Consider the following 144179-nt stretch of genomic DNA (forward strand, 5'->3'; position numbering starts at 1 on the left):
GTTTCTATAGATATTTTAAAAAGAAAAGTGTTAACAAAGTGAGTGTTGGTTCTATAAAAAGTGAGTCTGTGGAATTAATAATGGATAATAAGGAGAGGGCAGATGAATTGAACAGATGTTTTGCATCGGTCTTCACTATTGAGGATACAAGTAACATCTCAGTATTAGCTGTAAGTCAGGAAATGGAAGGGAGGGAGGAACTCAAGAAAATTACAATCACCAGGGAAGTGGTACTGAACAAATTGTTGGAGTTGCGGGCTGACAAGTCCTTGGGTCCTGATGGACTTCATCCTAGGGTGTTAAAAGAAATGGCTAGTGAGATAGTTGATGCGTTAGTTTTAATTTTCCAAAATTCCCTAGATTTGGGGAAGGTTCCTTTAGATTGGAAAATAGTGAATGTAACTCCTTTATTCAAAAAGGGAGGGAGACAGAAAGCAGGAAACTACAGGCCAGTTAGCTTAATATCTGTCTTAGGGAAAATGTTAGAAACTATTATTAAAGATGTTATCGCAGGGCATTTAGAAAAATTCAAGGTAATCAGGCAGAGTCAACATGGTTCTGTGAAAGGGAAATCATGTTTAAGCAATTTATTGGAGTTCTTTGAGGGAGTTACATGTGCTGTGGATAAAGGGGAACCAGTGGATGTATTGTACTTAGATTTCCAGAAGGAATTTGATAAGGTGCCACATCAAAGGTTATTGCAGAAAACAAAAACTCATGGTATAGGTGGTAACATATTGGCATGGATAGAAGATTGGTTAGCTAACAGGACACAAAGAGTAGGCATAAATGGGTCATTTTCTAGTTGGCAAGATGTAACGAGTGGTGTGCCACAGGGATCTGTGCTAGGGCCTCAACTTTTTATAATTTATATAAATGACCTAGAAGAAGGGACCGAAGGTATGGTTGCTAAATTTGCTGATGGCACAAAGATAGGTAGGAAAGTAAGTTTTGAAGAGGACATAAGGAAGCTACAAAGGGATATAGATAGGTTAAGTGAGTGGGCAAAGACCTGGCAAATGGAGTATAATGTGGGAAAATGTGAAATTGTCCACTTTGGCAGAAAGAATAAAAAAGAAGCATATTATCTAAATGGTGAGAGATTGCAGAGCTCTGAGCTGCAAAGGGATCTGGGTGTCCAAGTGCCTGAATCTCAAAAGGTTAGTATGCAGGTACAGCAAGTAATTAGGAAAGCTAACAGAATGTTATCGTTTATTGCAAGGGGAATTGAAGACAAAAGTAGGGAGATTATGCTTCAGCTATGCAGGGCATTGGTGAGACCACATCTGGAGTACTGTGTGCAGTACTGGTCTCCTTATTTAAGGAAGGATGTAAATGCGTTGGAGGCAGTACAGAGAAGGTTTACTAGACTAAGACCTGGAATGGGTGGGCTGTCTTATGAGGAAAGATTGGACAGGCTAGCCTTGTATCCGCTGGAATTTAGAAGAGTAAGAGGCAACTTGATTGAAACATATAAGATCCTGAGGGGTCTTGACAGGGTGGATGTGGAAAGAATGTTTCCCCTTGTGGGAGAATCTAAAACTAGGGGTCACTGTTTAAAAATAAGGGGTCGCCCATTTAAGACAGAGATGAGGAGAATTTTTTTCTCTCAGAGGGCCGTGAGTCTTTGGAATTCTCTTCTTCAAAAGGCGGTGGAAGCAGAGTCTTTGAATATGTTTAAGGCAGAGGTAGATAGATTCTTGATAAGCAAGGGGGTGGAAGGTTATCGGGGGTAGGTGGAAATCTGGAGTAATTAGTTCAACCATGAACTTATTGAATGGCAGAAATAAAAACAAGAAATGCTGGAAATACTCAGCAGGTCTGGCAGCATCTGTGGAGAGAGAAGCAGAGTTAACGTTTCAGAACTGATTAAGGGTCACTGATATGAAACGTTAACTCTGCTTCTCTCTCCACAGATGCTGCCAGACCTGTTGAGTATTTCCATCATTTCTTGTTTTTATTTCAGATTTCCAGCATCCGCAGTATTTTACTTTTATATTATTGAATGGCTCGAGGGGTTGAGTGGCCTACTCCTGCTCCTATTTCGTGTGTTTGTTAGTTCGTAATTCACTCAGCCTCCCAACCCCCTCAACCCAGGGATCAATTTAGTAAATCTTCCCTGCACCGCCTGCAGTGCAAGTATGCCTTTCTTAACTATGGAGACCAAAACTGCACACATTACTTTTTTTTTTATTCATTCATGGGATGTGGGCGTCACTAGCAAGGACAGCATTTATTGCCCATCTCTAATTGCCCTTGAGGAGGTGGTGGTGAGCTGCCTTCTTGAACCGCTGCAGTCTATTTGGGGTAGGTACACCATGGTGCTGTTAGGAAGGGAGTTCCAGGATTTTGATCCAGCGACAGTGAAGGAACTGCGATATAGTTCCAAGTCAGGATGGTGTGTGACTTGGAGGGAAACTTGCAGCTGGTGGTGTTCCCATGCATTTGCTGCCCTTGTCCTTCTAGTTGGTAGAGGTCGCGGGTTTGGAAGGTGCTGTCTAAGGAGCCTTGGTGCATTGCTGCAGTGCATCTTGTAGATGGTACACACTGCTGCCACTGTGCGTCTGTGCTGGAGGGAGTGAATGTTTGCAGATGGGGTGCCAATCAAGCGGGCTGCTTTTGTCCTGGATGGGTGTCGAGCTTCTTGAGTGTTGTTGGAGCTGCACCCATCCAGGCAAGTGGAGCGTATTCCATCACACTCCTGACTTGTGCCTTGTAGATGGTGGACAGGGTTTGGGGAGTCAGGAGGTGAGTTATTCGCCTCAGGATTCCCAGCCTCTGACCTGCTCTTGTAGCCATGGTATTTATATGGCTATTCCAATTCAGTTTCTGGTGAATGGTGGCCCCTAGGATGTTGATAGTGGGGGATTCAGCGATGGCAATGCCGTTGAATGTCAAGGGCAGATGGTTAGATTCTCTCTTGTTGGAGATGGTCATTGCCTGGCACTTGTGTGGCGCGAATGTTATTTGCCACTTCTCAGCCCAAGCCTGGATATTGTCCAGGTCTTGCTGCATTTCTACACGGACTGCTTCAGTATCTGAGGAGTCACGAATGTTGCTGAGCATTGTGCAATCATCAGCAAACATCCCCACTTCTGACCTTATGACTGAAGGTAGGTCATTGATGAAGCAGCTGAAGATGGTTGGGCCTAGGACACTACCCTGAGGAACTCCTGCAGTGATGTCCTGGAGCTCAGATGATTGACCTCCAACTACCACAACCATCTTCCTTTGCACTAGGTATGACTCCAGCCAGCGGAGGGTTTTCCCCCGATTCCCATCGACCTTAGTTTGGCTAGGGCTCCTTGATGCCATACTCGGTCAAATGCTGCCTTGATGTCAAGGGCAGTCACTCTCACCTCACCTCTTGAGTTCAGCTCTTTTGTCCATGTTTGAACCAAGGCTGTAATGAGGTAAGGAGCTGAGTGGCCCTGGCAGAACCCAAACTGTGCGTCACTGAGCAGGTTATTGCTAAGCAAGTGCCGCTTGATGGCACTGTTGATGACACCTTCCATCACTTCACTGATGATTGAGAGTTGGCTGATGGGGCAGTAACTGGCCGGGTTGGACTTGTCCTGCTTTTTTTTTGTGTGCAGGCCATACCTGGGCAATTTTCCACATTGCAGGGTAGATGCCAGTGTTGTAGCTGTACTGGAACAGCTTGGCTAGGGGTGCGGCAAGTTCTGGAGCACAGGTCTTCAGTACTATTGCTGGAATATTGTCAGGGCCCATTGCTTTTGCAGTATCCAGTGCCTTCAGTCATTTCTTGATATCACGCGGAGTGAATCGAATTGGCTGAAGTCTGGCATCTGTGATGCTGGGGACTTCAGGAGGAGGCCGAGATGGATCATCAACTCGGCACTTCTGGCTGAAGATTATTTCAAATGCTTCTGCCTTATCTTTCGCACTGATGTGTTGGGCTCCCCATCATTGAGGATGGGGATATTTGTGGAGCCACCTCCTCTAGTTAGTTGTTTAATTGTCCACCACCATTCACGGCAGGATGTGGCAGGACTCCAGAGCTTCGATTTGATCCGTTGGTCATGGGATCGCTTAGCTCTGTCTATTGCATGCTGCTTACGCAGTTTGGCACGCAGATAGTCTTGTGTTGTAGCTTCCCCAGGTTGACACCACATTTTGAGGTATGCCTGATGCTGCTCCTGGCATGCCCTCCTGCACTCGTCATTGAACCAGGGTTGGTCTCCTGGCTTGATGGTAATGGTAGAGTTGGGGATATGCCAGGCCATGAGGTTACAGATTGTGGTTGAGTACAACTCTGCTGCTGTTGATGGCCCACAACGCCTCATGGATGCCCAGTTTTGCATTGCTAGATCTAGTCGAAATCTATCCCATTTAGCACGGTGGTAGTGCCACACAACACGATGGCAGGACTTATTCTCCGCAAGGACTGTGCGGTGGTCACTCCTACCAATACAGTCATGGACAGAAGCATCTGCGTCAGGCAGATTGGTGAGGACGAGGTCAATTAACACAGGTGCAATCTCACCAATGCCCTGTACAATTTTAGTAAGGCTTCTTTATTCCTGTACTTCTATCTCCTTGCAATAAAGGCCAACATGCCATTTGCCTTTCTAATAGCCTGCTGCACCTGCATGTTAATTTTGTGCATTCCTTGTACGAGTGCCCCCAAGTCCCTCTGATCAACGCTTATCAGTTTCACACCTTTTAAAAAATATTCTGCTTTTCTATTCTTATAACCAAAGTGAACAACTTCACACATCCCTACAATATGCTCCATTTGCCATCTTGTCGCCCACTCACTTAACATGTCAATATCTCTTTGCAGCCTCTCTATGTCCTCCCCGCAGCTTCCCTTTCCACCGACCTTTGTATCATCAGCAAACTTAGATACATTACTCTTTGTCTCTTCATCCAAGTCATTAATATCGAGTGTAAATAGCTGAGACCCCAGCACTGATCCTTGCGGAACCTCACTATTCACTGCCTGCCAACTTGAAAATGCACTATTTATACCTGCTCTCTGCTTCCTGTCTGTTAACCAATCCTCTATCCACACTAATATATTACCCCCAACACCATGAGCTCTTATCTTGCCTATTAATCTTTTATGTGGCACCTAATCCAATGCCTTTTGGAAATCCACTGGTTCCACTTTATCTACCCTACCAGTTACATTCTCAAAAAATTCTAATAATCTTGTCACACAGGATTTCCCTTTACTGAAATCATGCTGACTTGCTCGAATCATACTATGCTTTTCCAAGTGCATTGTTAAGACTTTTTTGATAAATAGTTGTTTGGTAGTACAGAGCTTGAGTATTGCTGAAAATAGAGACATGTTGTCAAAGCTTTTTGTCTTGCACTCATCAGGACAATCAAAAAGAATACCAATATAAGGGAAAACAACAACTTTATACTGTATAAGAAGAGAGTGCTGATTGGTTGGGAAGTGAACTTGATTGGTAGAGGCGTTGCCATAGCATGGGTTTAGAACCCTAGGTTGTAGGCCATCTGGTCCCGGGAACTTAAACCATAGAAAAATTATGGCTCAGAAGGAGGCTATTCAGCCCGTTGTGTCCATGCTGGCCAAATAAACTAGCTGCCCAATCTAATCTCACCTTCCAACACCTGGTCCATAGAATTAAAAGAATTGAGTCTTTCTGCCTCCACCACTGTTCCTGGCAGTGAAATCCATACACCCACCACCCTTTGGGTGAAAAAGTTTTTCCCCATGTCCCCTCTACTCCTTCTCCCAATCACCTTAAATCTGTGCCCCCTGGTAATTGACCTCTCCACTAGGGGAAACAGGTCCTTCCTGTCTGCTCTATCTAGGCACCTCATATGTTTGTACATCTCAATTAAGACACCCCTCAGCCTCTTCTGTTCTAAGGAAAACAACCCTAGCCGATCCAATCTTTCCTCATAGCTGCAACTTTCAAGCCCTGGCAACATTCTTGTAAATCTCCTCTGTACTCTCTCTGGAGCAATTATGTACTTTCTGTAATGTGGTGACCAGAACTGTATGCAATACTCTAACTGTGGCCTCAACAGCATTTTATACAGTTCCAGCATTACATCCCTGCTTTTGAATTCTATACCTCGGCCAATAAAGGAAAGCATTCTATATGCCTTCTTCACCACTCTATCTACCTGTCCTGCCATATTCAGGGACCTGTGGACATGCACTCCAAGGTCTTTCACTTCTTCTGCCCCTCTCAATATGCTCCGTTTATTATGTATTCCATTGCTCTATTTGCCCTCCCCAAATGCATTACATTACATTTATCTGGATTGAGTTCCATTTGCCACATTTCCGTCCACTCAACCAAACCATTGATATCTTTCTGGAGTCTACAGCTATCCTCTTCACTATCAATTACACGGCCAATTTTTGTGTCATCAGCAAATTTCCCAATCAGGCCTCTCACATTTAAGTCCAAATTATTAATATATACCACAAGCATTAAGGGACCCAACACTGAGCCTTGTGGAACGCCACTGGAAACAGCTTTCCATTCACAAAAATATCCATCGACTAATACCCTTTGTTTCCTGCCCCTGAGCCAATTCTGGATCCAAGCTGCCTTATTCCCTTATATCACATGGGCCTTCATTTTACTGACCAGTCTGCCATGTGGGACCTTGTGAAATGCCTTACTAAAATCCATGTAGACCACATCCACTGTACTACCCTCATCAATCCTTCTTGTTACTTCTTCAAAAAACTCAATTAAGTTAGTAAGACATGACCTTCTCTTAACAAATCCATGCTGACTATCCCTGATTAATCCGTGCCTGTCTAACTGGCAGTTTATCCTGTCCTTCAGAATAGATTCTAACAATTTACCCACCACCGAGGTCAGACTGACCGGCCTATAATTATTTGGTCTATCCCTCGCACCCTTTTTAAACAATGGTACAATGTTCTCAGACCTCCAATTGTCTGGTGTCTCTCCTGTATCTAGTGAGGATTTGAAGATGATCCTCAGTGCATCTACTATTTCCTCCCTGGCTTCCTTTAACAACCTAGGATGCAATCCATCTGGCCCTGGCGATTTATCCACATGCAAGGATGTCAGACCCTCTAGTACTTCCTCTCTCATTATGCTTATCGTATCTAATATTTCACACTCTTCTTTAACTACAATGTCTACATCAACCCGCTCCTTTGTGAAGACAGAGACAAAAACTCATTAAGAACCTTGTCCACATCTTCTGCATCCAAGCATAAATTCCCTTGTACATCTTTGATAGGCCCTACCCTTTCCTTTGTTATCCTCTTACTCTTAATATACTGATAAAACATCTTCGGATTTTTCTTGATTTTACCTGCCAATAATTTTTCATGTCCTCTCTTTGCTTTTCTAATTTCCTTTTTTTATTTCACCCCTGCACTTTCTATACTCCTCTCGGCTTTCTAAAGTATTAATGTTTTTTATGATCGTCATAAGCTTCCCTTTTCTGCTTTAACTTACTCAGTAAGCTTCTAGATAACCAGGGGGCTCTAGATTTGGCAGTACCACCCTTTATCTTTGTGGGGCAATGCTTACACTGTGCCTGTAGTATCTCCCTTTTGAATGCCTCCCACTGGTTTGCCACTGATTTTCGTTAAAGTAGCTGTATCCAGTACACTTTCGGCAGGTCACCTCTCAGTTTCTTAAAATTTGCCTTCCCCCAATTTAGAATTTTATTCCTGTTTTATATTTGTGCTTTTCCATGATCATGCTAAAACATACTGTATTATGGTCACTATCTCCAAAATGGTCACCCACTGCTACTTCATTCACTTGCCCAGCTTCATTACTGAAGACTAAATCTAGAGTTGTGCATCCTCTTGTTGGGCTTGTTACGTGCTGGCTAAAAAAGTTCTCTTGAACGCATTTAGCATTTCATCCTTCCTCAAAGCTGTTAATGGTTCCTTAACTAATAATGCTACACCCCCTGCTTTTTTATCTCCCTCCCTATCCTGCCTGAAAACTCTATATCCAGGGATGTTGAGTTGCCATTCTTGCCCCTCTCTAAGCCACGTTTCTGTTCTGGCAACAATATCGTCTTGTCATGTGTCTATATGTGCCCTCAGCTCATTGGCTTTATTTACTATACTCCTTGCATTTAAATAAATATCCGTTAACACTGCCAAATTCCTGTGCTGCACACTTTTTAATCTTTGCTTCTTCTGTCTTTCAGAGTCACTCGCCAATTTTCTGCCTCCTGTTCCCTGCCCTGAAATTGTCCTATCTAAGACTACGCTCAGGTTCCCATTCCCCTGCCAAACTAGTTTAAACCATTCCCAACAGCACTAGCAAACCTTCCTGCTAGGATATTTGTCCCAGTTCTGTTCAGGTGCAGACTGTCCAGCTTGTACACGTCTTACCTTCCCCAGAACCGGTCCTAATGCCCCAGAAATCTGAAGCCCTCCCTCCTGCACCATCTCTCCAGCCATGCATTCATCTGGTGTATTCCAGAGATTACTGCCTTTGAGGTCCTGCTTGCTAATCTTGTTCTTAACTCCCTACACTCAGCCTGCAGGACCTCATCCCTCTTTCTTCCTATATCATTGTTGCTAATGTGGACCACGACCTCTGGCTGTGAATCTTCGCACTCCAGAATGCCCTGTAGCCACTCGGTGATATCTACAACCCTTGCACTAGGGAGGCAACATACCATCCTGGAATCACGTCTGCAAACACAAAAACGCCTATCTGTTCCCCTAACTATAGAATCCCCTATCAGTATTGCTCTCTTGTCCTGTCTCCTCCCTCCCTGCACAGCTGAACCACCAATGGTGCTCTGGTCATGTGTCTTGTTGCACTCTCCAGAGGAACCCTCTCTCCCATCGGTATTCAGAACTCAATACTGGTTAGAAAGTGGGATGCCTTCTGGGGATTCCTGTACTACCTTCCTTGGCCTTCTTGTCTGTCTGGCAGCCACCCAATCCCTCTCTGCCTGTGCTCTCTTAAGCTCCGGGGTGACTCCCTTCTGAAATGTGCTATCCATGTAGTTCTCTGCCTCGCGGATATGCCACAGTGACTCCAGCTGCTGCTCGAGTTCCGAAACCCGGAGCTTAAGCTTCTGCAGCCTGTGACACGCTGCAGATGTGTTTGTCAAGGGCACATGGTGCGTCCATGACTTCCCACATGCCACAGGAGGCACATTCCACTTGGCTGAGCTGCCCTGCCATTACTTATCTTAACAAACTAACTATGGCTAATGTAATAAGTGGAATAACTTACCAGTTACTCGTCAATCAGCTTCTTCCCCTGTACTGTGGAGGCTGAAAAGGCAGAAAAGAAAAGAAAGACTGCAAAGAGCACCTCCTTCCCCTAATCAGTAAAATCCGTCACACGCAACTCACAGCCTAATCTGTCCAAACAGCACTATTCTAAATTAGTAATTATTAATAAATTACCACTAATTAAAAAACTTTAGTGGTACTAACCTTATTACTTACAAGGTAGCTATTTGAGTGTTTAATAACAGATCTTTTTTCTGATTTTTTAAGCTATTTACAGGCAATAACAGCTGTTACTTACCAACCAATGAGCTTACAGATTTCCTGTGATGTCACTGTAAGTTTTTTTTTCTCTTTTGAAACACATTGAAAATTATCCACATTGCTGTCTCCAAAAGACCCACCGAACCAGTCATCTACCTCTTCAAACTAAAAGCCTCAGGACCACCGAGTTCAGCTAGATGCCAGCCGAATCACCAAATGCCACAGACTGGATACCCCTTTTTTCTGCGGTCTCTAACTCAACAAATGTACCTTTCCCCATTCTGTAACGTGTGTGTGTGTGTGTGTGTGAAAGTTGACGCATAGTTCATTATTTTCTTTAGTTCAGTTTAGGTACAATAACATTAATCTCTTTCTTTGTTAAACTCAAGAAAACCTGTCCAATTGGTTCTTGTTATGATCATAACAAGTAAGTAATCAAATACCTGCTGCATTGGCCAGTACATCCACTTTCAGAAAAAATTAAACCTGTTGTGGTCAAACAAGGAGGGAAAAGAGGGAAGCCCTTTGACCTCTCCTCACTTGACCGTAACAACATCTATACAGCAGTGAACTAGAAGTGATCCACTGTCTTCAACTGAACTTTCAGCCAAGAGAGAAATCTACAAACACTGAAAACTTGACGTCCAAGAGAATTCAACAGGTTTACCATAGCTCCCCCCGAAACCTACCCCTCACTTGTAAACGCTTACCCCTTTTCCCCTCTCTATCTGTCTCTTCTTGCGTGTGTGTATGTGTGTGCAAGCAAATGCGTGAGTGGTAGCAGTTGCGCCAATTCTAGGATAAGGCGTATTGATCAATAACCAATTGATTTTCTGTTTTAACCCTACAAGAAAACACAAAGGGGTTAAACCTTATTAACAGAACATACTTGCTGCGGTCAGCCTAGAGTTGAACAGTGGCAACCACCCAAACCTCACCGTGTGGCATGACACTCAGCTTCAGGCAGATGGCAAGCCTTGGGTGTCATCAGCAGCGCAGCTGATGCTTCAGCTGCAGCATCAAATGTGTGAACATCTGTCAGAGTTTCCAGAGCCAGTGAAGTCACATGCACAAACAATGAAGGAGTCCATCCCTGCCATGAGTGGGTCCATATCTCTGGCAGGTGACGCTTGGTGTCCTCCATTGAGAAAGTGGTGACTCTCATGGAAAGCCACATGCAGCAGAGCACCGAGTGGAAGCAGGGGCTGCGCACAGACCTGATAGCCTCATCCATAACGTCTATGGAGTGTTGGGTAGGTGAGATGGGCCAGCCACACATCTCCCTGTTGTCAGAGCTGAACCATTCCAGGGAACATGGCAGTGCATGTAGGGCCTGAAAAGGCAGAGGAGGGGCAGGCTGAAGGCAACGGGAGCTCCTCCAAAGGCACTTCAAGGGCTGAAGACAGATCCTTGGCCCCTTTGACGGTGATACCAACATTACACTGGTCAGATGACTCAAATAGCTCCCCTTGCCCCCATGCGCCATCCTCGGCCACATCCAATGGCTTGTTCAAGTCGCTGGAGCTCCCCTGGCTGCTGCATAGTCACTCCATGTGGCTGCATCCCATCTCTCTGCCACGCTCCTCCTCGCTGGAGGAGTTAAAGTCTGAAATCATTGACTCTAAGGCCAAATAGAATCATAGAATCATAGAAAGTTTAAGGCACAGAAAGAGGCCACTTGGCCCATCATGTCTGTGCAGGCCGAAAAATGATCCACCTACTCTAATCCTACCTTCCAGCAATTGGTCCGTAGCCCTGCAGATTACGGCACTTGAGGTGCATATCCCAGACTCCTTTTGAATGAGTTGAGGGTCTCTGCCTTAACTATCCTTTCAGGCAGTGAGCTCTAGACCCCCACCACCCTCTGGGTGAAAACGTTTTTCATCATCTCCCCTTTAATTTTTCTACAAATCACTTTAAATCTATGCCCCCTCGTCACTGACCTCGCTGCTATGGTGAATAGACCCTTCACCCCCACGCTATACAGGCCCCTCAAAATTTTGTACATTTCAATCAGATCTCCCCTCAGTCTTCACTGTTCCAAGGAGAACAACCCCAGCCTATCCAATCTTTCCTCGTAGCTGCATTTTTCCAGTCCTGGCAACATCCTCGTAAATCTCCTTTGTACCCTCTCTAACGCAATTCCATCCTTTCTGTAATGAGGTAGCCAGAACTGCACATAGTACTCAAGTTGTGGCCTAACCAATGAGTTATACAGGTCCAGCATAACCTCCCTGCATTTGTATTCTATACCTTGGCTAATAAAGGAAAGGATTCCATATGCCTTCTTAACCACCTTATCGACCTGTCCTGCTACCTTCAGGGATCTGTGGACATTATAGGGGAGGCAGTGGCGTAGTGGTATTGTCACTGGACTAGTAACCCAGAGGCCCAGGGTATTGCTCTAGGGACATGGGTTCAAATCCCACCACAGCAAAAGATGGAATTTGAATTTAATTAATAAATCTGGAATTAAAAGCTAGTCTAATGATGGCCATGAAACCATTGTCGATTGTTGAACCATCTGGTTCACTAATGTCCTTTAGGGAAGGAAATCTGCTGTCCTTACCTGGTCTGGCCTACATGTGACTCCAGATCCACAACTCTTACATGCCCTCTGAAATGGCCCAGCAAGCCACTCAGTTGTACCTAACTGCTACGAAGTCAATAAAAAGGAATGAAACCGGACGGACCACCCGGCATCGACCTAGGCACTGGAAACGACAATGGCAAACCCAGCCCTGTCGACCCTGCAAAGTCCTCCTTACTAACATCTGGGGGCTTGTGCCAAAGTTGGGAGAGCTGTCCCACAGACTAGTCAAGCAACAGCTTGACATAGTCATACTCACAGAATCATACCTGACAGACAATGTCCCAGACACTGCAATCACTATCCCTGGGTATGTCCTGTCCCACCGGCAGGACAGACCCACCAGAGGTGGCAGGACAGTGGTCTACAGTAGGGAGGGAGTTGCCCTGGGAATCCTTAACATCGACTCCAGACCCCATGAAGTCTCATGGCATCAGGTCAAAATGGGCAAGGTAACCTCCTACTGATTACCACCTACCGACCTCCCTCAGCTGATGAATCAGTACTCCTCTATGTTAAACACCACTTGGAGGAAGCACTGAAGGTGGCAAGGGCACAAATGTACTTTGGGTGGGGGACTTCAATGTCCATCACCCAGAGTGGCTTGGAGGAAGGTTTTGGGGAAATGTCAGAGGTAGGTTCTTTACACAGAGAGTGGTGGGTGCGTGGAATGCGCTGCCAGCGGTGGTGGTAGAAGCAGATACATTAGGGACATTTAAGCGACTCTTGGATAGGCACATGGATGATAGTAGAATGAAGGGTAGGTAGTTAGTTTGATCTTAGAGTAGGTTAAAGGTTCGGCACAACATCGTGAGCTGAAGGGCCTGTACTGTGCTGTACTGTTCTATGTTCTATATTCTATGTTCTATGTACTGACCGAGCTGGCCGAGTACTAAAGGACATAGCTGCTAGACTGGGTCTGCGGCAGGTGGTGGGGGAACCAACACGAGGGGAAAATTTACTTGACCTTGTCCTCATCAATCTGCCTGCCGCAGATGCTTCTGCCATGATAGTATTGGTAGGAGTGACCACCGCACAGTCCTTGTGGAGACGAAGTCCCGCCTTCACATTGAGGATACCCTCCATCGTGTTGTGTGGCACTATCACCATGCTAACTGGGATAGATTTCGAACAGATCTAGCAATGCAAAACTGGGCATCCATGAGGCGCTGTGGGCCATCAGCAGCAGCAGAATTGTACTCAACCACAATCTGTAACCTCATGGCCTGGCATATCCCCCACTCTACCATTACCATTAAGCCAGGAGACCAACCCTGGTTCAATGAAGAGTGCAGGAGGGCATGCCAGGAGCAGCACCAGGCATACCTCAAAATAAGGTGTCAACCTGGTGAAGCTACAACCCAGGACTACTTGCATGCCAAACTGCATAAGCAGCATGCAATAGACAGAGCTAAGCGATCCCATAACCAACGAATCAGATCTAAGCTCTGGAGTCCTGCCACATCCAGTCGTGAATGGTGGTGGACAATTAAACAACTAACTGGAGGAGGTGGCTCCACAAATATCCCCATCCTCAATGATGGGGGAGCCCAGCACATCAGTGCGAAAGATAAGGCAGAAGCATTTGCATCAATCTTCAGCCAGAACTGCCGAGTTGATGATCCATCTCGGCTCCCTCCTGAAGTCCCCAGCATTACAGATGCCAGACTTCAGCCAATTCGATTCACTCCATGTGATATCAAGAAACAACTGAAGGCACTGGATACTGCAAAGGCTATGGGTCCTGACAATATTCTGGCAATAGTACTGAAGCCCTGTGCTCCAAAACTTGCCGCACCCCTAGCCAAGCTGTTCCAGTATAGCTACAACACTGGCATCTACCCTGCAATGTGGAAAATTGCCCAGGTATATCCTGTACACAAAAAGCAGGACAAGTCCAACCCGGCCAATTACCGCCCCATCAGTCTACTCTCAATCATCAGTAAAGTGATGGAAGGTGTCATCAACAGTGCCATCAAGCAGCATTTGCTTAGCAATAACCTGCTCAGTGATGCTCACTTTGGGTTCCGCCAGGGCCACTCAGCTCCTGGCCTCATTACAGCTTTGGTTCAAACATGGACAAAAGAGCTGAATTCAAGAGGTGAGGTGAGAGTGACTGCCCTTGACATCAAGGCAGCATTTGACCGAGTATGGCATCGAGGAGCCCGAGCAAAACTGGAGTCAATTGGAATCAGGGGGAAAACTCTCCGCTGGTTGGAGTCATACCTAACGCAAAGGAAGATGGCTGTGGTTGTTGGAGGTCAAACATCTGAGCTCCAGGACATCACTGCAGGAGTTCCTCAGGGTAGTGTCCTAGGCCCAACCATCTTCAGCTGCTTCATCAATGACCTTCCTTCAATCATAAGGTCAGAAGTGAGGATGTTCGCTGATGATTGCACAATGTTCAGCACCATTTGCGACTCCTCAAATACTGAAGCAGTCCGTGTAGAAATGCAGCAAGACCTGGACAATATCCAGGCTTGGGCTGATAAGTGGCAAGTAACATTTGTGCCACACAAGTGCCAGGCAATGACCATCTCCAACAAGAGAGAATCTAACCATCTCCCCTTGACATTCAATGGTATTACTATCGCTGAATCCCCCACTATCAACATTCTGGGGGTTACCATTGACCAGAAAGTGAACTGGAGTAGCCATATAAATACCATGGCTACAACAGCAGGTCTGAGGCTAGGAATCCTGCGGCGAGTAACTCACCTCCTAACTCCCCAAAGCCTGTCCACCATCTACAAGGCACAAGTCAGGGGTGTGATGGAATACTGTCCACTTGCCTGGATGGGGGCAGCTCCAACAACACTCAAGAAGCTCTACACCATCTAGAACAAAGCAGCCCACTTGATTGGCACCCCATCTGCAAACATTCACTCCCTTCACCACCGATGCACAGTGGCGGCAGTGTGTACCATCTACAAGATGCACTGCAGCAACGCACCAAGGCTCCTTAGACAGCACCTTCCAAACCTGTGACCTCTACCACCTCGAAGGACAAGAGCAGCAGATGCATGGGAACATCACCACCTGCAAGTTCCCGTCCAAGTCACACACCATCCTGACTTGGAACTATTTCGCCGTTCCTTCACTATCGCTGGGTCAAAATCCTGAACTCCCTTCCTAACAGCACTGTGGGTGTACCTACCCCACATGTACTGCAGCGGTTCAAGAAGGCAGCTCATCACCACCTTCTCAAGGGCAATTAGGGATGGGCAATAAATGCTGGCATAGCCAGTGACGCCCACATCCCATGAATGAATTTGAAAAAAACATTCACTCCAAGGTCCCTCACTTCCTCTACACTTCTCAGTGTTTTCCCATTAATTGTGTATTCCTTTGCCTTGTCTGACCTTCCCAAATGCATCACCTCACACTTCTCCAAGTTGAATTCCATTTGCCACTTGTCTACCCATCTGACCAGACCATCAACATCTTCCTGCAGGTTACATCTATACTCCTAGCAATCTCTCACACAGCTAATCTTTGTGTCATCTGCAAAATTCTTGATCATGCCCCCTATATTTACATCCAAATCCAGTACTGAGTCCCACGGAACGCCACTGGAAACAGCCCTCCAGTTGCTAAAACAGCCATCAACAATTAACCTTTGTTTCCTGACACTGGGCCAATTTTGTATCCACCTTGCTGCACTTCCCTGGATCCCATGGGATTTTATTTTTTTAACCAGTCTGCCATGTGGGATCTTGTCAAAAGCCTTGCTAAAATCCATATAGACCACATCAACTGCACTTCCCTTATCTATCTTCCATGCTACTTCTTCAAAAAATTCGATCAATTTGGTTAAACAAGATCTTCCCTTAACAAATCCATGTGGACTATCCTTGATTAACCTGTGCCTTTCTAAGTGACAGTTTATCCTGTCTCACAGAATAGATTCCAATAATTTGCCCACTACTGAGGTTAGACTGACTGGCCTGTAATTATTCAGTCTGTCCTTTGCTCCCTTTTTAAACAGAGGTACAACGTTAGCTGTTCTCCAATCCTCCAGCACCACACCTGCATCCAATGAGGACTGGAAAATAATGATCAGACCTTATGCTATTTCCTCTCTTGCTTCTTTTAATAGCCTAGGATACATTTCATCTGGCCCTGGTGATTTATCAACTTTCAAGGATGCTAATCCCATTAATACTTCCTCTCTCCCTATGTTTATCACATCCAATACTTCACACTCTTCCTCCTTAACTACAATATCTGCATCGTCCCCCTCTTTTGTGAAGACAGACACAAAGTATTCATTAAGAATCATACCAACATCTTCCTCCCCTACACATAGATTACCTTTTTGGTCTTTTGATGGGCCCTACTCTCTCCTTAGTTATCCTCTTACACTTAATGTATTGATAAAACATCTTTGGGTTCACCATCATTTTGCTTTCCAATATTCTTTCATGCCCTCTCTTTGCTTTCCTAATTTCCTTTGTGATTTCACCCCTCCACTTTCTATCCTTCTCTCGGCTCCTGTTTCTTTATGGGAACATGTTTACTCTGAACCCCTTGAATCTCCTCTTTGAATGCCTCCCACTGTTCTGACACTGATTTACCTTCAAGTAGCTGTTTCCAGTCCACTTTCGCTAAATCATTCCTCAGTTTAGTAAAATTGGCCTTGCCCCAATTGAGAACTCTAACTCCAGTTCTTTCTCTGTTCTTCAGCCCACCGAGTCTGTGCCGACCATTAGCCACCCATTTATACTAATCCCATATTCCTACCACATCCTCACCTGTTCCTATATTCCCCTACCACCTACCTATACTACAGGCAATTTATAATGGCCAATTTACCTATCAACCTGCAAGTCTTTTGGCTGTGGGAGGAAACCGGAGCACCCAGAGGAAACCCACGCAGACACAGGGAGAACTTGCAAACTCCACACAGGCAGTACCCAGAATTGAATCCGGATCGCTGGAGCTGTGAGGCTGTGGTGCTAACCACTGCACCACTGTTAAAACTGACTGAATTATGATCACTACCACCAAAATGCTCTCCCACTGCCACCCCTTCCAGCTGCCCATCTTCATTTCTTAAAACTAAGTCTAAAACTGTGCCCTCTCTTGTTGGACTTGCTACATACTGGACAAAAAAGTTCTCTTGAATGCACCTCAAGAATTTTTCTCCCTCAATTCCTTTCACACTAAAACTATCCCAGTTAATATTGGGGTAATTAAAATCCCCTGTTCCTGCCCTATTGTTCATGCACTTCTCAGAGATTTGCCTACATATCTGCTCTTCTATCTCCCTCTGACTGTTTGGGGGTCTATAGTACACTCCCAGCAGTGTGACTATCCCTTTTTAGTTCCTTAGATCAATCCATATGGCCTCATTTGATGAACCTTCCTACATATTATCCCTCCTCACAGCTGTAATAGTTTCCTTGACCAAAATTGCCACTCCCCTTCCTTTCTATCCACCTCCCTATTGCATCTGAAAACCCTGTAACCAGAAAAGTTGAGCTGCCATTCCTATTCCTCCTTAAATCATGTTTCTGTAATACCTATGATATCATACTGCCACGTGTCCACCTGGGCCCTCAGCTCATCTGCTTTATTTACTCTACTCCTTGCATTGAAATAGATACCCTTGACCACTGCCAAACTCGGGTTTTAAAAAATTTTCTAACCTTTGTTTCCTTGGTCTTCCAGACTCATCCATTAATTTTCTGCCTTCCATTGTCATTTCTGATTTTGCCCCAACCTAGTCTTCAGGTCCCCATTCCCCTGCCAAACTAGTTTAAACCCTCCCCAACAGCATGAGCAAAACATCCCGCAAGGAACTCAGTCCCGGCTCTGTTCAAGTGCAACCCGTCTGGCCTGTACAGGTCCCATCTCCCATCTGTCTTATCCTTCTATTTCTGTACTCACTTGCGCGTGGCACTGGGAGTAATCTGGAGATGACTACTTTTGAGGTCCTGCTTGCTAATTTTGTCCCTAGCTCCCTAAATTCTGACTGCAAGACCACATTTCTCTTTCTACCTATGTTGTTGCTTCCGATATGGACCACAACTGCTGGCTGTTCACTCTCCGCCTTCAGGATGCTATGCAGCCGCTCAGTGACATCCTTGACCCTGGCACCAGGGAGACAACACACCATCCTGGATTCACGTCTGTGGCCATAGAAATGCCTGGCTGTTCTCCTGACTATTGAATCACCTATCACTACGGCTATTCCAGTCTTCCCTGTACCCCCATGTGCAGTTGAGCTCCCCGTGGTGCCATGGCCTTGGCTCTGGCTGCACTCCCCAGATGAAGCCTTGACTGCGATTAGTCTCAAGAACCTTGTCCTGCCTCCAGTGGCTGCTGTGGACCTGGGAGACACCTTTCCACAGGCAGTATTTTACTTTGTCCCCATCCTCTGCTGTACCTCCAAACTTGTTGGCGTCACTTCTTCCAGCCTATAGACAGCTTCACAGAATGGCTGCAAGTTCTTTCTACAACTCAGCTGCCGCTGAGATCTTGCCTCATTTAAGTAGGTGAGGATCTGAGCATCCATGCATCCCATGAGCCGTTGATAAAATCAGAAAAAGTTAAGGAAATTGGCTGTTTAATGACCTGATTTACCTGCCTGCCGCCAATTTGTCAACTACTGATCCATCCCATCACTCACCTCAGACAGTGACAGGAACACATTGGGGAGCCAGCCTGATACAGGCCCATGCCATTTTACTGACATCCCCGCTCCATTCCTGCATCCCTGGGGCCGGTAAAATTTTGTCCCTTGAATCAGAGTTATTTCCAAATTTTTTCAAGAGGACTAAACTTTCGAAAGAAAAACTGATTGGATAACCATGGCTAAAAGTAGAAGCTTGCTCTTTTTGCTGACATATTTGTGTAGTTGTAAGGAGTCCTTGATAGTGCTGTTTTACAGTCCAGGTTAATTTGAACAGAATGCTTAAGTAGTAACTTTGTTTTTGTGAAATATTTTAGGCTTTCCACAAGTGTGTGCTGTTAGACCCTTTGCAGTGAGTGATTGGCCAAAAATGCTTTGCCCTATCCAGCTGTGGAAGGCTCTGGTGGAATAATCAGTTAATTTATTTACTTTGTTTCTATGGCTGCAATACTCAGTCTATGACTTTCTTACACCCTGTCACCTCTGATGGATTAATGGAAGTGGCCGATTTGGGGAAAAAAAATCTCCACCAGATGCTGAATACTGTTGCCCACTGAAACAGTATTTCAGAGATTCTATTAGTTGGGTCCTCTGATGCCTCTTTGTATTTGCACTCCTTTGTCAGGGCATCTTGCACAATTTGAATTTTAAGTTCACTAAAGTTTGTTTTTCTTGGGCTTACACTGTTCAAATTGGTCAAATCTTGCTCACGTTTACAAGGAGGCATGGGACAGTGGTATTGTCATTGGACTAGGAACCCAAAAACCCAGGGTATTGCTCTGGGGACATGGGTTCGAATTCCCACACAGAAGAAGGTGGTATTTGAATTCAATTAACAAAAAAATCTGGAACTGAAAGCTACTCTAATGATGGCTATGAACCCATTGTTGATTGTCTTAAAAACCCATCTGGTTGACTAAAGTCCTTTAGGGAAGGAAATCCGCTGTCGTTACCTGGTCTGGCCTACATGTGACTCCAGATCCACAGCAATGTGATTGACTCTCAATTATATCAAACCACTACAAAGTCAACAAGGAATGAAACCGGACGGACCACCCGGCATCAACCTAGGCACCGGAAACAGCAACGGCAAACCCAGCCTCGTCGATCCTGCAAAGTCCTCCTTACTAACATCTGGGGGCTTGTGCCAAAATTGGGAGAGCTGTCCCACAGACTAGTCAAGCAGCAGCCTGCCATAGTCATACTCGTGGAATCATACCTGACAATGTCCCAGACACTGCCATCACCATCCCCCAGTATGTCCTGTCCCACTGCCAGGACAGACCTAGCACAGTGGTATACAGATGGGAGGGAGTTGCCCTGGGAGTCCTCAACATCGACTCCGGACCTTATGAAGTCTCATGGAATCAGGTCAAACATGGACAAGGAAATTTTCTGCTGATTACCACCTATTGCCCCTTCCCCACCCCACTCATCTCAGCTGATGAATCAGTACTCCTCCATGTTGAGCACCACTTGGAGAAAGTGGCAAGGGTGCATAATGTACTCTGGGTGGGAGACTTCAATGTCCGTCACCAAGAGTGGCTCAGTAGCACCATTACTGACTGGGCTGGCCAAGTCCTAAAGGACATAGCTGCTTGATGGGCTATGTGGCAGGTGGTGAGGGAAAAACATACTTGTCCTCACCAATTTGCCTGGTGCAGATGCATCTGTCCATGACCGCTGCACAGTCCTTGTGGAGATGAAGTCCCATGTTCACATTGAGGATACCCTCCATCGTGTTGTGTGGTACTACCAACATGCTAAATAGCATAAATTTCAAACAGATCTAGCAATGCAAAAGTGGGCATCCATGAGGCGCTGTGGGCCATCAGCAGCAGTGGAATCGTACTCAACCACAATCTGTGGCCTCACTCCCCCACTCTACCATTACCATCAAGCTGGCAGATCAAACCAGTAGCAGCACCTGGCATACCTCAAAATGAGGTGTCAACCTGTTGAAGCTACAACCCAGGACTACTTGCATCATAAACAGCATGCGATAGACAGAGCTAAACAATCCCTTAACCAACTGATCAGATCTAAACTCTGCAGTCCTGCCACATCCAGTCGTGAATGGTGCTAAACATTGTGCAAACATCCCCACTTCTGACCTTATGATTGAAGGAAGGTCATTGATGAAGCAGCTGAAGATGGTTGGGCCTAGGACACTACCCTAAGGAAACTACTGCAGTAATGTCCTGGAGCTGAGACGATTGACCCCCAACAAACACAACAATCTTCCTTTGTAGCTAGGTGTGACTCCAACCAGTGGAGATTTTTCCCCCCGATTCCCGTTGACTCCAGTTTTGCTAGGGCTCCTTGATGCCATACTCGGTCAAATGCTGCCTTGATGTCAAGGGCAGTTACTCTCACCTCATCTCTTGAGTGCAGATCTTTTGTCCATGTTTGAACCATGGCTGTAATGAGGTCAGAAGCTGAGTGGTCCTGGTGGAACCAAAACTGAGCATCACTGAGCAGGTTATTGCTAAGCAAGTGCCGCTTGATAGCACTATCAACAAGAGCTTCCATCAACTGACGGGTGCCTGGATGGGTGCAGCTCCAACAACACTTGTCACAAGAGTTTTTTTTTAACTAAGAGGTCTGTGTGCCTTTCAGACTGAGTAAAAAGGACTTTCTGTGAGCACTGAATGCTGACACTAGTTGTTTGAAGTGCAGGCTGTAAAACTTGTATCCAAGCAACCAGAAAGATTTATGACTGTTTTATGACTTGTTTGTTGAAAATTTAGTTTCATTTTTGGATTGAAAAGCCAGTTGCTGATGGAGACCTGTATTTGCAGACCAGAAAAAGACTTCTCCCTGAAAGGAAGGCTTGTCTCTCTTGTAAAAAATGAATCTTATATTTGAGTTGTGGCTGTGTTCTGCCTGGAGGGAGAAAAAGATCCATGGAGAGGAAAAGACCCACAGAAAGAGGAGTTGCTGCTCTCTATGGGGGAGGCTCCTTTTCTGAGAGGAAGCCTGCATTGTTAAAGGTTGCAAATTCCTATTGTCTCCAGACGCTGGAAAATCACTCTGCCCCAAGAGTGATTCCTGTAGACTTCTGTGTTTTTGGAAGATCCTGAAATCTCAAGAAAGTTTCTACTTTTAGGCTGCTACTTTAAAATTTAAGTTGAGCAGTTGCTACAACCTTTTGCTGAAGGATCTGTGTAATGCCAGCTGCAGACAAATTGCCTTGAGCACCTACCTATCGCAGACTGTTCATTAATCTGACCTGGAGAGACATCAAGTGGCATCCGACTATTCGACTCTGGGACACCTCACAAATCCGGAAATATCCTACCAGATTGTGACAGCTAATTATTTTATTATTTCTAAGAAACTGTTGCAACTTAAAACAACTTTTTAAAATAAGTTAACTGTTGGTTTTTGAATATATGTGTGTGTGCATGAGGGTTAGAAAGAATAAGAAGTCATAAAATCTTTTCATACATATAAATTTATCTCATTATTGTTTACAACTCAGTTTATTAATAAATCGTTAATTTTGTTGTTGTTGTTTGGTGTGCTTTATTCTGGTGGATAAATAGTGTTTAATTTGGCTATTTTTTCAGTAGGTGGGAAACTATACTAATATGCTGTGACCTGTGGAGTAGTGGGATTGAATTAACAGTGCATTACTCCCGCCTTGGTTGTTACACACTCAAGGGGTTCGACAACATCCAGGACAAAGCAGCCCGCTTGATTGGCACCCCATCTACCACCTTCAACATTCATTCCCTCCACCACTGATGCACAGTGGTGTACCATCTGCAAGATGCATTGCAGCAGTGCACCAAGGCACCTTAGGCAACACCTTCCAAATCCGTGACTCTAACACCTAGAAGGACAAGGGCAGCAGATGCATGGGAACACCACCACCTGCAAGCTCCCCTCCAAGCCACACACCATCCTGACTTGGAACTATATCGCCGTTCCTTCACTGTCGCTGGGTCAAAATCCTGGAACTCCCTTCCTAACAGCACGGTTGTTGTACCTACTCCACATGGACTGCAGCGGTTCAAGAAGGCAGCTCACCACCACCTCCTCAAGGGCAATTAGAGATGGGCAATAAATGCTGTCCTTGCTAGTGACGCCCACATCCCATTAATGAATAAAAGAAAAGAAAAAGAACCAATTTTACATAAAATGTTCTTTGACTTTGTGCATTTCAGTAATTAACATTTCCTGTGCCAATAACTCTTAACAGAATATTTACTTTGGGACCTTAATTTGGGGCAATTAAACTGTTTTAGGCTACATTATTGTGTTCTTTGAATGTTCAAAAGTTACACGTTTCTTAATAATATAAAGTTCCGTCATATTGCCTCTATCTATTTCCACCTCTCTTTTCTGTTTTCTGGACCTTCACAATTGATTTAAGTCCTGTTTATATATATAGTTGGCAACAATGAATATGAAACTGTCACTTGATTTTAAAATGACAAATTGAATGATAATTTGATGCATTTGGAATTAATCAAACATTCCTGTTAAGCACTATTGGTTATGCCACAGGAGAGATGATTATCCTGATAATAGCCAGCCCAGCGCCACCTATGTTCAGAACAGCCAGGTTTGGGGGGAGTGGGGCTTCAAAGGCATACGCAAAGGCGGTGACTACTGAAAGACAACAATAACAACAACAAACTGCATTTATATTGCACCTTTAATATGGTAAAACATCCCAAGACGCTTCACAGGAGCTTAATCAGACAAAAATTGACACTGACCTGAAGAAGGAGATAATAGAATGAGACTTTAAGGAACATACTAAAGGAGGAGAGGGACATGGTGAGTCAGAGTGGTTCAGAGAAGGAAATCCAGAACTCCACACCATCCTTCTCCAATGTCTCTCCTCCATTGTCAAGCTGAAAGGGATTTCCCCAAACTGCTTCTAAACTTTTCTATCCAGTCATAGCCAGAGAATCTCCTGCAATGGCTTCTCTTCAAGCCCCCAAAACATTACCCCTGGAGCTCCCAAACCCCTACTATTGGCCCCCTAGTATTTTTCATCTACATACTGCCCCACGGTGATATCATCGAAAAACACATCAGGTTCCACATCTAGCTGATGTCACCCAGCTGTACCTCACCACCACATATCCCAAATCCTCTACTGTCTTCTGTGCTGTGAGTTGACTTGTCCAACATCCTGTCCACGAAGAGCTGATGTTTCCTCCAATTAAACATTGGGAAGGTGAAGCTATTGTCTTTGGTCCCTTCCACAAATCCTTTCCCGAGCCACTGATTTCACTCCTCTCTCTCGCCACTGCCTCAGACTGAACCAGTCTTTTCCCAATCTTGATATTCTATTTGACTCTGAGTTGAGCTTCCGACTCCATAGATTCTCCATCACAAAGACTGCCCTCACCACTACTGCCACACGCTATTGTTGCTGAAAGCCATGCTTTAGTTTTCCTCAGACTCTTCTTAAAACTGTACTCTTGGATCAATATTTTGTTATCCCTCCTAATATTTCCATCTCTGGTCCAGTGTAAGTTTTTGTCTAATAATGCTTCTGTGAAATGACTAGTGACGTTTTCCATACGAAAAGCGTTATACTAATACATTTTTACATCATCAAAGGCAAATTAAAATGAAAATAGGAGTTAAAATAGACTTAGTCCCTTTTTACTGCAGTGGGTGAGTTTCAGACTCACCTTGCTACCCACCCACCCAAAATCCACCCAAAGATCCTATCGAGGCCTGTGTCTTTGGTTTCCAAATTGCAGTTATGTTCTTCTATTTAATTATAAATAAATAAAATAAAACCTAAGTATATTACAAAAAGTAAAGACAGAACACATGACTTTAAAATGGGGCCTAAATTATGTTGATGCACCCTGGTCAAATTATTAGCTGGTCTCTAACCTCACTTCATCTGAAGATTACAACATCATTGGCGATTGGCTGCATCTTGCAAATGTTGTGCACTTAACTTTATTAATGTGTCATAATGTTTGTTCTGCTTTTTAGTTCAGCATTTTTTTAATGGGAAAAGCCTATCTACTAGTTACGGTGAGGTAGTGGGCTGCCAAATGCAACTCACGGTGTGGCACAAGTCACCTAGATCTCTTTTTCACATGATTTTCATTTTATCTCACATTTAAAACCTCATTTTGGGGTTTTTCACCCAATGGGCAGGGAAGCAGTACCCCATGACTGTTCGTGGGCCTCCCCTTCCCTGCCTAATCCATTGGCATCCACCAATTTCAAAGGTTCAGTCTAATTGCCCCTTCCTATCTAATTTGCACCGTAGCTGGCCTCAAACCTGCTTCTATCCTCCAGATGGCCAACACAATGTTTTTTTTTCTGTTTCAGTTCTTTGTTAGAGTAAGGGATGGTCCTTGAAGAATAAGTCCTCACTGACTTGGTAGAAAACAAAAATTCTTTACAAGCACTTAAACTGATTATATAGTGTATAAACATATAGTACCAACTGGTTAATTGTGTCACCAAACTAAAAGTTTCTTTGCTTCAGCTGAAATATTAAAGAAGTGTTAACTATTTTTAACTTTCACACCAGCTCCAGCAGTGCAATGAAATCTGCATCAACGGTGTCCTGCAAAAATATATAGTAATAACACTAAGTGCCTTACCAAACTAAGAGCTTTTTTCACTACACTATTAAAGAGGCTTTCGTTTCTTTAACTTACCTTTCACATTAGTGTGGGCGCCATAGTGAAATATAGTATGACACAAATATTTATGTGGTCATGGAATGGCAAAACAGTGCATTCTCTGACCCATTGTGAGCAAAACCATGCTTTAATATAATCACCATTGCAATTGTTGCTTGTGTGAAAGGAAACTCTATTTCAAACCTCCCAAAGCTAGAAGATATTAAACAATACTAGTGGTGCTGAGCCTCTCTGCTGGACTTCTACACTGACTCATATGTTTTGAGCCCACAAGCAGTAATGCAAGTGAATACAGTCTAGGGTTGTCACATCTTGATTAGCTCCCTACAGATTGGTAAATTTATACTGCATTTACTGATTACACCATAAGAATCAATCAGTAGAATCACAGCATGACTGAAAATCCACTTTGTGCAGCTATGATAAAAAGCTAACATAAGCAGCCCATACTACAGAGAATGCCTCCATTACAAGAAGCTGTTCCAGACACGTCATTAGTCCCGATGTTGTCTGCCCTGCCCATTTTGCATGTGCTGCACTGCAGTGTCACATGTTCCCTGTACGGTTATATCACTTGGCCGATGAAACATAAACTGCTAAAATTGGCTCATACAGCTGAATCCAAAAACATCATTTTAAAATACAAAACAGATGTATATCCATCAGATTTATTGAGGTTTCCAGTCTGTTGACCAGACCACAGCAATGACAACAATGAATGCCCAAGAAACTTTAATCGCAGCAAGAGACTCTTGGCTAAGTGAAATTGCTAAAGATTTATATGTATGGTTCCATAACTATAAAAGATACAAGCAAAGATGACTATATTTTAAAGTATGGTCTTTATAAAAAATAGGTCACTGGTGGCAGATCATTTACTTCTCACGCTCCAGATGTTTTTTTGTTGTTGCATGTTTGCAGTTTGATTTTCAGGATTTAAACATGTTTATGTTTCCTTGACTGTTATGTATGCAGTAAGGAAAAAATGTTAAAACTGTAATGAGGCAAGGATAAGAAGGCAAACTTTTTTTGAGGTAAGGAGAAGTATGTGGTATTCTGTCATGGTTGAAATGCTAGTGATGGACAATCTGACAGTGTTACTACCACGCTGGTAACTGAATGGAGTTTATTTATTGTTTATGGAGCTGAATCGGAAACCTTTCTGCCCCAGTGTGTGTAATTCTCCACGGAGTCGAGATCCCTGTGAGGGGCTCTGAAGCGGCTCAATATTCCATTTATTTTATTCATAAAGAAATTCTAAGCTTGAAAAGATGAAGTAATTGACTTACAGGAATGACAGTTAAGCCCACTAAATTTAATCTTATCCTCTCAAGTACAACAGATCACGCTTACAAATTATCACCTTGCACCAGACAGGCCTGCACTCTTCACCTAATCCAGATGGAAATGAGGGTCTCTGTTATTGTATTATCTGACTTTACCATCAGCATTAATCCGGCTTAACTCACTTAATGATGCCACTTGTGGCGCTCTGAAGGAAGGAGAGAAGTCTATAAACTAGTTCTATTAAAATGCAAATCTGCCCCACAGAGAAAATAAGTGACACAAAAGTAAGAGAATTTGATCATATACAGTACTGTATCAGCCTCATGCCGCACTAAACTGATACCAGTATAATAACTGAACCTGCAATTATTATTCTAGCCACAGATTTCAACTGAAATGGAGCCAGTCTAGCACAGAATGTCAAACCGCTTCAACAAGCCAGGGTGTTTAATTCCTGTAGAGATTTATAGTTTTTGTTGTCAGGAAATGAGCAAACAGTTATCAGTGTGAAAGCAGAGTTATCTTGGATCTCCATGCTATGCCATTTTACTGATACTATTTGTACCATATACCACAGGAAATGAAATTTTTTCATATTGCTCTTTCAAAGCTTTACATCACTTTAAAATCCTCTCACAACAGATTGTTCCATTTTGTTGACAGTAAAAAAAAAACAACTCAGTGTGCTAAACAAAATACCTCCATTCAACGGATGATCAAAATGCAATATATATCATTGGGTTTATTACTTTTTACAGGTTTTGCGTTGCTATTCTCAGTTTTTTTTTAAAAGAAAGAATTATTCTCATTTTTTAAAATGCAATCAAACCATGAAGACAGAACAAGTCATGGGAAAAATGTTATTTCTGAAAATGTGCACCATTCATAGAAGCAGGTGGAATTGCTTTTGAAATAAATGTACTGTAAAAATTAACAAGGAACTGTATTTGTTATATGTTGGCAAAATTTACATAGAATATTTGCATTACAACTGAAGACATATTAATTTTAATGGTGTTATTTTACAATGCCTAATTAACGTTTGAGAACTGGCTCCTATTATTGTGAAATTGGCTCTCTTTGTGTAATACAGATCATTACCATGTTAACTGCAGAGCCATGCGCTTTATAATTGAACTGTGTATTGATGTATTAAAGGAGTATGATACTACACAGAAATATAATGCATCGTATAATTAATATTATCAAGCATAGATGGGTTATTTAAAATTTCTTGTTTTTGATTGCTAATTTCACCGCCACTCCCAACTTTTAAGACCAAAAATTAGCACCTATTCCTCTAAAAAAGTAAGAATTTCCATAAATTAAAACCATGAATTTTATTTTTATGCAGATTTCTTATAAAGGTGCATGACATTTTATTGGCCCAAAAACTGCTGTGGCCAGCCAACAAACAGAGCCTGCTCTTATTTAGACTTCCCTGTGCTAATTTAATGTTGACAATATTTTGTCCTCCAAGCTGTTGGAAGTGCAAATGGAAAAGGTGTGGCACCCTCTACAGGGCATCTGGAACCTGAGTGACCAGGGCAAGCAATGATGTATCTCCTTAACCAATCAGATTGAAGGATTGTGAAATTAACAGCACAAGGACTAAGAAGGAGTGGGTGAATTCTATGTTAAATCAGGTACAGAAAGAGAGGAAAAGAATGGATTGAGGGAGAGGAAAAAAGAGATAGAAAGAAAAGATTTTTAAAAAACTCCAATAACAATTAAAACTTGAAGGAATGAGACTCCATGGGCTGAATTTTATCAGCGTGCTGCGCTGTGAAGTTGGCGGCCTTCCGACACGGAAGCGCCGCCGCAGAGCCCTGCCGATAATACACACGGGAGCTTATTTAAATGACAGGAGCAGAGTGGCCGCCCCTGATGACGTCATCGGGGCAGGGGCCGCATCCCTGGCAACGGCGTCTGGTGCCACGGCGCAGGCACCATTTTTATAGGGCTCCAAACCCTTCAGGTTAATTTAAATTTTTAAAGCATTGCAACTACACATGTCATAAAAATAAAACATTAAAAGATTTGGGCCCTTTCCCAACCCCCACAATGATCTTTTTACTGTCCGATCTGATGGAAATGTATTTTAGTCCCAGCACGAACTCTCCCCCCCAACCTCATCACATTTGCCCTTCAACCCTTCCCACCATCCCGCAGCAAATAAAAAGTGTTTGTCCCGCTCCCCTCCCACAACCTGAAAATTAAACACGCTCCCCCCCGCCCCCAGTGTCTCGTCTCGGAACTACCTACCGAGTTCTGAAGGTGCTCGGGTTGTAGCCGATGGCCCTAAAATCAGTGTGGGACGGCCGCCGGGAGCAGGTAAGGAGATTTGCATTAATTTTAACTTAATTTAAATGAAGATCCCGCTGCTTGGCAGCGGGGCGTGGGGGGCCGCACCGAGGCCTTGCTGCCGCCGGTAATACGTGGCGGGGCCTTCTCACCATTGTGTCTTGTGGCAGGCTGCTCCCACAAGCATTTTACGGGCCTCCCGGCCACAATCCACAACATTGAGGAGCTGGTAAAATCCAACCCCGTATGTATAATAGCTAATTTTCAGTGCCAGAGAGGTTTGCTGTCTGTAATTAACACTTACCATGCCACTAAAATGGTATTTAGACTTCAAATGACTTGACTTAATTTTCAGTGGTGAGTTTACGTTGTATTTACGGTGCTAATACAGGAACTTCATGCTCCTCAATGCATGTGAAGGGGAAACCTGACAGCAAAATGCTGATGTTGGAGCGGTGAATCTCTGGCAGCAATTTCTGGAGTTCCATGTTTTATCGTGCATCTGCCCTTGTATGAAATTGCTATGGCATTTGCACATGAATAATGGTGAGTGTTATTACCCTCACCATTATTTTGGCAGCAATGTTTGGTCATTATTATAAATATGGTTGTATTTTTGCAATTTGCAAATGTTTGCCGTGTTTATATTGAAGAATTTTGAAGGAAACTACATTAGAACAAAGAACAAAGAACAAAGATAATTACAGCACAGGAACAGGCCCTTCGGCCCTCCAAGCCTGCGCCGATCCAGATCCTCTCTCTAAACATGTCGCCTATTTTCTAAGGTTCTGTATCTCTTTTCTTCCTGCCCATTCATGTATCTGTCTAGATACATCTTAAAAGACTCCATCGTGCCCGCATCTACCACCTCCGCTGGCAATGCGTTCCAGGTGCCCACCACCCTCTGCGTAAAGAACTTTCCACGCATATCCCCCCTAAACTTTTCCCCTTTCACTTTGAACTCGTGTCCTCTAGTAATTGAAACCCCCACTCTGGGAAAAAGCCTCTTGCTATCCACCCTGTCTATACCTCTCATGATTTTGTACACCTCAATCAGGTCCCCCCTCAACCTCCGTCTTTCTAATGAAAATAATCCTAATCTGCTCAACCTCTCTTCATAGCTAGCGCCCTCCATACCAGGCAACATCCTGGTGAACCTCCTCTGCACCCTCTCCAAAGCATCCACATCCTTTTGATAATGTGGCGACCAGAACTGTACGCAGTATTCCAAATGTGGCCGAACCAAAGTCCTATACAACTGTAACATGACCTGCCAACTCTTGTACTCAATGCCCCGTCCGATGAAGGAAAGCATGCCGTATGCCTTCTTGACCACTCTATTTACCTGCGTTGCCACCTTCAGGGAACAGTGGACCTGAACACCCAAATCTCTCTGGACATCAATTTTCCCCAGGACTTTTCCATTTACTGTATAGTTCACTCTTGAATTGGATCTTCCAAAATGCATCACCTCGCATTTGCCCTGATTGAACTCCATCTGCCATTTCTCTGCCCAACTCTCCAATCTATCTATATTCTGCTGTATTCTCTGACAGTCCCCTTCACTATCTGCTACTCCACCAATCTTAGTGTCGTCTGCAAATTTGCTAATCAGTCCACCTATACTTTCCTCCAAATCATTAATGTATATCACAAACAACAGTGGTCCCAGCACGGATCTCTGTGGAACACCACTGGTCACACGACTCCATTTTGAGAAACTCCCTTCTACTGCTACTCTCTGTCTCCTGTTGCCCAGCCAGTTCTTTATCCATCTAGCTAGTACACCTTGGACCCCAAGCGCCTTCACTTTCTCCATCAGCCTGCCGTGGGGAACCTTATCAAACGCCTTACTGAAGTCCATGTATATGACATCGACAGCCCTTCCCTCATCAATCAACTTTGTCACTTCCTCAAAGAATTCTATTAAGTTGGTAAGACATGACCTTCCCTGCACAAAACCATGTTGCCTATCACTGATGAGCCCATTTTCTTCCAAATGGGAATAGATCCTATCCCTCAGTATCTTCTCCAGCAGCTTCCCTACCACTGACGTCAGGCTCACCGGTCTATAATTACCTGGATTATCCCTGCTACCCTTCTTAAACAAGGGGACAACATTAGCAATTCTCCAGTCCTCCGGGACCTCACCCGTGTTTAAGGATGCTGCAAAGATATCTGTTAAGGCCCCAACTATTTCCTCTCTCGCTTCCCTCAGTAACCTGGGATAGATCCCATCCGGACCTGGGGACTTGTCCACCTTAATGCCCTTTAGAATACCCAACACTTCCTCCTTATGCCGACTTGACCTAGAGTAATCAAACATCTGTTCCTAACCTCAACATCCGTCATGTCCCTCTCCTCGGTGAATACCGATGCAAAGTACTCGTTTAGAATCTCACCCATTTTCTCTGAGTCCAAGCATAACATTCCTCCTTTGTCCTTTAGTGGGCCAATCCTTTCTCTAGTTACCCTCTTTCTCCTTATATATGAATAAAAGGCTTTGGGAATTGTTTCCTCCCATGGACACACTTTGGAATGTTTTCCTACATTAAAGATGCTAAATAAAAATACAAGTTGTTGTTTTGCTGCAAGCCATCACAAGCTCAATACTAGAGAGCAGTATGGTTTTCAGGGATTTATTCCACAACCATTATTAATGCAGTTCCAAATTCAACCAACAATAGGCACTAGTAAGTCAGTGAATCATGTGTGTCAACAGCCAGCCCCAATACCACCATGACCTCCACCCCCACTGAAATGCAATTCCTTGGGCTGGATTTTATAGGGGCCCTCGACGTTGGGTTCCATGGTCGGGGGGGGGGGGGGGGGGGGTGCGGGCCTGAAGAAGAGCCCCGGATGAAGCTCGCCACGGACCTCGATGCTGGCAGGGCCCGGCCCGATCCTCCCAGTGGCAGTGAGGCACCATGGTGGCCTCCCCGCCACTGGGCGATGGGACCATAATTTGAATATTTAAATCAATTAAAATAATTAATTTAAATAAACTTACCTCGCTTTCGGATCTCCTACTGCGATCTTTGGCCTGGCGACCTACACTCTCGCGTCTTCAGATCTCTGTCCAGGGAAATGAGGCACAACACTGGTGGAGAGGTGGGAGCAGGTAAGTTTCTCAGTGCGTGGGTGCTGGTAGGGGGGGTGGAAACGGGGTCAAATTAACGTCATGGGTGTAGCGGATCGTGGGAAGGGATATAGTTTAAAGTTTCTGCAGTTGGTGGGGGGAAGGTCAGATGGTAAAGGTAAGTGTTTTGGGGGGGAAAACAAATAATTAATTTAATTGTTTTGGGGGAGAGAGGCAAAAGGTATATATTAATTTAATTTCAATAAATCTTACTTTAAATATTTAAATTTGCTGGTAGGGCTAATAGCCCTTTAAAAATGGCATCAGCGCCTACGCACAGGCAGCTGACACCATTGCTAGGGATGGACAGCCCGACCCCTCCCCATGATTGGAATGGGCGGCCCGCCCTGGCTATTTATATGAGCCGTCGTGCTTGGAATTGCGGCCGCTCTTTGGCATGCGGCCTGCGCGGGTGGGCTGCCATTGCGGCGGGGTTATAAAATTCAGCCCTTTGACTAGTATGGTAGTACATTCAGTGACCCTGCTAAGTAAAAGGGTGACAGACATCCTGACGTCTGGAAGCCAAAACCTTCTGGTTGAAACTAATTCACCTCCTGCTCAGGATTATCAGCCCACCTGAGAAGCCAAACTAGAGTTTGTATAAAAACTAAAGAAATGTGTGTATTCTGCTCCCTCTTGAAATGCAGTTTAATAAGACTATTATAAGACTAAGTAAGACTATACTAAGACTATAATAATACACACATGTAATCCATTCATTTAATCATTTGGAGGTTTCAAAAGAGTCCATGTGTTTCATCCAGTAACAATCTACAAAACTCAGGATTGGTTCTGTGAGCTTAGATTTGAATAACATTATTGAAGCAGTAATGCCTATTTTTTCTTTATGTATATTGTAAGAGAAACAGATTTTGTGGCTTTTAGATTTTTAATTGGCTATCTTGGAAGTTTTGGATGAATTGTAGATATAATGAAATGCTAATGCAGCGTATTTTGTCATTTGATCTCTGAAATTAGAATAACAATTACAGTATAAATTTGTATAATGAGAATAATCACTGCATGGTGGACAAGGTTTGATGGTTATTAAACTCAGAATTTGGCAGCAAAAGCCAGTACAAGAGCAATGTACAAAGAAGTATGTAAATGAATTAATGGTTAATTTTGAGTTGCGTTCTATGTTATCAAATAATGGAAAGTATAAGGGATAGGAAAAGTGAAGGAAACTCAGAAAGCAGTTTAACCAAGTGAACAAAAAATATGCAAAGTTCTGAAACCAAATAGTCTCCAACATAGAGGGGTGCCTTTATTCACAATGTCAGACTGCAGGATGAAAGTTGGAAAAAAATTAGACAGACTCTGCTTCTATAACGTCATGGTAAATTCTGCCTTATAGCTGTTTGCCATCTTTGAAAGTCAATGACTGAGAAAAGCTTGGCACACTGCCACTAACTTTCTACATTTCGCCCTGCTTCATTCATCACATCTTTCTGCAGCTGCTGTGCTTTTATCCGCCTAAGCATTGCAACTTATATACATGCAGACATACATGTCTTTCTACACAATCTGCAAAATAAAAGTTTGCCATTTTTAAAAAAAAGGATGCTAGAGTTAAGACTGAGTAATACTGCCATTTATACTGGCACAGTTTCAGTTTGGATTCTGACAGACTGGCAACTGTGAGCCAGCTTCCAGTGCTTATCCTGCTAAATCTGACTCACTTATGCCAGTAACAGAACCATAAATACACAAAAAAGAGTGTCTACACATCTACCTCTGGGATAAGGGAACTGTTTTAACAATTGTAATTGCTAGGAGCTGGCTTACAGACATTGGTCTCCAATATAAAATTGCCTTTAGTCCTTGCTTTGAGCTCTTCTAAGGGAATAGTAGAAAAGTATAAAGCATTTTGAACAGTTATTAGATAGATGCACACCAAACTGGTGGGACTTGGGTCAGTCTGTCTTTAATGTAACTACCAGTCACAGTATATAGCAGCACCTGACAATGTTATAGCTAATGGGAACTGCAAATGGCAGTTACGGGATCAGGCTGTTGTTAACAGCCTGTGTATCTTTTTGTAGATGACAAATTAAGTGAATACAAGTTGCATATTCTCAGCATTTCTCCATAAACTGCTAGTACATATAATTGCCACATGTTTAAAAGATCAGGAAAAACATGTCCTGTTTTCAATGATCACAAGCAAATGTCAGAACAATAGTATGAATATATGCATGCTGAATTCAAAAAAGTCTATATATTAATCACAAAGGCAAGATGAAAGGATTGAGTTTGTTAAATGGTGAATTTATGGTTTTCAATATTTATCTTTTCAATGAAGTGGATAATAAACTGGGTGGCACATGGTTACATTGCCAAACATGCAGTGAATATAATGTTAAGTGTTGAGGTCAATGCTCCAGGATTCACACCAGAACAAATTATATCACATGCCATAGATATTTATGTAAAGTGACCTACTGTCTGCTGTGTGAGCTGTGGACATTTCCTATAGTTGTATGCATGCCTAATTAATGCTATTATATAGGGTGAATACAATGGCATGCAATTTGCATTTTGAAAGAACAGTACTCCATGCTGAAATAGGTTTACTGATTTTTTTTTTTCCACACCAGCTAATAGTGTTTTCAGGGCAGCGACCCATGTGTCGGCAAGATGATAAATCTGGTTGTGATTTGGCATTGTATGAGAGTTACTGAAACATAGCTTTTTGTGGCAACTGCCAGTTACAGTGCTGGGTCTGACCACAAGCTACCAAATGGCATTCATTAGTCCTTTGTTGCAGAAGGACTCTCTTTGTGACCAAACCTGTCAGGCTATACTCCAAGTTACAATATGCTGTTCAGAATGGAGGATTTGTTATTGAATCTCATGCTGTTCAGTGTGAAACCTTGTAATCACTCAAATCGGCAATGCTGAAGACAAATTTTGCCAATTAAATAAGCATATGATGTGATCTCTCAGTATTTAGAAAATTGCAAAAACTAAAAACCTAAGAGATTTATATTTTGAAATGAACAGAAAGTGAAAGCTGAACAAATTAGAATTACTGATTTAGTGCACAACTCTGGTGCAAAATTTACTATCAGTAGTAAATATTAAATATTTATTACATTTAATAATACCATGTTATCCCATACATGAGAAAGTCTAAATAATTCATTAGCACAATGGACAGGATTATCCATTTACGGCAAGAATTTCTCCCCATGTTTTGTTAAGTAAATTTATAGTCAGTTTTCCGTCTTAAAAGTAAAACGTAGTTCTGTAAAAATACAATACCTGAGATAGGCATGCATTCAAGAGTTTTTTTTCAAGCTATAAATCAACTAATTTTTTTTGAAAGAATTGATTGTTAGATTGGAGTGTATATATGGACAGTAATTTGTAATGCAAACTCACATTTCAAATTTTAATTTAAGGGATATTATAAAAATGACCATGTCATCTATTCACTTTTGAATAATCTCCTATATCATCCTAATATGCAATTTTGATTTAAGTCTTTTTACAGAAAGGTACCTCTGTTAATTTTCAGCAGCTTCAACATTCATTAGAATTTTTCCTTTCAAACAGAAATTCAGAGGAGATTGAACAAAACAGAATGGAATGCAACAAGTCAGACTGATGCCAAGACTCTTGACAGATTATCACATTCTAAAAATGTCTACAATCTTTATTTACGTTCAGGTTTCATAATTTTAAAACATTTACAAAATATTCTAGGATATTTATTAGACCCTTAGATAAAAAAAATCAATAATTATATTTAAATAAATTACTAAAATAGTACTAATGGTATCAAAGAACAAATTTACAACAATGTCAAATGAAATGTTAAATGTTGTGTATGAAATCAACACTTTCCATTCTAATTCATGGCATTCTCAGTAACTCAGTGACGCCATTATAGGCCTATGTTTTGTGGTGGTAATGATGGTGAAACTGTAAGTGTTCACTGCCATTACTCCACTGAAACTGGCAACAACTTTGGGAGTCCGCACATGGCCAGAATAACCAAGAAATTCAGAGGTTTCTGCCAATGATTCAACACTCTGCAGAAGGTGTGCTGTTGAAAACCCCCACTCTGCAGAATGCAAAACCCAAGCAACCAGTGAATTGACAAAAACTTCCACTTTTATGCTATTAGCTGCGATGTGAAAACCCTTGAAAAAGTTACATCTTGTTCTCTATGGTGAGGTAGCCAGGGCCAGATGACCAGTGGGGCACCCAAAGCTCCACTACAATGATGCTTGCAAGTGTGACATGAAGGTCCTAAATGTCGACTGTCACACTTGGGTATCACTAGCTGGCGAAAGAGGGAAATGGCGACACATCCTGTGGACTGGTGTGCACTACCACGATGACCAGTTACTACAGCAGCTTGGCAACAGGCGCCAATGTCAAAAACAACAACACACAACTTGGCAGCTTCACAAACCTACCTCTCAAGGATTGGCCATCAGAGCCATCAGCAAAGGTGCACCAAGAGAAGACACCCCACCTAAATGGATTGTTTGCTGCGTGTCCATCATCTTTCCTAGATGGAAGGATGCCAACCAACTTCATAATTACTGCTAACCAACTTCATTGGCTCTAAAAAGCTAATTTTATGTTTGTGGAATGTTAAATTTCTCCATTATGCTAAAAAAACATATTTTTAAAAATCATTATATTTTTAAAAGTTTGTTTACAATATTTTCATTTCTATCTTAATCCATCATCATCGTCATTTATTTCAGTACCTAAAAACTTAAATTAAAAATAAAGGCATTCAGTACTTTTAACTTCCTACTTTGCTGTCTGTAAGAATACCTTAATGTGATTGGCTGCTTACCCTGCTTGCTGATATCACTGCTGCTGGATGTCTGAAGATCCCTTGACTTGGCATAGCTTTAAACTACCATTGGGAAAGATAAGTCAGCACCAGAGAGATCGCTAGATCGTTGTAAGCAGCTTTTGTCGAGGTCAGTTGCAAGTATTATTGCTTCGTCGCTGACCACAAAATCTAAGCCATTATCCCTGAGTACTTAAAGATAACTTTCAAGATTTTTGACCAGATGGAAACAGAATAATAATAAAGTAAGTTCATGTTCAATATTTTGATGCTGATTTGCTTTTGTAATATTACTTTGAAATTTTCATTAGCCTTGCAGTTAAACAAAGCTAAATGCAGATATTTTTGCCAAATCATTGGCTTGATAGGCCAAATTACATATATCCATACTTAATGTTTTTATTTTACAGATCCATCATCATCCTCATCTCCTTCTGCAGTCATGATATTTGAGATTAAGCTATGTTGAATGACAGGTTAAAAGTTCAGATAGGAAGGGATGATCCCCTTTAGCTCTTGTGAATTCCAAGATTTCTTCAATGGTTTTATAAAATTACCCTTTACCAAATCAAGAGCTTATAGCAGAGCAAGGACTTAAAATGGGGATCCAGTAGCTTGACTCAAGGATATGGAAAAATAGATTTTTGCATGGTAAAATCTGTCACATTATGCAAAGTACCATTCTCAAGTTGCTATAGCAGTACACTGTGTCTGCTATATTATTTCTTTTGGCTTCTACTAGTGGTAACCTTATATTACAAGTGCATTAATTTCATATTATCAAGATATGCTCCAAAATGATCCAACACAATTGTTGTTTTTTCTGCTCTACATTGTAGCCTTTTCATTTCTTGTAAAGGTTAATAACATAATGATCTGACATCCAGCAATGACAAAGATGAAAGTGAGGCTAAGTAGGCTTATTGTTTTCCTTGTAGACAAATTTAGTAGGGAGCAAAGAAGACTTTGAGCACATGGTGGTTGTGGTGGGGGAGGAGGGGAGGCGTTGGGGGAGGAATTTTGGAGGGAGCAGAGTGAGCAAAATATCCAGATGGGAGGATTAGTAGAGGAGGAAATTAGAGCTGGTGTATGTCTGGGAATTAGTTGAAAATTTGGCTGTAATATCATGGACCAAATATTCAATGAATGGTCCATGTTAACCATTTAATACAATGAACCGAACAGCAAAACAGCAATGTCAGAGCCTCACTATTATCATAGAGTATTACAATATTATATTACAATCACGGCAGAAGCTGTTTCCTGTGTTGCTAGTAACAGTATAGTGAATGTTGATGTATACTTTTTTAAAAGTAAAAAATTGAATTGATAGATGAAAACACATGTGCACAAGCTAACACTGAAGCTTTCATAAAGGAGTTACTAAGACAGGTCAGCTTCTCCCAAAACAGTGGCAGTCCACATTACATTTGTATTACCAGCCTCATCATTACTTGTGCAATCACTGCTTAGGTTTATTGTGTAATTGTCTATTGACCTTACACTGTGCATGATAGAATGACACAATGTAAAAATACATGTGGTGCCTATGCTGAATGAAGGATTTGTTGATGTTACGTTGTGCTAACTCGTGGAAATAGAAGTAGGAACAATAGTAGAAGTTTTAAAACATAAATAAAAATGTCAAAAATAGACCTTCTCCACAGAGCACAAGCAACACAATAACCATGGTAAAGATAATAACATACTTACTTAAAAAGCCATGCAAGAACATACAAGTACAATAATTTTCTTCAGTTCAAACATTATTCCCATTTTAAGAAAATAATTTGCAATAATAAAGTAACTAATCAACAATCACTGTGAGAATGGAAAGTTTTCTTTAAAATTCACAATTATTACTTTTTGTGACTGTGCACTGTGCCACCCACTAATGTTCATAATCTACGTCCATTACCTCTTAAATTCAAGCTTAGTGTGCTTGTTCATTGAAAATTCAGGGTATACCTGCTGTACAAGTTCTTCCTGTAGGTGACACCATTTCAGATATTTTCAATATTCAAATTTATGTACTGTATGACATATAATAGTTGTTGCTGGCTCTTTTCCCCACCAAACCAGGCCATGCCATCCACCACTTCACACCCGCAAGGAAAAGAAACAAAAAGATAGAGAGAAAGAAGTCAGAGAGATTTGAAAAGAAGAGTTAAGAAGAGAGAAGAGGCAAAGAAGAGCAAGCAAGAGTAGCAAAGGGAAGATAAAAATCAACACAGAGACATCAGAAACAGGCTCCTTAGACTGCACCTTCCAAACCCGCGACCTCTACCAACTAGTAGGACAAGGGCAGCAAATGCATGGGCACACCACCACCTGCAAGTTCCCCTCCAAGTCACACACCATCCTGACTTGGAACTATATCGCCCTTCCTTCACTGTCGCTGGGTCAAAATCCTGGAACTCCCTTCCTAACAGCACTGTGGGTGTACCTACCCCAAATGGACTGCAGCAGTTCAAGAAGGCAGCTCACCACCACCTTCTCAAGGGCAATTAGGGCTGGGCAATAAATGCTGGCCTGGCCAATAACGCCCACATCCCATGAATGAATTAAAAAAAAGGTAAGAGAACGACCATATTCTCCAATTTATTGGACTGGATTTTGTGCTCTGTTGGAAGGCAGATTTTTTGGCGGGGGGCAGGGGCCGAAGAATCAGTGTAGATTTGTCTGTCATGGAACCTGACGCCATAATGCCGGTTTCTGATTTTCTCCGAGGTGGCAAAGTTTCCTTGGTGGCACCTCTGCTGCGATGCTATGGGATCATTGTTTAAATATGTTAAATACTGTTTTGTATGTATTAGTATCTAATTCGCCGCGATCCTACCATGCATTGGCATTCTTCTGAATGACGTGCAGCACTCACGTGCCATCACTTTCCTGTCCTTGAAAAGCTGGTGCCACGGGGCCAGAGTCCTCGGTACCTACAAAGGTGAGTTAAGTTATGCGTTGTTTTCTTGTGGAATTTTTTTTTTCATCAGACACTGCCACTGAGCTCAATCGGCAGATGTGAGGGGAGGGTGGAACTCTGCAAGTCTATACTGTTGCGGGGGTGGGGGGAAGGGGGAAACTCTGCAAGTGGATACTGTTGCGGGGAAGGGGGATCTCTGCAAATGGATACTGTTGGGGGGGAGGGGCAACTCTGCAAGTGCATACTGTTGTGGAGAAGGGGGAACTCTGCAAGTGGATATTTTTGGGGAGAACGGGGAACTCTGCAAGTTGATACTGTTGTGGGGAAGGGGGATCTCTGCAAGTGGATACTGTTGAGGGGAAGGGAGAACTCTGCAAGTGGCTACTGTTGCGAGGGATCTCTATAAGTGGATACCGTTGGGGGGAAAGGGGGAACTCTGCAAGTGGATACTTTTGGGGTGGGAAGGGCGAACTCAGCAACTGTGTAGTTTTATGATCAGGTGAGAAGGGGTTGCCAGGCTTCCCTATTGTCCTTCTCCTTGTTTGACCGCAATAGGGTTTATTCTTTTTTAAACAGTGGATGTGCTTACCACTTGTGTTTCACCTTTTACCTTTGTTGAGACCAACATTCCCAGTATCGAGACATTGGTCTTGGCTAGTCAGTTATGTTGAGCGGGACACATCATCCGCAAGACTCCCAAAACAATCATTCTACTCTGAGCTCTGTCACAGCAAGTGGCTAGCACGAGGGCAGAGGAAACACTACAAGGCTGTCCTTAAAGCTTCCCTGAAAAACTGTGACATCTCTTGGGAATCTCTTGCCAAGACCACCCAAAGTGGAGAAGAAGCATCCGTGAAGGTACCAGCCAGTTCAAACAGCGGAAGGAGCGTTTGGAAATTCGAGCATCCCATTCACTCGCCCCACCAAACACCACTTACCCCACTTGTGGCAGAATGTGCGGATCCAGAATTGGACTATTCAGTCACCTAAGGACCCACAACCCTAGAGTGGAAGAAAGTCATCCTCATTCCCGAGGGACTGCCTAAGATGAAGAAGGAGAAGAAGACCTTTGTTGTGATCATAAAAGAAACAATCAGACAGGTTTTCTTGAGTTTAACCAAGAAAGAGGTGAGTTTATTGTACTTAACCAAAAACCAAGCTAAGTAAAATAATAAGCTACTCTACGCTTTCTCATACACACACAGACACACACACACACAAGGATCACACATTGCAAATAGATTACAGAGTGGAGAAGAATAGTGGTTAGAATAGAGTTTGGATCAAATAAAAAGAATATACAGTCTGTGGTGTCTGTTAATTCAGTTGTCTTCCGGCTGAATCTGGAGTCCTGAAGTTCTTGGTTGGTAGGTGTTATGGAGACAGTGGAGCAGGTGATCTTTTTCCTGGGGCTCTTTGTCTTGGATCTTTTTCATCCAGCAGGCAAGCTTTGAATGCCCCAAGGCCACCTGGAGAGAGAGAGAGGGAAAGAGCGAGAAAGAAAGAGACACCCTCAATGGGTTCTGCGCAGGAGCTTATTCCTTTTTGGCAAAAGATTGCTAGTTTTTCTCAGATGGAGAGGCAGTCACATGTTTGTCCAGTGTCCTTGTTTTCAATTTAATTAGATTCAAGTCTAGAAATTCCAAATCTCTCTCGGGTCTCATTGTTCCAATGTTTGATACCTTGATGTGAAAGATATTCAGATGCAAATGGTGGCAGCCATTTTTAGATGTTTAGCAGTGACTTTTGTCAGTTTTTTTTTCTGTCTTTCATTTTAAAAAGTTTCATGCAAGTTTCCAAGCGATGGTTTAAAAAATCCTCATTTGGCATAGCACGTGTTCTTGACAATAGATTTATTTTTTGGGGGGGTCCAGTAAGGACGCCAGTAAGGAACCCCAGCAATGATGCTGATGAGTGTTATAACGCCTGCCATGGATCTACCCATGCGACCATCGAGCAGGCCATTAGTATGCTGAAGATGAGGTTCCACTGCCTTGATAGATCTGGTGGAGACCGGCAGTATGCATCAGACAGGGTTGGGTGCATCATTGTAGTCTTCTGCATTCTGCACAACATTGCACTACAGAGGGTGGAGACCTTGCAAGATGAAGAAATACGGGAGAATGAGATATCCTCCGATGAAGAGGACACAGAGGGCACACAAGACCAAGCACGCATGGAAAATCATAGAGCAGTGATGAAGGCCAGGCATGGTGAGTAGCGCGCAAGCAAGGCAAGGCAGAGACTAAGAATTGTGCATTTCCACAATCCATGAATTTCAATACATATGTCTGCTAACAAAACTCACCATCATGCATGTAGTCTCAAGTCCTTTGCCTCCATAACATCTGTCTCTCCAGCATGAATGGCAGCAATAAGCTGAGCCATTTCCCATATTACATCATTCGTGCAATTAAACATCATGCATTTTGGCATGCTAATGATGTCAATGTTCACATTGGCAAAACTGTAAGGCTTATGATGGAATTGAAAGACACATAAGCACTCCATGGTGGAAAGTAGTTTTCAGACAATAAAGACTGATAATTGGCAGGAAAACACATTTAATTAAAGTACATGACATATTTGTCTCACCCATGAATACCCATATGTGTCAAGGTGTCTTTACAATATGTTTGCAGGTGCTCCTTTATGGTGTTACATGTGCGCTAGGAGCTGGACTGAAGGCAGGCTGCTGATCATGATGTCCCTTGGCCTGGGATGACTTTGGCAGCTGTCCTCTGAGGGCGTGAAGCCTGGAGGGCTCTGGTTGCCTGATGGTTTCCTGCATTGGTGCAGGACTGTCCTCAGGCATCATGGCTGCTGGAGCTGGACTCACTGGCAAAGGACCTGAGGAGCCCATGTCCATACTTGAATCGCCATGACAGGAGACCCCATCTGTCGAGCGCATCCTCTCCTCCTCCCTCTCAAGGCTCATTGGAACCTCACCGCTATCCAGAGAAGGACTAGGAGTGGGAACACTCTCCAGGCTCCTGGTCATACTCTCACCCTACCTGCTGACTTGAAGTTATGGCCAAAGCAAGGGTTTGCAGGTCATGGCACATCTGTGGAATGTGGTTCTCCATGATGGACACCAACCTCTCCATGGATGAAGCCGTGTGCTCATATGCCTGGGATATGGTAGCAGTCATGGCATGGATGGACTCCTCCATCGTCTGCTCAAGGCTGCACATGGCCTCTGGCATCTCCATCAGATGTCGCCTTACCTCTCCCTACAACTCCAGCATGCCTTGTGCTGTCAACACCAGAGGCTTGTCATCAGTCTGGGGCTCAGCATAGGCCTGGACATCCACAGTCCTCTGACTATCAGAGGCCTTAGTTGTCTCAGCCTCAGCCAGCTGCTCAGGTGCGTGTGGTACTCTCGCCAGCCTGTGACACCGAATCTAATGCTGATCGGATACCCACTGAGGTGAGAACATCTGTGCTGGTCGAGATGCAGGAGTGTCATGGGTGGCGCATCCTCTAAGTGTTGCTCATCCTCAGAGGTTGTCGATGTTTCCTCATTGTTTCTAAACACTGCTTTGCGAGCACTGCCCTGCAAGGTACAATGTAAAGAACATATAGGCCAGAATTTTATATTGGGCTGGAGGCCTGGCCCACCAGCCAAAAAGTTGGGGTGAGCTTGCCTCTGCTGGGCCTGGAAGCAACGCTATGATTCTACGTGACCCTGGCCCTTAATTGGCCTTGGGCGGGACTTCTACCCCTCTGAGGCAGGAAATCCCGCCTTCAAGAGCTGCCAGCCAATCAGCAGGCCAGCAGCTTTTCAGTCTCAGCAGCACCACTGGGAGTGGTGGCCACCGCTGGGACTGCACCCAGCCAGAACAACTAGTGGGACACAGGCCCCGGAATGGTTAGTGTGTGGGGCCTCACCGGGGACAATTGGCTGGGCCCTAGCTAGGCAAGGTGGGCTCAGTTTGGGCAGGGGTTGGAAATGTAGTGCAGTAGGGGGCGGCTTGTGCCATGGGGTTGGCCCTCCGTGTGGCACAGTGTGCCCGATCAGGAGGGTCCACCCCCCACCCCCCCCCCCCCACCCCCCCAACATGCAGGGAAGCCATTGGGTTTTCCTGAGTGGCCGCCTAGGGGCCCTGAGCCACCCGCCCGCCGCTGGTAATATACCAGTTGCAGCAGAGGAGGCCCTTAAATGGCTGTTAATTGGCCATATAAGAGCTTTAATTGGCCTGGGGCAGGCGAGCCACTTCTCTCCACCGCTGCTCTTAAAATTGAAGTGGGGGGAGGAAGGCAACGGGAATGGCACCTCCCACCTCTCACTCAATTTTACGCCCCCTCCCCACCCGCCTCCAGTCCACTCCTGCAGGGGATGTAAAAGTGTTATGGTACACATGTCGCAATGATGACAGCTTTGCATTTCTACATAAAATGTAATTTCTGTGTTTGGCAATAATCACTCTGTTCAACTGGAACTCCGAGCTCGACTTCCGATATGGCACGTTGTCCTTGGCTCCCGGCTAATTTGAGCGCTTCCTCCTCAGCCTGAGACAGAGGACGCAAGTCGGGCACCCCATCACGGGTCCTGGCTGCCTCCCTGTTGTTGTGGGCCCTCTTCTCCTGCAAGATCAGGGATGCAGTTATTGTTAAGTTCCAAATGTCTTTACAGCATGTCAATGCTAACATGGGCCCCTCTTCTGCACCTGGGGAATGTTGCAGCTCTCATAATGACTCTATCTATCATGGGTCTCAATTGGGTTAAGATAGAAATGAGGGAGACTGGTCTCAGTTATGCAGTCAATCTTCTGCTATCATTATGCTATGACCTTCCAATTGTTGGAATGGCTGTGTCAACTATACCCCTTTATGCTTGTGGGCAAGCAGATCATAGTAAGCTATGTGGAACTGTGTAACTTACCTTGGCTGAGCATAGGAGGTCATTGACCCTCTTCTTGCACTGCACCCAGTTATCACAGGTGACCCCACAGCTACTAACCTCCTCTGCAATCTCCATCCAGGCTCGCTTGGTCAGGTGGGAGGAGCTCTTCTTGCCATTGCCCTTGCAGCCTGGAGCAGAATAAGCAGGGAGGCATCACTGAATCGTGGGACCACCCTTGCTCTGACATCTGACATGGTCAGAATGATGCCCGGGATGCTTGCTGAATTGCAAAATTATGGCAAACCACAGACGTGTTGCTGCAGTAAGCAAGAGTAAATGCAGGGCTGGCAGCCTTTTAAAGATGGAACCAGCATCTGCTCCAACATCAGGTGATGCCGTGAACGCCATCGCCAATGCCGCTTCTGCCACGTGATGGGGGGATGGCGGCCATCATTATGCAAAATAGCCGCCTGTCATGTAATTGTGGCCACAAAAATCGCAAGTGGGACTGCTGCCATTTTTCACATAATAAAATCCAGCCCATCATGTGCAATGCCACAATAGATCAACTGGTGTTTTATGGACACAAAAGCTCTTATATTCAGTATATTTGCACCAAACTGTACGATACATGTGCAGCACACTTCATAGACAAATGGCTAACAACCTAAACTAAAGTTAAAACAAAAAGCCTCTGTCAGCATCTGTGACTAACCTACAAAATCTGTTACAATTTACATCAAGGTTTTGAGACTCTAAAAACACAAAAGACTCTGGTGGTCTGGCCACCCTCACTGTCATGGTACAGTCTGCAGAATCAAACAGCCTATCTAAAAAATTAGTTCCATGTACGTATACTGCCTTATATACACTGCTGTAGCAATGGAGTGTGTCACTAACATACTTTTGATGTATGCCTACTTTTCTTAAAACAGTGAAAAATTTCCCACACCACTCGTCTACACTTGTGATTCAAGATCTGCACCTGGCAACAAATGTGCTCCAAAGAGTGAAATACTGATCACATGGGTATCAAGAGGTCACATCTTGTCTATGTAATCATTTTGATGTGTTGCTGTTCACTTACTTGGCAGGAACAGGGGTCTCTCACCAAGAACATATGCAATCTGGCAATTTTGAAAGGAAGTGGCCCCTTTTAAAAATCAAATAGTGACAAATAATTGTTAACCATCAAAGCAATTTCAAACATAATTAATCTTAGCTTTCTGAAAAGGAGTACTGATAATGAGACTTTTTAAATCTGAAAATATTAACTCAACTAGAATTGAACTGATTATCAAAGCCAATTAGATAATGAACAAGAAAGCCAAAATGGTAAGCCAGAGGAGATAGAAATCTAACTTAATTGTCAGATAGCACCTTGAACACTGGGCTGGATTTTCCTGCAGGCTTTAAGACCCCAATGTCAGGAGCAAATGGAGGTCCTGAGCCCTCACTTGCCAGCAGTAAGACCAGAGGAGCAATCTTCTCGAAGGCGGCCACCTAATTGACCATCTCCTCACTCGCCATCCAGCAGCTTTGGAGCCTTGGCAAACCCATCGGGTGCTACTGAGGCAGATTGGAGATCGTGAGGGCGCCGCAACATACGGGCGCCCTCAGAGGCATGGATCCAAATGAAAAATGCTGAGGGCCGAAGCAGTTAGGTGAAACCCCTCCCGAAGAATCATTTTGGCCAGGTGTGTGGCCTTTCCTGCTGGTGGCCCCGTCATTGGGACGTGGAGCCTGGGTCAGCGAGGCCACAGAATTGCTCCGAATTAGAGCCACAATCACCTTAATTGGCTGTCTGCCTCCGTGGTGCTGGCAGCCGATCTGTTTCCCCGCCCACCTCTGGGAAACTTCCCCAGCGGCAGAATTGTGCCGGGGAGCCGTCCCGACGTGGCTTCCCGCTATTTTCCTGCCCCTCCTGCACGGGCTGAGAAAATCCAGCCCACTGTTTCCACTTCTGGTCAACCAGAAACAGAACAGGCATTTAATTGCTAGAAGAGGTGCAGAGAAGAAACATGAGACTAATTCCCAGGGCAGAGTTTGCCCTGCAGGTTTCAGGGACCCCGCTGACAGGCTCAAATGGTGGTCAGAAGCCTGCACTGTTTGGGAAACAGTCTGTTATTAACATTTTATGTTAATAACATGTTATTAACATGTTATTAACATTATTAACAATTATTATTATTTGTTTCGGAGGACCGGGGACTGCTGGGTAGGGGAAAACTATTTATTTGGGCAGTGGCAGTACCCGAGACACTACACGTGTAGTGTCTCCCACCCACCCTCCTCCTCTAACCAAAAAAAAAAGGACTCTAGGGTGTTGATAAGGTAAGCTTTTTATTTAAAACTTCAGTCCGTCGGATTGCTAAGCGAACAAGTTTTGACTTTTTTTTTTGTTTGGTTTTTCAGTAGATTTATTGGGAATCTAGAATAGTGGGAATGGAGGTAAAGGCAGTTGTATGTTCCTCCTGCAGAATGTGGGAGGTAGGGGTCGCCAAGAGTGTCCCTGCTGACTGCATCTGCGGGAAGTGCACCCAACTCCAGCTCCTCGCAGACCGCGTTAGGGAACTGGAGCTGGAGCTGGATGAACTTCGGATCATTCGGGAGGCGGAGGGGATTATTGACAGGAGTTATAGGGAGGCAGTCACACCTCAGGTAAAAGAAGTAGGTAGATGGGTTACCGTCAGGGGAAGGAAAGGGAACCAGCAGGCAGTGCAGGGATCCCCTGTGGCCGTTTCCCTCAACAACAGGTATACCGTTTTGGATACTGTTGGGGGGGACGACTTACCAGGGGTAAGCAATGGGGTGCAGGTCTCTGGCACAGAGTCTGTCCCTGTTGCTCAGAAGGGAAAAGGGAAGAGGAGCAGAGCATTAGTCATTGGGGACTCCATAGTTAGGGGAACAGATAGGAGGTTCTGTGGGAACGAGAGAGACTCACGGTTGGTGTGTTGCCTCCCAGGTGCCAGGGTACGTGATGTCTCCGATCGTGTTTTTGGGATCCTTAAGGGGGAGGGGGAGCACCCCCAAGTCGTGGTCCACATAGGCACCAACGACATAGGTAGGAAGAGAGATGGGGATTTAAGGCAGAAATTCAGGGAGCTAGGGTGGAAGCTTAGAGCGAGAACAACCAGAGTTGTTATCTCTGGGTTGTTGCCTGTGCCACGTGCTAGCGAAGAGAGGAATAGGGAGAGAGAGGAGTTGAACACGTGGCTGCAGGGATGGTGTAGGAGGGAGGGTTTTGGTTTCCTGGATAATTGGGGCTCTTTCTGGGGTAGGTGGGACCTCTACAAACAGGATGGTCTTCACCTGAACCAGAGGGGTACCAATATCCTGGGGGGGAGATTTGTTAGTGCTCTTCGGGGGGGTTTAAACTAAGTCAGCAGGGGAATGGGAACCTAAATTGCAGTGCCAGTGTACAGGCTGTTGAGAGTAGTGAGGTAGGGGATAAGGTTACAGGGACGCAAGAGGGCACTGGCAAGCAAGAACTTGGTTTAAAGTGTGTCTACTTCAACGCCAGGAGCATCCGGAATAAGGTGGGTGAGCTTGCAGCATGGGTTGGTACCTGGGATCCTGATGTTGTGGCCATTTCGGAGACATGGGTAGAGCAGGGGCAGGAATGGATGTTGCAGGTTCCGGGATTTAGATGTTTCAGAAAGAACAGAGAAGAGGGTAAAAGAGGGGGGGGTGTGGCATTGTTAATCAAGGAAAGTATTACAGCGGCAGAAAGGACGTTTGAGGACTCGTCTACTGAGGTAGTCTGGGCCGAGGTTAGAAACAGGAGAGGAGAGGTCACCCTGTTGGGAGTTTTCTATAGACCTCCGAATAGTTCCAGAGATGTAGAGGAAAGGATAGCGAAGATGATTCTCGACAGGAGCGAGAGTAACAGGGTAGTGGTTATGGGGGACTTTAACTTTCCAAATATTGACTGGAAATACTATAGTTCGAGTACTTTAGATGGGTCTGTTTTTGTCCAGTGTGTGCAGGAGGGTTTTCTGACACAGTATGTGGACAGGCCAACCAGGGGCGATGCCACATTGGATTTGGTACTGGGTAATGAACCCGGCCAGGTGTTTGATTTAGATGTAGGTGAGCACTTTGGCGATAGTGATCACAATTCGGTTAGGTTTACCTTAGCGATGGGCAGGGACAGGTATATACCGCAGGGCAAGAATTATAGCTGGGGGAAAGGAAATTATGACGCGATTAGGCAAGATTTAGGATGTGTAGGATGGGGAAGGAAACTGCAGGGGATGGGCACAAACGAAATGTGGAGCTTATTCAAGGAGCAGCTAATGCGTGTCCTTGATAAGTATGTACCTGTCAGGCAGGGAGGAAGTTGTCGAGCAAGGGAGCCGTGGTTTACTCAAGAAGTTGAAGCGCTTGTCAAGAGGAAGAGGGCGGCTTATGTTAGGATGAGACGTGAAGGCTCAGTTAGGGCGCTTGAGAGTTACAAGCTAGCCAGGAAGGATCTAAAGGGAGGGCTAAGAAGAGCAAGGAGAGGACACGAGAAGTCATTGGCGGATAGGATCAAAGAAAACCCTAAGGCTTTCTATAGGTATATCAGGAATAAACGAATGATAAGAGTTAGAACAGGGCCAATCAAGGATAGTAGTGGGAAGTTGTGTGCGGAATCAGAGGAGATAGGGGAAGCGTTAAATGAATATTTTTCGTCAGTATTTACAGTAGAGAAAGAAAATGTTGCCGAGGAGATTACTGAGATACAGCCTACTAGGCTAGATGGGATTGAGATTCACAAGGAGGAGGTGTTAGCAATTTTGGAAAGAGTGAAAATAGATAAGTCCCCTGGGCCAGATGGGATTTATCCTAGGATTCTCTGGGAAGCCAGGGAGGAGATTGCAGAGCCGTTGTTGTTGATCTTTAAGTCGTCATTGTCGACAGGAGTAGTGCCGGAGGACTGGAGGATAGCAAATGTTGTCCCCTTGTTCAAGAAGGGGAGTAGAGACAGCCCTGGTAATTATAGACCTGTGAGCCTTACTTCGGTTGTGGGTAAAATGTTGGAAAAGGTTATAAGAGACAGGATTTATAATCATCTTGAAAAGAATAAGTTCATTAGCGATAGTCAGCACGGTTTTGTGAAAGGTAGGTCGTGCCTCACAAACCTTATTGAGTTTTTCGAGAAGGTGACCAAACAGGTGGATGAGGGTAAAGCCGTGGATGTGGTGTATATGGATTTCAGTAAGGCGTTTGATAAGGTTCCCCACGGTAGGCTATTGCAGAAAATACGCAAGTATGGGGTTGAAGGTGATTTAGAGCTTTGGATCAGAAATTGGCTAGCTGAAAGAAGACAGAGGGTGGTGGTTGATGGCAAATGTTCATCCTGGAGTTTAGTTACTAGTGGTGTACCGCAAGGTTCTGTTTTGGGGCCACTGCTGTTTGTCATTTTTATAAACGACCTGGATGAGGGTGTAGAAGGGTGGGTTAGTAAATTTGCGGATGACACGAAGGTCGGTGGAGTTGTGGATAGTGTCGAAGGGTGTTGTAGGGTACAGAGGGACATAGATAGGCTGCAGAGCTGGGCTGAGAGATGGCAAATGGAGTTTAATGCGGAGAAGTGTGAGGTGATTCACTTTGGAAGGAGTAACAGCAATGCAGAGTACTGGGCTAATGGGAAGATTCTTGGTAGTGTAGATGAGCAGAGAGATCTTGGTATCCAGGTACATAAATCCCTGAAAGTTGCTACCCAGGTTAATAGGGCTGTTAAGAAGGCATATGGTGTGTTAGCCTTTATTAGTAGGGGGATCGAGTTTCAGAGCCACGGGGTCATGATGCAGCTGTACAAAACTCTGGTGAGGCCGCACCTGGAGTATTGCGTGCAGTTCTGTTCACCGCATTATAGGAAGGATGTGGAAGCTTTGGAAAGGGTGCAGAGGAGATTTACTAGGATGTTGCCTGGTATGGAAGGAAGGTCTTACGAGGAAAGGCTGAGGGACTTGGGGTTGTTTTCGTTAGAGAGAAGGAGGAGGAGAGGTGACTTAATAGAGACATACAAGATAATCAGAGGGTTAGATAGGGTGGATAGTGAGAGTCTTTTTCCTCGGATGAGGATGGCAAACACGAGGGGACATAGCTTTAAGTTGAGGGGTGAAAGATATAGGACAGATGTCAGAGGTAGTTTCTTTACGCAGAGAGTAGTAGGGGCGTGGAACGCCCTGCCTGCAACAGTAGTAGACTCGCCAACTTTAAGGGCATTTAAGTGGTCATTGGATAGACATATGGATGTAAATGGAATAGTGTAGGTCAGATGATCGGCACAACATCGAGGGCCGAAGGGCCTGTACTGCGCTGTAATATTCTAATTCTAATTCTAAAAACTATTATTTTCCCCAAATTGGTCAATTAGTGGCCAGAGGGCGGGCTTGCTGTCCAATTAAGGACAGCAGGTAGACTCTCCAAGTTGGAGAACCAATTGGAGGCCCTCCATTGCGGTAATTGAGAGAGAGGGCACCCCTAAATGGAAGCGCCCTCTGTCCAACTTCTTTAAGTTTCAAATAAAAAATAGATCCAGCAGCCAGGCCGCCATTGTTGGGAGGTGCCCCTCCACAGGGCGGCCTGCGGCTGCAACCGAAGCCAGGCAGCCAGGGGTCTGCTAAATAGTAATTTTAAGTAAATTTAGAATTGATAGCAGGAAATTCTTCTCCACAAAAAAATTGATCAACATATGGAATAGATTTCCAGATAGAGTACAGGAGCTCAATCTCTGGAATAAAACAGAATTAAATGCTACAATGGGAGGATGTTAGGATCTCCCTGAATGGATAAATTAAGACCAGTCAACATGCCTTCATCATCTGTAATTATCTTGTGCTGTTGCAAAGCCCAATTGCAGTTGTGGCCTGATTAAACCAACCAAATTTGAGCAGTTTGATGCTTAGCCTGAGTACGAAATTTTTCTCCGCTCGTAGACTGCAGCCTTTAAAATGGCAGTTATGATTGAACAATTTAGCAGCAGACTGGAGTCAACTAGGGAAGGAAGGATCAATGCTTGCCTCACTCGACTCTCAGATAGAAATACAGAAAATAGGAGCGTGAGTAGGCCATTTGGCCCTTCGGGCCTGCTCCACCATTCAAAAAAGATCGTGGCTGATCGTCTAATTCAGTACCCTGTTCCCGCTTTCTCCCCATATCCCCTGATCCCTTTGGCATTGAGAAATATATCTATCTCCATCCTGAATATATTTAATGACTTGGCCTCCACTGCCTTCTGCGGTAGAGAATTCCACAGGTTCAGTGCAAGAATTTCTCCTCATCTCGGTTCTAAATGGCATACCCCATATCCTGAGACTGTGACCCCCCGTTCTGGACTCCTCAGCCATTGGGAACATCCTCTCTGCATCTAGCCTGTCTAGTCCTGTTAGAATTTAATAGGTTTCTATGAGATCCCGTCTCATTCTACTAAACTCTAGTGAATATAGGCCCAATCTCTCCTCAAACGTCAATCCTGCATTCCCAGGAATCAGCCTAGTAAATCTTCTTTGCACTTCCTCCATGGCATGAACATCCTTCCTTAGATAAGGAGACCAAAACTGCACACAATATTCCAGATGTGGTCTCACAAGGCCCTGTATAACTGCAATAAGACATCCTTGCTCTTGAACTCAAATTCTCTTACAATGAAGGCCAACATACCATTCGCCTTCCTAACTGCACCTGAATGCTTGCTTTCAGCGACTGGTGTACAAGGACACCCAGATCTCATTGCACTTCCCCCTTTTCCAATCTATCACCATTCAAATAATAATCTGCCTTTCTGTTTTTACAACCAAAGTGGATAACCTCACATTTATCCATGTTATACTGCATCTCCCATGCATTTGCCCACTCACCCAACTTGTCCAAATCACATTGGAGCCTCTTTACATCCTCCTCACAGCTCACATTCCCCCCCAGCTTTGTGTCATCTGCAAACTTGGAAATGTTACATTTAGTTCCCTTACCCAAGTCATTAATTGTGAATAGCTGGGGCCTAAGCAATGATCCCTGCGGTACCCCACTAGTCACTGCCTGCCACCCAGAAAAAGACTCATTTATTCCTACCCTCTGTTTCCTATCTGTCAACCAATTTCAATCCATGACAGTATATTACCACCAATCCCATGTGCTTTAATTTTTCACACTAATCTCTTATGTGGATGAGTGAGATGGTCAGACACAAGACTGCAGGTATCATAATTTTTTTCTCTCATACTTCTCAAAAATGTCTACAATAGGAAGTATTGGAACAAGCAATTAAACAAGGCAGGAGGGCATAACACCGAGGCACAAGAGACCACAGAATTTTACAGACTCTGACCTTCAAAATGTTCAGGAGGAAATAGAACTAAGGAGACACAGACTGCTGGGTATCAGCAAACCTTCCAGGCACCAGCTCAGAAACTGTTACCTGGAGACAATTAGATAGGTATTAGTGAGGATGTGGCACTGGATGATTCACAGAGCATGAGGGAACCAGAGGAGTGGGAAATGGGTGAGGATTTAACAATTTACCAGCAGAGGCAGGATTTAACAATTTACCAGCAGAGGCTGAGGAAAACAGTACCTATGGCTTCAGAGTCATGAGAACCGACACAATGGACACATGCCTGAACAGCAGGGCATTTGGAAAACATCATACTTATGACAGGCTGTTGATATACACGTCTCCTCAGTAAAGTCTCTGTTACGGCCAGGCGATAAGGGGTGTGGGTGGTTCCCACTGTTCACCTCCCAACTGACCGGAGCAAGTGCTTCTGGTACGATGGTTTTAAGCCCTTTGTGTTTAAAACAGAAAATTAACTATTTATTGAGCAAAATGGTCGCAACCTCACCCATTCATGCATTCACTCACGCATGTGCACACACATACATGAATAGATAGATAGAGAGGAAAAGGGTAAGTGGGTTTGAAGTGAGGTAGGTGTTCGGGGTGCACAGTAAACCTGTTGAATCTTCCCGTAGGACAATTTCTCTTTTAAAGTTGCATGCCTGGGTTGTTTGTAGATTTTTCTGGTGTTTGAGACTTGAGTCCCGGATCTGCTACTCACTTTCAGATCTCTGCTGAAGCAATTTGAGGTGTAGAATTCACAGCAGGTCTCATTCTTTGGCTTTTGCTGGGTCTCTCACAGCTCTTGGCTGGACTGAGTTTTGTGATGTTGTTCTGACACTCTCTCTTTCTCTCCAGAGAGCTAATTGTTAAGGTAAAAGTCTCTCCCATGTTGCCTCTTTTGGGAGGTGCAGAGCCCCTTCCCTATGGTGACCAACAATGGCCCAAGATGTGGCTACTTCACACCTTCTTTGTTTTAGAAGAACCCATTCAATTCAAAAATGTCTCTTGATGGGTGCAGGATGGATGTAATTGAACCTCTTAGCTTGGAATGTATCATTTTGTCTATAACAGATAGTAAGACAGGGCCAGGTCATTTGACCTTCAACAGCCATTTTGCAGCACATTGTCCATTTTTTAAAAAGGAAAAGTCAATTTTTAGAACTCTTTGGTTTGGATTCTGTATTTTCATCACTGCACTTCATGTAAGCATGACAATCTCATATGACCTGTGTTGCCTGTACCTTCAATGGGATGGGGGGCGGTTGAGGGGCAGAATAATATCTAGTGTAGTGCATCCTCCTTAAAAGTTATCTAACCCTCCTCTGCTTCTCGTCCTCCTCCACCACAATAATGACATCAAGTGTTTGCCCACATAGAATGCCATCGCTGCTCCTGAGAAGTCCTCACAGTGGGTAGGGATTGGGGTTGGGGAGGAATTTGACAGTAGTCCGAAACTTTCAGAAGCAGTTGGAATAAAGTTCAGATGAGTATAGGCGAGAAAAAGGAACACAAAATTGATGCGAAAAAAACTTTTCCAAGCTGCAGAAATCACTAGCCAAACTCGCCAGACACTTCAGGCTCAGACATTCCACATTGCCACCTGCCTCAGCTGTTCCTGACAACAACTCCACCTTATAATTCCCAATTTAAGTCATCCTGAGATGCATTGTGAGGGTGAAATCAGGCAACTCAGAGCTGCAGCACCACTGACCGTCATTAACATTTATTTAAATGAGGTTACATGGGACTCAGTAGGCAGATCTCCAGTTGCTCCTTGTCCCACAAAAATGTACCTTTTGGGAGAGCTCTCCAGCAGTCCCCTAAAGTTGCAATTGGGGTCCTACTGTAGAAATAGGACCCCATTTTTCATACTTGAACAGACTCCGGTATGCTTTGAGCAGGAATACTGAGCATCCATTTAAAGGCCTACTTAAAAATTATGTCGATAGACAAATGGTTGCAGAAGGTTTTCACCCTTTTTTTTCTGCCAATTGCACATTTTTCATGCAAGAAGCAAGTGGCTGGCAGTTGTAAATCCCACTGTTTGTTTACAAATCTATGTGTGGCCTCATTTGAAGCATAGGTTGCAGCCTATGACTTTCAGTTCTCCAACTCTGGCCAACTGTGCATCCCTCCTTTCTGCACTCTACCACTTCGGGCAGAACCTTAGCCCCATCATTTGAAGTCCCTTCCATAATCTCTCTAACTTCCTTCACTCTCTTTGCACCTTTTAAAGCCTCTTCGACACTCATAACATTTGACCATGCTTTCTGTCATCTCTCCTGAGGAAGAAAAGAAGAAAGACTTGCACTTATATAACACCTTTCCTGGCCACCGGGCATAGAATATAAGAGCAGGGAGGTTATGATGGAGCTGTATAAAATGCTAGTTAGGCCACAGCTGGAGTACTGTGTACAGTTCTGGTCACCACACTATAGGAAGGATGTGATTGCACTGGAGAGGGTGCAGAGGAGATTCACCAGGATGTTGCCTGGGCTGGAGCATTTCAGCTATGAAGAGAGACTGAACAGGCTAGGGTTGTTTTCCTTGGAGCAGAGAAGGCTGAGGGGGGACATGAATGACATGTACAAGATAATGACATGTACAAGGCATTGATAGGTTAGTGTGAGAACAGAACTTTCGAGAACAGAATAATATGGGGACATTTAAGATGAAATAATTAATCAATCATGTATTACTAACAAACTACCCTCGGAGCTGCACAGACAGCTTATCAGAAATAACTTCATAGCTTCACGGCTGCACAGACAGCTTATCAGTAGAAATAGACTAACAAGCTAAAAACTAACAGGACAGCTGCAGCCTGCCGAATAGTAGCCTATTGTACAACAATCAGCCCAATGTTCCAAGGAGATACGGGAATAAGAAACTGCTTGAGGAGAGCGTGACAAGGTAGTACCCCAATCAGGCCCTGACACCAAGAAACTGCAAAGTTTGTAAACCAATTGGGAACATAAAGGGGGTGTCACTGATGTGTATGAAGAACTATAAGGAAAGGCTTGTTTTTCCTGCTCAGGCAGGAGAAGGCAGGAGAGTGCAGGAGGAGACAAGGGAGAGAAAAGGAGGAGAGAAGAGCCCAGGTGTTGTTGTTGTTTGCTTTGCTGATGCTGTAACAATTAAGTAGTGCAATAAAGTTTCTTAAAGCTACAGTCGGACTTCGTCTCTCTTTGTGTAACTAATAGGATCCAACAGTTAGATAGGAAGACACTTTTTCCCTTAGTGGAGGGGTCAAGAACCAGGGGGCATAGATTTAGGGTAAGGGGTAGGAGGTTTAGAGGGGATTTGAGGAAAACAATTTTCACCCAGCGGGTGGTTGGAATCTGGAACGCACTGCCTGAAGGGGTGGTGGAGGCAGGAACCCTCACAACATTTAAGAAGTATTTAGATGTGCACTTGAAACGCCATAGTATACAAGGCTACGGGCCAAGTGCAGGAATATGGGATTAGAACAGTTGGGTACTGGATGGCTGGCACAGACATGATGGGCCGAAGGGCCTGTTTCTGTGCTGTATAACACTATGACTCTATGAGTCTAACTCCTGGAGGAGGTGGCCTTGCTGACTTTGATTTAGTCCTCACTAAAAGAATTGAGTGGTGAGAATCTTGGGGTAGTCCTGATGTCAAAGGTGCAATATAAAGCCAACACAATATTCAGCAGCCAATAGAATCATTGCATTTAAACATTTAATGTAAATAGGATTAGTATTATCAAGATCTGGCCACACATCTATATCATTAACGCAGTAGGATCTTCTCAATTTCCAGTTGGGTTAGTTCTTCAGTAATAATAAAAGTTATGAATTCACATAGGCAGTTCAAAAACTTTCAGATGAACATTTACCCCAATAAAACTGAATGACTTTTTAGCAACTTCCTCAGTAAATTTTTAATTAGACTGAAATGGGCCTGAAACTGAAATTCTACACAGGTTTTACTCATCTCTCACTGTTACTCTAACCAATGCAACACACACCACCACCACCCACTCCTCACCCGCCCCCCCCCACCACCCCCACAGAATTTTAGCACCAAAATATTTTTCTGAGATATTTCAGGGTCAAGTGTATTTTCCCCCATTACATTTATAAGGCAACTGTTCTGTGAACAGCCCTCCACAGATTTTAATAAATCTAACTAACTAAACTAAGATCTCTATTCCAGTGGAAAAAGGAAGCTTGAAGGGACTGTTGGTCAGGAATAGGGAGACAATATGATAGCCCCGATTCTGCAACTTGTGCTCTCTGTGAGCATGTCTTGACTCCAGGGAGCATGGGATCATGGAATTTTCTCCAGTATCTAAAGATATTGGGCTTTTAGTGTGCTCATGCCTCGAGCACTGACAGAATAACATAAAACAAAAACACTAATTGTCTCATCAAACTAGTTTTCTGTCAGACTGAGGTACATTCTCAGCATTCCAAATCAACTGGGGTTTGTTCTCTTATGTGTCTGGAGCAGGACCTAGCACTCAACACAGTATGATAGATGAGGAGGGGCCATGGTGGCCTGAGTGGACATTGACATGGGAGTGATTTGTCCCCTTTGTCATTATTTTTCTGGTAGTTCCACAACTCCACAGGGGGTGATAATAGGGATCTTTTCAGAAATCTGTACTGCCATCTAAGCACCTCATGCCTTTCCAACATTTTATTCCACCCACAAGTGGAGAATCACAAAACTAAACTTGAGAAATTGAGAATTGGAGCTAAAATTAAAACAAAATGTTGATTAAAAATGAATAACAGTCTGTCTCATTAGCATGATAGATCGAGAATTGTTTCCCTAAAGTTCAAATTAATTTAGAACAAATTATTTGGCTTTAAAAAGATTATCCTATAATTCTTTAAACTCTAGAATACTGTATTGATTATTGATGTTGACCTAAGTGACTACCTTTTCCTCTGTTCCATGCTTTGTGATAAAGTAGATATGAGTAACCACAAGTGTAATATCAATTGAAAGCACTGATCGACTATCTATTCATGATTGGCACTGATTTTAGCATTCCTACTCTCCCACACAAAGGATTAGCAAACACAAGTGAAAAGTAAGGAAAACAACAGATTTTTTCTTGTTGTAGGTTGTTAAGTAGGAACATATGCACATTTTTCTCTTTGTAAGACAAAAAAGTGAGCATTTTACTTCAGCTTAGACCTACTTTAGAAAAGTTAATACGTCAGGAAATGTTGAAGTATCATCATTGTAATGATAGAAGTAAATGGTAGAAAGTCAAATTAGAGACCAGTGCACCTTTTAAGGAAAAATTGGATAAATTTTTGAAGCAAAGAAGATACAGGACTATGGGAAGAGAGTGTGGCAGGTAAATTAGTTTTGGATTGTCTAGCAAAAAGCTGACAGAAGCACAATGGCCAGAATTTTCTTGGAAGGCCTGAGGTCCCGACATTGGGACTAGAAGTGGGTGCTGTTGCCATGCAGGTGGTAGGGGAGGGGGCAGCTAGCTAAAGTTTCATGTTCCGCCGGAACCAGCCAATTAACTGCTGGCAGGCAGGGGAGCTGTCCACTCAGGCAGCGCGGATGGCATGAAATCACGTTGCAAACCCTATTGGCACCAAATTTAAATGGCAGCAGCCCCGGTGAGAGCAGAGAGGGAGCCCTGGAAACCAAAGTATGCACTGAGATGTCAGAAGGGTGATTCAGGGTGGCCCTATGATTTACTGATGCCTCCTTACAGGTCCTCCTCCCGGCTGCTTGGGCAAGGAGGGAGGTCCTGCTCCCCTGGGACGGCAACAGAAGACTGCCCAGCAGATGAAGCCAGCATGAATAGAGGTTGCAGAGGAAGTCAGCAGCTGTGGGGTTGTCCCTCACACATGGCTATAGAGCAGTAAGAGGTCAATGACCTCATGTGCACCAGCTAGGTGAGTGCAGCACACTATGTTAACCGTAAAGTTTATATGCAACTAAGCATGAATGTGAAATTAGTAAAAAGGGCATCCCCACCCAGTCATTGTCAATGCCCAAGCAGCAGCATTGGCTGTTAGAGGCATGTAGTGTCTATGTGGAGGGCCCTGGTCAATCAGAGTTGACTCCTACACTTCCGCTACTGAGTAGCTGCATGCTGGAGGCATCCCTGGAAGCCATGATGGACAGTCCAGCTGCCAGCAGCATAGGTGTTGTGTGTGTCCTTGACAGTTGGCTAACAATGGATGTTTAAGTGCTTGCAGAAGAGAATGCGCAGTGTGAAGGGGAGAGCCAAGATGACCCATGCATCACTATCCTGACACTGATGGTGGAAGGGGAGCTGGAGCTGGGAGGCCTGGAGGTAAGCCAGTCCATAACTGATGGTGAGATGGGAATGGAGCCCTGAGAGAGTGAGTGGCCTAATGGATGGGCATAAGAGACCCTTTGGCGAGCATGAAGCACAGTGCTTATGTGTCTAGGAGTAGTCTCAAGGACATGATGGAGTGCACATTGCCCTCTAATCACTCTTCTCTCTCTCACAGATCAATGACAAGAGCAGATAGCTGGCATGACCAGGGGCAGCCATCCACCTCTGACGAGGAGGAGGGGACCTCAGAGGGTGCACCATCACGATATTCTTCCGCACCCTCCACCAGTGTCTGTTGGTGGGCACGGTGATGCTGAGCTTCAGCCTGATGACATGACTCTGGAGTCATCAACAAGGCAGCAGATGCTGGACATGCAGCAAGAGGTTCATGAGCATCTGGCGGAGCTTCCAGAGGTTATGCGCACCCATGTGCGAATGATGGAAGAGTCCATCCAGGCCATGAGTGCAGCCATGTCTCTGGCATATGTGCGCATTGAGAGATTGGTGGCCTTCATGGAGAGCCACATCCAGCAAACCACCCATTGGATTCCAGAAATATGCACCAACCTGCATGCAATTGCCATCTCCATTAGCGCTGTGGAGCAATTGCTGGGCAAGAGGGAGAGCGAGGCACCTAGAGCCACTGTGAGGTTCTATGGTTCTAGGTCCTCGAGCTCCTCAGGTGAGAAGGGAGGGTCAAGTGTCAAGAGAAGGGTAGAAGAGCAGCTGTCTACAGCATCTGCAGGCTCCTCTCAGGCACTCCTGGTGTGGGCAGTAGGTCCTTTTTTATCATTCTTTCACGGGATGTGGGCATCGCTGCCAAGACCAGCATTTGTTGCCCATCCCTAATTGCCCTTGACAACTAAGTGGCTTGCTAGGCCATTTGAGAGGGCAATTAAGTGTCAAGCACATTGCTGTTTGTCTTGAGTCACATGTAGATCAGATCAGGTAAGGATGGCAGATTTCCTTCATTAAAGGACATTAGTGAACCAGATGGGTTTTTTAATGACAATCGATGATAGTTTCAAGGCCCCATTACTAAGCCTATCTTCCAATTCCAAATTTTTATTAATTGATTGAATTTTTATTAATCAATTGAATTCAAATTCCACCAGCTGACATGATGGGATTTGAATCCATGTCCCCAGGACATGAGCCTGGGCCTCTGGAGTGTTTGTTCCCTCTGTCAGTGACACCAGCGCTTCATGAAGCTATGATGACAGTGGCGGCTCCTATACCAGTGCAGGAGGCCATCAACATGCCAGGGCCCTCCATGCCTCAGGAAACTAGAGGATGCCATTCACACCTCCTTTAGACGCATCTTTTGTTTCTTCACTTGTCCCGTTACCACTCCCTTTGGCCTTGCACCATGAAATCTTTTGTCATATAATCTCTCCTGTCTTCCACATTATCACAGACCTTCTCTTTTCATCTTTTTCCCACCCTCCCCACTTTCCCTTGCTTACTACATTTCTAAATTTTCCCAGTTCTGATGAAAAATCATTGACCTGAAACATTAACTCTGTTTCTCTCTCCACAGATGCTGCCAAACTTGTTGAATATTTCTTGCATTTTCTGCTTTTATTATCCCTTATTTTTATTGTTGATCTTTGGTTTGCTCATAGAGAGACTAGATTTCAGCCTTCTGGTTCAGCAAGATGTGGCTAGCTGCACCACTGAATCCTTTGGTTTTGGTTAAAAGTTGAAAATAGCTCCTAATTTATGTTAGACAAAAGATCCAGTTATTTTGTTTCCCTCTGAATATTTGAGAAAAGAAAAGTGGTTTAGCCTATATGGCCTATCGTCAAAAGGTTGTGGGTTTAACCTGTGCTCTAGAAATTGACCATAGAATTTAGCTGACACTAGTGTAGCACTGAGGGAGTGCTGTATTGTCAGCAGTGCTAGGCTTTGAGTGAGATGTAAAAATTCTATGGTACCACAGAAAAGAGAACAGGGAATTGTCCTGGCTAGCATTGCTCTCTTAACCAACAATACCCCCCACCCTCCCCAAATAAAAGGCCAAGTGGTTATTCAGTTGGGAGTGTGCTGTGTGCAAAATGATCACTCTCTTTACTCACATAAAAACAATATTTGTAGATTGTAATTCTTTGTGGGTGAAGCAGTTTGGAATGTTACTGCAAGATGTACTGAAATGATATATAAATACAAGTTCTTTCTATTATCCAGGGCCAGGGGGAGTGAAGATGTGACAGGAATTTAGAATGGCAGCAAAGCTTTGAATATGGATTAGAATGAGAGGACACTGAGAAAAGAAAGTTTACAAAGAGTAGAATTCCTATGTATAAAAATATGTTCCACCTCTTCTTAAATAAAATAATTACCTTGTAAATGTTTGCCTCTATGGTTAATGGATTATTTTAAAGCATCTGAAGAACTTGAGTAAAAGTATTCTTGCCTTGATCTTATTTATATGTTAGCTCCTTATTGTGGGACTGAAATCCATGGGTGGTCCTTAAAAGAAATTTGAGATAAATAAATCCAATTCAAAATTTTAGATTGTAAAGCTCCTTTTTATTCTATTTGAACAAATATTGCACAGTGATTCCACATTACTGTAAAATAAGTATTAAACCGGAACCAAAACAGAGACTATTATTCTTTAAAAACCAGTTTTATTCAACTAAATTATTGCTAGTATGTCTTGTTAGTTTATTGCACTGCAAAATAATAATTTTGGAATTTGGATTAAATTTAAATACAATCTTTAAAGGAGTTGCCCATTTCCAAGGATAGTTTTTTTTATTTTACTTCCTCTTTCATAAACTAAAAATTTAACCTTTTGTTTTATGCTAAATGTTTTGAGCCATCTTATTTCATATTCCCATCTTAATATTAAAACTTAAAATTAAAGCCAGTTGATATGGATCTTGCAAAGTCATCAAGAAACATTTTCCTAATCGATAATGAAAAGACAGGAAAAAATGTTAGCAATGCAAAGAGAAAGAACTGCACAGATTGAAGAGTGGACAAGAGGGAAAGAATGGAACTAAATAGGATGGTCAAATCTGGGACAGAAGGAACAACACAGAATTGACAAAGAATTAAACAAATGATTCTTAGTTATCTGTACCCATAGGTTTGGCTGGTTTCCAAATACCAAAATATAACAACAGCTTACTGGACTTAAAAACATTCTTTGGAGGCCTGATCGCACACACACTCTTGTCAGTAAATCTATTTTATCCTAATTTTTATTGAGCCACTTACCACAAAAATTGTGCAATTTACAATTGGAGTAACACAAAGTTTCAACATTTATAGCATTGAAATGGTTTGCTGGCTGCTTGAGAAGAATTCAAGCATCATTGCTACAGGTCCCTCATGATTGGCTGCTAATTTTTCATCACCATTGTATCCTCAAAAAGTGCAAATTTTAATGTTCCATGATTATATTAATAGGTCATAAATTATGATGGAAGTAGGCACTTACCACACTTTTCAACAAAAGATAAAATATGGTTCTTGAGTCTAATTCTTAAAAGTAAATTAGCTTTAAAGCAGGTAAAGCTAAACAACTAACTAGACAAATATTTATTTAACAAGCAGTTTTAGAGATGGTGATTTTGTACTTCACTTTCTTCACTTGAGTTTAAGAGCCGCGAGGTTATGCTGCAGCTCTATAACGCCCTGGTTAGACCACACTTGGAATATTGTGTTCAGTTCTGGTTGCCTCATTATAGGAAGGATGTGGAAGCTTTAGAGAGGGTGCAGAGGAGATTTACCAGGATGCTGCCTGGACTGGAGGGCACGTCTTATGAAGAAAGGTTGAGGGAGCCAGGGCTTTTCTCATTGGAGTGAAGAAGGATGAGAGGTGACTTGATAGAGGTGTACAAGATGATGAGAGGCATAGATAGAGTGGATAGCCAGAGACTTTTTCCCAGGGCGGAAAGGGCTATCACCAGGGGGCATAATTTTAAGGTGATTGGAGGAAGGTTTAGGGGAGATGTCAGAGGTAGGTTCTTTACACAGAGAGTGGTGGGTGCGTGCAATGCACTGCCAGCGGTGGTAGTAGAAGCAGATACATTAGGGACATTTAAGCGACTGTTGGATAGGTACATGGATGATAGTAGAATGAAGGGTATGTAGGTAGTTTGATCTTAGAGTAGGTTAAAGGGTCGGCACAACATCGTGGGCCGAAGGGCCTGTACTGTGCTGTACTGTTCAATGTTCTATGTTCTATATTCTAAGCAAATTGAATTAAATGTTCTAGACAAATGCAAACATTGTAAAATTACTGATAATGTGTTTATACATGGATCAATACAGAAAAAATCAACAGAAATAGACAGTTCATCATTTAAGCTGGGTCAAATGCCACAGATTTCAGCCTTAGTAGGAAACAGTTTTAAAAATAAGTTTAGTGCATTACTGTCCAATTTATTTGCATTTGTCTCACTATGAAATACGCAGTCGAAGTCAAACATACCAGATTATCAATTACATTATTAAGTACCAAAGGAAAAGAAAGTAACTCACGAAATATTTGTTCAAACCAATCAAAAATTATCTTACTTTGTTTTCATATTTTTTCTTGATTGTATCCGTCAAAGTCTTTTACCTGAGACAGTGAGTGACATCTCAATACCAATATCAATGGTCCTCTTTGGCCAGCCAATAGGCCACCTTTGCTGCTGAATAAGATACATTAGTCCAGCTTTTCAATGCAAAAGATGAGGAGCTGTTACCAACAGGCACACAACTATTGTATCTTCGGAGAACAAATGGTATTCTTCATAAATGTGGATGACAAATGTTAGGCAGCCTTGATATCAAAACCCACAGTTGAAATCATGAAGCTATTGCATTTTACAATACAATAACTTAATTTCACGCTCTCCTTTATGTATAAACTCTGCGCATTGATTTTGATTACATTTATTACACACGTAAGATCGCTTTTTATAAGATTAGCTAACATAATATGGCGATGATTATATGGTTGCAATGCCAGAATTCAGCCACCAGGAAGTGCTCTTGATCAGATCATGAGAGAAACGTCCGTGCTGACCACAAATTAGATTGGATCTCTAGCTTCCATTTGAGTAAACGCAGAAAGCACATATTTCCAATGGATTTCATTTAATGTGGCAGTAATAACGCAGCTATTAACAATACTGTTGGTTCACATCAATTATTACATATATTCAGTAATCCTCATTAAAAGTATAAACACAAATTAAAAGTTATTCAAAGAACCAATACTGAATACACCTACAGATGCACCATTCAGTTATGTTAATATTATTTGTGGTACTGCGCTACCAAAAGATATTTTAGTAGGAAGCCATTTTCTTACATTTTAAATCATTTTTTTCCTCATTGCTTCCAGTAGAGTTCTATAGCAAAACATTACAATGAATTAATATGAGGCTATTTATGATACATTTGACAGACAACCTATTCAAAGTTCCTGGTATTGGAAAAATCAGTGCACCAAATGTTTGGCAGGGTTTTATTTTATTTCAAATGAGCAACCTACTTAAATCAATTATCAGCTTAAAATGAGCAGCCTGATCTAATTAGTGTTATCCCCTAGTGCAGTAAAGAATGAAAGGGAGGTGCTAGGCAGAGCTCCAGAGATCCAATACCCCATAGGACACTATTCTAGTGACCAATGTGACACAGAGTCCCTGCAGGATGATTGTTCTTTTAAGTGCTTGATCATGCAGAGTACTCCCAAGACACAGGGATTCTGTTCAAAATCCATGGAAATAAAAAGGAAGATTTTCTGCAACACAGACTTATACTGGATAATTTTATGTTATTCCTAACATGACAATTCTAATATTTCTACATGATGCTAGTTCAATCTTCCAATACACATGATTGTGATCAAGTTTGCATTCAACCTCAATACAATGAAGTGTTAGCAAATATAACCACTGTAGGTGCTACAAAGCAATGTATGCAATTGTTGTTCAAGTATTCCTGAACTGACTGAGTTTCATGGGCTGATAACAGTTGGAGGACTATCAGCATAATACTAATGATTATATTATTGTAATTGCTAATTTAATAGATGTACATTCTTTAAACAAGCCCCATTAAAATAAGCCAACTTAACTTAAATATTTCTCTTTTACAATCTGATATATTTTTATAAATCTGATATATTTTTGATAATGAAGCTGATTTTTAGTGGCTCATATATACAAAGTATGATCCAATTATCTGAAAAACATTGTACCTACTGGTAATGTATAACACGCTCTGAAGTAAAATAGACAGATTAGAAATCAAAGATAAACACATTACATTTACTACTTTATAACAGATTGATCACCCTTGTTTTAAAGCGCCATTTGTGAAGCCCTCCATTTTATGGTTCTTTGTGTTAGCAGATGTGGATTTTAATTAAAATGACGAGCCTCTTCAAAAAGACTGTACACCTTATTTTTACAGTAAAGTGGCTAGTTGTTAAAGAAAGTTAGTTGATATGACAAAATATAGCATTAAAATGTAATAACAGTCCAATCTGCATAAGCAATATGATGTTAGCAAATTCAGAGGCAGTTTTTTATGGAAAATAAATACAGTAGCAACAAATATATAAAGAAAAAGTGACGCAGGAGTGAATGAATTATAGTGGGCATGACATGCCACAATTGCATAAATCACCAGTGCCAAATGTGATTTGCACAATCTATTTGATTTAAGAGTTTAAATTCATTTGTACTTAGTTTTTCATCATCCTTTCGACTGACTTGTCAGCGTGGATTTAGTAAGAGGCTGCAAAGCTTCAAGTGAGGTGACTCAAAGTAAATTGAAGGAAAATTAGTAAAATGGAATTCATTCATTTTACAAGCAGTTCATTCAAACAAAAAGAATAGCTACAATTGTGTGAGTCTCTTTCAAATGTTCCATTATATATACAACAATACCTCTCACATTGCAATGAAACAGCAGAATCCAATGTTTTGTCAGAATTATATATATACTTGAATTCAAAACCATTAAAAAGAAGTAACAGAGTAAAAAGTAAAGCAAAAGCAATTATTTTCCACACTTTACTACAATAAAGGATGATTTTAACTGCTGATTTATCAAAATTAAAAGTTAAAATGCTGCAGCCTGATCAGACCCTAACGAGGAGGAAAATTATTGTCATGATTGGAAATGTAAGGAAAAGTGGGAAAACTATTATTCAATCAAATGTATATTTCTACATTTCAACCAGAGGGAATTGAAATCATACACATCTCATTTAAAAGAACATTTTTACTGACAGTCTAACTCCTATTGGTTGACTTTGATTATCATCATACTTTTTTTTAATTCATTCATGGGTCGTGGGAGCTGCTGGGAAGGTCAGCATTTATTACCCATCCCTAGTTGCCCTTGAGAAGATGGTGGTGAGCTGCCTTTTTGATCTATTGCTGTCTATTTGATGTAGGTACACCCACACTGCTGTTAGGGAGGGACTTCTGGGATTTTGACCGAGTGACAGTGGAGGGGAATTGCAGATGTTGGTGTTTCTATGTCCTTCTAGGTGGTAGAAGTCATGGGTTTGGATGGTGCTGTTGAAGGAGCTGTTGTAAGTTGCTGCAGTGCATCTTGCAGAAAGTACACTCTGCAGCCACTGTGGGCTGGTGGTGGAGAGCGTGAATGTTTGTGGATGGAGTGCCAATCAAGCAGGCTGCTCTGACCTGGATGGTGACGAGTTTCTTGAGAGTTGTTGGAGCTGTACTTATCCAGGTAAGTGGAGAACCACACTCTTGACTTGTGCCTTGTTGATGGTGGACAGGCTTTGGGGAGTCAGAAGGTGAGTTTTTCACCACATAATTCCCAGCCTCTGACCTGTTCTAGCAGCCACAAAATTAAAATGGCTGTTTCAATTAAGTTTCTATTCAATGGAGCCCCTCAGGATGTTGCTCATGGAGGATTCAGTGATGGTAGTGCCGTTGAACATCAAGGGAGATGGTTACATTCTCCCTTGTTGTAGCTGTACTGGAACAGCTTGGCTAGGGGCCCGACTAGTTCTGGAGTACAAATCTTCAATGCTACAGACGAATGTGATCGGGGTTCATAAACTTTGTTGTATCCAGTGCGTTCAGTCGTTTCTTGATATCACATGGAGTGAATTGGATTGGTTGAAGACCAGCATCTGTAATCCCCTGGAACCCCAGGAGGAGGAAGGGATGGATCACTGACTCAGCACTTCTGGCTGAAGATGGTTGAAAATGCTTCAGCTTTGTGTTTTGAGGATGGGGAAGTTTGTGGAGCCTCCGCCTTCAGTTAGTTCTTTAATTGTTCACCACTATTAACGACTGAGTGGGGCAGGACTGCAGAGCTTTGATCTGATCTGTTGGTTGGGGATTGCTTAGCTCTGTCTATAAAATGTTGCTTCTGCTCTTTAACATGTATGTAGCATACACTGAACATATATAACTTTCAGATTAACTAAATCATGTTGGTAAAACCATGAATTTATGGTTATGCATTTTATTCATGGGCCAGGGGTAATGGTAATGGTGCACATGAGCCTGGTAGTGAAAGGCACACCCAGAGAGTTCGGGCATGGGGAATCTAAGCTGATCTTAATGCCAGATTCTCAGTTAAATAAAAGTTCCTGGAGCCCCATTTAATACCCTGCCAGGAACTGCAATTATGTGGCAGGAAACTGCAGCTGGAGAACCTGGGGTAAATTCCCATCAGTCAGATGTGGAGTCGATCATGGATCTGAGTTGGAAGGGGTGGAGAGGGTTCCATCACTACTGGAGGGAGCTCAGAACTAGGGTGGCCCAAGGACTCCTTGCAAGGCCTGGTGGTAGCTCTGCTGCTCCTCCTGGACCACAAGGAATACAAACAGAAACACATTTCTTAAACTTACCTTGGCCATGTCTGGTCAGTTGGCTCTGCCCAACACGGTTCTGCTGCAGACAGTGTGGGATTCCCCCGGCTTAAGGCGGCACAGTGGCGCAGTGGTTAGCACTGCAGCCTCACAGCTCCAGGGACCCGGGTTCGATTCTGGGTACTGCCTGTGTGGAGTTTGCAAGTTCTCCCTGTGTCTGCGTGGGTTTTCTCCGGGTGCTCCGGTTTCCTCCCACAAGCCAAAAGACTTGCAGGTTGGTAGGTAAATTGACCATTATAAATTGTCACTAGTATAGGTAGGTGGTAGGGAAATATAGGGACAGGTGGGGATGTTTGTTGGGAATATGGGATTAGTGTAGGATTAGTATAAATGGGTGGTTGATGGTCGGCACAGACTCGGTGGGCCGAAGGGCCTGTTTCAGTGCTGTATCTCTAATCTAATCTAATCTAAAGTTATTATTTCATTGTGGTAACGATGGTACCACAACAGGCTGTGACTTTTACGTATTAAGTAGACCCTGGCCTGTCATTATGAAGACTCGTTGATGGCCTGATGTGGGTCAGGAAGTGCTGGTGGTTAGCAGATTAGTGGGAATGGGATCAAGGAAGCAGAAGGTGGGTCTTATGAATAAAATTAGGTCAGAAAGGGCATTAGGGGAGATGAGAAATAAACGAGAGAGCCACAGCAACAGAGAAAAACCTAGACAGAGGTTTGACTTGTTGGGTTCTAATGAAAGGTCATTAACATGAAACGTTAATCCCATTTCTCTCTGCACAGTTGCTGCTTGAGCTGTTCAGTACTTCCAGTATTCTCTGTTTTATTTTTTACATCTTGGGCAATGTGAAGTAGGAGTTCGGGGTGGGGAGAGGGGGTATGGCAGTGGTAGAAAGCAGCAAAGCCAGCTGAATGAATGGCTTCAATCTTAGTAATAAATATGAAAGCAAAGCCAACACATTTTTACACAGAGGGTGGTGAATGCCTGGAACTTGCTGCCAGGGGAGGTGGTGGAAGCAGATACGATAGCGACATTTAAGAGACATCTTGACAAATACATGAATAGGAAGGGAATAGAGGGATATGGGCCCCAGAAGTGCAGAAGGTGTTAGTTTAGGCAGGCATCAAGATCGGCGCAGGCTTGGAGGGCCGAATGGCCTGTCCCTGTGCTGTACTGTTCTTTGTTCTTTGTTCTTTTGTTCTATCCAGCAGCTGAATATTACGACACTCCCCTGCCTGCCGTTATCTAAAATTGGTAAAAGCTCCCTCACTAACAATTAAAATACCTCTTCATAATAAACCCGGCCTTGTTACAAATGCTTTTTGGGCTTCTTTTGCACAAACACATAAAAATCACATAGGAAATGTCAAAACACTTGACTTTTCTCCGTCATCTATAACTTAAGCTTTCTTATTTTTTCTCCAAGACTCTTGATTCATCAACTTGTTTACATAGAAATAAACTTGAAATATTCTTTATGGATGCTATTAGAAACAAATCTGATGCATGGAAAGAAATATGTAAGCAAATAAATAAATGTAAGATATCCTCAGGCATAACTATTAAAGTATATAATTTCCTCAGCACATTGTTTTATACTTCAATACAATCCTAATCTTTGAATTACTAAAAGAAAAATAAACAGTGACTTTAACAGTGATTTACATAACATATTTTCTGAAATGCATTTGGCAAATATTGCAACATTTGGGTAACTCAAGCAGTTGAACGCTTGATGCCCAACCGGAAATATATAAGTTGGCGTTCTAAGCTGTCTGTCACTCAAACTTGCTTGACTCAGTTGGGTGAATTTCATCAGTTCTTGGTCAGTTTGTTGAATGGAGTGACATGTGGAAATTAGATTTTCCATCCCAGCAGGGGTGAAAAAAAACTTAACAGCTTGCACTTCCGAAATTCTACTTCCTACTGGTCTTTGCTTGAACACCACCGATAATGGTCAATCTGAACCATTCCATTCTCCTCACAGAACATAACCTCTGGTTCCAAACAACCAACAAGAGTAGAAAAATAGCAGACACATAAATAGATTTTTTTTCAGGAGTCTAGCACTATGTGCTACAACACTAGCACCATTACATGCACAAATGATCATACTTCCAAAGCTTAGTCTACTTAGAAAGATTCTTAGCAAGCCAATGAAATTTCACATAGATCAGTTATGTTAGCTAGACTCCCCAGGTTAATTGGTGGTGTTAACTGCTTAAAATAAATTTCTACTTCTAAGTCTTTATTTATAAATTCCAAAAGGTTCATTTTACAACTTCCAATGTGAATAGCTGGAATTTAATGTGGTACTAACTACATACATGAAAGCAAGTTTCAAATTTTATAACTTAAAACAGAAAAATTTAAGTTTATTACAAATATAGAAGGCATGTCATGTTCAGATATGATAAATTTACTGACTAGACTCAGCATAATGCATGAGCAATGCCCTGACAAGTAAATTATAATTAATTTCATTGGTTGGAATATTTATCACATCTCACTATTCTTATACAGTAAATATACCACATACTTAAAATGCAGTTTTAATTTTTTTCATTTTAATTATACTTTATTTTTTATGATGTCAAAAGTGTGTAAAATTCTAAATATACTGATACAGTTCCCAAACTATACATATGCTATGAACAGTGATACACAAAAAAGTCAGATTATTTGTGAACTCTATCAGGCCCCACTGATAAACAGGTGTTCCTAATTTCAATAGGCTACACTATTCTTGAACACATTTGCTGGTATCCAACATCTGGTATATAATGGAGCAAGTATGTACAATTCAGCTGAATTCATGCAGAGTAAACCCCACTTTCAATCCTTTATAATTGGTCTAAAATTTGAAATTTAGCAGGCACTTCTACCAAGTTCACACCCAGAAATGATAAGTGACACGATTGAGCTGTGGGGATTTCACTTATTTCCTCTTTAAGGCTAACCTTTCACATTTGAGCTTATGCATGGTGCTGTGCTGTGCATCTGAAGATAATCATGGAGGTTTCTAAAATTTGTAGTGGTAAAAGAGCTTCACTGTATTACTTTACGCAAATGACTCATACTTTATTTTAAGAGAATGAATAATAATCATTTTAACACAAAATCGACCCATGCCTTTCCAAAAAATCCATCAAAGTATATTTGACCTATCGTGATAACACCTTCCTCATTATGAGTTAAATTATCCTTGTATTTTTCCAAATTATTGCGTGTTATCAAGAGGGACAATCACAAATAATATTGAGATTCTTGATACTTTTGACATACTTTACTACTTTCACAAGCTGCTCCTTAGCTGTTTATCCAAAGAAAGTGTTAGTTAAATATATAATCATTCTCTTTTGAGAACATAATTGAAATATATATTTAACACAAATATTGAGTTGCAAAAGCACAATAAATTAAGTTTTGTCAGAGACAAATAGGCAGAAAAGAGTATATTTTGTAAGTGAACGATAACAACCAAGGAAGAAGGATATATTGGTAGGGTGTTCTTCAATTCCTCCATAGACTGAATATATTCCTTCTGTTGCCTGCCTTTTCTAATGATGATGATAACTTCAAGCAAAGGAAGGGGAGGTCATATCAAAATGGGAATGCATCTGTGTTCCTCTTCATTTGTCATCCTTCACAGGCCTTAGGATTCTGATCCAGTGATGCACTAAGACGAGTGTGAGACTTCTGCACATCACCTGTTTTTAAGACTTCTTAGCTCCTTTTGTTGTAATACTGAACAGTAACGTTTGGTAAAATTATGGTATTGCTTTCTTCAGCTTTGCTTGTACGAACCATTATTTGGCGAAAGAATAGTCACAGCTCTGAAGCAAATTGCTGTTAACTCAACCTAGAAGTTATGTCATTTAGCATACCCATGTCTGCAAATAGGTTTATATGTTCTTAGAGATATCCTTGGGACATACAGTTGTCTCAATTTACAGAAAGGCTTTGGTTGGTCTTCATGTAAGAATAAAACTCTATTAGCATTCAGACAGTGGAGTCTGTAATATATTTCCAATTCACTGAGCGAAGTGAAACTTGAGAATCTCTTTGGGAGAAACATTGGCTGAAGTTTCGGAATACCAATTAACCTTTTGCCAAATAAGGTAAAGTTGATTAATCACTAAAACCTACAGTTTGCACACTGCTGGCTGAAACCAAAGCTACCTAAGGAGTAGTTTACCATCTAAGCAAATGTAATACATATGAGCATTTAGAAGGGAAAAGTTTTGTATCTGTTTACTTCTCCAAGCTCCTTTCATGAACCAAGATAAAACTTGATTTTTATTGACTATATTATCAAAAAGATGAAAATCTGTAATAGCTTTCATACAAAGCCAAACAGAATTTGGTTTCTGACCAAGCTTATATTTTGTAGATCTCATAATGAAGAATTTGGAGCTGAACTGATCTGATCAAATTCTGAAGTCCCTGGTTGTTAGGAGAGAATGCCCTAAAAGTGATTATGATTTATTATAGCAATGCCTTAGGTTTTAACAAATCCTTTACAACAGTCAAACTATAAAGAGAAAATTAATTGAAGTTCCAATCTTTCTATTCTTGATGGAGATATCAGACTTATTTCCCGAATAAAGAAAGGGATTCCTGCTTCCAGATAGCAAAATTGACTATTTTATTCAGTCATGAAAAAGCTGACTTCTGTTGGGGCTATTTGAGAAGCTCCAGATCTTATTTTTCATTTTTAGACAGCTCCATAATGGAAGCTTTAACAACTTGGCATAGTGGTCTCCATCTAAGATCCTCAGTTGGGTGTGACGATTATGATGAAACCCCTGACATGGCAGACTGAGCACCTACGGCTGCTCTAATTCTGCTATAGTGTGGTGGCCTGCAGTAGTTTAGTTTAGTTTAGTTTAGAGATACAGCACTGAAACAGGCCCTTCGGCCCACCGAGTCTGTGCCGACCATCAACCACCCATTTATACTAATCCTACACTAATCCCATATTCCCCCACCTGTCCCTATTTTTCCCTACCACCTACCAATACTAGGGGCAATTTGTAATGGCCAATTTACCTACCAACCTGCAAGTCTTTTGGCTTGTGGGAGGAAACCGGAGCACCCGGAGAAAACCCACGCAGACACAGGGAGAACTTGCAAACTCCACACAGGCAGTACCCAGAATTGAACCTGGGTTGCTGGAGCTGTGAGGCTGCGGTGCTAACCACTGCGCCACTTAGTTCTCCATCAACTAAGTAGATGATTTTCTGGTTGCCATTTGGGAGTTCCAAATCATAACCTGTATTTGGGATGTCCACTACTCAGGAATCCTAATAGGAGATCATTTTTCTCACTGAGCCTGTGAAAATATTCTCCTGCCCTAAAGTACAAACAATTTCATAGAATCATCGAATGAGACAGCACATAAGGAATCCATTCAGCCCATCATGCCTGTGCCGACTCTTTGAAAGAGCTCTCCAATTAGTTCCACTCCCTTGCTCTCTCCCCATACACCTGCAAATGATTAAACTGCAAATATTTATCCAATTCCCCCTTGAAAGTTATTTTTGAATTTGCTTCCACCTTCCTTTCAGGCAGTGCATTCCAGATCACAAACTCACTGTGGAATTTTTTCTCAAGTCACTTCTGGTTCTTTTCCCAATTACCTTAAATCTGTGTCCTCTGCTTACCAACCCTTCTGCCACTGAAAATAGCTTCTCCTTATTTACTCTATCAAAACCCATCATGATTTTGAACACTTCTATCAAATCTCCCCTTATCCTTCCCAGCTCTAAGAAGAACAACACAAGTTTCGGTAGCGTCACTACATAACTGAAGTCTTTCATCCCTAGTACCATTCTAGTAAATCTCCTCTGCATCCTCTCTAAGGCCTTGACATCCTTTCTAAAGTGTGGCGTTCAGAACTGAACGCAATACTTCAGCTGGGACCTAGCTAGTATTTTATAAAGGTTTAGCATATCTACCTTTCTTTTGTACTCTGCACGTCTATTTATAAAGTCAAAGATCCCATATGTTTTTAACAGCCTTCTCAACTTGTCTTGCCACTTTCAAGGATTTGTATATGTGTGCCCCCAAGGTCTCTCTATTTCTGTACATGCTTTAAAATTGTACCTTTTACATTGTCGCTCCTCATTCTTCCGACCACAATGAACTATTTCACACTATCCTGCATTAACTTTTATCTGCTATGTGTCTGCTGATTTTACCAGTCTGTCAATGTTCCCCTGAAGTCTGTTTATGTTCCCCTCACTGTTTACTATATTTTGAGTTTAATCTTATCAGTAAACTTTGAAATTATACCCAAGTCCTGGTCATTAATCGAGCAGTGGCCCAAGTAGTGGCCCATGGGGATACCATGGCACACTTCCTTGTAGTCTGAAAAGGAACTATTCACCATTACTCTATGCTTTCTGTCCCTTATGCAATTTCATATCCATGTAACCATTGCCTCTTTAAACCCAAGGCCTTCAATTTAGACTTGTTAATGATACACCGTTTTCCTTCTGAAGTTGCAATTTCCCAGGATTCATCTGCAATTAGAATTTAAAAGAAGTATTTCCATCAGGCAAAGTGTTAAGCATTTGCCAGGCAGTAAAGTTGTGCGAGTTGGTTCATTACAGTACAGCTAGAGTTGCAGAAATACTGTATATATTTCATAACTATTATATCAGCACACAAGGAAGACTGAAGAAGAAATTCTGACAAAAAGCTATGTAAATTCTATGAGTTGCATGACTTTGGGCTGACTTTTGCTGCAACAGCAGAAGTCCCACTGCCGGGGTCAAAAGCGGGAGGCATCCCTGCTTCAGTGGGTGGCAGGACCTAGGGCTGCATTTTGCCGGCAGCAGCCAATTAAGTAGCTTCCACCAGGGCTGCTGTCCTATTAAGGCTAGTTACCTGCCCCCAAGAGCTGCCGGCCCAATCAGAGGGCTGGCAGCTCAGCAACCTCAGCAGCTTCACCACTAGAGGTGGCCATTTCTGAGGCTGCAGTTGCAGGGAGAGGGCACCTCAATGGTCAGTCACCCTGGAAGACCAGTAAATTGAGCTGTGAGTAGAAAGGGCCTGGCAGGCACATGCCAATGATCAAGTGGTGGGGTGAGAGTGAGGGCAGGCAGTGCCATTGCCGCAGTAGGGCTCCTCCATGGGCCCTTGGAGCATACTGGGAGGTCACCAGATTTTACTGGGCAGTCTCTCCACTGAGCGGCGGCTTCACCTGACATGGGTAAAATGCCCACGGACGTGGGAAGTTGCCCTTAATTGGCCACTTAAGTGGCTCAATTGGCCTTCTGGCGAGCAGCTGATATGCCAACTTTCCTGCCACTGGCAAAATGGTATGGCAGTGGGAAGACATCGGGCATCCATGCCACCCCACCCCCGATGCCTTCTGGTTCCATTTTGCCAGCATTCCTGCCTCCCAGCCCATCTCCAAAGAGCCCGGAATATTCCAGCCTTTGATTCAATTGTTACAGCAGGATTGTCCAGGACAGACACTTTCAAACTTCAAGCAAGTTGCTTAAACAAGAGCTAAGCCTGATCTATCTACAGTGGCTTATAGACCAATTCTTTTGGAGACAGATTTAGATACTGAAGCCACAATGGTCTCACCATTCGTTTTCTCCCTTAGTGCTGTCAACGTTACATGCCGAATTAGTTTCATCATCTCAAAGGGAGTTTAGTGCAAAAGTCATTATTGTATCAGGGAGTGATCGTCCAAAATTGAGTACAAGGTGAAACATGTCAAACGATCTTATCTATTTGCAAGGTTTTGTGCTAGAGACCTCTGCTGTGAAAGTATAGCTCAAAGAATTACCATCCACAATGACCTCTGTTCAATATCGGCCATTCCGGATGACAATCTCTTATTAGCACCAATGTATCCATGGTGTTAGCACTAGTCTTATCAGAAGATTACTTTGTATTAAACCAGTTGACTTTTGAACTCTCACCCCCTCACACAAGGCTGTTTATTCTAAGCTCTTTAAGTAGCGAAAGGGCAACATTTCTGATCCCCGCCTCATGCAGCAGATCTCCACTTAAACCATCAAATGGAGGTTCATCTGTACATCACTTCATCACTTAACTATGGATTCTATAACCTCATCCACATTTATTTCCTTACTTTATATCAGCTTTATTTCTGCCGTAGGACCTTTGGAGAGACTGAAGAAAATAAAACATTTGCAGCATTTGAAAATGGTGAAACAATTCTTTTTCATGAACTCAGATCTAATTGATCACCTTCCTTTAAAATTTGATTCCACCTCTTTAAGGACTGATGACAATGCAATTTTTTTCCAGTTTTGGCTTCGAAGATAAGGTGTGATATGAGCCAAGAGCTTGCTATACATGAGTAACATGGACTGTGGGAAATTATGTGAGGTTGACCAAAAGTGATTTTGACAAGCCCTGGGCAAACTTTAAAAACAAAATGCCAAAAGATGCTGGAAATCTGAAATAAAAACAGAAAATGCTGGAAACATTTAGCAGGTCAGGCAGCATTTGTGGTGAAAGGAAGATAAGGTTTATTTTTCAGGTTTTGTCGGAATAAAAAGCAAGCAAACTTACCCTTTCATTACATTGTGGCAGAACAACAAAAAGCCACAGGACATGAGGAGCAAAACTTAAAAGTGGACTAAGACTTTACTATTAATGTGCACTCAGTTTGAAGGAAAAAAAATACTCAGCAAATTGAAAGCTACACTGCTTAAATGTCCAGAAAGTTTGCCTTTTGGGCTCAGAAGCTTTAATGTTTTGCACAATGAAAGAATGGCAGACTGTAGAATACATTAAGCACAAAGTAATGTTCTTAAATGTTGCATTGATAGTATTGTACCTACTTAGCAGCACTTCCATGAGGTGAAGTGTGCCCAGATTTGCACTATTGTGTCAGGAGTTGTGGTCACCAATGTTCTGCAGAGCTGAATCTGTCAACATTTCCTGGTTCATGGCACTAGCTTATCCAGTGTAAATATTGTATTGGGAGTGTTTGGAAATTAGAGTACAGCCTTTAAAAAAAAGATCTAGATGAATGTTGCAGCAGCAGGCTGGGGGAGCAGCAGGTAAGTAATAGTGTTTGGATCATTCAATTCGCTGTTGTTTAACTGCATTGCATGGCTTATCTGTATTTTTGATCCACTTGTCATAACTGTCTCGCAGTGCAGGATCAGGGACATACAGCCAAAAAGGGACACAGCATGTCAAAGAGGGAAAAAAGAGCTCACAATTTTACTGACAAGGATCTCCAAATCCTCCTCTAAGATGTAGAACCAAGGAGAAACAGACTACTGGGTCTGCATGGAATGAAACCATAAAAAAAGTCTCTTGGGTCTTGTGGAAGAAGGTGACACTGACAGTGAGTGCCTGGTCTCTCACTTCCAGAACTGTAGACCAGTTTTGCAAGAAGTTCAATCACCTGGCAAGGACAAGCACAGTAAGTTATTGGCCATTCTGTCTTTCTTCCTTGGCCACACTGAGCAACAGTGTACTCTTCACCTTCTAAAGGTTGGAGCTATACAACCTACGTTTCACACAGCACACTGGTTAAGTGGGGCATAGAGAGCATCTTACAATATGTATCGACATCTCCCCTTAACAGCACTTATGATGGTGATGTGGTAATGTCACTGAACTAGTAATCCAGGGGACCAGGCTAATACTCTGGGGGCATGGTCAACTCCCACTGTGGCAGCTGGTGGAATTTAAAATTCAATTAATTAATACATTCAATTAATTAATACAAATCTGGAATTGAAAGCTAATCTCAATAATGGTGCCATGAAACTATCATTGAATGTCACAACAAACCCATCTGGTTCACTGATGTCCTTTAGGGAAGGAAATCTGCTGTCTTTACCTGGTCTGGCCGACATGTTACTCCAGTCTCACAATAATGTGGTTGACTTTTAACTGCCATCTGTAATGGCTTAGCAAGCTATATTCAGTTCAAGGGTAATTAGAGACCGGCAGCAAATGCTGGCCTTGCCATTGATGCCCACGTCCCATGAAAGAATAAAAAAAACTGCAAGCACAATCTTAAAATCCCTTCTGATGAAGAGTCACAGACCTGAAACGTTAACTCTGCTTCTCTCTCCACAGATGCTGCCTGACCTGCTGAGTATTTCCAGCACTTTCTGTTTTTATTACTTAAAATCCCTTCCTCACTTTAACAGGGTGATACTGTTACATCAATGCTGAATGCCTTCTAAGAGACAGTCCTCGATTGCTACCCTTTTACCTAATTTTCTCAACCTTATTTTAGAATAAACTTGAATATGATGCCTTTGAGAGGAAGAGCACCAGAGGGAAATTCCTGATATCAAAGAGGTCATTCTCTATGATCAAGCCAAGGAGCTAATGTTGCTGATGACAAGTTTGGAGGCATAGTGTTAGCACCAAGTTAGTGGTCGCATGGCATTCCTGTGCAGCAGCACTGTGTCACAAACTTCCATTGCTATCTTTATCCTTAATCCTAAACAGATAATATTCACCCATTTTTAGCTCATACCCTTTTATCCTGAAGATCCCCACAGCAGGTAGGGGATGACGGAAAAAAGATGATGATGAGATAGAGAGAAAGGACTTCTTCCCCATCAGTTATGAGGATGGTGAAGATGAAGGAGATAATGATGGCGAGGAAGTTAAGCAGAAGGCCACCCATGAGTTCCTGCTGCAACATTTGCCCCAAATTTCTCTGCCACAATCCCTTCCTTTCACCAGCTGGATCACTTGCATTTTTACTCCCAAGCACCAGCTTGGATATGCTCACCCAGGGGAATTAGATAGTACTAGAGAGAATGCGACACTGAGAGATTCACAAAGCAAGATGTGTGTGTGAGGCAGACACCTTTGCACTTGAGGCTGAGAAGAAAGCTTTGGCAAGGCTTTGGATTCATGGAAGCCAGAAGATACAGGTACTCACCTAAAAATAGAATGATCAAGGGAACATCTTACTTAGGTGCAGTCTTCAAGGATGTGGGGCCATTGTGACTGTACAATCTCCAGTCCTAATTTTTGGCAACATTAGAGAATCTATTTCTTCATTTCAGTGTGTGGCAGATTCATTGGAATTTACAATAGACCATACCTGTTGGTGTCTCCTCCTCTATGGTGGCAATAAAGAACAGATTAGATAGTACCATGCAGACTGACCTCCAGATCCTAGTTGCTGGGATGCAGCCTTCAGGATGTTAGAGCTGCTGTTAGATAATCCAGCCTGCCGATTAGTGGGGATACTGATCCAGGGCCAATTGGTATGATGATGGCTGGAGGAAGCCAGCACAAAGCTTCTGATTCTGAGAGCAACATGCCAAGCATCTGGTCTTCCTCCTCAGAAAACCATGGCTGGAATTTTACAACCCCCCCAATTGGAGGGTGTGGGGGGAGGGTGGTGGGGGGGTTGACGGGTGGGGGCATAAAACTGAGTGAGAGGTCGTGGGGGGGGGGGGGGGGGGGCATTCCCAATGCCTTCCTGCCCCTGCTGCAATTTTACATGGGGCAGCGGTCATGAGAAACGGCCCACCCACCCTAGATCTATCAAGGCCCTTAAGTGGCCAATTAATTACCTCTTAAGGGCCTCCTCCTTCCGCCGTGGGTTTTTCTCACCCACGGCAGGCGGACAGCAAAGACCCCAAGAACACCGCCAGGTAAAGCCTGGCAGCCTTCTAGTGGGCTGTGGGGAGTGGGCCCTCCTGATCGGGCACCTAATGCCCCACAGAGGGCCGCCCCTGAAGCCTCAACCAACCGCCTTTGCCTCGCCGGGGCCCAACGATTGCCCCAGCGAGGCCAAAAACTTAGCTTTGTTCTGGGGCCGTCCTTCCTCTATCTTCTGATAGCTGGGTATAGTCCCAGCAGTGGCTAACGCTCCCGGTGGCACTGCTGGAACTAAGAACTGCCGGCCTGCTGATTGGTTGGCAGCTCCATTAGGCAGGACTTCCTGCCTCCTTGAGGCAGGAGGTCCCACCCAAGGCCAATTAAGGACCTAAGGAGTGAAAATTCCCGGCGTGGCTCCCCAGGCTCGGTGGAGGTAGGCTTGCCCCTACCTTATCTGCCGGCGGACGGGGCTTCCCACCCAATGTAAAATTCCGGCCTATATCACTGACCCCACACAGAAGGCAACACCAGGCTGCCCTGACACAAGGTCCAGAGATGCAGCCCGAAACATTTTCTCTCAGGAACAAAGGGCAATATGATGAGTGCCATTGCAGTTCATGAGCCTTTTGTAGTCCAGGAGCAGCTAACCATGCCATGGGATATTAGTCCTCAGGTTGCACCTAGGAGGAACAATAAAATAAGGGGGGAAAAAAGGCAAGTTTAGCCACCTAAGAGAAGCACATTTTCAGAAAAGAATTATTTGGTGTCTGTTCACTTTGTCATATTAAAGGAGAATGTGCACTTATGATATTCCCGTTATCCATGGAGGTTAGAGTTATACAGGAACAGGGGCACTTATTCATGCTTAGTCAATCTAATTATTATTGGCATGACCATTTAGGGGCAAAGGCGTCTGTGATATTGTGATGGTTTAGGATGAATAATGAATTAAAAGGTTTGACTTATTTGAAGGTGGGAAAGAAGGATTTAAGGCAGTTGTAGCAAAGATAGACTCTGGTGAATAGAATAGAAGCCTTCAGTGATGGATGGTACTCTGATGCAGCTCACAGTAGTCAATGGGGATTCTTTTAAGTGACACTACCATATACTTCTGTCTCTAAAACAGTTCGGGCCACCTCTCCAGGAATGTCAATCCAGGTCTTTTTGTATGGAGATATTGTTCAGGGTATTGCAAGCTACAATTGTATGGGATATATCAGCTGGAGTATACTGTAGGACCCCTCCCAACCTATCTAGGCACCAAAAGCACCCCTTTAAGACTCCAATCATTCTCTTGAACACTCTGATAGAGGCATGTGTTTCATTGTAGTGTTCCTCTGCTGGTAATAGTGAAGGGGAGACGGTGGTGTAGTGGTAATGTCACTGAACTAATAATCCAGAGGCTCAAGCTAATGCCCATGGCAGCTGGTGGAATTTCGATTCAATTAGTTAATAAAAGTCTGGAGTTGAAAGCTAGTGCTATGAATCTATCATTGATTGTCCTAAAAAAGCATCTGGTTCACTAATGTCCTGAAGGGAAGGAAATCTTCCGTCCTTAACAAGTCTCGCCTACATGTGACTCCAGACTTACAGCAATGTGGTTGACTCTTAAATGCCCTCTGAAATGACTTACCAAGCCATTCAGTTGTCAAGGGCAATTAGGGGTGGGCAACAAATGCTGGCCTTTCCAGAGATGCCCAAATCCCATGAAAGAATTTTAAAAAACTATTAGTAGGGTCATTATCTATGGGTGCAGGGGTATGACGAGTCAGTCACAAGCTATCCATTGACATATTTTTCTTCCTCAAACAGCTCAGAGAGGGCTAAATTTCAACGGATGAACACATCCTGTTAGCTTGCCGCAAATTTCGAGTTGACACGTAGGATCTTTTGCATGTTGTCACACACAGCCAATATATTCAGGGAGTGGAAGTTGAGGAGACTGACTTTAGGAGCTGGCAAAGCAATGTAGGTGTCATCTATTGTACCATGAACCTTAGGAAAGCCAACAACTGTGCAAGTGAACCTATATTGCTGCAGCATTGCTGTTATGATAAAAATCAATTATTTTCCCAGCTCTCTTGTACTGCACTCTGGCTGATGTTACATAAATCTCCTGTTGCTGTCTGCAATGATCTGGAACCATAAAGATTGTGTGTAGGCATCAACATTGTAGCCACAAATGAGAACTATGGCAAATTACTTTTGCTACAGGTCCTCCTATGGTAGCTAGCAGAGCTCCCCATTGCCTCTTTGATGAAGTCCACTCTTCTTATACACATCTCCTCACTAAGGTCTTGATAGGAGCTGTAGTGCCTATATATTCTTTGGGAGGAGATAATATCTGTTGAGGTTCGTCCTCCTTACGTACCACCTCACTCTCCTTTTCTGCATCCTCTCCTGCTAATCCTTCTCTTCCATAATGATAAAGTCATATGAAGATCAGGAATGCCATATCTGCCCCTGAGAAACCCTCACTGGATAATGGGATGGATAAAAATCTCCCAGTCATCCACTTCAACAAGCAGTCAGAAGCAAGTTCAAGGATGTGAAGCTGAAAGCTAATAAAATCACTCCAAAAAATAATTCCCAGCTGCGGTAATACACATTGAAACTTTTAGTAATCTTCAAGCTAATTCTTCATTTCTGTCAGTTTTACTGTAGGCACGCACAGATACATCCTTATAATGGGGGCAGAACAGGAGAAGGAGGAAGAGGAAATGAGGGAGGTACCCAAGATGAGGCTACACCAAAGAAGAAGATCAGCTAGGAAGTACCTTTCCACCAGAATCTACAGATCACATCCTTCCTCGGTGATGTCTCCTTGTCACCAAGGTTTCTGCTCCTTCCAGTGGAGCCACAATCTTTTTTAGAAGCAGCCTGCTTTATATCTGCTGCTGTAACAGGTTTCTGCCTCATCTCTGGGTACTCTTGTTTCTCCCAAAGACTTTCATGCACCTCCAGCCTCCTGCCAGCCCCTACCCTAACAGTTGTTCAATCCCAAATTGGGGCCTAACTCACAACTCTGCAGGAGCTCCCTCTTCCACACCCCCATCCCCACTCAGTGGGCTGGATCTTATTCTCCTCCCGATGGCAGGTTTCGTGGCCGGGGTAGGCCGGAGAATCAGAGCGGCAGCGGGTGCCACGCAACCCGACACCAGAATTGCCGAATCTGATTCTCCCAAGGGTGAAATAGGCCGATGATGGCCTTCCTGCCCAGAGGCCAATTGAGGCCCTTAAGTGGTCGATTAATGGCCACTTAAGGGCCTCTTCCCCAGCCTCTGGGATCGTACCAGCAGCTGGGAGGGGGCCTCTGCCACGTGGGGACGACATCTTGGAAAATGAGGTGCCCTTCCTGTGGGCTTGGGGGAGGGGTCCCTCCTTTGTGGGCAATTTGTTGCCCAGGGAGGACCCCAACTGGGAACAAATGTACCCCCCAACGACCCCCTCTCCCCCTGGACCAAATGCCCACACCCCCTCACCGGTGCCTTCCCGACTGGCCCCAGTGACCCAGCCTCACTTGCCTGAGGTCCGGGTTTCCAATGCTGGGCCTGGGTCTTTGGTCTCTGTAGTACCAGCAGTGGTGGTGCCAATACTGCTGAGCTGCTGGCCCTGTGATTGGCCGGTATCTCTTGGTGTTTAAAGGGATTGGGATCCCACCTCTTTAAACTTTGACCCGAAAAGACCAGAGGATCGCTCTGGGGGTCAGAAAAAATATCATCTGCTCCTTTCAGGCAGGCTTTCCGACATCATCCCACCATCAATGCATTTTTATAAAAGTGGCCGGCGTGGCGGATCCTTGGTTGACTGATCAGACGTGGGCAGATGCTTAAGACCCTTAATGAGCCAATAGAGCAGGATTTTGCCAGGTGATTTCAATATCACCTGCGGCGACCAGGAAGTGAGGAGGCTCGGAGGCTTGCCTGCTGCAATGAGGCGATTTATCAGCGCCAGCAGAATTGTGACAATAAATGGAAGGTCTGCGAACCTGTCTGCACCGTGTGTCCTCAACCAAGCAAAACTATCACGTTTGGAGGCTGTGCAGAGGGTGCAGCCAAAGTGATTAGCTGCTCCTGGAAAGATGCCTCCCAGGTCCTAAGCAGCCACTGGAGGCTGGGCAAAGGTTCCGAGGAGGCTCAAGGCAGTGGAGGCTTCATCTGGCGATGGGGTTAGTGTTTTCAGAGTCTGAATCCTCCAGTGAGAAGAAGAGCGGCCCAGAGCTGGGAATGCAGCCACATGGTGCATCTGTGCAGCGGCCAGAGGAGCTCCAGCGGCCTGTGAAAGCCATTGGAGGTTGGCGAGGAGGGCGCATGGGGAATCAAAGGCAGCCTGGTTGCAGAAGGCACTACCCAGCTCAACCGGCAGAGGCTCAGCTTCATTGAGATCTCAAGCAGCAATGCCAACACATACTGCTCTTCTCCAGGGAGTTGGTGGCACAGCAATGCGGAATGATGGAACTGGAGTTGAAGCCACTGGGAAGTGGCGGCCACCCAATGCCTGTCACTTTAAAGGTGATGTTGGCACTCAGTTTTTTTTGACAGTGGACCATTTCAGGGATTGCCTGGAGATCTCTGTTGGTTTCTCTCAGTCAGCGGCCCATCACTGCATAAAGGAGGTAATGGATGCCATGTACCATCGTGCTGGCCAGTATACCAAGTTCACTACCAATCAGGCCAGTTAGGCTGAGAGGGCAGTTGGCTTCGGGGCCATAGCTGGATTTCCCTAAGTGCAGGGGGTCATTGACTGTACTCATGTGGCCATCAAGACTCCCCCAGAGCAGCCAGATCCTTTGTGAACAGGAAGGGCTTCCATTCGCTCAATGTTCAGGTTATGGGTGACCATCATAAGCAGCTCATGCAGGTGCGTGTGAGGTTTCCAGGAAGCTGCCACGACTCCGACATCCTTAGGCAGTCCCAATTGTCTCAGCTCTTCAGGCCACCCGAGCGCCTTCATGGCTGGGTCCTGGGGGACAAGGGGTATCCTATGAAGACAATTCCCTGCAATCTTACCATTGGATCCGGATCTTCAGTGCGACGGGTGGCACTCATGCGCCTTCACTTTCCTGTCCAGGGAAAGCTGGCGCCATCGAGGTGGAGAAGGGGGGGATCAGAGCATTTTTCGTGTAGTTGGTGGGGGGGGTGGGAAATGGGACCAACTCAGCATTTTTAGTGTGTGTGGGGAGGTGGAAGGGGTGACCTCTGCACTTTGTGCAGTTGGGGGGTAAAGGCGTCAACCCTGCAATTCCAGTATATTGGGGAGGGGACGGGCATTTTTGGTGTAGTGGGGTGCTGGAGGGAGGGGTAAATGGGGGAAACTCTGCATTCTCTGGACAGGGCTGGTAGCCCTTTAAAAATGGTGCCAGTGTCTACGCAGAGACAGATGATGCTGTTCACGCCATCTCCGAGGATGCCCCAGCACATGATTGGGGGCGGTGGGGGGGTGGGGCGGTGCACCCTGTATATTTAAATGAGCTGCTGCACTCAAGATCACGGCGACATGGCAGCCATTTTTTTCACCCGCTGCCACTCATGACGGCGGGAAAATAAAATCCAGCCCCTAGACTACTGCATACAGTTTTGGTCTCCTTTTTTAAGGAGGGATGTACTTGCATTGGAAGCGATTCAGAGAAGGTTCACTGGGCTGATTATTGGGATGAAGGGGTTGTCTTATGCTGAAAGGTTGAGCAGGTTGGGCCTATACTAATCGGAGTTTAGAAGAATGAGAGGTGATCTTATTGAAACATATAAGAATCTGAGGGGGCTTGACAGGGTGGAAGGTGAGAGGATGTTTCCCCTTGTGGGGGAATTTAGAAATGGAGGCACAATTTCAAAATAAGGCATCTCCCTTTTAAAACAGAGATAAGGAGGAATTTATTCTTTCAAAGGGTCAGTAATCTTTGGAATTCTCTTCCCAGAAAGCAGTGGAGGCTGGGTCACTTAATATACTAAGGGTGAGTTGACAAGGTTGACAAGAGAGTATGGGAAGCAGGCAGGAAAGTGGAGGTAAGGCCACAGTGAGGTCAGCCATGATCTTATAGCATGGCAGGGCTGGCTTGAGGGGCTGAATGGCCTACTCCTGTTCCTATTTCTTATGATCTTTTGATCTTAAGAAAATACAATTCATTAGAGGTTGCATTTCACCAACTTTAACTTTCCTAATACATTTACATACATTACACACATTTCAAAGTAGCAAAACAATATCACCCAATGAAACCTAAGTGTTAGTCCATGCATTTAGGTGCATGCTAATGGTATCTTCTACAGGGTGTTCCCCCTGCACCTCGAGTTGATGTGGAGGCAGGCTGCTGCCTTAGATGGCTGTGGCCTCCGTCTTGCATGTGCCTGAAGTCTACTAGGGCCTGGCACGTTTGGGGCCACCTATATCTGTGCAGGAGCCACCTCAGTACTCAGAGCTGGATACAGCAAGTGTGTCACCATTGAAGGGATTGAGGATGTTCTTCAGCTGTGGAAATATCCTGTGAGGAACCCCCATTGCCTAAAGCCTGCCCTTCTCTACCGTCTGAGGCTTCAGATTCACTCCTGTGGTCACCTGGAGAGGGTGAGCTTTTGGCAATGGGGATATATGTGGCTGACCTATCTCACCCATGCATTGCTCCATTGACCTCAGGGATGTGGTTTCACTCTGGATGACTGTTCATAACCCCTGCATCCACTTGGTTCTATGCCCCATGTGTCTCTTCATGACAGTTGCCACTCTTTCAATGGAGGATGCCATAGGTTCACATGCCAGAAAAATTGAGCCACTCAAGTCACGGATGGACTCCTCCATCGTTTGTGCATAGGACCTCACTGCCTCTGGAAATTCTGGGATATTGTCACATATTTGATGTATCAGTGGGAGCCTCTTCTGCTTTGCTGTTGACCCGAGGTTCTCCATCTGCATGGAGCTGCGCATTGTTAGGCCTCTCCTCACTCCTCTGAGTGGAAGTAGCTGAAGCTGTCACTGTCTCTGCTGCATCCTCCTGTGAGCCTGTGAGGTGCTCACTAGATCGGGCCACCCATTGTACACACACAATGGAGCCCACTGATGTGAGTGTTTCTGCGTTGGTGGAGAGTGCGCATGGCCAACTTTCAAGTGTAGCAATATCCTTGGTCTGTCCCTCATCTGCTGCTGGACCTGGTGGAGAGAAAATAATAAAGTGAAACATGTGGTCTTTCAACTGAGACCACTTGCCTCACCTTGGTCAGAAGCTTCCAGTGGCGGTAAAGGCCCACACAAGTGCCACATTCCAGACATGATGTCGGGAATGTTGAACACAACAAGATCTTTGCACACTCTCCACACCTCCTACACCTGCCTCACCCTCAGTGACAGGCTGCCCTGCAGTGACCCATCCGATGTGCATGGCCTCTGCCTCCATTGGTGATAACAGCAGTTCCACCTCCGGTCCGTTGGCGCTCTCTGGCATTCTGAGTGCACATCTCCTGCAAGCATGAGTATAGGCAATGTCAGTATTGTCTCATGGCGCCTATGTGTTCGTCACTCTGGGGCACTGTAAACGTGCAACACCATGCCGCTGGGATGGCATGATGAGGTTGCGATTCAGCCATCTGAATGCAGCATTCACCCATGCCTGAGAATGGGTCTCGGATGCATGACAACTGGATGCCTCAATATTACTATTGATGCCTGGTGTTGCCCCATGCATCAGTCTACCACCTCGCCTCACATATCATGGACACCTTTCAATTAATACTGGGCTTCCATTTGCCAAATATTAACACCACTCACCTTTCCAGACCACAGAAGGTCATTAAGTCTTTCTTTGCACTGGATCCAGTTTCTGGCAATGACACCTTGGCTCTCCCGACATCTGCCACTTCCAGTCATGCCTTCTTGTTTACACTTGCTGGCCTCCTTCTCCTGCCAGCTGGCAATAGGAATTGCCTCCTTTCACGGACAACTTCCACAAGTGCGTCAAGGGAGGTTTCACTGAAGTCTGGGGCAACACTTCCTCTTTCTGCTGCCATCTCTATATCGCCTTCTCAGCTGTCCACCATCTTGCCTGTGGGTTCAAGCTGGCAGCCTGCTGCACATGTGTCTTTAAAAATCCCAGCTACTTGCGAGCACCTGGCACTAGGACCTAGCCGCCACCATTAATTAGATGCCCTTGCCAGCAGCCCCATAATTGGCTGCTAATGCCTGTGTGCCCTGGCACCACGCATTTCCGCCTGACATCGGGATAGCCGCAGAAAAGGGTAAAATCCTGGCTAATTGTTTTGAAACTTGTCTGTCTTTCTCATACCGAAACCCCTGAGTTATTAACAACATAAGTATACCTCACAAGAGGAAGCTGAGTAAATTGTAAAAGAGTAATTACATACAAAAAAACTTTGTATCAATTCTTTTTTGTCATTGAAAGTTACTTTTAGTCATGTTATGACTTTTTAATGATGTTCTTATCTATTCAGAAAAAACTGCTTGAAAAGCATTCTTTTGCTCATCAATAAAACAAATCTTTCCAGTTGCTGGCAAAGTTTAAAATGCATGGCATGTAGTTGAGAGTATAGGTTACTGTATCTCTCAAGAATTGAGTTCTCCTTGTGCAGGTAAAGGTCAGATGTGACACAGTGATTTCTAAAAGAACTTGAAATTCAAGCCACATGTGTTTCGCTGAGTAACAATGCAAAGTTAAGGTGATTTAATAAATTATAACTGTTCCTTTTTTTTCCTTTTTGGCCTCCTTCTCTCGAGAGGCAACGGCTAAACGCATAGAGGTGGTCAGTGGTTGGTGGAGCAGTGCCTGGAGTGACTATAAAGGCCAATTCTAGAGTGACAGACACTTCCACAGGCGCTGCAGATAAAATTGGTTGTTGAGGCTGTTACACAGTTGGCTCTCTCCTTACACTGCTGTCGCTTTTTCTGCCAACTGCTGAGTCTCTTCGACTCGCCTCTCTTTAGCCCCGCCTTTATAGCTGTCCGCCAGCTCTGGCAATTGCTGGCAACTGGCTCTCACGACTTGTGGTCAATGTCGCAAGACTTCATGTCTCATTTGCAAATGTCTTTAAAGTGGAGACATGGATGGCCGGTGGGTCTGATACCCGTGACGAGCTCGGTGCATAATACGTCCTTGGGGATCCCGCCATCTTCCATGCGGCTCACATGGCCAAGCCATCTCAAGCGCCGCTGGCTCAGTAGGGTGTACATGCTGGGGATGTTGGCTGCCTCGAGGACTTCTGCGTTGGAGATACGGTCCTGCCACCTGATGCCAAGGATTCTCCGGAAACAGTGAAGATGGAATGCGTTGAGACGTCGTTCTTCGCTGACATACGTTGTCCAGGACTCGCTGGTATTGAGGACACATGCTTGAAGCACTCGGACTTTTGTGTTCCGTGTCAGTGTGCCATTTTCGCACACCCTCTTGGATAGTGAGAGTCTTTTTCCTCGGATGGTGATGGCAAACACTAGGGGACATAGCTTTAAGTTGAGGGGTGACAGATATAGGACAGATGTTAGAGGTAGTTTCTTTACTCAGAGAGTAGTAGGGGCGTGGAACGCCCTGCCTGCAACAGTAGTAGACTCACCAACTTTAAGGGCATTTAAGTGGTCATTGGATAGACATATGGATGAAAATGGAATAGTGTAGGTCAGATAGTTTCACAGGTCGGCGCAACATCGAGGGCCGAAGGGCCTGCACTGCGCTGTAATGTTCTAATTCTAATTCTAAGTGTAGGTGCGAGAACACAGCCCTGTTTCACACCACCCAGGATGGGAAAGGAGTCTGATGAGGCACCGTTATGCTGAATTGTGCCTTTCATATTGTCATGGAACGAGGTGATGATGTTTAGTAGCTTTGGTGGACATCTGATCTTTACTAGTAGACCACATCTGCTGACAAGGTCAAAGGCTTTGGGGAGATCTATGAAGGCAACGTAGAGGGGCATCCGTTGTTCATGGCATTTCTCCTGTAGCTGGCGAAGGGAGAACAGCATGTCAATAGTGGATCTCTCTGCTCAAAAGCCGCACTGTGCCTGAGGGTAGACATGCTCAGACTGCTTCTGGAGTCTGTTTAAAATGACTCGAGCGAAGGCTTTTCCCACTGTGCTGAGCAGGGAGATTCCATGGTAGTTGTTGCAGTCACCGCGGTCACCCTTGTTCTTATAGAGGGTGATGATATTGGCATTGCACATGTCCTGTGATACTGCTTCCTCATCCCAGCACAGGCAAAGCAGTTCATGGAGTCCTGAGAGTATAGCAGGCTTGGCACACTTGATTATTTCAGGGGTAATGCTGTCCATTCCGGGGGCTTTTCCGCTGGCTAGAGAATCGATGGCGTTACTAAGCTCTGATTTTGTTGGCTGTTCATCCAGCTCATCCATGACTGGCAGAGACTGGGCTGCATTGAGGGCGGTATGAGTGACATCATTTTCCCTGGAGTACAGTTCCAGATAGTGCTGCACTCAGCGGTCCATTTGCTTGCTTTGGTCAGTGATTGTATCCCCTGATTTAGACTTGAGGGGCGTGATCTTCTTGATGGTTGGCCCAAAAGCTCTCTTAATGCTGTCATACATTCCTCTGATGTTTCCAGTGTTGGAGGCCAGCTGAATACGACTGCATAGGTGTTGCCAGTAGTCGTTTGTACAGTGCCTGGCTGTTCTTTGTGCGGTGCTTCTGGTGGCTTTAAGTATTAAGGACGTTACCTCGCTGGGAACTTTCTTGTAGTTCAGCAGTGCAGTGAGCTTGGCGGCTATGACAGGTTCCATCTCTTCAAAGTGAGATTGAAACCAGTTTGCATTCTGCTTCTCACGTTTGACAAAGGTGGTCATTGCTGAGTCATAGATGGTGTCTCTGATGTGGGCCCACTTGGTCTCTGCATTCCCTGCAGGAGTGTTTTGAAGGGCTTTTTCAAGCGAATTGAGAAACTTTTGTGACAGCTGTGGGTAAGAAATTCTGGTAGTGTTGATGCGCAGGCAGCCATTATGCTTGGAGTGATGTAACTTCTTTGGTTTGAGTCTAACTTTACTGCACACCGTGGTCGGTGTCGCAGTCTGCACTGTGGAAGCTGCGTGTGATTTGAACACTGTTTATAGAGGCTCGCCTTGTGACAATAAGTTCCAGCTGGTGCCAACGACGTAATCTTGGGTGTCTCCATGAAACCTGGTGACAGGGTTTAGTTTGAAACAACGAGTTGGTGATGCAGAGGTTGTGGTAGGTGCACAACTCCAGCAGTCTCCGTCCATTCTCATTCATCCTTCCAATGCCATAGCGCCCAAGGCAGGAGGGCCATGAGTCATGGTCAGCCCCAACCCTGGCATTAAAGTCCCCCAGCAGGAACAAATGTTCAGTATTAGGAATGCCAGTAATGATATTATGGAGTTCCTCGTAGAACTGGTCTTTAACTTCAGGTGGGGAGCAGAGTGTTGGAGCATAGATGCTGAGTAGGTGTACTGGACCAGAGGTGGTGAGCAGGCGGATTGACGGTATGCGTTCCCAGCCATTTGTAGGTGGCTCTATCATGCTGAGCAAAGAATTTCTAATGGCAAAACCCATTCCATGCTGTCTTGGTTCTTCTGGATCCCTACCCTGTCAGTAGAAGGTGTAGCCTTGCTCCCTTAGTGATCCGCTTGCAGTGAGGCGTGTCTCCTGAAGTGCTGCAATGTCCACATTGAGTCTACTGAGCTCGTTGTTAATGATGGCGGTCTTCCGAAAGTCGTCGATTTGTGTAAGATTTTCCGACAGCCCAGGACACATAGTTCTGACGTTCCAGCTTGCAAAACGAAGGCCTGGTACCTTCTTTCCTTATTTTGTCATGCTGATTGGTGTGTTAATACAGTCCACTTGTCAGGCAATGACCCTGAGCTCCAAGCACCCATTGAAGCAGGTGGACTGTGGCGGGAGAGAACCTTTCTGACCAGGTACTGCCCGGTTCGAGGCTGGCGAAAGCTGTCCAATGAGATGCAACGACCTCTCCCACCAACAAAGGCAACCTGTGGCGCCCAATCTCTACACCAGTTGAGCTGGACTTAAAACCCGTTACTGCTGCCTTCCGTGTTGTTTTGGTCACTGTGAGGCGTCTATGGCGTTACCTGTCCATGGCACATGCCTGGGCGGAATGTATGGAGGTTGTGAGTTGCCCAAGTGTCAAAACTCCCCTCGCGGCCTTCCTAGAGGAGTCCAAAGGAGTGCAGAACATGACGTTTGGCACCAGTTTGGCTGCAGGAACTGCCGGAAACATGCCAAAAGTGACACATGACCACATTAGGGGCTCCGCTTTGGATTTTCTGTTAGGGTTTACTCACTTAGCCTTAGTCTATCCCGAGACGCCCACAAGGCAGTGGGATTGTTAGCTCATATCCCTGAGCAGGGGCCCTAACAAATAGAGTACACACTCTATGCGGAAATACCCTTCATCATCCACAATAGCCGTAGCAAAAAGCCCGAACATCTGCGGTCACTCGGCCCATCGATAGCCCGTGCTATCCCCCGGACATAATTCTAAGCATATGAGCGCCTAATGAAGAGAATCCGCCTTCACTCGGAGACATTACCCTAGCAAAGCCACCCCCCCATAGCTCCCGGCTCTCTGAGCCCTCAAAACGCGATTCCCACACCGGGCCCTGGACTCACGGTCACACTGGAAGCTGCTGAGCCCCAGATGAAGTCGGTACAGTGCTGGCAGAAGGTGGGCTTGGTCAGCATCACTTTCCTCAGGTGGTGTTCGTAGTCCAGGTGCCGGCGGTGATAAATGTTGATCTATGTTTATCTATGTTATTTACAAGGCAGATCAATTTAAATCTAAGAGTTCCAGCAGTGTTTTTCACATTTCTCTATGTTTAGCATCTTACTCATGAATTAATTACTCCATCTATTAGAAATGAAACAGAATTTTTTGAATACTAACCTAATCCCCTTTAAACAGCAAAAAAGTTATTATGCATGTTTTTTGCTTTTGGCTCTCAGAGTTTCTGAGTTTATTAACACTATTATCCTGCCGTGTGATGATCCACATGTTTTCCACTGGGAACAATCATTCACCCCCTTGGCATTAGTATTAACACCAGAACTCTAGCCAATTCTGACTTACCTCGAATGGTATAAACAGATAGAATGGACATCATCCCAGTCAACAAAAGACAAGTGTTTCAGTGCAACATCTCAAGGGAAAAAGCCATCAATCAATTGCTGCCACTATTCTTGTGCCATCATGGTTCTTTTTTCGATGGCAGATTTTATTTCTTCTCTTTGTCCTCCTCTTGCTCGGGTGACCATAGGCAAACTGTGTGCTGATGCCTTTATCAGTGGCAGAATTGCACAGCATACTGCCACTGTTTAGGCTAAAGGCCTGCTCAAGTCACAAAAAATGCCTGACCTGAACCCAACGCAACCACATCAGACCCGAGCCCGACCGAACCCGGGTCCCTCCATTTTTCATCCGTGCCCGACCTGCCCCGACCCGAGCCGACCCGACCACCGCAATGTTCCCTTTACCTACCTTGCGACTTCCAATCTGCCAGAAGCTGCAGCATGAGCGTGATGACCTCATAGAGACGCTCACACGCTCACTGCGCAGACTCAGAGTTTCCCTGCTTGACGTCCCGGACTCGCAGCTCAGGTAAGTTTTTATCTTTTAACATTTACGTTTCTGTGTGTCCGACCCAGACCCGGCCCGACCCGGACCCAGCCCGACTCAGACCCGGCCGCACCCAAGCCCGAGGACCAGACCTGGAAGAGTGGCCCGACCCGATTCGAACCCGACACATGTCGTCGGGTCCCCTCGGGTTCGGGTCGGGTAGCAGGCCTTTAGTTTAGGCCACCTTCCTAGTGCATCCGTGAGGCAGCCACCAGAGCAGTCCAGGCATTTAAATGTTGTTTCAGCATGACAAAGGGACCTGCTTGATCAGCACTGTGGTTCGGCAGTGGGCCTTATTGCACCTCATGCATGGCACATGCAGAGGCATTAAAAATCATGATTATAATGGACAGCTAAATTTCCCAAGAGCTAACTATCAAGCCTTCTCATTATCAAGTTCAGTAACACTGAATTGATACTAAATGTTTGAATCATGGTTACTCCTGGGAAAGTGGCCATTAATCTGCATCATCATAAGTCAGGGGTTACATTAGCATCTGCACATTAAGTGAGTGAAAGCCACAAGGGTAAAACTGATTATTTGTTGAACTCTAGGGATCAGAATAAATTGCAGAAGTCTTGCTGTTTTGCTGTTCAATGGCAAATTTCATGTACTAGTGGATGTGGCCAAACAGTCACCTGTTTTATGTTTCCGTGGCTAAAAGATTATTAATCCCTATCAAGAACCTGGCTGGGATCTGGAAACTACTCAGGCTCCAATGCAGGAACAAAGCAATGCATTACTGAGGCCCTGGTCTATTAAAATGCAAATGTCTCAGGTCTGATTGTATAATTTAGACCCCAATGTTCTTTAATGTGCAGTCGCGGGTTTGGGTACCAGCTTCACCAGAAAGATTGACCTCCAAGAAGCAGCAGGCCCAGAACAAGCTGGGAGGATAGGTAAATTCAATTTTTTATAGATTTCCATGAGGGCCAGAAGGAGCAGGAGTGTTTTTTCTGGGGCAGGTAACCCTTCTCCTCTCTAATCATGGCAGGAGCAGAGTAATGAGGCCCGAGAGTTCTCATGGTTCAGGCCTCATGTCAGCAAGTTGGATTGAGCCTATCACTCAGCCTGCCAGCCCCACGCTGACCTCTTACCCTGAGTTACAATCAGGGTTAAAGTGTGTGCGATGCAAACTGAGGGCTGAATTTTTGCCACGCAAATGGGAAGCAAGAGCCAGGTTTGTTTTTGGCTCAGAAACCTGCCTCCAGGGGGTAACTAATTAAAGTTAAGATTTCAACGTGTGTAAGTCCTTAATTGGCATGAAGACAAGTTTCCAGTCGAAGTAAAGGTGGCGGGTGGGCTTTCGAAGCTGGAAGGCCAATCAGAAGCTTTCCAGCTTCAGAGGAGCACCCAGCTGCAATAAAAGTTAAGTAACTGGGAGGGTGCCTCAACAGGAAGTTGCCCTCTCAGTTACTTTTTTAAAATTTTAATTTAAAAACTGAAAAGGCAGCCAGGTCACCACTGTGGGGTGCTGGGAATCCCTCTACAGGGTGGTCTTTGACTGTACCCCCACCCAGACAGACAGGGAGGGTCTGTAGGCCTGTCTGGAGTGCTGGCACTCCAGCTTGCTGCTGGATGCATGCCTCCAAACAGTTGATCTGCCCCCTGTTGCATTGGGAAGCTGAAGGCTGACTGGAAAATCCCAGTCGGCCTCCTAATCTTATCTTTAACAAAGCTCTTCATGATCCAAATTGCCTTCGCGCCTCTTGGGACAACAGCCTTCCCGCACCAAGAGCTCGCCTCGCCCAAAATGGCCAATTCTGGGAGTGAGCGTCCCGAGAGGTATTTTCAGGTCCCACCCCCCACCCTTCCCCCACTGCCTCTGGTCCCAATATCGAGTGCACCCGAAAATTCACCACTGAATATCAGACATAGATGCATATAGAAAAAAAAAGAGTTAAAGGGAGTTTTAGCCCCCGATGGGGTTGAGCATAGAGGTGGGTGGGCAGAAAAATTCATGTTGCTGGCCAGCATGCTGGTTTACCAGCACTATCCCATCCCTGGGCCATTTTCCGGGAGTTGAGATGGGGGGGACAGCAGAACTACCCACTTGCGAGCGGTGGATAGTCAATTGAGCTAGTTAAAAACCTATTAAGGCCTATTATCAGAGGATGACTGGAATTTTCCAGTAATCCTTTGGGCCCCCCAAGGCATCGGGGAATAGGCCAGCTGCCCCCTCCATAATGGTGGCTCAACTGCTGAAGACATTTTCTAACTTAAAAGTGTAAAATGTTGAGGAGAGAGGGTGCCTCAAAATGGAGGCATCCCCCCTCTCTCTCTCTTCCCTGAACTGCAAGCTGCTGATCTGTCAGTGCTAGGGAGCCTCCTATTGGACCTCCAACTTCCAGATCCCAACCGCCGTCCTTAATTGAATGGCGAGGCTGCCCTCTGGTCACTAATTGGCCAAATCGGGGAAAATCACTGCCGAGTCACTGTTCCCCAAATGTTGCGGGGTTGTACCCCCCATTTGACCCTGACATTGGGGACCTGACCCAAAGAGCAAAATCCTGCCCAACTTGCACACAGAAAGAAAGTATGTGAGAATGTGAGAAGAATATAGAAAGTAAGAGGTATGCAAAAGAGAGAAAGCAGAGACATGGGTAGAAATATACAAAAGAAAGAAGGAAAAAGTGCAATAGACAAACATAAAGATAGAGGTGACAACAAGAAAAAGTACGTGAGAGATATACAGATAGGGAGAGAAATGAACCGACAGACAGAATGGAAGACAAACAGAAACACAAAGGGCATGAGACAGAAAGAATTAGCTGAGACATGCAGAGCAACAGTTACAGGGTGATATGACTTTTGAAAATGTTTTGCTCATGAGCAATACCATGGGAGATCAACTGGTGTATATTTTTGTTTTTACATTCATTACTCTGTAAAGGCAATATCACACCTTTTGTTCAATGCCACATAAGCTTGTTTGCTCCCTGACACCCCTGTGGAATTCCGGTGTGCCAATTTAAAGGTCTATTTAAATTAGCTCATTAATATTTATTCAGTACCTCTTTGCTTTGCCTAACAGAATAACTTAATCAGTGCCTTGAAGCACTTTATGGAATTGGATTCAATGATGAGTGGTATAGTGGAGTAATGCGCTGAAGAATTTCTGAATGGATTGATCCTTATGTTAGTTAATTTCAATTTTAGTTTTGAAGGCAAGTTAAAACAATGTAGCACTGGAGTTGTCATTCCAAAGAACAGATTTGCCATTACCATCAACTTGCGTTTGCACCCATGAGTAGCTAACCTGAAAATGGATTTCAATGTTAAATTAATCATGCTAAAATAAAGTTACATTGCCAATTGGAAAGAATCTATACTGATATGAACTGGTACAACCTAATTCAATAATCTTAGACACAGGCTGAATTTTCCAAATGTGTGGTACATTTGGCAGAAATGGCAGGAAAATCAGATTGTTCATGTCCTGGCCTCTACTTTCCTCCCCACACCCCTGCTGAGAAGACCATCAGCTGCCCTTTCACTGCTCTGCTGCCAGGGAGGCAAGACCAAGCAAGCTGCCCCATTTCCTCTCTTCTGCCATTGATTCTACCAACCCCAGGAACTAGCAGAAGAGGGATAGTCCCTGCGCAGATATGGAAAACCCACTGATCTCCTTTTGAAGGGGGAGACCCCAGTCTTGCCCCCAAATTCTCCCTATGTTAGGTCTCATCTCAGTGGTCCCACTGCAGCACCATTGTATCTTCCTTCTCCTACAGCACCTTGCTCCCTCGTGTTAGTGGGGATCCCACCAGGAGCTCACCCGTGTGAATAGTAAATAAGGACCAAGGTGAGAAACCAAGTTGGTGGTATGGGGTGTGGCCACAGGCCTACATTCCACCAACATCCTCCTGGGGCAGAATAAGGAAAACTTGGCCCAAAGAGAGGCACTTCAAAATACAAGACACTTCAAAGAGATGGAAAATTACTTCGTACTTAAAAATGTCCGCGTGGCGAGTTCAATGTTGTCGAATAGCCTGCTCCCACTTGCTATATTTGCTCACATGAAATATAGCCATTTAGCGAGTTACCAGAGACTACCAGTAAACATGGATTAATAACCCACCAAGATATAAATGCTTTCATAAGAAACATGGTAAAAAATATTAATTTGCAGACACATACTTAAGCAAAACAAGGAAAAAATATGGAAATGTAAATTGAGTACTCTTACTTAAGTTTACTCAATCATAACTTGTGAATTTAAATTAAACCAGACCAGTGACTTCCCCACTAAAACCTGGGTTAAAATGTAACTGTGCTCCTATTGACATCATAGAACTTTGATTTGCATAAATTCCTGAGGGCTCTGCCTGCTTTAGGCAGGTGCCTCAACCACTTGCAAGTTAAGATCACAGGCAGCAGGAAAGGGGTGATCTTTGTCCAGTTTTAACTACTCACCAGATGGGTTCCACCAAGTGGGCAAGGTTAAAATCAACCCCAGTATTTTGCAGTTCACATACACTATTTTTGTATATAGTCTTTTCTCCTCTTCATGGATGTCCTCTTCTCCTTTCCTCCTTTGATTGCCAAGTTTTTTAGCCTCCCTGAAAGGTTTTTTTGAAAGGTCACAATGACATAATCTTATGTCAAGTGCAAAACTATGTGATACTTTATTGCTGTCTATATAAAGCCACAGGAAAGATCAAAGAACGTAAAACATTAGGAAGAAAATGGTACAAAGTAAGCTGCTGTGCAAATTTTAACCTGGTATATTTATCCTTGGCCTTTGGGCATGAAAAGGCATTCACTGTGCTCTAGGTCTATTCTTTCTATTGTGTATCCCTATGTTCTCCTCTCTTCTAATTTTTCCCCAATTTCCATGTATGTATGTGCATACGCAGCACTTGGCCTTGGGCCCAACATTGTACATTCACAAACAGTTACGACAGACACCAATTTTAATGATGTAAAGGAGACATGTTACCAACATACATTTTTTTCCTGATCATTGCCTTATGTACATGCTCTTCTAACTGGATCATGCACACTGGACAACTCAATAAATGGTTGTTCTAAAAATGGCCTTTTGTATGTATCAAAATAGGAAGTCAACTGCTCCTGCTGATTTAATTGTGAAAATGAACAATTAGTCAAGGAACCTGCTGGAGGAATCATTAATCATGCATGCAACTCAAATTGTGCTCAAACCAGACATGGTAGTAATTTAAATATTTAAATTGATTCATTAAGTAGTGCAAAGTGTATAAAAGATAAATATTTTTATTTTTGCATTCTCCGGCCCCATTTTAAAGGGAGGGAAGGTATGGTGTATGAGAGCTGTAAAAGTGAGGAGTGCACTCGGGGAGTCCAGGAACAAAGAGGTCTAGCTGATCTTAATGGCTATGCCTAATTTCCATTAATTTTCGTGGTGACCTACCCAAATCTGGACAGATTAATTACCTGGCCAGCAGGTGGGAGCTGGATTTCAGCAGCAGAAGGCCTCACTGGGGTCCCCTGGGAAAGGTCTTGGTGGTCAGTTAACTGATGAGGTGGGGTGGCAGGGGGGAGGACTCTGGATGTGACCATGGAGTGGAGGAGCCAAGGGCAAGGGACACTTAAGGCTTCCTGTGAGGCCCAAAGAGCACCCCTGCTCCTCCTGACCCACAAAGGAAACCTAAAATAAAAATTAATAACTCACCTCTCTGGGCCTCTTCTGCCCACAATCCAGCTCCTTAATGGTATAGGCTGGGGAAGTCATCACTGCTCCCACGCTCAGGCCTTCAACTAAAATTGTAAACAGAGTTCTGCTGACATCATTGGACCAAATCGAGCATTTAGAGAAGGATCGGACTGCTTTCCTGTAAATGTCCTACTCACTTGCTCAAACAAGCAAGTCAGCATCATGACATGGTGGGATGGCAGTGGGGTAAGTCGCTGCCTTCATATTAACTACTGCCCGCCCAGTTTACACGAAGCGATGGGAGCTAAAATCAGGACCTCTGAGTCAAAGCACAACATATTTCTCCAAAACTACAACCGCATGTACAGGAAGTGTCACCAGCTAGAGCAGCTCGAGTTCCGGGTTTTGGAGCTTGGGCAGCAGCTGGAGTCATTATGAGGCATCTGTGAGGCTGAGAGCTTTGTGGTTCGCATGTTTCTGGAGGATGGCACCCTGCAGGATAAAAATGTGCAGACAAAGAGGGAATTGGTGACTGCCAGATAGACTAGGAGGACCTGGCAGGCCAGGCAGACATTTTGCTCTCCAACCGGTATTCAGTTCTGAATACTGGTGCAAGTGATGGTTCCTCTGGGGAGTGCAGCCAAAGCCAAGTCCATGGCACTACAGCTGGCTTATATGCACAGGAGGAAGGAAGAAGAGTCGAAGAGCAATAGTGGTAGGGGATTCGATAGTGAAGGGGAACAGACAGGCACTTCTGTGGCCGAGGTGTGACTCCAGGATGGTATGTTGTCTCCCTGATGCCAGGGTCAAAGATGTCACTGAGCAACTGCAGGACATTCTGAGAGGGGAGGGTGAACAGTCAGGGGTCATGGTCCTTATTGGCACCAATGATGTCGGCAGAAAGAGGGATGGGGTCCTGAAGGCAGAGTTTAGGGAGCTAGGACAGAGATTGAAAAACAGGACCTCAAAGGTAGTAATCTTTGGATTACTCCCAGTGCCACGTGCTAGTGAGTATAGAAATAGGAAGATAGAGCTGATGGATACATGGCTGAAGAGATGGTGAAGGAGGAAAGGCTTTAGATTCTTGAGGCACTGGGACTACTGCAAGGGGAGATGGGGCCTGTACAAGCCAGTTGGGTTGCACCTCAACAGGGCTGGAACTAATGTCCTCACAAGGGGTTTTGCCAGTGCTGTTGGGAAGGGTTTAAACTAGCTTGGCAAGGGGATGGGAACCTGAGAGTAGATTCAGCAGGGAAAGAAGTTGGAAATGGAAGGCAGAAAATTACTAAGCATGTTTGGATGACAGAGGAAACAAAGGCTAAAAAATAGACAACAAGGGAGTTTGGCAGTGCTAAATGGTATTTACTTCAATGCAATAAGTCTAGGGAATAAGGCAGATGAGTGAGAGCACAAATTGACATGTGGGAGTATGATACAAGAGCTGTTACTGAGACATGCTGAAAGAAGGTTGGAATGGCAGCTCAACATTCCTGGTTACAGGGTTTTCAGAAAACATAGAGAGGGGGATAAAAAAGGAGTGGGGGGGGGGGGCTGCAATATTGATTCAAGAAACAATTATAGCTGTGAGGGGAATAATATGTTGGAAGCATCTTCAAATAAGGCCATATGATTTGAACTGAAGAACAAAAAAGGGGCGATCACACTACTGGAAGTGTACTATAGACCCCCAAACAGTCAGATATTGGCAAATATGTAGGGAAATATCTAGGCAAGTAACTCACCTCCTGTCTCCCCAAAGCCTGTTTACCATCTACAAGGCACAAGTCAAGAGTGTGATGGAATAGTCTCCACTTGCCTGGATGGGTGCAGTTCCAACAACACTCAAGAAGCTCGACACCATCCAGGACTAAGCAGCCCGCTTGATTGGCACCCCATTCACCACCTTCAACATTCACTCCCTCCACCACAGACGCACAGTTGCAGCATTGTGTACTGTCTGCAAGATGCACTGCAGCAACTCACCACGGCTGCTTCGACAGCGCATTCCAAACCAGCGATCTCCACCACCTAGAAAGACAAGGGCAGCAGATGCATGGGAACATTACCACCTGCAAGTTCCCCTCCCAGCCACAAACCATCCGACTTGGAACTATATCGCCGTTCCTTCACTGTTGCTGGACTAAGAAACTGGAACTCTCTTCCTAACAGCACTGTGGGTGTACCTACACCCCAAGGACTGCAGAGGTTCAAGAAGGCAGCTAACCACCACCACCACCTTCTCAAGGGCAATTAGGGATGGGCAATAAATACTGGCCTAGGCAGCGATGCCCACATCCTCGAAACAAATAAAAAAAATCTCGGAGAAGTGCCAAAACAATAGGACAGTAATAGTGGGGGATTTCAACCACCTTAATATTAATATTAAAGGCACAGAGGGATGAGAATTCTTAAAATGCAGTCAGGTGAACTTTTTTAGACAGTACGTAGCAATCTCAACAGGAGGGGAGGGTTGTTGTCGACTTAGTTTTAGGGAATGAAGCTGGGAAGGGGGAAGGGGGATCAGTTGGGGAGCACTTTGGTGGAAGTGATTATAATTCAATTAGGTTTAGGAAATGGTCAAAGATAAACCAGGAATAAAAGTTTTCAATTGGGAAAAAGCTGATTTTACTAAGTTGAGATCTGATTTAACTTAAAGTGGACTGTAAACAGCTACTTGAAGGCAAATCAGTGCCTGATTAGTGGGAGACTTTCAAGGAAGAAATAGAAAGAGTTCAGAGCAAGTACGTTCCCTTAAAGAGAAAGTGTGGGACTAACACAGCCAGAGCCCCTGGATGTCGAGGGGCTTAAAACAGAGTATAAAGAAAAATGGGAAGCTTATAACAGTAAATGAGGCTTCAATACCACTGAAAACCTAGAGGAGTATAAAAAGTGTAGGGGTGAAATTAAAATGATAATTAGGAAAGCAAAGAGATGACAGGAAAAATATTGGCAAGTAAAAGAAACAAAAACCCTAAGTTTTTTATAAATACACAAAAAGCAAGAGGATAACTAAAGAAAGAGTAGGTCCTATTAGGAACCATAAGAGTAACCTGTTTGTGGAGGTGAAGGATGTTGGTATGGTTCTTAATGAATACTTTATCACTGTTTTCACAAAAGAGAGGGATAGTACAAACATTGCAATCAGGGAGGAGCAGTGTGAAATATTAGATGAAATTAACATAGTAAAAAAGGAAGTATTAAGGGGTTTAACATCTTTGAAAGTGGATAAATCCTTAAGCCCAGACGAAATGTATCCTAGGCTGTTAAGGGAGGCAAGAGAAGAAATAGCGGAGGCTCTGACCATCATTGTCCAATCCTCTCTGGCTGCAGGTGTGGTTACAGAGGACTGGAGGACATCTAACGTTGTATGAGTGTTTAAAAAGAGGGAAGGGGGTAGACTGAGTAATTACAGGTCTGCCACCCTAAAATCAGTAGTGGGAAAATTATTAGAAAAACGTCTGAGGGACAGGATAAATCTTCATTTAGAAAGGCACAGATTAGTCAAAGACATTCAGCACGGATTTGTTAAGGGAAAGTGTGTCTGACTAAGATGATTAAATTTTTTGAAGAGTTAACAAGGAGGGTCGATGAGGATAGTTCATTTGATATAGTCTCTATGGATTTGAGCAAGGCTTTTGATAAGATCCCACATGGCAGACTAGTCACTAGCCCATGGGATTAAAGGTGAAGTAGCAAGTTGGATCCAAAATTGGCTCAGGCCGGAAGCAAAGGGTAATGGTCAATGCGTGTTTTTGTGATTGGAAAGCTGTTTCTAGTGGGGTTCTGCAGGGCTCAGTACTAGGACCTTTGCTGTTTATGGTATATATCAATAATTTGCACTTCAATGTAGAGGTATGATTAAGAGGTTTACAGATGATACAAAAATTGACTGTGTGGTTGACAATATAAAGAAAGCTGTAGACTGCCGAAGTTATCAATGGACTAGTCAGGTCGGTGGAACAGTGACAAATGGAGTTCAGTCTGGACAATGCAATGTAATGCATTTGGGAAAGGCTAACAATGCATAGGAATACACAATAAATGGTAGTATACTGTTATGGTCAAGTGAGGAGGGGTCGAGGGGCTTCCCTCTTTTCCCTCTCCTTGTTTGACCACAACAGATTTAATACTTTCTTAAAGTGGATGTACTAGCTAATTCAGTAGGTGTTTGATTGCTTACTTGCTATGGTCATAACTGGAACCAATCGGACAGGTTTTCTTGAGTTAACAAAAAAATAGGTTAACTTTATTGTACCTAAACCGAACTAATAAAATAAAAAACAACACGCAATCTTTCACTCTCTCACACACACTAGAAGTTGACACACACACAAATAGGTTACAGAGTGGGGAAAGGTAGATCAGTTGAGTTAGAGTCCATAAAAAAAGGGTAGAGAGTCTGTAGATTTTGATGATTCAGCTGGCTTTTAGCTGAATTTGGTGGTCCTGAGGCTTTTAGTTTGAAGAGGTCGATGACTGGTTTGGTGAGTCTCTTGGGGATAGTGATGCAGATGATTTCCTCCAACGGGGTTTCTGATTGTATCTGGAGTATGCAACCCCGCCCCCCCACTTAGAGTCTGCTCATATCAGAGTTCAAAAGCTTCTCCTCTGCTGCAGAGAAAATAAAAACTGCTTCGAACCACAGATAGGGAGGGGCTTGTCACATGACAGTCACTCAGTGATTCAAATATAGCAGTATTTCTTCTTGCTGAGAAAACAGGTAGTTCATTTAAACTTCCTGGGTGTTGGTTCTTGCTGGAAAATTAGTAGACATTTTGTCTCTCTCCTCACAGGCTGTTGGATACAGTGTTGCAAATTAGGTGATCATCCTCAGCTGAAAGCATGACTTTGCTGGCAGCTTATCTTTTTGAAATATCTTTTTTTTAAAAAAAAGGTAGAAATTCAGATTTCCAGTCAGTGGATTAAAGAAAATTATCATTCAACAAAACACATTGGCTTAACAATACTGAGAGGTGTAGAGGGACCTTGGAATGCATGTCCACAGATTCCTGATTGTTGTTGCGTTTTCTTCTCCTTGTTCTTATTAACAAATAAACATCAAGGCACCAACCACACATAAGGATTGGTTAACACACAAATACATAGGTTTACGTATTAAGGAGTTGGAGAGTTCATAGCAGCTTTACAGTGTAAGAGAACTTGAAAACATGTCCGATCTGGCTGCTCCCTCACAGCAGACTTAGACAGAATCTGAATCACATGATACATTGCATCATTTCCCTTCCAGTAATGTATACAGAAAACATAACCACACCTACTTAAAGGCATACCACAACAAGGTGGCTGGACTGGTGGATAAGGTGGTCAAGAAGACATACAACATGTTTGCCTGTATAAACCGAGGCATAGAATATAAGAGCTAGGAGGTTATGCTGGCACTGTATAAAATACTAATTAAGCCACAGCTGGAATACTGTGCACAGTTCTGGTCACCACACTATAGGAAAGATGTGATTGGACTTGAGGGGCTACAGCAGAGATTTATGAGGATGTTGTCTGGACTGGAGAATATTAGTTATGAGGAAAGCTTGGATTGGCACGGGTTGTTTTCTTAGGAATAGAGGAAGCTGAGGGCAGATCTAATAGAAGTGTATAAAACTATGAGGAGTCACAACAGAGTGGATAGGAAGGCCCTATTCCCTTGATTGTGTGGTCCATCAATGACTGCAAGAGGAAGTTAGATCACCACTGGAGAGAAATAAATTTGCAGGGCTATAGGGATCAAGCTGGGGAGTGCGACTGAATGCATAGCTCTGTGGAGAGCCGGCATGGACTCAATGGACTGAATAGCCTCCTTCGGTGCCATAAATGACTCTATGATTCTATAACCAGGGAGCAAAGATTTGGGGGAAGAGGTAGGAAGTTTAGAGGGGATTCAAAGGGAAATTTTGTCACTCAGAGAGTGGTGGGAATGTGGAACTCAATGCCTGAAAGGGTGGTAGAAGCAGAAACCCTCATAACATTTACAAAGTACGTGGATATACACTTGAAGTGCTATAACCGCCAACGGTACCGACTAAGAGCTGGAAAGTGGGATTAGGCTCGATGGCTACTTGTTGGCTGGCATGGACATGATGGTTTGAATGACCCTCTTCTGTGCTGTAAATTTCTGTGATTCTATCAGATGTATAAAGCCTAAAATCAGAGAACCAAAGGCTATGGATGGAGTGAGGCTGTGAAAGAACTGAAGATGAGGAGATTAAAAGCAAAATACTGTGGATGCTGGAAATCTGAAATAAAAACAAAAACAAGAAATGCTGGAATCACTCAGCAGGTCTGGCAGCATCTGTGAAAAGAGAAGCAGAGTTAACGTTTCGGGTCAGTGACCCTTCTTCGGGGGAGATTAAATTCAATACAATGGGGACAGGAAGCTAGTTCAGATCAGCAGAATGGGGGTGGTGGTTGAACAGGGCAGTGAAAGACAATATAAGTGAAGCAGAATTTGAAAGAATTTGAGTTTACAGCGGGAAAAGCATGGGAGACCAGCAAAGGAGACATTGGAGAAATCAAATCTATAGCAGACAAATGCGTAGATTTCTAACATCAGAGACAGAGGCTGGAATTTTATGACCCCGCAGGAGCGGGCTGGAGACGGGGGTGTAAAATTGAGTGGGAGGCAGGGGGTGCCATTCCCGTCGCCTTCCCACCCCCACTGCAATTTTATGAGTGGCAACAGCGGCGGTAGTGGCGACGACAACAAACTGCTTGCCCGTCCCAGGCCAATTAAGGCCCTGAAGTGGCCAATTAATTGCCACTTAAAGGCCTCCCCCCGCTGCTGCTTGTATATTACCAGCGGCAGGCGGGTGGCTCAGGACCTCAGGAAACTGCCCAGTAAAATCTGGCGGCCTCCTTGTGGGCTGTGGGGTGCCCTCCTGATCGTGCACCTTGTGCCCCATCGAGGTCCCCCCACGGCACAAGCCACCGCCACTGCAGCACATTTTCCCCCTCCCCCCCAACCAACCTCCCCTTGCCTCACCGGATCCCAACCGATTGTCTCTGGCGAGGGCCCACAGACTTACCTTAATTCCAGGGCCTTCTCTATTGCTACTCCTCTTGCTGAGTACACTCCCAGCACTGGCCACCGCTCCCAGTGGTGCTGCTGGGTCTGAGAGATGCCAGTCCACTGATTGGCCAGCAGTTCTTGGAGGCGGAACTTCCTGCCTCAGAAGTTCTGCCCAAGGCCAATTAAGGGCCTGGTCCCTTAATTGGACCCAGTGTAGGTGGGCTCGCCACTGACATTTTGGCCATTGGGTGGGGCCTCCACCCTGATGTAAAATTCCAGCCAGAGTGACTGCGCACTTGGACAAGTATCAGTTGATCAAAGTGTGTTAGCATGGATTTGTGAAGGGTAAATCATGCCTGCCTAATCTAGTTGAATTTTTTGAGGAGGTGACTAACACGGTAGATATGGTAGTGTCCATGGATATCTATATAGACTGAGATAAAAACAGAAAGTGCTGGAAATGCTCAGTAGGTCTGCCAGCATCTGTGGAGAGAGAAACAGAGTTAACGTTTCAGGTCTGTGATCTTACATCAGAACTGGCAAAGGTTAGAAATATAATAGGCTTTCAACAAGTGAAGAGGAGGAGGAGGGGATGGAGAACAAAAGGGAATGTGTGTGATAGGGCAGAGGGCAGGAGAGATTAAATGATAAAGATTTCATGGAGCAAAGCCAAAGGGAGTGATAATAGTTGCATTGAAAGACAAAGTATTAGTCCAGAGAGAGTGTTAATGGCAGAATAGTGAACAGCTCTGTCCAAAAGCAAAAAAACAGAAAAACAAATTTAAGACAGGCCCATGGTTAAAAAAGAGATTAGAAAAAAGGCAGTCATGCTTTGAAATTGTTGAACTCAATGTTGAGTCCAGAAGGCTGTAGAGGTTTTTTTATTCATTCATGGTATGTGGGCGTCACTGGCTATGCCAGCACTTATTGCCCATCCCTAATTGCCCTTAAGAAGGTAGTGGTGAGCTGCCATCTTGAACCGCTGCAGTCCATGTGAGGTAGGTACACCCACAGTGCCGTTAGGAAGGGAGTTCCAGGATTTTGACCCAGAGACAGTGAAGGAACGGCAATATAGTTCCAAGTCAGGATGGTGTGTGACTTGGATGGGAACTTGCAGGTGGTGATGTTCCCATGTATCTGCTGCTCTTGTCCTTCGAGGTGGTAGAGGTCGCGAGTTTGGAAGGTGCTGTTGAAGGAGCCTTGATGCGTTGCTGCAGTGCATCTTGTAGATGGTACACACTGCTGCCACTGTGCGTTGGTGGCGGAGGGAGTGAATGTTTGTGGATGGGGTGCCAATCAAGCGGGCTGCTTTGTCCTGGATGGTGTTGAGCTTCTTGAATGTTGTTGGAGCTGCACCCATCCAGGCAAGTGGAGAGTATTCCATCACACTCCTCACTTGTGCCTTGTAGACGGTGGACAGGTATTGGGGAGTCAGGAGGTGAGTTACTCGCTGCGGGATTCCTAGCCTCTGACCTGCTCTTGTAGCCACGGTATTTATATGGCTACTCCAGTTTTTTGTCAATGGTAGCCCCTAGGATGTTGATAGTAGGGGTTTCAGCGATGGTAATGCCATTGAATGTCAAGGGGAGATGGTTAGATTCTCTCTTGTTGGAGATGGTCATTGCCTGGCACTTGTGTGGTGAGGAGTCACGAATGGTGCTGAACATTGTGCAATCATCAACAAAGATCCCACTTTTGACCTTATGATTGAAGGAAGGTCCTTGATGAAGCAGCTGAAGATGGTTGGGCCTAGGACACTACCCTGAGGTACTCCGGCAGTGATGTCCTGGAGCTCAGATGATTGACCTGCAACAACCACAGCCATCTTCGTTTGCGCTAGGTATGACTCTAACCAGCAGAGAGTTTTCACCCTGATTCCCATTGAGTCCAGTTTTGCTAGGGCTCCTTGATGCCATACTCGGTCAAATGCTGCCTTGATGTCAAGGCCAGTCACTTTCACCTCACATCTTGAGTTCAGCTCTTTTGTCCATGTTTGAACCAAGGCTGTAATGAGGCCAGGTGCTGAGTGGCCCTGGCGGAACCCAAACTGGGTATCACTGAGCAGGTTATTGCTAAGCAAGTGTTGCTTGATGGTACTGTTGATGACATCTTCCATTACGTTGCTGATGATTGAGAGCAGACTGATGGGGCGGTAATTGGCCGGGTTGGACTTGTCCTGCTTTTTGTGTACAGGACATACCTGGGCAATTTTCCACATTGCCGGGTAGATGACAGTGTTGTAGCTATACTGGACCAGCTTGGCTAGGGGTGCGGCAAGTTCTGGAGCACAGGTCTTCAGTACTATTGCTGGAATATTGTCAGGACCCATAGCCTTTGTAGTATCCAGTACCTTCAGTCGTTTCATGATATCACGTGGAGTGAATCGAATTGGCTGAAGACTGGCATCTGTGATGCTGGGGACGTCAGGAGGGGGCTGAGATGGATCATCAACTTGGCACTTCTGGCTGAAGATTGTTGCAAATGCTTCAGCCTTATCTTTCGCACTGATATGCTGGGCTCCCCCGTCATTGAGGATGGGGATATTTGTGGAGCCACCTCCTCCAGTTAGTTGTTTAATTGTCTATGAGTGCCTAATCAGAAGATGAGTTGCTGTTCTTAAAGCTTATGTTGAGGTTCACTGGAACACTACCGCAGGCCAAGGACAGAAATGTTGGCACGGGAGCAGGGTGGTGAATTTAAATAGTAAGCAACCAGAAACTCAAGGTAATGCTTGCGGAATGACTGGAGGTATTCCGCAAAGCTGTCTCCCAATCTGCATTTGGTCTCCTCAAAGTAGAGGTGACTGCATCGTGCGCAGTATACACTGGATCTTTCTTCCCTTTCACTTCTTTTTGATGCCATCCCTTCTACTAATCTGATCCCTTTCCGTGTATTCACAATACCCCCTCTCCTTCCTATCTCTGCTGCTGAATGATCTGCACCTTGCAAAGGACTCAGTTTTATTTCCTTATGCCCCCACCTCAATTATTCCAGACAAGTACCTGTTCCCTTTGATCCAAGACTATTTGCATCATTTCATGACTCCACAGTCTTCATGAAGCTTGACATGTGATGGAGCATCTTCAGATATCTCTAGCAGAGCGAAGCCGACATCTTACAGGCTTTGTTACACACAACAGCGTGTTTCAGTACTGCAGAATGCCCTATAGACTAAGTTCAGCATCTAGCGTGTTCCGGAAGATTGTCTCTTCAGACTTGTCAGACCGAGGGGATACTCAACCGTCTCAATAACATCGTTGTCCATGGAAGGCACAAGGCAGAACATGATCAGCAATTATCCATGGTGCTCGCTCGACTCGCACAACACAATTTGACACTCAACAAGGACAAATGCACATTCGCGGCATACAAGATTGACTTTCTTAGTTACAAAGTGACAGCAGCTGGAATAAAACCATGTACAACAATGTCAAAGCTATTCATGTGTTTCTGACCCCATCTAATGCAAAAGAGTTGGCATCTTTCCTCAGTACTACCAACTTTTATCACAAATTTGTGTCCTCCTATGTGGAAATTGTAGCGCCTCTGTAATGAGTTCTTTTATGTTGTCTGATGCAACATAAATGAGATGCGTGGAGTTCAGTTGGTTGACGATCTGAAAACAGGTTTATTACGGCTAACTATTATATCCAGTACAGCGCAAACTATTTACAGAATCTTACTCTGGGTGTTACAGTTGCAGAGTAACTCTGGCTTTGAGTCACATGACTGTATTCTGGTACTTAACTCATTAGCATACTAAGATCTTAAAGGGACATCACTCTTAAAGACAATCATACAACATCCCCATTCTTTCCAAAGATAAGTCTCATATGCTAAAAGTAAAAACATATAACATTAGATAATATCAAAATTATTTACACGGAATATAGATTATAAAATTTACAAGTATAGAGATTTAAAGGTCCATATATCGTCTCGGTGGTTTGACAACTCTTGCTTGGGGAATTTGCGTCTCATCTGTTGCTGGTCATTCTGAAGTTTCTCCCTCTCTGCATTTAGTCTCTGTTGCTCTGCCTTCAGTCTGCTAACATGCTCTGCTGCTTTTCTCAAGATGACCACTTTTGAGGCCTTGTCATTCTTGGAAAGCTCCAGCACCTCACCTTGAAGAGCCATAGACAATGCCTCAACTCATTCCTCCTCTGCCTCTTCAGGACTTTTCGTGTCCTTCGCCTCTCCTCATCTTCCATGTCTGAAGGCTTGGGGCTCAAAATCGAGGACTTGTTGGCGGTAGCTGTTCATTTTGGTTCATTGTGCTGCTGGTGGTTCTCTAGATAGCAGAGGTGAAGGTGCGGCATAGTTGGGCTGTTGCTGAGTTTTGAGAATGCACCATTTGATGCTGGTTAGAGTCTGCGAGCGGGTTCTGATCTTTGGAGATTTTGCCTTGGTTGTGATGTTGAGATGCTGACATGCTGGTAGTCCTGTCACTGCTGGTCTGCTCGTGTCTACTAAGTAGGATGTTTGTGGTTTCTATGCTGACTTGCTATAGCTGCATTGCATTGTTAGTGTGTCACTGCAAGGGATGGGTGACCCGTTGTATGCAGATAACTTGGCAGTTGTCAGTTATGTCATTGATTTCCAATGACTCCGATACATATCTTTGAGGATTCGGACTGGTAGATATTTGCACTAGCACTGGAGTCAATCTTAACCCTGAGTTTGTGTTTGCCAGCTTTCTTTGGGCACATGATGTTAATAGTGGCAAAAGCTGCCAGCTGTTTGACTCCATCAACATGATGTGTCAGGTTCACAATGTGGAATGCCTGCTCATCTTTTGCCTGACTAGTACTTCTCTATGGGTCTTGTCTCAGGTCTGTTTTGCTGTGAACTTCATGAATTGGCTTGCATTTACGTAGGTCTCTGACACTTTCCTTGCTGCTGTTGCCGCGCCTGTTGGCTGTTTGGTTGCACCCTACTGTGACTTCTGGTTGTGGCTTTGGAGCCAGATTTCCTGTATAGGCGGGACCATGTCCTTTTGTACCACATGCCTTGCATAAGTCTTGAAATGTAGGACAATTTTGCGGTGAGTGGAACCAACCACACTTACCACACAGCTTGATTGCTCTTTTCGACCTGGTTATCTTGCCGATACTGTTGGCTGCATCTAGTGCTTGCAGGTGCTATTGACCAGCTACAGTGACTTACTATTTCCTGCCATCTTCCAATAGTGCATCAATGCTGTGACCTTTCTTTCTGAAATGCTTCAATGGGTGTCGAGACAATCACCAACTACATTAGACACTCCGACAGCTCAGTTTCTGAGAAAGCACATGCACTGCCCTTGCTACGACATCTACTGATGAACTGGTCAATTGATTCCTGTGGCTGTTGCCTGTAGGACATTAATTCATAAATTCACTCTCGATCGGAGATGATCATCCAGCACTGTCCATATCATTGTGGGATCTTTCTGGTCTTCATCAAATAATCCAGCGGTGTTGATTCTGTGCAATCCCTCATTCGCAAATGCTATCAATATTTTCACAGCCTGCTTTTCTGGTTCTACAATTACTTGGTCTGTGAAGTATAGCTACATTCTTTGTTTGAAAAGTTGGAACTCGGATAGGATATCCATAGTCTTCCAGTTCATGCTGGGAAATTTTGCATCCATCTTCCTGTTGTTCTTTTGTTAAAATTTGCTTTAAGCCTTGTTCTATGAATCTGCACTGTTTCCCCTTTAAGAAACTGTTCTTTAATCTAGCTGCTTTGATTGACAGGAGCAGGTGTTTGCTAGTGCTGTGTGTTTATCTTGTTTCCAGCATTTAAGCCTGTTCTGTTTACACAGATGTTCAATAGGCAGTTCAATGGATTTTTGTTTTGCTAGAGTTTGTTTATGTTGTTCACATGCGAGTGGTTCCCTGAGTTTTTTTATTGTGGCTTCTTGAATGGAAGCTCATATTCAAACTCGAGTGGTTTAATGCTTTTTGTTTTTAAACTTTGGCTGTGTGGATGAATTTCTGCAGAGATCAGGGTTTCCCTACCTTTCTTCTAACAGACCCCTCCTCTAATGGCGCTGACCACGAGCAGTCTGGGAAGGAATTCCGGTGTTCCCTGCTATTTTTGTACATGGACCTTTTGAAAATAAAAACGATCTTTTGAAGGACTTCAAAGCTTTATTTTTTAAACAATGCCTCACCCAATTTACTTGCAGCCTGTCCTTCTGTGCTCTGTCTGCTACAGCTTGAATTAAGTTCTTTTTATTTACTGTTTGAGTCAGTATTGTTTTTTGAATGTTGTTTCCAGTGGCTGCAGGAATGGTCCTTTTCATGTCTGTTTTACCTGTGGTCTTCAACGTAGACTTTTTTCTTCTCGCCATGGCTGCCACTGTATAATAAGTACTTTTATGATGTTTGATGAGATGCGTGGAGTCCAGTTGGTTGAAGATCTCAAAACAGATTTATTACAGCTAACTATTATATACAGTACAGAGCAAACTATTTACAGAACCTTACTCTGGGTGTTACAGTTGCAGAATGATACTAGTTTTGAGTCACATGACTGCATCCTGGTACTTAGCTTATTAGCAGACTACGATCTTAAAGGGACATCACTCTTAAAAGAAATCATACAACAGCCTCTTTGAGGCTGCACAAAGATACACAAAGGGAATGGACAATCGCACAGCAAATAGCGTTTGACACATTAAAGGCGAAGAAAGCATCTCTGCCAGTCCTTGCGCATTTCAACCCACATGTGGAAACGTATGTCACAACAGACATATCAGGAAATGCGATAGGAGCTGCACTCTCACAGTACATTGCAGGAAGCAAACGACCAATCGCATGCGCGTCATGTCCATTGTCAGAAACTGAATGCAAATACTCCACTGGAGAGCCTGAAGCACTAGCCTGCATCTACACTTGTGAACATTGGCACATTTTTTTCTGTATCGATCACCAAGCGTTGACTACATCGTTAGCCAAATCAGGATTTGGCCGATGACCTCTACGCATTTACCAGTGGTCTGATCGTCTTCATCAGTATAACATTGAGATCGAATATCTTGCAGGTTCATGCAACCATGTAGCTGACATGCTAAGCTAGTGCAGACAGCATTAGTGATAGCGAAGTGACTTACGTAGTTGTGGTGATTTCACACATGACCACAGAATCACAGAATTGTTACAGTGCATAAGGAGGCCATTTGACCCATCGTGTCCGCACCAGCTCTCTGAAAGAGCAATTCACTCAGTTCCATTCCACCGCCTTCTGTTCGTAACCCTGCACATTCTTCCTTTTCAAATAACAGTCTAATTCCCTTTTGCATGCTTCAATTGAACCTGCCTCCACCACACTCTCAGGCAGTGCATTCCAAACTTGAACCACTTGCTGCGTGACAAAGTTTTTCCTCATGTTGCTTTTGCTTCTCTTACCAAATACTTTAAATCTGTGGCCTTTCATTCTCGATCCTTTCACAATTGGGAACAGTTTCTCTCAATCTACTCTGTCCAAAATCTTGTGACATGAGAGGAGTTGAAGGCAGTGTCAGTGGCAGATAGCGTACTGCAGAAAGTAAGCTAGTACCTACAGTACCTAAAAACTAATAGGCCTCATGAAATAGAGGAAGAACTAGCCCCCTCATGCAATGAGCTCACATTGTTTGATGACAACTATATCGCACACAGAACTCGAGCAGTTATCCTAAAATTGCTACAGCAATGGGTGTTGCATCTTGCTCATGAAAGATTTCCGAATGTCAATAAAATGAAATAACGATCCTGTGAAGCAGTCTGGTGGCTAGCAATAGATCGCCGCATAGAAGAGTTCATCAAAAACTGTGTTGCATGTACACTCAGTGAAAAATCTGCTAGACCATGTACTGCACCTCTACAGCCAACCCCAATGGCCAACAAAACCAACAACTCCAAGTAGATATTTTTGGAGAAGTGCATGAAGCTCCAAGCAATCAACATTTTTTTGCCTGTTGTTCACGATCCACATAGCAAGTGTCCAGAAATTGCTACAACAAATTCCATAACCACCACTTCGGTCATTGACATACTAGACAAGTTGTTTACAACATGGCGTTTGCCAGAGACTATCACTATGGACAACGGACCGCAGTTTGTTTCCAGTCAGTTCACGGAGTTCCTAGCAAGCTACGGAATTCACCACCATCCAACATTGGGATACAACTGCAATCAAATGGTGGCATTGAACGTTTCAACAGGGTGATCAAGGATAGTTTGAGAGCGAGTGTGTCAGAGGGGAAAACGTTTGAACAATCCATTCATATCTTAACAAAGAACAAAGAACAAAGAAAATTACAGCACAGGAACAGGCCCTTCGGCCCTCCAAGCCTGCGTCGATCTAGATCCTCTATCTAAACCTGTCGCCTATTTTCTAAGGGTCTGTATCTCTTTGCTTCCTGCCCATTCATGTATCTGTCTAGATACATCTTAAAAGACGCTATCGTGCCCGCGTCTACCACCTCCGCTGGCAACGTGTTCCAGGCACCCACCACCCTCTGCGTAAAGAACTTTCCACGCATATCCCCCCTAAACTTTTCCCCTCTCACTTTGAACTCGTGACCCCCAGCAATTGAATCCCCCACTCTGGGAAAAAGCTTCTTGCTATCCACCCTGTCTATACCTCTCATGATTTTGTACACCTCAATCAGGTCCCCACTCAACCTCCGTCTTTCTAATGAAAATAATCCTAATCTACTCAACCTCTCTTCATAGCTAGCGCCCTCCATACCAGGCAACATCCTGGTGAACCTCCTCTGCACCCTCTCCAAAGCATCAACATTCTTTTGGTAATGTGGCGACCAGAACTGCATGCAGTATTCCAAATGTGGCCGAACCAAAGTCTTATACAACTGTAACATGACCTGCCAACTCTTGTACTCAATACCCCGTCCGATGAAGGAAAGCATGCCGTATGCCTTCTTGACCACTCTATTGACCTGCGTTGCCACCTTCAGGGAACAATGGACCTGAACACCCAAATCTCTCTGTACATCAATTTTCCCCAGGACTTTTCCATTTATTGTATAATTCACTCTTGAATTGGATCTTCCAAAATGCATCACCTCGCATTTGTCCGGATTGTACTCCATCTGCCATTTCTCTGCCCAACTCTCCAATCTATCTATATTCTGCTGTATTTTCTGCTACTATCTTCACTATCTGCTACTCCACCAATCTTAGTGTCGTCTGCAAACTTGCTAATCAGACCACCTATACTTTCCTCCAAATCATTTATGTATATCACAAACCCAGTACGGATCCCTGTGGAACACTACTGGTCACACGTCTCCATTTTGAGAAACTCCCTTCCACTGCTACCCTCTGTCTCCTGTTGCCCAGCCAGTTCTTTATCCATCTAGCTAGTACACCCTGGACCCCATGCGACTTCACTTTCTCCATCAACCTACCATGGGGAACCTTATCAAACGCCTTACTGAAGTTCATGTATATGACATCTACAGCCCTTCCCTCATCAATCAACTTTGTCACTTCCTCAAAGAATTCTATTAAGTTGGTAAGACATGACCTTCCCTGCACAAAACCATGTTGCCTATCACTGATAAGCCCATTTTCGTCCAAATGGGAATAGATCCTATCCCTCAGTATCTTCTCCAGCAGCTTCCCTACCACTGACGTCAGGCTCACCGGTCTATAATTACCTGGATTATCCCTGCTACCCTTCTTAAACAAGGGGACAACATTAGCAATTCTCTAGTCCTTCGGGACCTCACCCGTGTTTAAGGATGCTTCAAAGATATCTGTTAAGGCCCCAGCTATTTCCTCTCTCACTTCCCTCAGTAACCTGGGATAGATCTCATTCGGACCTGGGGACTTGTCCACCTTAATGCCTTTTAGAATACCCAACACTTCCTCCCTCCTTATGCCGACTTGACCTAGAGTAATCAAACATCTGTCCCTAACCTCAACATCCGTCATATCCCTCTCCTCGGTGAATACCGATGCAAAGTACTCGTTTAGAATCTCACCCATTTTCTCTGACTCCACGCATAATTTTTCTCCTTTGTCCTTGAGTGGGCCAATCCTTTCTCTAGTTACCCTCTTGCTCCTTATGTATGAATAAAAGGCTTTGGGATTTTCCTTAACCCTGTTTGCTAAAGATATTTCATGACCCCTTTTAGCCCTCTCAATTCCTCGTTTCAGATTGGTCCTACATTCCCGATATTCTTCAAAAGCTTCTTCTTTCTTCAGCCGCCTAGACCTTATGTATGCTTCCTTTTTCCTCTTAGCTAGTTTCACAATTTCACCTGTCATCCATGGTTACCTAATCTTGCCATTTCTATCCCTCATTTTCACAGGAACATGTCTCTCCTGCATGCTAATCAACCTCTCTTTAAAAGCCTCCCACATATCAAATGTGGATTTATCTTCAAACAGCTGCTCCCAATCTACATTCCCCAGCTCCTGCCGAATTTTGGTATATTGATTCACCCCACACTCTCTGACCGAAAAGACACCGGCCAAACTTATGATTGGTCGTAACATTCGTATGCTGCTGACTATTCTTCAGCCATCACTGCCATCCAACACAAATGTCACAGCGAAAGCAGAAGAAGTTGCGAAGTGACAAGGCAAAGTAAAAGTGCACTCTGATAAGGGAACATGCGCAAGGAAACCATGATTCACAGTTGGAGATTGGGTTTGCATCAAATGTCCATTTAGCAGCCACAAGTTTGTGTCATCTCTATTGCAGCCTAAGCAGATCAAGCTGATGCTCGATACCAATGCTTATCTCTTGGATTGCGAGCAGATCTGGAAACTTCAACGATCATGACTATGAGAATACATTTCCTTTTCTGATTAGCAATCGTGATCTTGATCATCTACCTCATCAAGATGATTGTGCTGAACCACACCCACATCTTCGTCGATCTTGGTGCCATTATAGGAGACCTCCATATCTCGAAGATTATTTATGCACTTAGAGAAACAAATGGATTCTAAGAAATGACTCAATGGGCTGTATTTTAAGAGCCCGCCACCAATCTTGGCAGCAAGCTGAAAAAATGGTGGCCTGCTCGCTCAGGACACACGCCAAAGTACTACCTCGATCTGATGCACGGTGGCTCATTTAAATAGCTGGAGCAACCCGTTCCCCCCTACCCCAGTTTCATGGAGGGGGTGGGACGTCCGTCCCCATCAATGACGTCAGCTACTTGTGCACAGGTGCTGGTGCCATTTTTAATGGGCAGCCAGCCCAACCACCTAATTTAAATTTTTAAAGACATACTCCCAAAATTAAATAAATACATTTCTAATGCCCCTTTCCCAACTCCCAATAGCAATTACATTAACTGTTGTCCTTCACCCCCAAAAAATACTTACCTTTAACATCTGACCTTTAGCCCCCCCAAAACTACACAAAGTTTACAGTTCAACCTTTCCCACCATCCCCTACACCCATTACATTTATTTGACCCCGTCCCTCCCCTGCTGCACTGAAAATCTTACCTTCTACCTCCTCCCCACCAGTGTGGCATCATCTTTCCCGGATAGGGATTTGAAGGCACAGGAGTGCTGGCTGCTGCACTGAAGATTGCGGTGGACCATCAAGATTGCAGGTAAGTGTATGTTAATTCATTCATTCTATTGATTTGAATATTTTAATTGTGGCCCCGTTGCTCAGCGGCGAGGAGGTCGCCACGGAACCTCGCCGCTATTGGGAGGATTGGGCCTGGCCCACACACCATCAAGGTCCTTGGCAGGACTCATCCAGAGCCATCTTCAGACCCCCCCGCCCCCGCCACGGAACCCGACGCCTGAGGGAGAACAAGATCCAACCCAATATATGCATGTTTGATGATTATGAAGGTTTAATTCAAAATAAGTTCCTTAGTGTACAAGGGGGGAAATATGTTGTGTTTGATTGCTCAGTGTTCGATTACTCGAGGCTATGTTTGTAACACTGCTCACTATACTGTCAGTCCACCCTGAGGGGGTGTGATTCCAAAAGTGAAATGAAGACAGAGATCCCAGGCAGCCATCTGAATAAAGCCTACACACACAGAGAAATCATTAGTCTAGTTTCTTTATGCTTGGGAGATTGAAACATAAACTTATCATATCATCTTTATCCAAAAACACATCCACTTATACAAACAGAAATGACTCTTCACCCTACTGCATTCCCCTTATGCATTCCCCTAGTGCCTGCCTTGCAGGTGCCTTTGCCTTTCCTAGTGCTCCTACACAAAGCTACTCCAGTGACTGCTGTATGGCTGGTGGAAGGCTGCTGACTGCTGAAGTTTAATCGGGGAGACCCCAGAAGGTCTTGCAGGATGCTATCGAGTAGCTCTGGGCCTTGAGGGCCTGGCTTGGGACTGCATCATCTCGGCACTGCATCAGCTCCTCACCATACTGGCTGAGCGGCAACAGCAAGGGCAGTGGCAGAGTGGCAGTGGTAGGAGCACGAATGCTGTCATCCTGAGAGAAGGTAGCAAGTTCATCTCATGGTGCCACTGCCGCTCCCCCAGGGTAGCACCTCAACAATCCTATCAATCTGCTGAAGCACAGATTGCTGGACTGCTGCGACAGCCTGCAAGCCTCTTTGAGCACTGAAGTCTGCAGCCATGATGGCAGCAGTCTGAGCCTGCATGACAGCCAACATAGATCTTATCACATCTGCCTGAACCTCCACTGCAGCACTGAGATGTTGCATGTGTTCCACCTGTGCTGCAGTGGAAGCTGAGACAGCGATCACAGCCTGTTGTTGGCCACCACCTCCACGGTGAAGGGCATGGGCGCCAAGCTCATCAATGCCTTGTGCCACGTCAGAGCAGGATTCCTCCATGTTCCATGACAGTGACAGAAGTCTGTCTGTCAGATCTGTCAATGCACAAAGCATCTCAGTGTTAAGTTCATCAGTGTTTTCCTGCATGCCGCCCTATCAAAGTCCTCATCTGAGTCCACTGTAAAAATATCTGGCTGCAATCTCACCCTCCAGTGAGCCGGTACACAAGCTTTGCTTTCTCCCAGCCTGGCTGTAGCCCATTTGTGCCCGGTGTCTCACCATGTACACTAGCCTCTATACTAGCCTCTAAAGTTCACCAGTGCCAGTGTCTGAACTGGTGACTGCGAGTGTCAGATCAAGTGATGGTGCTTCCTCATCAGTGGTGTGCTGCTCCTCTCTCTCGTCCTCCTGAGTTTGTTGTGGCTGGGCAGGTGGCAGTTCTTGGGTATTTGAAATCAGAAAATCAGAAGGGGGAGGCTATGGTAAAGGAGGTGGGGAGGGTGGTGTGGAAAGCAAGAGGTTGCACATCATACCAGATCGCAGTATGAGACTGAGGTGCGGTTGAGAAGGGGAATAAGGTACGAACAAACCATAATCCTGACTACTCTCGGTGACACCGGAAGTTACAGGCTCTGTCGCAGCCAGCCCCTTGATGCTTAGCACCATATCCTCCATTGGGGTCAGGGAATGAAGGTCTGGTTGTTCCTCACTGGTTCTGTTTTGCTCCCTGCTTGTTAACCTTGTCCTACAAGAGACAGGGAAGAATGTCAATGATTCTGTTGCACTGTGTTTGGTTGATGTTCCTTCCATAGCTGAATAGCTGAAGGTATGTGAAGGCAGTGAGAGGTGGGTGTGAGGCTGTCATCAGTGGAAGGTATGTGAGAGTGAGGTGGGATATCTGAATGTTAGGCATGAGTTCTAAGTGCTCAGGACTGCAGATGGCTGAGTGATAGGGGTGTGGTGCATTAAGCAGCATCAGGTTAGTGTTGTGTTGGGTAGGAGATGTTTTTTGAGATGCATTCATTGGTGTTGACTACCAACATGAGGTCATTGAACTTCTTGTGGCACTGCTGCCAGGTCCTTGGGGCCAGATTCCTTGTATTGACCTTCCCTGACCACCTGCTCCCATGCACTTCGGAGGACGTTCCATGAGGGCCTCCTGTCCTCCCGCGGAAACATGATCTGTCCTCCTGTCGATGTACATGGCTAAGGCCTCCGATAATGCTTCTATGAACCTGAGAGCCTTCTCTCTGCCCTGGTGCTCCATTACTCCTGTTTCCATTTGCAGCACTGGAAGTCAGCAGCAGCCTCCTTTCATTCAGCGCAGCTTCCCTTTAAAAGGGATAGACTGCCTTTAAGAGCTGGAGGTAGCTGCAACACATGCATGCCTCACACATTGTTAGCCCCCCTGTGGAGCATACAGTCATCCAGCAGCATGGGCCACATCTGGTTGCATGCTGAAATCATGGAAATGAGGAGCCAACACAAAATATGCATGCTGCCTGCCGCATCTGGACTAGCCGTAGGCATATCGGAAATCATGACCTGTGCGTCCAAAGCTGGGTGCAAATGAATTTTTATCCCTATGTTCCTAGAAACTATGAAATTAGGAACCAGGAACAATAGTTTCTGGTGCACGGCAAAGAGATTTAGGTGTCTATGTACACAAATTATTAAAAGATAGTGGCGTGTTACAAAAAGGGCAATGGAATGTTGGCCTTTGTCTCAAGGGAGATGCAATGCTAAGAGGAGGAAGTTTTGCTCTATTTGCATAGAGCCTTGGTCAGACCCCATATGGAGTACTGCATTCAGTTCTGGGCACCACATCTCATGAAAGGTATATTGGCCTTGGAGGAGGTATTGCGCAGATTTGCCAAAATGACATTGGGGCTTAAAGGGTTAAATTATGAGGACAGTTTGCATAAACTGATGGCTTGTGTTGCACTGAATAAAAAAGGTTAAGCAGTGGTCTAATTGAGGTGTTTAAAATACAAAAGATCACAATAGGATAGATACAGAAAAACTAATTCCTGGTGGGTGAATCCAGAACAAGATGGCACAATCTTAACTCAGAACTAGGCCATTTAGGAGTGAAATCAAGAAGCACCTTTCACACAAAGGGGATTGGAAATCTGGAACTCACTCCTTAAAAGGCTGTGGATGCTGAGTCAATTGAAATTTTCAAAACTAAGATTGATAGATTTTTGTTAAGTATGGGTAGCAAAGGATATGGATCAAGGGTGGACAAATTGCGTTGAGTTACAAATCAGCTATGATCTGACTGAATAGCAGAACAGACTAAAGTGACTCTACCCCGTTCCTATGTTTCTATGAAGTGTGAATATAAATGGAGTGCATTTGAATGATGACTCTGGCCCAAAGCAATTATTCAAACAAGGAATGAACTCAAGTCAGTAATTCTGCTATTGATGCTGTTGACTAGCACACTCAGGCTGTGGCATAGCAGTCTACAGTATAAACAGCACAAAATTTATGCATAGCATTAATATTTTTAAATATCATTTATGCACACAAAAATATTAGTAATGAGCATTGTCCATTTAGACTTTGTGTTGACCAGATAAGGAAAATATGTTTCTTTCATTTTACAAATCTCAATTAATTAAATTCCTTTTAAATAATTTATGGAAAAAGCCAGATATTATTTGTGTAGTCAGAGCATATTGCACTTTATTAGCTGGAGAAAAGGTCTAAAGGAGGCCTTTTATGGAAGAACTGAACTGTCAGCAGTTTCAGGCAAAATTAATTATTTCAGCTTGATAAACCTTTTCATCTATTTGACTCCTTATACAGAAAAGCCAATTAATAATGTCAAACATGCTTTGCCTCCTGGGACTGGCAAGAGCTGATGAGTCTGTTTACTGTGGAGGGGCCAGCAGAATGAGCTGCATGTAAAAGTTTCATAATCACGACACACCTGTCAAGCTCAGTCTCATTATCTGTATACAGAGGGCAAGCCTCATTTTGTCAGCAGTGGTTTTCGAAGAACTAACAATTGCCATGGGAAGCACACAGGACTGTCGGCCAGTAGATGATTCACTTAATTACCAATCAGAGTAGCAGAAATGAGTTTCTAAAATACCGGCTGGGTTACAACTAACAGTTTTTGAGTTGTACATATGACAATGTGCACATGTGAGGTGAAGCCATGAATCCATCCATCAGCAGAAATAATCAGTTATTTGAGAAAGGTAAAGATTGTACTGTGTGATACAATGTAACGTCAGATGCCAGTTGACTTTAAACTGACACACTTTTGACACTTGCAGATTCTAACACTACAATACAGATTAGCCATCCTCACCAAAAGATCAACCTTAAGATGAATTTCAATAATTGCCCCAAATTATCTTGGGGATTTGCCAGTCTCTTGCTGACCTATGGGAAATGGCAGCGTTTTGGTGGGTCCGTGTGGATTTGCTGGTCAGCCTTGCAAAGAGTAGTAATTCAGCTACTTTTAAATCCAGTCCTGCGGCAACCCCAGGGGTGGAACTGGGGAGCAAGGACTCCTTGCACTGGGAGTTACCATTTCTCCTGCTCGGTAAGGTCTTGGCATATTACTGGAGTCCAGTACACCAAGAGGGACGAGGCATATTGGTCTCTATGTGGGCCTACATATATAACTACCACCTAATGATTTAATGTTCTTTGCACCAAAAGTTTTAAATGATTAGATAACTTAACCTAATAATTTTGAATTAAAAAAAGACTACTCACGAATCCTCTTTGCTCTTTTAGGACAGAATGACTTCTGTAGTTCTCAAAACATTCACCTTGGTGCATTATGCAGATGAGTTCAGAGCTTGATGGAGAAAAATGCAGTATGGGAACAGGAATGGATCCACTGTACTGGAAGATACTACAATCTGGCCTAATTAGGACCATCTGGGATATTTTTCATACTGTTTAGAGCTATTCATCAAAATGATTATTAAATACCATACTAAATGATTTTAAACAATAGCTATTAATCAAGTAAATTAAAAAGTCACAAAAAGCCAATAATAATTTTTAAAAATTATTCCAGTGTTCACTGGCAGAATAATCAAGACGTAGTTCTCATGTTGCACTGGTTAATTTATCATAATAAAAAGTTTTTTGGTATTAGCCTTCCCTTTCTGAAAAATTTATAAAAAACATATGTGTCGAGCTCAGTTCAACATTGCGCATTGCGCTCAAAGCATACTGTTTTATGAAATTTTGGCATTTTGTAGTGATTCATTTTTTTAACAAAGGACTTGTTCCACTGAAGATACAATAAAGGCTTGTTTGAAAGGATTTCTTCAGAAGTTGACAGTTTGCAGTGTTTGCCTTTCATGATAGGATCAAAATATTTCCAGTGGCAATTTTTTCCTTTTCTTCTAAATATCTGCCAAAAATCCACATATAACTCCATTTCTCTTCACAAATCTCTTAAATCTGTTATGTATTATAAGGGGCCTATGAATTACAAATTCTTGCAATGCACGATTGGATTGTTTTAACAAAGTATCAGTTGATTGAATAAAATTCTTCTTACTTTACCAGACATTAGCTACCACTTTCTAAATGTTTTTCACTGTTCTAGATCCTAGATATGTAAAGTGATATAAGGTTGTTTTAGATTTAACATAATCGTATAGTTTGGATCTGAAAAAAAAAGAGAATACATGTACTGCAGTAGAAAACAAAACCAAACCAAAACCTTACATTGTTCAGTTCAGTTGAATAATTACTCAGCTCAACTAAAAGGAGTAATTGTAGAACATTATTTTACATAAAATAATATGATTAGTCTTAAGTTCCATGAATGAATAGTTTCCACAGCAGAAAAGTTAACTGCACTCAATTACTTGGAACGTGCATTTCGATATACTTCAGAAATGAACTTAAAGGGACGAAGATTTAGCTCCATTAAACTGGTACACAATTGCAAAAGCCATCAGAGAGTCTAATGCATTTTGGCATTATAGATTGAGGATTTTAATATAAACAACTCACCCAGACTAACACAAGAAATCTAGGCTGCAGACCACCACATGCCCTGAGACATGCAAAGAATGAGACGTACCTAGGCCCCAACACCATAACTAGCCTACTGGGGAGTTAACTTAGTAAAAATATCCCTGTCCAGCAGAAACACCTGACAATAGGTATCAAATACACCTGAAGTAAAAGCAAATTTAAATTTTATTTAACAAGTAAATACTCATGTGGCTTGAGTCACAAATGTCCATTATGTAGAAACTGAGATCACCTTGACATGCAAGTGGGATGTCTCTCAATGTAGTTGCTGTTCACAGAATATTGTCATATGCACCACCATATTAATTATTATGAATGAGTCCAAACTAAGCTAACTTCTTATAAAGAAGCCACATACTGACAAGTTTGGATGAGTACTTTAGATCTGGTGCTCATTTCTACGTACATGTCTATGGCACATTGAATGAATGGTGCGCCACAGAACTATCCAGCACTGACAAAACTGCTTTATAATTATCTTCAAGTTCACATTTATGTATCCTTAAAGATATACAGAAGTCCTACTCTTAATGTTTCCTATTAGAAAATAAAAATGGATACTTCTGGGAGACTATTTACCTTAATTCAACAGATTGTTGTTTCAACTAATTTCTTAAACAAACTCAGAGATTTAAGCTTAGATCTTACTTTAAATTATCATGTCACTTAAGGCAAATAAGCTAGCAAGTAGGTCTTTCAATCTCACAGCTATTAGCTGTGTTTTTTTGCCTTCTTCTGTGCCAGATTCATTTCCTCAAGATCTCTTTCCATAATCTGTTGCCAAATGGAGAGTATTTGGCCTTTTTTTCTCTGACCATCTGGAACCCATACCAAGGATTGTTTTATTATCTGTGCCTCCTGCATGCTGCATATGTGGCCAAACCACAACAACCATATCTTCTCTATTAATCCACTTACTGGTGGAAACAATGTCCCTTCTACCTCCAAAACCTTTCTCTGCATCTATAATCAAGTGCACCAAATTCTACTTCAAGTGTTGCTGACATCTTCTTGGCATTCATGCAATCTATAAGTGTTGACAGCACAGTGGTTGTACACATATGGACCTTTATTTGCTGACTTAAGAATAGATACTTTCAAACCATGTTATGCTTATTAAAAACTTATGCTGCCTTTGCAGTGCACATCAGTCCATATACATTGTCAACTGCCACAAAAAAATGTGTTTCATAAATGGTTAAATAACAGAAATGTCCCTAGATGAGTGGCAGCACGATTCAATGCCAGGCTACGATTCTGAGTGCATGAGAGTGAGTGATGGAGTTAAATAAAAAGAGAAATATGAGGAAAGAAGCCCAAAACCCTGCTGTGTACAATGTTCAGCTCCAGTGCAGTGGGGCATCTCTCTATCAATGATGTCGGTAACAGCCTCTTCAATTTGTGCAAGTGTTTGCAGAGAGGGAGGACCGCCTCCTGTTTTCATAATCTTCTTTCTGTTATGTTCCAGCTTCTCCTGCAAGAAGAATGGTTAGTCTGTGCTTTGAGAAGTCAGAAGCAGATTAGAATAGCATGCATGCTAGGAAGAAAAAGCAAAAGAGGACAGCAGCGAGATTTGAGGGTGTGAGTACAAGAGGTACAGTGACGTGTTCCCTGTTCACTTCAGAAGAGGCATGGTAAGTGAGGAAGATAAGGATTAATAGAGCTGGGGCTGAATACTGTGACATTTTCACCTCCATCGTTGCTTGCGAACTAATTTGCCTTAGCATTCATTGACCATTGGAGGGGAAGAGGCCATACTCAGTGCTGTTCACTTGATCTTTGAGCAGTTCCACCACTGCATCTGAGAATCTGGAGGCCCTTGTTGAAGCCATCCAGCCTGCTGCTCCCCATTATTGACGCCCACTATCACCTACTAAGAAAAGCATCACCTTCAGGCTGCCTTTAATTCCACTGGATTCCCCAACCTCCCAATTAGTGAGCTGCCTACAGAGAGTGCGTTTCAAACTGGAAGCTTGCTTATTTAATTTAAATTAGTAGCAGCCATGAAAAGGCACAAAGCTCATGCCGATTCCTTTGGGCAGGTGGAGCATACGACCTACCCATTGCCATCTAGTTAATGCTGTATATCAAAGCAGACCACAGACACTCTACTTGCGGGTGGAATCTTATGAGTGCTGCGGCATTTCCAACGGCAGGACCGGAAGTTGTCGTAACGTCCGCTCCCACTGCGAATCCTGTTTCCTACACAATTTTGTATTTGTATTTAAATTAGCCATGAGGTGGAAGGCACGAGGGACATGTGGGGTCATGTGGTGCGGGCAACCTTTCATTGGTGGAACCTGTCGGTACTGCCCCAAGCACCATGATCGCTATAGATATAAAACTTACATTTTTACATCATTAAAAATGTTTTTGCCTCCTTTATTTTGTGAAAGTCACCACCAACGTCATATCATTTATTTTCCCTACAGCCAAAGTGAATGACATAGCAGCCAGCAGGCAGTATCCCACCCCATGTTTCAATGATGCCTCCCTGCAGGTTCTCCTCCAGGCCTTCAGGGAAAGACGGGAGATCCTCTTCCCTGCGGATGGAGTTCAAAGACCCTTCCGCCTCACCAAGGTGGCCTGGATAGAGGTAACGGAGGAGGTCTCGAACTGTGGGGTAACTCTTAGAACATGGGTGCAATGCAGCAAGCGAATCAATGACTTGCTCAGAGCAGCGAGGGTAAATGGTCCTGGCGAGGCTGCTCCATTGATTTCTTCTGTGGCTTTGTGTCTTTAAGGCAGAGGGTACACAAGGAATGCAGTGGAATCTGTGAGCAGCCTTGGTGCCATTTACTAAATGCTGAAGATCGGCATTGTTTATATGATTGGATGCGTCGTGCGAAAGCCAATGCAGAATGAGTAATGTTGATGCAATGGTTGTGATGCATTTATTTGCCATGTCATTAAATCTGCACTGTCTGTTGCAGGATAAATGAAACCACAACCAGCACGAACATGCTAAGATGGGAGGAGGGGTCCCTGACATCAGGCTGTTGACCACAGCTGAGGAGGAGGCTTCAGAGATCGCAAGAGAGGAAGGAGGCAGGGTGAGCGGAGATGGCAAGCAGGAGACACAAGGCGTAAGGATGAAGTGTCATCTCTGCTCTTGCAGCCATATGTGGAAACTGAAGGAAATTGTTTGAACTCATTGAAGCACATGCTTAAAGTGCTTCTGTTTGTGTCTCCACTGCAGGTGCCCACACTCGAGTTGCAGAACGCTGCATGGCCCAAGAATCCTCCTCTGGGGAGGATGAAGAAGCCAATGCCCCAGAGGGTGCAGTGTCACCTGCCTCTTCTTCCACCTCCGCCAGCACAGATACATTCAAACGGTCCATGGGGGGTTTATGATTAGAATCTGGGTCACAAGCTGGTGGTCACGACAAAGATATGTCCCAGCAACCGAGGGAGCATGCGCCAGCTGGATTCCCTGACAATCTGAGGACTGCTGTGGACCAGGACCTGCTCAACCCCATGCTCACGATGATCCTGTTTGTTGCTACGAGAAGTCTGCTGGATGTGCAGCAAAGCCATGTGGAAAATATGTCGGAGATGCCTGACATCGTGCTTGGCTTTGTGCGTGCCATGGAGGAGTCCATGCAAGCCATGACATTTGCCATGTCCAAGGCATTTGAGCTTATGGCTTCCTCAGTAGAGAGGCTGGTGAGCTCCGTGACAAGTCTGGTTGAGCACTCGAGCCATATGCGATCTGACCTGCACTCCATCACTGTTGCCGTGAGCTCCATGCAGCAGAGTCTAAGCGAGAGGGGGATGAGGAACCTGAACTTCTTTCTAGGTGCTCCTTCCGCTCAGGGAGACAGGCAGGTGCCATAATGCACACAGATGGAGGAGGAGCACATTGCAGCTCCCCCGGGCCTTCCTCTCAGGACACCCCCAGGGTAAGTGGCATCTCGTCTTCCACCCGACATTGACCCCCTTACCTCCAGCAGGTGAGAACATGGAGGATACTCAAGCACCAGTGCTGCAGATCCCCAGTAGGATGGAGCCATCAAGGTCCCATTCCTCCAGAGATGCCCGCCATGGTCATCCACAGCAATGGGGCAGCGCACTGAGCAAACTGCCCCCACCTCAGATGCTAATGTCAGGGTAGCACCTAGACGTAGTGGCAGAAAAAGAAAACTGTAACAGTTCTGAGCACGATGGTGGCATGGGTGACGTACATATTGCCATGATTGCTAAAGATGTATTATGACATTTTTATTTCATGCAAAATTTGATCCACTCTCAGTAATGTTTTGCTTGGTTACAGATGGATACTAAGAAATTTTTTGGAACCCAATGGCAGGAACACAATGATGCTTGCAAAGCATCTTAGGAAATGTCCAGTGTCCATATCTCATTTGAATTTGAGCCTTCACTCTTCAATGATGGCTGTTTTCCTATTGATGATTAATAACTTTTCCCAATACTGTCATGCCTTACTTTTGTTTTCTATGGTCATAACTTAATGCTGCTTACAGTGGTGTGTAGTCACATTCATCGTAGCCCATAGATGATTTCACATGAAAGTGCAGCAATGCTTCATTAAGTTTGCAGAGATGAATAAGACCTTATGCAGAAGGAAATTTCTGTGTAGAATTGTTATGTTTCTCCTCCCAACGTTCCTTGATGATGTGGCTTACTGTTGGCTGAAGCATACATAAATTAAGTTCTCCCTGATGTCCCTTGCATGTCTCTCCATGGCCCTCATATCGATGACAGCATCATTGTCATTGTTGTCCTCCTCCTCACCTTCTTCATAGTCATCCTTATCTGAGGAGGACTGGTGTTCCTCCTGTTGCTCTGCCTGCTGAATGTTGCCGCGTCGAATTACGAGGTTGTGCAAGGCACAGCTGACAACGATCATTCGTGACATAAAAGCAAAATACTGCTGATGCTGAAAATCTGAAATAAAAACAAAGTGCTGGAAATACTAAGCAGATCAGGTGCTGAAAGGTCACAGACCTGAAACGTTAACTCTGCTTCTCTCTCCACAGATGCTGTCTGACCTGCTGAGTATTTCCAGCACTTTCTGTGATTATTCATGACACCCTCTGTGGTGTGTACTGAAAAGCCCCTCCAGACTGGTCAAGGCAACGGAAACACATTTTCAGCATACCAATGGTGTGGTCAATAATGGCTCTGATGGATACATGAGCTACATTGTACCTCTCTTCTGCAGCACTTTGTGGACGACGTATTGGTGTCATCAACCACATACAAAGGGGGTAACCCCTGTCACCCAGGATCCATTTGTCTACTTCGGCTGGTTCCTCGACAACTGCTGGCAGCTGGGAGTTCCTCAAAATGTAGGAGTTGTGACAGCTCCCTGCGAAACATGTGCAAACATGCGTGATTCTTCTCCTGTGGTCACAAACCAGCTGTACGTTTAAAGAGTGGATGCCTTTGCAATTAACAAAGACAGCAGGCTGGTCCCAGGGAGCTCTAATGGCCATATGAGTACAGTCAATCACCCCTTGCACTCTAGGGAACCTAGTGATAGCGCTAAAGACTACAGACCTTGCTGCCTGGCTGTCCTCAACTACAGGTAAGTAGATGAAATTATTGGCATGTTGAAAAAGGGCATTGGTCATCTCTTTGATGCATCCATGGGTCGCTGACTGTGAGATGCCACATATGTCACCCATGGATCCCTAGAAGGAGACACTGGAGAAAAAATTGAAGGCAGCAGTCATCTTGAGGGCAACTGGCATGGGATTCCCAGCTGAGCAGTTGCAGGTCATGCTACAAATTTCTGTGACCATTTTATGTGACAACCTTTGGTGTCTCTGGCATTGCCTCTCTGACATTTGAAGGTAATTTGTCCTTGTCCTGAGGATACAATGACGTGCCAGTGCCCATCTTTGATAATGCCTTTCCTTGATGGTATCATTCTGAGCATCCTCACTTTCTTGTTCTGCCTGCTACTGGCATTCAGGCATCATGAATTGAGGGGAAAGAGCCCTCCTTAGTCTCTTTATTTTTTTTCTTGTGGTACTAGGCAAATTGGGTGTATGAGACCCATGTCACTGTGGCTTCTCTGCACAATAAGTAAGCAGAGCATGGCAATTCAGCCCTCTGTTGCTAGTGAGATGAAACATCGAGGCAATGAACAGCTCCCTTATATCGCCTTCAAATTTCAGCCAGGTAGAAGACACACCCACTGTCATTTGCCTCATCCCACTCTCCTTGCAATCTTTGAGTGTCCACATGGTTCCAATTATTGTTGGAGAAGACAGTGCATGTAGAATTCAGGGCAAGTCTCCCCACCTTCCAACCTCCTCCTGCTACCTTCCAGCTTGAACCCATCACCCTTAACCCACCGTAATGTTATCGTTACCCTTCCCTCCATTACCATTAAGCCTCCCCCCATTATTGTGCATAGTGTAATCACCAATGTATTCATGCCATCCCTCCCCCCCGTTCCTACTCCCGTTACTATCAACATGCCAACTCTTATCCTTGTACCTCCTCACATCGAACTGACCATTGTTGCTGAGTCCCATTTCCCTCTATATGAAACAGTCAAACACCCACCCATCAGTCTTGACCTTCCCTGCTACAGAATTCATTTGCCCCCATTGACTGTGACCATTCCCTCTGCTAGCCTGTACACTAAATTTGTCCCACAGCTCTCCGACGTTGACAGCACTCATCTCTCACTTTAGGCCCTTGCCAAATATCTTCACACAGTACTGACCTAATCCACCCACCACCTTTGCAGCTGACTAAATGCATCTTCACCATCAAGATCAACCATTCACCAACCTGGATGCTCCACTCCACCACCCCCGCTCCTCGATGTACCCAATCAGCCTCACCCTTCCCTCCCTACTACCCTCCCCTGTCCCTCCATGTAGCCCCCGCCATTCCCTGAGATGATTCACCCTTGCTAATACCATTCCAATGGTGGCGTGGCGGTAAACATCCATTGCAATGCTGGCCTGGAGACAAACATCTATTCCAATGCTGACATTAGTTTAGCGGCCTAGTGAAACAGAGAAGAACACAGTCCTGAGACTCAATTGCACAAATCCAACTGTTGAAACATTCGTGAACTGGGTGGCATGGAAATATTGCTCGCTGTTCACTTATTTTGGCGGGAAAGACTAAATTGTAACTATGCGTAGGGTAATGAGTATTCATGTTATTTAAATGAATGCAAATCTGGCATCTGCTTTGGGGGAACCCCGGAATGCCACAAACCCACCGCCGACTTAATTCCTCTAAAACATCCCACTGTCAGGAATCCGAGAAAACACCTCTTGCCTAATTATATCACTCCGCACACCACCAAATTATGGGGAAATTCCATATGGGGGACCTGAATACAATGCTAATGTTATAAAATGGAAATACTGACTATAAATGCTGTAATAGAAATACCGAAATGAAAGATTTATAGCTATAGTAGCACACGGTAGTGCACTTACAATACTACACTTGCTCTATGGAATCAAATTATTTTGCTGATAGCAAGAATTAACCTGTATTTTAATTTGTAGCATACACCAATTTACGAAGTGAAAAACTCATACTAGGGCTTTGAGTCAGTGTTGAATTAATTTGTATCAATGGCTGATGTGACCAGCAAAGGTGTCATTTTTTATCCATACTACATATTGCCAGGCACTGCATCCAGGCCTGTGGAAGAGACTGCTTTGATGGATTGAATGGTGTTTTTTCATTTCTTTCTTTCTTAGTATGGCCAAAAGGATCTCACTTTCTGTTCCTGAGAAATCTGCTGATGGCAATCATCCACACAGTAACTCTGTTAGACTGAAGACCAAAATAACAGATCAAACTGACAAACATAATTGTTTGGTTTAAGTAGCAGAACAATAAATAGAAAATCTATGTTAATGAACAGTACAAGGTTTCAATTAAAGTATTCCTTCCTTCTGTCCTGCAGTCTTCAAAAATAAAATTGGCATTCTGTGTGTAGCAGAATAATAAATACAAATGCTCTCTTTATAAATGGATTCATGATTTTATTACATTTATCCTACAAAGGAAATCTCCAGCCACAATTTTGGTATTTGCCATGGAACAGTTTCCACTCCATTTTGCAATGTTCTTAAACCAGCTACTCTACATTACACATAAATGCATTTTGCATATGTGTACAGCTTATGTGCACCATTTGTGCAAATATGAAAGGCTGAAAGCAGTGAAATTGAAATTAACACACTATATGCTTCTCTGGACAATAGGGAATTTTCAACTTAACCCTATAGACAGCATTTTCTAATTTGAGGACCAGAATTCTTACAAAATGGTCTAGAATTACCATAAGTGAAATTAAAATGCTTTAAATAAATAATTTTACAAAATAGTTTATTTGTGGCACATTTGGAAATTTGGGATTCAGGGGTGACATTTGTTTAAAAAAATTAATCTGATCAATCAGTGAATAACTGCAGATGTTTTTAGAATATTGAAGAAAATTAACAATTATACAAATAAATTGTTCTGTCTTTGATTATATACTGAACTGAAAATATATTCTATGTTTCGTATCAAACTTAATGTTCATTTACTATCTATAAGTACCAGGTGCTGATGTATCAATTGACACAGTACTGTTATCTATTTTGTCATAAAGTTATGCAATGTACTCTCAGTAAGGAATTGGCAAATCTCCTAAAACCTTCAGCTTAATTCCCTGATGACAACTTTTAAAAGTTGGAAGGCATAGACTTGGGCTGACTTAGACTTTAAATTTCCTTCCCTTCCAAAATGTCTAGCCTCCATTCCATAACCTGCCAGACAATCCAGATCAGATTGAGAATGGGTGTGGGAATTGCAGATGAGACCCACATGCGAACATTTTCTACACCACCAATATGCTTCAGAACTACACAGGATTCGAACTTTCCCCATTTCTCTCATTTTAATTAACACTGAGTAACTTTTGTTTAAATTTATTGTTTTCAGTTTCTATGAACTTTAGAATGGTCTTCTTATAACCTTAGGCAATTATTCTTTCCCTAGTTTATCACTTGAGTTTGTGGCAACTCATCACTTTGATGTTACACTTGTCTTCTGGGAAGAGGATAGACAGTGTAGAAGCTTTTAGTTTCAAACTATATTATTGCATCATTTATACATCCTTAGTGCCTTACATTTTGAAATGCACATGCTTTTATAATTAAATATATTACTCTTCAAAGAATTCAAAATTTAGATGAAAGTGTCCCATCATATTAAAGTATAAACATTAACAACAGATTGTATAGCGTGATTAGAACAAATCAATTACCATAGCACTGATTATTATTGTTTCAGAAAGACTACAAACACCTTCAATTTTACTAAAAGATAATTTTGAGCAACCCCAGTTTTATTTGTAGTCAGTGAGTAATGTACCAAATTACTTTAAAAAATATTTGAAAGATATATTGATATATAGCATATTCATTTGTAAAATATTTTAATTTAACCATTAAATATTTTAATTTAACCATTAAATAGAATTAAATTGTTTTCAGTTTCATATTGCCACCAACTTATAATTTACCTGTGCAAGGAAGGTGCTGCTGCAAAAAGTCATTAAAATGAAGTGATATTAGGATAGAAAAATTGTTGATTGTAAAGAATTTGTTTCAACTTGACTCATTATGAGAATATATGGCTAACATTTGCAGACCAGAGGAAAGAGTGATTTGTTAATTTAGAAATATCCTAACCATGTTGATTATATAGGATATGCTGCTACATTCATTTCCAGTTTCTCAAATGATGACTGTACATGACTTTTTAAAATTAATCCTAACAATATACACTTGTTAAAAACAATCTATTCTTTAATATCCATGACAAAAAATATTTTTATAAATCGAAACGAAGGTGCAGTTACACCTAATGTGCCAGACGTGAATTTTACAATTTCATGATCATGGTGCTTTTAGCCTAATCTTAAACTTATATAATATTATGCTTACTGAAAACAATGAGCTGTTTGTGTACACCAGCATGTGTTATTAAGCTGTGATCTCCACATGAGTTCAATTTTGGGCAGTATTTGGCTCATCCAATTCTAATCCTGTGAGATAAACCATGATATCTGACAAAAAAAGCCTCATATTTTTGTATTTAGAGATCAAGTGAATGTGGAATGCACAAATGTGATCCTGATTTAGACAAAAACTAAACTCTGCAAAATAGCTTGCAACACTTTTTGTCGTTTCTTCAGAGTGATCAATAACAACCACACGTCTTTTCATTCCATTTAAGATTTTAGCTGAGTAAATGATTTAGGATTTATTATTCCTTACCAGTACTTCTGACGTTATATTCTAATAAAATAAATAAAGATCAATATTTGTAAAAGATTTAAAATAAATTAATGTTTTCTCAACTCATATCTGCATTGTGTTTTGGAACTGATGAATGCCTCATCAACAGTCTGTCAAACTTTGTGACCAATGTAATTTTTTTATCCCCTTTTGTATTATTGGGTGAATCAAATGCATATTGTTCAGATCATCTCATCAGACACAGTTAATATTTCAAAGAACAAATGAGACAGCAGCGGTAACTTCTCCCAGTAAGATCATACATCAACACGAAAGAGATCCAATACTATATTGGGTATATTCTTCCCTTCTGGCACAGAGGTTTGAAAACAACAGAAACATTTTGAGATTCTTAATCCAAATACCTTGCAATTCTTTTGATGGTGCAAAACATTGGAACACAAAACAGCAAAATTGCTATATCAACTAAACACAATACAGAAAACATTAGAGCAAACACAAAATCTGCTAAGAATTTGAAATGTTCTCTGATTTTTGGATATACAAAAATGACATGAATAGAAGTATTATGCAATTTTTTCCAGAAGCTCAATGCTCACTAGTCCATGTGCATACCAATGACATGTTAGGACTAGTAAAGAGGTTCTGCATAGGGAGTATGAGCAGCTAGGGGCTAAATTAAAAAGCAGAACCTCTAAGGTAATAATCTCTAGGTTATTACCTGAGCCACAAGCTAACTGGTGTAGGGTAAATAGGACTAGAGAGTTAAATGAGTGGGTCAAAGATTGGTGTGGGAGAAATGGGCTTTGATTCATGGGGGCACTGGCACCGTTAGTGGGGAAAGTGAGAGATGTACCATTGGGACAGTCTTCACCTGAACCGTGCTGGGACCAGTGTTCTGGCGAGTCAGATAACGAAATAGTGGCGGAAAGGGATCAAGTGAGGGATGATGTGAAAATTTAAAGAGAGAGGAGAAGGCAAGAGAGCAAGATAGCAATAAGCGTAATGCTAATCAGAGTGTGGCAGGAAGGGACAGAGCGTACAAACTTGAGTGCGCCAGCAAATAAGGTCAGAAGTTGTGAACTAACAGAGGGGCGGGGAAGGGGTCGGGTGAAAGGAGATTTAGAAATCCAAAGAAAAAGGTTAAGGCATCGGAACAGTATAGTGTTGTGGGTAAAAACAAGCAGAATGGGACAGGAAGGGACAGAGAGTTTAACAAAAATGTATATCAGCGAATAAGGTCATTGTAGGGAATAGAAGTTAAAATAATGAAATTAAAAGTTCTTCATATGAATGCACGAAGCATCTACAATAAGATAGATGAACTAGTGGCATAAATAACGGTAAATGATTCAGACCTATTCACCATTACAGAGACATGGTTACAAGGTGATCAAGGTTGGGAAATAAATATTCCAGGGTACACAATATTTTGGAAAGACAGACAGAATAGCAAAAGAGGAGGGGTAGCCCTGATAGTAAAGGATGACATAAGGACGTTAATGAGAAAGGATCTAGCCTCAGAAGACCATGAAGTAGAATCAGTATGGGTGGAAATTAGGAATAACAAGAATCAGAAAACATGTGGGAGTAGTTTATCGGCCCCTTAACCATTGATTATACCATTGGACAGAGCATTAAACAAGAAATTGTTGGAGCTTGTAACAAAGGCAATGCAATAATTGTGGGGGTCTTTAATCTTATTGATTGGGACAATGAAATTGGTAGGAGTGGTCTAGAAGATGAGTTTGTAGAATGTTTTTGAGACAGTTTCTTGGAGATATATGTTGTGGAATCAACTAGGAATAAAACTATCTGAGATCTAGTATTGTGTAATGAAGCTGGGTTAATTAGTAATGTCATAGTAAAAGATCCACTGGGAAGTAGTGATTATAATACCGTTGAATTCCATGTTAAGTTTCAAAATGATATACTCCAATCACAAACAAAAATCTTAAACTTAAACAAAGCCAATTGTGTAGATATGAGGAGAGAACTAGCTAAGATAAATTGAGTAAATAGATTAAAAGTTATGGCGGAAAATGAACAGTGGGAAACCTTTAAAGAAACAATTCAAAATGTTCAACAAAAGTACATTCCATTAAAAAACAAAAACTCAGCAAGAAAGACTCATCCAGGGCTCACTCAGGAAGTCAAGGATAGATTAGATTAAAAGAAGAGGTTTACAATGTTGCAAGTCTGAGGATAGGGAGTGTTTTAGAAATCAGCAAAAGGCCGCCAAAACGTTGATTTAAAAAAAAGAAAAATAGAATGAGAGTAAACTAGCCAGTAAAATATAAAAATAGATTGTAAGAGCTTTTATAGGTATATAAAAAGGAAGAGGTAGCTAAAGTAAATGTTGGTCCCTTAGAAGCAGAGGCAGGAGAAATTATCAAGAGGAATGAGGAAATGGCAGAGGCATTGAACAAATATTTTGTGTCTGTCTTCACAGTAGAAGATACATGTTTCATACCAGAAATAGAGAGTAACCTAGGGGCTAAAAAGAGAGAGGAAATTAATATCAGCAGAGAAATGTATTGGAGAAACTTGAGGGACTAAAAGCCAACAAGTCCCCGGACCTGATGGCCTACACCCTAGGCTTCTAAAAGAGATAGTTGCAGAGATAGTGGATGCGCTAACTATGATTTTCTAAAATTCCTTAGATTCGGGAATGGTCCCATCAGATTAGAAGTTGGCAAATGTTACACCATTTTTCAAGAAAGGAAGGAGAGAGAAAACAGGCAAAAACAGGCCAGTTAGCTGAACATCAGTCATTGGGAAAATGATGGAAGCTATTATTAAGGAAGTCTTAACAATGCACTTAGAAAAGCATAGTATGATTAGAACAAGTCAACATCGTTTTATAAAACGGAAATTCTTTTTGACAAATTATTAGAGTTTTATGAGGATGTAAATAGTAGGGTAGATAAAGGGGAACCAGTAGATGTAGTATACCTGGATTTCCAAAAGGCATTTGATAAGGTGACACACAAAAGGTTAATAGGCAAGATAAGGGCTCATGGAGTTGGGGCAATATATTAGCATGGATAGAGGATTGTTTAATGGACAGAGTGGGCATAATTGGGACATTTTAAGTTGTCAGGCAGTGAACAGTGGAGTGCTGCAAGGATCAGTGCTGGGGCCTCAGCTAATTACAATCTATATCAATGACTTACATGAAGAGAGTAATGTATCTAAGTTTGCTGATGATACAAAGGTAGGTGGAAAGGTAAGCTGTGGAGAGAACACAGAGAGGCTGCAAAAAGATATAGACAGTGTTACGATTGAGGCGAGAGGAGTGCTCTGTTTATTCTAGTTTCACTTCTCCACGGGTCACAACATATATTAAAATTTTTTCCCATTTACCAATATGGTCGATCATAGACTCTATTTTTATCCCAGAATAAAACACACCAACCAGGTTTCTTTAATAAACCACAAAATTATCAGTTTATTATAAAACAAGTCTTAACCAGTCATGAAGCAAGGCATAAACACACAGACTGACGTATAACAGTTCCCCGTTTACCTTACTCCTCACACACACATACATCAGTTAAATCAAAAAATAAAAACGATTTTGGTTTTAGAGCTCCATTACAAAAAAAAAGACAAAAACCCCACTTAGGCTGAATACTGGCTCATTCTTGAAGAAAAAAAAGACATGACATGGAAAGATGCCCTTTGTTTTGGGTTGGTATCCCAATTGCGTATAGATGGCTGTCACTAGAATCTTTCTAGAACAGTTATTTCCATGCAATGTTGAAGATCAGTTTGGATAGGCTTTCACAGAATTGTGGCAACAGGGATTTCAGTTCCCACACATTCGATATGCAGCATTTCTTCAAATACAGGAGGAAAGAGGATACGGGCACACTGGATATGCAGGGTTTGTTTCCAAGAGAGAGAGAGATGAGCTGGGTTTTTCTTGGCAGGCAAAAACCAATATCTTTTGTAACAGTTCAAAGTGAAACCAAAAATATTCCAGAAGTCAAGCCTCCTAACCTCTATAAATCTTGACCTGTCACTTCTTTGTAAACATCTCCCCAAGTCAAAACAACAAGGTGTCTACTGGTATTTTATCTGAAAACAGGTGCTTCCCAGTAAGGGTTTGTTCACAAGCCAAGTCCAGGGACCTGAAGTTCAGCATCTCTTCAAGCTTCCAGATGAATCAATGCCTATAATTCAACTATAAGTCCTTAAAACATGTTTTATAAAAAAAGTAGAAGCACTCTCGTAACAACAGATTAAGTGAGTGGGCAGCAAGATGGCAGATGGAGTATAATGTAGGGAAGTGTGAAGTTTTTTACTTTAGTCGTGGAATTGCACCGGGCTCCGAAGGGAGGGCCGAGGCAGGGTCTCCCCCCAACTTTCCGGCCCGCCACTGGAACCCCTATCTCCATAACAAAATTCAGCGCAGAGCTTCAAGTGCCATTTGTCAAGAATGACCATCATACTCTTTGGTTTAATAATGTGATCAGTGCACATTTTTGTAAATAACATTTACATTTTAACTTCTATTTACACCTTTTGAAAGAGCAAATGATCTTGTTTTTTTCCTGTCTGAATTGTATATTACATTGCTTTTTTCTATGATTTCATTTTTCTCATTTTCTACCATCTATCCTTTTCTTTCCTTTTTACTTTTGAACCATTTCACGCACTAATTTTTGTATACTTCAATCTTTGACATATTACTTTCGTCATTTGCATTTTCTTTTTTTTAATTCATTCATGGGATCTGGGCGACGCTGGCCAGGCCAGCATTTATTGCCCATCCCTAATTGCCCTTGAGAAGGTGGTGGTGAGCTGCCTTCTTCAACCGCTGCAGTCCATTTTGGGTAGGTATACCCACAGTGCTGTTAGGAAGGAAGTTCCAGGATTTTGACCGAGCGACAGTGAAGGAACGGCGATATAGTTCCAAGTCAGGATGGTGTGTGACTTGGAGGGGAACTTGCAGGTGGTGGTGTTCGCATGTATTTGCTGCCCTTGTCCTTCTAGTTGGTAGAGGTCGCGGGTTTGGAAGGTGCTGTCTGAGGAGCCTTGGTGCAGTGCATCTTGTAGATGGTACACACTACTGCACTGTGCGTCGGTGGTGGAGGGAGTGAATGTTTGTAGTTGGGGTGCCAATCAAGCGGGCTGCTTTGTTCTGGATGGTGTCAAGCTTCTTGAGTGTTGTTGGAGCTGCACCCATGCAGGCAAGTGGAGAGTATTCCATCACACTCCTGACTTGTGCCTTGCAGATGGTGGACAGGCTTTGGGGAGGCGGAAGGTGAGTTATTTGCCTCAGGATTCCTAGCCTCTGACCTGCTCTTGTAGCCATGGTATTTATATGGCTACTCCAGTTCAGTTTCTGGTCAATGGTAGCCCCTAGGATGTTGATAGTGGGGGATTCAGCGATGGTAATGCCATTGAATGTCAAGGAGAGATGGTTAGATTCTCTCTTGTTGGAGATGGTCATTGCCTGGCACTTGTGTGGCACGAATGTTACTTGCCACTTATCAGCCCATGCCTGGATATTGTCCAGGTCTTGCTACATTTCTACATGGACTGCTTCAGTATTTGAGGAGCCGTGAATGGTGCTGAACATTGTGCAATCATCAGCGAACATCCCCACTTCTGACCTTATGATTGAAGGAAGGTCATTGATGAAGCAGCTGAAGATGGTTGGGCCCAGGACACTACCCTGAGGTACTCCTGAAGTGATGTCCTGGAACTCATATGATTGACCTCCAACAACCACAACCATCTTCCTTTGCGCTAGGTATCACTCCAACCAGTGGAGGGTTTTCCCCTTGATTCCCATTGACCTTAGTTTTGCTAGGGCTCCTTGATGCCATACTCGATCAAATGCTGCCTTGATGTCAAGGGCAGTCACTCTCATCTCACCTCTTGAGTTCAGCTCTTTTGTCCATGTTTGAACCTAGGCTGTAATGAGGTCAGGGACTGAGTGGCCCTGGCGGAACCCAAACTGAGCGTCACTGAGCAGGTTATTGCTAAGCATGTGCCGCTTGATGGCACTGTTGATGACACCTTCCATGACTTTACTGGTGATCGAGAGTAGACTGATGGGGCAGTAATTGGCCGTGTTGGACCTGTCCTGCTTTTTGTGTACAGGGCATACCTGGGCAATTTTTCACATTGCAGGGTAGATGCCAGTGTTGTAGCTGTACTGGAACAGATTGGCTTGGGGCACGGCAAGTTCTGGAGCACAGGTCTTCAGTACTATTGACGGAATATTGTCAGGGCCCATAGCTTTTGCAGTATCCAGTGCCTTCAGTCGTTTCTTGATATCACGCGGAGTGAATCGAATTGGCTGAAGTCTGGCATCTGTGATGCTGAGGACGTCATGAGGAGGCCGAGATGGATCATCAACTCGGCACTTCTGGCTGAAGATTGTTGCAAATGCTTCAGCCTTATCTTTTGCACTGATGTGCTGGGCTCCCCTATCATTGAGGATGAGGATATTTGTGGAGCCACCTCCTCCAGTTAGTTAACTTCCGATGAAGGGTCACTGACCCGAAACGTTAACTCTGCTTCTCTTTCCACAGATGCTGCCAGACCTGCTGAGTGGTTCCAGCATTTCATGTTTTTATTTCAGATTTCCAGCATCCGCAGTATTTTGCTTTTATTCCTCCAGTTAGTTGTTTAATTGTCCACCATCATTCAGGGCTGGATGTGGCAGGACTGCAGAGCTTCGATCTGAACCGTTGGTTATGGGATCGCTTAGCTCTGTCTATTGCATGCTGCTTATGCAGTTTGGCACGCAGATAGTCCTGTGTTGTGGCTTCACCAGGTTGACACCTCATTTTGAGGTATGCCTGGTGCTGCTCCTGGCATGCCCTCCTGCACTCTTCATTGAACCAGGGTTGGTCTCCTGGCTTGATGGTAATGGTAGAGTGGGGGATATGCCAGGCCATGAGGTTACAGATTGTGGCTGAGTACAATTCTGCTGCTGCTGATGGCCCATAGCGTCTCATGGATGCCCAGTTTTGCATTGATAAATCTGTTCGAAATCTATCCCATTTAGCACAGTGATAGTGCCACACAACACGACGGACGGTATCCTCAATGTGAAGGCGGGACTTCGTCTCCACAACGACTGTATGGTGGTCACTCCTACCATTACAGTCATGGACAGAAGCATCTGCGGCAGGCAGATTGGTGAGGGCGAGGTCAAGTATGTTTTTCCCTCGTGTTGGTTCCCCCACCACCTGCCGCAGACCCAGTCGAGCAGCTATGTCTTTTCGGACTTGGCCAGCTCGGTCAGTAATGGTGCTACCGAGCCACTCTTGGTGATGGAAATTGAAGTCCCCCACCCAGAGTACATTTTGTGCCCTTGTCACCCTCAGTGCTTCCTCCAAGTGGTGTTCAACATGGTGGAGTACTGAGTCATCAGCTGAGGGAGGGCGTTCGGTGGTAATCAGTAGGAGGTTTCCTTGCCCATGTTTGACCTGATGCCATGAGACTTCATGGGGTCCGGAGTCGATGTTGAGGACTCCCACGGCAACTCCCTCACTACTGTATACCACTGTCCCGCCACCTCAGGTGGGACAGGACATACCCGGGGATTGTGATGGCAGTTTCTGGGACATTGTCTGTAAGGTATGATTCTGTGAGTATGACTATGTCAGGCTGTTGCTTGACTGGTCCGTTGGACAGCTCTCCCAACTTTGGCACAAGCCCCCAGATGTTAGTAATGAGGACTTTTCAAGGTCGACAGGGCTGGGTTTGCCATTGTCATTTCCGGTGCCGAGGTCGATGCCGAGTGGTCCGTCCGGTTTCATTCCTTTTTATTGACTTCGTAGTGGTTAGGTACAACTGAGTGGCTTGCTAGGCCATTTCAGATTGCATGTAAGAGTTAACCACATTGCTGTGGGTCTGGAGTCACATGTAGGCCAGACCAGGTAAGGACAGCAGATTTCTTTCCCTGAAGGATATTAGTGAACCAGATGGGTTTTTGCAACAATCGACAATGGTTTCAAGGCCATCATTAGACTAGCTTTTAATTCCTGATTTATTAATTACATTAATTTATTAATTAAATTCAAATTCCATCTTCTGCTGTGGTGGGATTCGAACCCATGTCCCCAGAGAAATACCCTGGGTCTCTGGGTTACTAGTCCAGTGATAATACCACCACGGCACCGCCTACCTGAAAGCATATATTTAGTCAAAGCTGTAGTCATGATTATTGGATGATACTGCAAAATTGGGATTTAACTGTACAGTGATAATTTATGTTGTTCCACATTTATTCAAATGTACCAAGTACTTAGGGTGAAACCATGCTCAAACTCATAAATTAGATTAATCTCCTTACTAGTTTTTCCTATATTACAACAGTCACTACATTTCAAAAGCACCTCATTGGCAATCGAAGCCTCCCTGACATGAGCAGCAGCAGCCGAGAATGCAACGAAAAGCACAGATACAGCAACGAGTATATAGAACTCAATTGACATACCTTCAGATGTCTGAGCAGAACTGCTGGAGAAGACTGCGGCTGTTCAGAGAGGCCACCACAGACCCTGAAGATTACTGTGGCCCTAAGCTTTTATACCTCTGGATCATTCCAGGAATCCACCAAAGACATGTGTGGGCTCTCTCAATCCGCAGCGTATCGCTGCATCAAAGAGGTGACCAATATGCTGTTCAGGAGGGCCAGCAACTTGTATGCTACAGGACAGACCCTGAAAGTCAGGCCGAGAGGGCCATTGGATTTGGGGCCATTGTGGGATTCCCAGAAGTCCAAGCTGTGATCGACTGCATGCATGTGGCCATCAAGACTCCCACAGACCAACCAGCTACCTTCATCAACAGGAAGGGTTTTCATTCCATTAAGGTACAACTTGTATGCCACCATAGAAACTGCTTCCTACAAGTGTGTGCCCACTTCCTGGGAAGCTGCCACGACTCATTTATACTTTGGCAGTCCAAGGTGCCACATCTTTTCACTCCCCCCACTCGCCTTCAAGGGTGGATTCTCGGGGATAAGGGCTACCCTTCGAGGACATGGCTTCTGACACCTGTAAGGAACCCCAGCAATGACGCGGAAGAGCATTACAACGACAGTTGTACAAGCAGGCCATTGGTATGCTGAAGATGCGGTTTTGCTGCCTCGATAGATCTGGTGGAGCCCTCCAGTATGCTCCACAGAAGGTTGGGCGCATCGTTGTGGTCTGCTGTATTCAACACGACAAAGCACCACAAAGGCGGGTGGCTTTGCCAGAGGAAGACGTGGGAGTACGAAACTTCCTCTGATGAAGAGGACACAGAGGGGACACAAGGCCAAGCAGCCGTAGAAGATCCTAGCAGAGTGATGGATGGAAGATCTTGAGCAACGCACAAGGGAGGCAAGGCAGTGCCTTATAATGGAGCATTTCTGAAATTCATGTCTTGTAATAAATATACTTCTGACCGAATCTCATCCTCGTGCATGTAATATCAAGTTTTCTGCTTCCATACTAACCTGTCCTCCAGCATGAATGGCAACATCCAATTCAGCCAGTGCCCATGTGGCATCATTCGAGTAATGAAACAATCATGCGCATTGACATGTTAATGATGTCAGTGGTCACTTTGCCAATGCAGTAAGGTGTTTGCGGGGATTGCAGTAGTTACACTCACACCATGATGGAATGCGGTTGGACATCAATGAAGGCTGAAGATTTGCACCAATGAACTTTTGATTACATTAAACATGAGATATCTGTTTTACCCATGAATACCCATGTCTGTCAAGGTGTCTTTTTCTTCGTTTGCATGTGCTGCTGCATGTTACATCCCCTGCGATAGCAGCTGGACTGGAGGCAGGCCGCTGATCAGGATGCCCCTTGGCTTGGGCTGACTTTGGCGGGCATCCTCTGGGTGCCTGACGCCTGGAAGGCCCTGGCTGCCTGAAGGCTTCCTGCATTGGTGCAGGAATGCACTCAGGCATCGCGGCTGCTGGAGCTGAACTCACTGGCAGAGGGGATGAGGAGTCGGTGTGCACATTCCAATCACCCTGAGGGGAGACCCAAGATGTGGAGCACATCCTCTCCTCCTTCCTCTCAAGGCTCCTTGAAACCTCTCTGCTCACCGGAGAAGGACTAGAAGTTGGAACATTCTATGGCCTCCTGGTCTTTCTCTCGCCCTGCCATTGCTGAGTGGACCTCATGGCCAAAGGTGATGGTTTGCA

The sequence above is a fragment of the Heterodontus francisci genome, chromosome 7 (assembly GCF_036365525.1).
Source record: "Heterodontus francisci isolate sHetFra1 chromosome 7, sHetFra1.hap1, whole genome shotgun sequence".
Taxonomy (NCBI): Eukaryota; Metazoa; Chordata; class Chondrichthyes; order Heterodontiformes; family Heterodontidae; genus Heterodontus; species Heterodontus francisci.